The sequence below is a fragment of the Nannobrachium achirus genome, assembly GCF_963921795.1.
Source record: "Nannobrachium achirus genome assembly, chromosome: 9".
Classification (NCBI taxonomy): Eukaryota; Metazoa; Chordata; class Actinopteri; order Myctophiformes; family Myctophidae; genus Nannobrachium; species Nannobrachium achirus.
Window position 1 is genome coordinate 28766082 of NC_137818.1, and position 144179 is coordinate 28910260.

Below are 144179 nucleotides of genomic sequence, written 5' to 3' on the forward strand. Positions count from 1 at the left end.
ACAGATCAGAGATGAAAACAGCACATAGACTTTACTGATAGTGAGTAATGCAAAATAAAATACAAATATATAAAAGGGAGACAAATACGAGTGAAAATGGTCTCATCTATTAGTCATGAGGTTTGGGGTGTATCTGCAGAGCGATATGCAGTGCCATGAATAATCATAGTGCATTAACACCAGCATGCATCCATCTTCAGTGCCAGCCTGCCTCTGCGTTATGTCTGGTGAATGAATCCCTGCTGTGTTTGGTTAATATTGTTGAGTCATAAGGTGGGAGGGAGAGACTCCCCTCACTTCTGCAGATGCCATGTTTATAAACGCTTTGAGCTCCTGCTTGCTTTGAAGATGAAAGGAGGGAGCTCGATGTTCATCATTTTCATCTCTCAGGTTTGTGGGGTGGAGTTATTTCAGCCCCCCGTTTCCAAAGCACCCTAAACAGCCACATAGTCTCTGTGATCAAAATAATAAGATTTAAATAATGTTTCAAATTTGCCCAACCAACAAATAAAACTGAACCAATCACACAACGCATATTTGCACCACAGGGAATGATATATCATTGTGAGTTCTGCCCGGGTTAGCAAATTCATTGAAATTAATAGGAGGGGACGTCCATAAATACGGTATATGTAGTGTACCGCTAATCTTGGATAGCGCTCACGCCACAGTTGGCCAAGGAATAATTTCTTCAATATTTTCCCTTTTCAAAAAAAAGATAAAAGCCATATAATGTAGCATTAGCATGCATGCAACATCCAATCATAATCCAATTGGAATCGCATGTTGAGGGACCTCTATAGAGTGCACCTAGCTCTAAAAAACACTTCTGTCCATAGATTGCGCTACAAATGCAAACAAATGCACATTCAAACTCCATTTTTCGCCACACAGCTTCCGTGTCCCAATGGCTACATCCAACGACTGACACAACCCTGGGTAGGCAAGCAGGCCTGGCGCCCTGAGTAATGTGCTTTTCTAGTTTTAACTGGACAAGATGGGGTCTAAATGGCTTCCAGCAACAGAACACCTTTCAAAACACCTCTTTTTGAGATGCTCTTCCAAAGCTTCCCTCTAATTTTACAAAGAATTGCTTATGCTTTTCAGAGAGCTCTTAATCCGACGCCTCCCTTTCTTCAAGGTCTGCTTCGCTGCCTCTTTGGCCTCTGCAGAGTGTTCAGGGCTGCCAACCGTATCTCCTGATCTCCTCTTCCAGAAGCAGAACTTTTTCCAGACACTCTTCTTTTTGCATTTGTTGTTGAGGCGCGCTTCCAGAGCCTCCCTCTCTTTAGCCCAAATAATTTCTTTTTCGGCAAGTTTGGCGTTCTCCTCTCTCAGAGTGTTGTTCTCAGCCTCTAGTTGCCTCAGTCTCAATTGATAATCCATGTCTGTTTGGGATGATGGTTGCTGAGGTTGAGGCTCATGAGGATGTTCCTCCTCCTGGGGTGCAAAACAGTGCGACTTCAGTTTATCTCGAAGTTCAGTGAGGATCTGGATCTTCTGGTCTAGGATCTGTAACAGGGTAGCACATGAGTCCACTTCATAATCCATCTGCTCTATTTTCTCCAACACCTTCTCATGCCCCCACCAGCGGAATGACTCCTGTAAGACAGCTTGGTGGTCTTCTAGAACCTGTTTTTCAATCAGGTCTGCTGTTGCCAGACTTGCTCGGAAATCCACAGAATTCCTCCTCGCTTTCTTGGAGGGGGCTGGATCAGGTTGTGGGGGTCGGTTGTGTTCGATAACCTGTTCATCAATCTCCACCCTCTGAGACTCTGCCGCCTCATTGACGGTAAACAACCGCAGAGACTCTTCCTCATTCTGTTCACAGAGCTGTTTGAGGTTGTCTCTCCGTGAACTGCTTAGCCTGTCCTCATCGTGAATTTCTAGCTGATTGACTGGGTGAATTCTGGGTCGACCCATTTTTAGTACGTTGTTGGGGTCAACCGGCAGCTCCTTCACCCTGTTAGCATAGTGTAGCGTGTTGCATGTATTTTCACATGATGTCATACCAGGAGATATGGTTGCAATCATGCAAGTACGGGAGTTCTTCCCAACAAAGGAGTCTCTGAGGACCTGAGTGAGCTTGCTGCCCCTGAAGGGAGTGTGAGACTGTTTGCGTCCCAGAGCCCTGATGCACTCCTTTAGTGCCAGCAGACTCTTGTTAATCTCGGCTCTCTCCAGGACAGTCTTGCGGTTGGCACTGGATGTGTCAGCTCCTCTCTCATTCCCAGCCAGGTCGATAAGCGAGAACTTCCCGTGCAACTCCCCCTTCCTCCGTAGAATAATCTGGAACACGGCGTGGCTCCTAGAAGAGTGTGCGTTGGCTGAAGTCTTACCCGAAATTCTGCAGCTGTTTCCCACTTCTATGAGTTTGAGAACATCCTCCATACATCTGATGTCTTTCTCCTGTAGTCCAACCACCTGAACCTGCTGTTTACCATCCTCCAACACCTTCAACTTAGCTTTACCATTCAGCAGATCAAATACCTTCCCATTATAGATTTCAAAGAAGGTTGCAAACACTTGTAGTCCTAATGTTGCATAGTTGGGTTTCTTCAACATGAGGAATACATCCTGAGCAGTTAATGCATAGATTCCTTTGGAACAATCCTGCATCTCTCCAGAAGAATCTCCACTCATAGTATGTGTTTTTCCACTTCCTGTCTGTCCGTAGGCGAAGCAGGTAGCCATACCTCTCTCAAAGATAGTCTCCACCAGAGGCCCGGCTGTGAACCTGTACACCATCTCATTGGTTGTGGAGTCATCAAAGGCATAGTCAAAACGGAAGGTCTGGTTCTCCATGTAACGGGTAAGGTCCACCTTCTGTTTGGGTTTGTGGACCATCACCATGTCTTTACTGGGAATAGTTATTACATCCAGGTGCTTCATGGTTAGTTCCTTATTGCTCAGTGGACGCTTCCTTATGCAAACACATATTTTGTGTTTTACAATAAGGTCTGCTGTGGTCAGAGGTCTGTAGTCTAGACTAGGTGGACAAGCCCTGATCATGTACCTGATTCCATAGTTAGGAGTGATGGTGTCATCCTGTGGTCTCTTCTCCCTCAGTGCCTGCTGCTGTAGATCTTTCTTCTGGAGTTTCTTCGCCTTCTCCACACAGTTGAAATGTCTCCTCGCGTTCAGGAGTTGTCGTGTCTGAGCCTGTGTTGGCTGTCCACGCTGTTTAGCTTGGGGAGGGTGGGCTGGTTCAGGCTGTATGGGTCGATTGTCATCAAAAAACGATTCCTCTGTTTCCACCACCTGAGACAAGGCCGCCTCATGGAGGGTAAACAGCTGGGGAGACACTTCCTCATTCTGCTCACAGAGAAGTTTGACATTGTCTCTCTGTGATGAGCTGCTTAGCCAGTCCTCGTCCTTAAACGCTAGCTGATTGACTGTGTGAATGCTGGGTCGACCCCATTTCATTACCTGGTTGGGGTCAACCGGCAGCTCCTTCACCCTGTTAGCGTAGTGTAGCGTGTTGCATGTATTTTCACAAGATGTCATACCAGGAGATATGGTTGCAATCATGCATGTACGGGAGTTCTCCCCAACGAAGGAGTCTCTGAGGACCTGAGTGAGCTTGCTGCCCCTGAAGGGAGTGTGAGACTTTTTGCGTCCCAGAGCCCTGATGCACTCCTTTAGTGCCAGCAGACTCTTGTTAATCTCGGCTCTCTCCAGGAGAGTCTGACAGTCAAACTTGGACGTATCAGCTCCTCTCTCGTTCCCAGCCAGGTCGATGAGCGAGAACTTTCCGTGCAACTTCCCATTCCTCCGTAGAATAATCTGGAACACGGCGTGGCTCCTAGAAGAGTGTGCGTTGGCTGAAGTCTTACCCGAAATTCTGCAGCTGTTTCCCACGTCTATGAGTTTGAGAACATCCTCCATACATCTGATGTCTTTCTCCTGTAGTCCAACCACCTGAACCTGCTGTTTACCATCCTCCAACACCTTCAACTTAGCTTTACCATTCAGCAGATCAAATACCTTCCCATTATAGATTTCAAAGAAGGTTGCATACACTTGTAGTCCTAATGTTGCATAGTTGGGTTTCTTCAACATGAGGAATACATCCTGAGCAGTTAATGCATAGATTCCTTTGGAACAATCCTGCATCTCTCCAGAAAAATCTCCACCCATAGTATGTGTTTTTCCACTTCCTGTCTGTCCGTAGGCGAAGCAGGTAGCCATACCTCTCTCAAAGATAGTCTCCACCAGAGGTCCGGCTGTGAACCTGTACACCATTTCATTAGTTGTGGAGTCGTCAAAGGTGTAGTCGAAGCGGAAGTTCTGTCTCTCCAGGTAGCGGGTCAGGTCAACCTTCTGTTTGGGTTTGTGGACCATCATCATGTCTTTACTGGGAATAGTTATCACATCCAGGTGCTTCATGGCTAGTTCCTTCTTGCTCAGTGGGCGTTTCCTCACGCAAACACATATTCTGCGTCTTTTAATCAGGTCTGCTGTGGACAGAGGTCTGAAGTCTAGACTGGCTCGGAAAGCACACTTCCTACTCACATTCTTGGGGGGAGCCGGTTCAGGCTGTGTGGGTCGGTTGTCTGGTGGAACCTGTTCCTCCTTTTCCAACATCTGAGACACTGTCACATTGAAGGTAAACAACTGAGGAGACACTTCCTCATTTTGTTCACAGAGCAGTTTGAGGTTGTCTCTCTGTGAACTGCTTGGCCTGTCCTTGTCTTGAAACTTTAGCTGCTGATTGACCTTGTGGATCTTGGGTCGACCCCATTTCATTACCAGGTTCGGGTCAACTGCCAGTTCCTTCACCCTGTTAGCGTAATGTAGTGTGTTGCGTGTATTTTCATACGATGTCATACTTGGAGATATAGTTGCAATCATGCACATACGGGAGTTCTCCCCAATGAATGAGTCTCTGAGGACCTGAGTGAGCTTGCTGTCCCTGAAGGGAGTGTGTTGCTGGTTGCGTCCCAGAGCCCTGATGCACTCCCTTAGTGCCAGCAGACTCTTGTTAATCTCAGCTCCCTCCAGGCAAGTCTGGCGGTCGGCCCTGAAGGTGTCAGCTCCTCTCTCGTTTCCAGCCAGGTCAATGAGTGAGAACTTCCCGTGTAGATTCCCCTTCCTCCGTAGAATAATCTGGAACACGGCATGGCTCCTAGAAGAGTATGCGTTGGCTGAAGTCTTACTTGACCTTCTGCAGCTGTTTCCCACTTGTATGAGTTTAAGTACATCCTCCGAACATCTGACATCTTTCTCCTTTAGTCCTACCACCTGAACCTGCTGTTTATCATTCTCCAACACCCTCAGCTTAGTTTTACCATTCAGCAGGTCAAACAACTGCCCATTGTATATTTCAAAGAAGGTTAAGTATACTTGTAGATCTAACTTTGCATAGTTGGGTTTCTCCAACATGAGAAATACATCCTGAGCAGTCAATGCGTAGATTCCTTTTGAGCAATCCTGGTTTTCTCCAGATAAATCTCCTCCCATTGTATGTGTTTTTCCACTTCCTGTCTGTCCGTAGGCAAAGCAGGTAGCCATACCCCTCTCAAAAATGGTCTCTACCAGAGGCTTGGCTGTGAATCTGTACACCATCTCATTGTTTGTGGAGTCATCGAAGGTGTAGTCGAAGCAGAAGGCTTGGTTTTCCTGGTAGTGGGTCAGGTCCACCTTCTGTTTGGGTTTGTGGACCATCACCACGTCTTTACTGGGAATCGTTATCACATCCAGGTGCTTCATGGTCAGTTCCTTCTTGTTCAGTGGACGCTTCCTGATGCAAACAGATATTCTGTTTCTTTTAATAGGGTCTGTTGTAGAGGTTGTTGTTACTTGAGAATTATCCTTCCTCATTTTGTTTTGCGGTTCAGGTTGTGAGGCCAGCCTGGCACGGCTCACCACCACTCTGTGAACTCTGGATGAAGAGTCAGTACTTTTAGAGGGCACTGTGCGATGGTTCTTCACAATTTTATGCATCGCAATTTTATTAGTTTTAACATTTCGCTGCCCATTACCGCACCGTATATCCACATTCCTACCAACTTCAATTGTCCCAAAAGGGCATGCCATTACTTTACTTAAATTATCAAGTATTCTAACCAAATTGATACATTTGTTTATATGGAAAATAAAATATAATGAGAGTTAGACAGTCAGTCAGACATTGGAATGTAACTAAATTTGGCATTGTTTTAATGTTTTAAATATCCCTAAACTCTCCCAAGTTGGTACGTCACAGCTGCAAGCTGATTGGACAGAGTTGAAAATGTCACTGTGAATATTACTAAAATAATCACACCCAGTGTGAAGTGAGCGGTGCTATATATGAGGCTTGCTTTAGCTAGCAGACTATAGTTGTCCCAAGCCACTTAATTTAACTTCAATTTTTATACTTGATTCCTATGAATTCTGTCTTAATATTACTGCATGAGTTCAATGGACCTTTTCCTGTAATCTTTTTTCATAAATCCAAAAGTCCATTGAGTTCAATGGAGGAGTGATGTGAGACAAACAGACAAAGCCAGATGTAGGAGCGGTTGGCACCATTCAAAAAGGAAGGAAAGACTTAACCAGCTGCAGGGGTGTCCCATCAGAATCAACAGCACCAATGTTTGCCTGTGTGATCCAGGGATGGCTTGGCCAATTAGACTATCTAGCAATGGTGCTCTTGCTGTCATGATGACATCATGAAATGTCAGCCATGCCCAAATATGGAATTCTAGGTCGGACATGCCCAAATATTATGGGTCCATGATGTCAGACTACACCGAACCAGCTGGAAGATGTTCATGAATCATGAATGACCTATGCTCCCCAAAGAGCAAAAGGGTTTAAAGGAGTAGTTCAACCCCAAAATGTTTTCAATAAAAGAAAAAAAAAGAAAAGAAAAAAAAAACATTTTGGGGGTGAGTCAGTCAAGTAAGTCAGATGTCAGACTGGCATTTAAGTATTCTGATTAGCAACATCAATAACCACCAAACAAGTATTACACAGACATATTGTGAATAAACACTATTACACAGACATTGGAATTGCAACAACTGAGGTGGGTGGGGGCAGCTCCAGTTTCATTGTAGATTAAGAGTAAGACTGACTCAGAGGAATTCATGACTACTGTTGGAAATGGCTCCCAAATGTGCCTTTTTACCCTAAAATATGAAGAATTATATTCATAATATTGATTCTAATCAATGGACTAACTTAGAATAATATGCATAGCTAATCTACATAATTGAATGTACTAATGCACTAATCGTGAACATTACTGTTATCCTACCTCATTTGAATACATTAATGTACTAATCCAGAATACTACCTCATTTGAATGTGTATTGTTTGGGGCGCTATACATGCCCTTGTGTGTGGGGAGTGTGGATTGTTGTGTTCCAGGGTCGACGGAGAAGGGGAGAAAACACATTCCTAATGGCTATAATCCAGTGCGCTGAACAGGCCTCCTCTGTGTGTCTTCACGTCTATGCATTTTGTAGTTGTGGGTCTGAATTATGGCTGACTAAGAGTGACTAATTTATGAGAAGCATGGGCCTGGGGTCACATTGGGGACAGCATGTCAAGCACGTATATATTTAGCCTAAATACCACCGGACCGGGGAGGAAGTTGACTGGAACAACGAGAAAATGAAGAAGTGTGCATCAAGTCGGCTGATATTGACTCATGGGAAATATTCTTTGCATTGTGTAACAAGTAATATAAAAGGGCGGAGGGAGAGATAGTTCCTTGCGTTCAGGACATTATTGAACCGAACAGCAAGCTACGTGTTTGTCTGATAGGGTCAGGATTTCTGAGATACGCCCAGAGCTCTGTAAACATTTCTATTATTCATTTGCATTATTGTAATACTTACTAATTGTTATTAAATTCATTCTAACGGCATATTCCTTCTCCTTCTCCTTAATTGAACATTCAAACGAGAACGTAGTTATGTGTTTGTCCTTAGGGCTTAATTGGTAACTCATTGCACATATTCTTTGGTTGAATAGACATCGAAAAGCTACAACTTGGTGACCCTGACGTGATAAAAGGTTGAACACGGAAAGGAGCCGAATGTAAAAACAGACAACCAGCAGCAAGTGGCTTTTTGGAAGCACAAGTCCCGGGACTCTTAAAAAACAAGGTAAGAACAGAACACCTCTTTTACGAAAGTTCTGTATTGACTACTCTAAATTCATTGTTCTTTCATAAGTGCATTTGCTGATGTTATGACCCAAATTTAGGACCCTCAGACATTTGAATAATAGAAATAAATTGAGGAGGCAGCGGTTCTGTCTCGCGGTTTGAAAAACCGTCCGTCAGCGCACGGTAAAAAGTCTTGATGATGATGATGATGATGAATTGAGGAGGCGGCGTTTCTGTCTCGCGGTTTGAAAAACCGTCCGTCAGCGCACGGTAAAAAGTCTGGGTCCGGAAAGCCCTTCGTCAGCGAACGGAAAAAGTCCAAAGTGAGGAGGCGGCGGTTCTGTCTCGCGGTTTGAAAAGCCGTCCGTCAGCGCGCGGTAAAAAGTCTGGGTCCGGAAAGCCCTTCGTCAGCGAACGGAAAAAGTCCAAATTGAGAAGGCAGCGTTTCTGTCTCGCGGTTCGAAAAACCGTCCGTCCTGATGCGCGGTAAAAAGTCAAAAGAAGCCTGTATATTGTGAAAAGGCCAAAATTGTGTGTATTGACTTGAAATAATTGTGATCTGTTGTGTTGTATGACTGTGTGAGGACGCTCACCTAATTGGACAGCGAGCCCTGCTTGGGAGAGCTGTTGTTTTAACAGGGCCGGTTCCAGGGTTCAAACTAACATTAACGGCCGCTTGGGCCACTCTTATTAAAAGAGGTTGTGTGGGCCACAGTAACTGAAGGGGCCATTCATAAAAATCTTGCAGAAGCCTAGAACCGGCACTGTGTTTGAATGATGCTATTGTATCCATCAAGTGTGTTACAATTGATAGAATTGGCAGTGAATGACTTTCTTTAATTCGGGCAATTAGATAACGTGGGGTAGTGATATAAATTAATGAAGCCTGGGTAAATGTGAGTATTGTAGAATTGGGAGGGTAATACGATTTGGCAGTTTTGACAAGTAAATAGGACCGCTTTGTGTGAATAAAATAAAAAGGTTATTTTCATGTGAAATTATAGCTCTACATTGAATAGATTAATTCGTATATGGAGGCTCCGTCATACAGAGTCGCCCCTGCCTGATAACTACTCAATAAAATAATGAGTTTCAAGAAATTATTAGGACTGGTGCAGAATAGGCAAAGCGCAGTAGTGTCCGTAGCAGTAGTGCCTGGGGCTAAGTGAGAATTGACAGCATTGTTTTAACAATTTTTTACGAAATTATAGATTGTTGTTTTTTTGATTGAATAATTAGGAAGGTGGTTTTTACCCTACCCCTAATAGGGAAGGACTCAAGTGCTTGGTGTGAATAAAATAACTCAAGTGATATTTTTCTGATTTTGCTCTGCCTCAGCTCGGGAGTGGCTACCCTAACTTGTGGCATTTATCTAAAATATATTGTTGCACTCTTCCTGTGACAGACGAGGGACGCCCTTAATTATAACTGTTAAGATAGGGCTAGGCGTCAGCCTTGTCAGTATACACTCACTTACAGTGAGCAGGTAAGCTGTGAAAAGTGCAACAATACAATGTACTGTGGAGAGTGTACCTTTGGGGCCGTTTGGGCCCGATTAACTGAGATTGTCAGCCGCACGAGTGGCAGTCCAGAGCTGAGACAGGCAAAGCAGGCTCAAATGATGAGATTTAAGGTGAAATTGCAAGGAATGAGGATTTTGCCTTTGGATGGGTCCCCTTTGGTACCGGACCTAATTGCTAGCACATTTAGGACCACTCTAGAGGAGGGATTTATCTCTGTTTTGCAAGGGTACCGTACAATTCTAGCGGCAGAGGACCGCTATAGGGCAAAGCGGCCCAGGACAGATGAACAGAGCTGTGTGTGGGAAGAATTAGGTCTTCTAGCGGAAATATTTGCAGCACAAGCTGAGATGGAGGATGGAGATGATGTCGGGGATGTGGTTGGCCCCCCAGATGTTCTCTCAAAGCCGAGGGCTTCTTCCCAATTGGAAGTAATTGAGAACCTTGAAAGCTTTCAGGAGGCAAAAGCCATACTGATGGGTATAAATCCAGATCACCTCCCTATTCTTGAATTAGGTGCGGAACCCCTAGACAGTTCCGATGGGAAGGACGCTGTGTTACGGTGTTCTGAGGAAGAAATATAAACACTTAAATAGTGTGTCTCATTCATAATAGGCCAGATGCCCAGGGTATTCTGTAGCAATAGTAATACATTCACATTAAATGACATATTGAGAAGAACATAGGGGACATGCTATTATCGAGATGTAATCATTCAGGAATTTATAGAATCGTTTCTTTAGTGGACACTCTTACACAGACACAGAATAGAGGAGAACAATGATGCATTGTGTAAACCCGCGGCTCGTGTGTATGCGTGTGTGAGGGGCTGGTGTGTATGTGTGTGTGTATGTGAGAAGTGTGAGGGTGTGTGACTCGTGTGTGTGTGCTTATGGCTCGAATGTGTGTGTGGCTGTGTGCGGGTGCGTGCGCGTGCAGTGTGAATTGCGTGTGATTGAGTGCTTTCGCTGCACCACAAGAATCTGTAGTCTGCATATTTTTTCTCAAACAGTGCTGACAGACAAGGGGGCCTTGCACCTAGATTTCGGTCCTCCCTTGCTCAACATTATAACTTAAATTAGTCTACCGCACCAATAAACTTCAAGGAATTACAAAGTAAAAGTTGGGCCTACTTGTTTTGAAGTCTCCATTATACTCCGTTCAAAACGTTATTTGATTAACCAGAGTTTTGTTTTAACAACGAGTTGTATCCTTAGCAATAAATTAGGCCATAGAGAATTATTTTTGTCATAAAGTTGTGAATTAAGATGATTAAAAGAGTAGATAATTGACACACTCCCACACAAAATTGTGTTTCCACTACTTTAAAATAGCATATATACACATGTCTCATTAGTGGAATGTTGTCAGCTGGTAGAGTCTATTTCCAAATAACCAGTTTAGTGTACTGTATACTACAGTGATTCAATTAAATAGTTATCGATTCTTATTCTATACTGCAGGTTATGTATCATATGTTTTTAAGTTCCATCATAATTCTATTTTTCCTCGCACAAACTCACATAAAAACATAGTATAGTTCACTGTATGATCTGGGATCTTTGTCTGCAGTTTTCTGAACGTGTTTAATTGTTCAAATATATTGTGACAAATTAATTGCTTGAATTGGGTGTAATGCATTGCGTATCTTTAAGTCTTATGATCAACAGGAAAGGAACCAGCACCCGATGTGACCACGCCGCGCAAACAAAAAGAAAACACCACATCACACGAGAGGTCCGATAAATAAGATAAGTTATAATACTTCTGGTTGTCTATAAAATTTATATTTTTGATAAAATAGAGCTTAGTCACTCCTAGCGGCTTGAAACACCCCAAACATGTGTTGAAAGCAAGGCCAATGTTCAATAGTATGGAGAGACACATTTCAATACTTAATCGTTGAGTGACAGGGAGTCAGTGAACATAAGTGGCACCTCAATTAGACTGTAGAGTATCATGTATCGAACACTTAGTTATATTTTTATCTAAATTAACACCGACACTACAATTGTAATTCAAATAGCACTGTCTCGCCCAGAGATTAGAGATGCATCTGATTTCACATCCGAAAGATTTACGAATTGTGTGGTTTGATCTTGGATCTTCCACCATGCAGCAGCACTGTGATATGCCATGGAACTGTGACTCAAGTGCAACATACGAACTGAAAGCCACTGAAAGCCACTGCAAGAACTGCCACATATGTCTATGGAGTGTTTGCATTTTTGATGGAGCAACAACTTGTGCTGAGAGACATTTTATTGCGAGCCTTGGGGAAGCTCGTTTTGACACTTGTCCGTCTCTTACAGAGCCACTGGAACTGTTTGTTTTGTGCCAAGTCCAAAGCCATCATCTCTCTGTCCTGAACAGCGGAGCCAGATAAGATTGAGTTCTTACCTAATCAGTTTGTGACGGTTTCTTATGTGAAAGGCATATGCATGTCTATGGCGCTGGAGAAGAGGCAATTTTAATCTCACACACATGTTGTAGAAACCAATGATTACATAGTGCATATGTTACAGGGTAAATGGGTAACTCAGGGAGACCTCGGTAAGAGCGCTCGTTTTGTAGTTCACCACACACTAATCACCACCAGATGGCGACGTCAGCCACTGGATAAGAGAGTTACGTCACGCTTTGAACTCGCCGCAGACCGGAAGTGTTTACTCTTTATTTACTAGCCTAGCCTAGCCTAGCCTAGCCTAGCCTAGCCATTAGCTCCATTGTAGTCACTTGGACAGGGCGTTTAACGTGCGCTTGCCCAGGCCTTACGGCCTGGGCATAAATATAACGATTGCATTCACCACGGCTTCGTAACTCGCGCGGCGCTCCGCCGGCCGCGCGGCCCTGGCCCGCTCTTCGCGGCCACTCGCGCCTGCGGCGCTCGGGGGCGAAGAGCAGGACCAAGGTCCGCTGGCCTTCGCGCCGCTTGGGGCTTCGTGGACCCAGGGGGGCCTCGTAACTCGTTTGGGCTTCGTGGATACAGGGGGGCTTCGGTAGCCGCTCGCAGTGTCGTGGACAATAGAGCGGCGCACCGCCTGGAGTACGTTGTATTGGCGACCGCTTGCTCCGCCCCGTGCCGCACCACGAGTGCTCCGCGTCTCGAATGCCCTGGTTCTCTTTAAAACCGTGACACATACATCAACATAATAATAATATTTAAACTTTCTGCACATTTTGGGTGTTTCAAACACATTAAAGTGTTATAACATTAGAGTAACCTCGCTGTATCATAATAGGCAATCGAGACAACCAGATAATAAAAAGCATAATAAATAACGAAAAACTCTTCTATATGCTTTTAGAATAATTTAATCGTAAAAAATAGTCATAACTTAATTGAACGAAGCATAAACAGTGGGTACTTTTCTAAAAATAAGAGAATGTTAGTGATGATAAAATAATGGTAAATTAGATAGTATTTCTGTTAGTGAGACCTTTTGAGAAAAGTTCTCAAAAGAGGGAGGTGCAGAAGGGTACAGGAAAGTTGGTGTGAAAGATGTATGAAGGTTGGTGTGAAAGATACATGAAAGCTGATGTGGAAGATATGTGAAGGTGACGTGAAAGTGGTGTAAAGGCAGGCAAAGGTCAGAAAGTTGGAAGTTGTGGTTGAAAGCATGAGTTAGGATTTTTTGTGCTCGAATAGTAGTTGTGGTTGAAAGCATGAGTTAGGATTTTTTTTGTGCTCAAATAGTAGGGCAGTGAGATTAATTTTGTAAAATGAGACACACATTTTTAGACCAGATGTGTATCTTCCAGTGTGACGATCTAGGAAAAGTGGAAATTTTGCTATTTTGAGAACCTTTATTAGTTCGAAAAGAATTTAACCATGACCGAGCAAATGATGAGCTGTTGTTCCTTTTCTCATCCATATTTTGTAGTGAGTTTATAATTTGCTTTGACACAGACGAATTTCTACCTCAGTGACGACTTTCTACCTCAGAGGAATTCCTACCTCATTCGAGGAACGACTGACCGAAAAAACTCATCCATGGAGGGGGGGGGCCCCCAAAAAAGACACTTATATGTTTGTACTGATAACCATGCTACTAACTGTGTTTTTCTTGACAGGTGACAGAAGATACATGGAGAAATTGGTGGGACGGAAAAAATCAGGACACACAGTCTCAAAGGACAACAACAATCCCATTGTAAAGCAACCAGTGAGCCAGGGTTACATGCCTAAGGGAAAAATCCCGAAACCACTAAGAGGGCATTCTGGGTGGACTAGAACTAGTTACACTCTGAGTGAATTGGAGATTGCTGAAGTGTTTCCCTTTCTGCCCCATGAATGTTTGGTAGCGGTGATTAGAACCAATAAACCTGGGGAAGAAACGGAAACCTTTATTTCTTCCACTCACATGCAAGCTGGAGGATTAAAACCGCTGTATACAGTACTCCTCCATTCTAGAAATTCCACGGAACGAGATTTTCCCCCAACTGTATGCTGGACGACGGATCAATACCAACATTTTCTCGTGAATTGTCGGTACATGTCTGATAGGCACCAATCAGGGTCTGTGTCCTTGCTGCCCGACAGAGATCCTTTCTCCCTCGAACCCGAGCCTGAAGGGTTCTCAGAAAGCGTAATAATTACAGTAACCTACGATCCGAAAAACCCAACTGTAATCTTGTGCAACCCGGAAGTTCAGAGATTCTGTGAATTGTCCGGCAATTCTAAAGGCAGCAGTATACTAGTGAGATTAGGATATAGACGCCTTCACACTTGGGCCTCCCAACTAACCAAACTTAAAGCAGCGGAAATTTTGGGTGATCTACAGACAGGCGGTACTATCCCTAATTGGAAAGACCACAAGTGCCCAGGTTGGAGCTGTGCCACACCTCTAACTTCACTTCCAGAGCCTCCCATTACTAATCGTCCCGCAGCCCCCTTACCTTTGCCCCCAGACGCAGAACTTAGTTCTCCTACTCAATCAGACCCCATCATAATCGATCACCCCCTGTCCTCTTGTCGCACCCTGAAGCCTGCCCCGTTTCTATTGTCACTCCCTGAGGCCCCGATTGACATCCCGTACCCGTCACGTAATTCGGACACACCAGCAGTCCCGCCTAGAGCACCAGCCCTGCCTCAAGTTCCAGATAATCCGGGGGTGCCTGCAGTAACGTCAGCTCCTCCTGTTACCGAGGACCTTGATCCCCCCGCTGAGAATCCTAGGCCTATACTTGAAGGTCTGACCTTATCTGCATGTTTGTTGTTGTAAACTGGGCAGTTATATTGTGGGAGAATTAATGTCAATGGGGACCGCTGTGGCTGTCTTTTTTACGAGGACTGGCAAACTTGCAGGTTTCAGTGCGACTCCAAGTTCTGAATGGAGCTTTGACATCGCCATTGAAGATTGCAACCATTTGTTCACTGAAATCTTAGAAAATCAGAGCCAACTAGCAACAAGGATATTAGAAGCTGAAACCCTCAGGTGCTGTCTATGCTTCATAAAAAGAGGGGATTGGTTGACAACAGGGCCGTTTTTAGGCTCAATGAGTTTTACCCACTATAGAACTGACCCATTTCGAATAATTGAAGAGTTTATCTGTACTCACCACTCCTTTGAACTGAGACACATGTTTTCGACTGGAGAACCGTTGAGATTTTGCAATTTGGGAATTTTCAATGCATAATGCTTTAGATTCTTGCAAATGTTATCTAATCCCGTAATTTGCTGTGTTCCTTTTTCTATAGAAGGTGAACTGGGCGGTGAAAGTGTGCATCCTGTACATAACCTCTCCAGCATCATAAGTGGTTTCATAAGACTTTCATTATCAATTCAAAATTTATAAATGTTAGAAGTTATTATTCTCTATCGTCCAGAAAGTAATCAACCACATAATATTACACTAGTTAATGGACCTCATCCTAGATATACAATCACACACAGAAGAATTTTAGATTCAGAAGTAAACGATACACACGTATATTTTAGAAGTTATGATGCATGGTGGGAGAGAGTAACAGAAATATCCTATCTGTTCACACGGCCTTCGAGAATGGGAATTTTTGCTGCTGAACTATAATCATTCAATTACTACCATAATGGGAGTGCTAAAAGTTAGACTGAGAGGGTTTGTGTCAAGGGTTGCACCTTACTTCCACCCAGCTGAGAATAAGAGTTCATGTGTTTAGGTGTTACGTCGTGTTATACGACGTAAAAAGAGGGAGTTGTTGGAAATGGCTCCCAAATGTGCCTTTTTACCCTAAAATATGAAGAATTATATTCATAATATTGATTCTAATCAATGGACTAACTTAGAATAATATGCATAGCTAATCTACATAATTGAATGTACTAATGCACTAATCGTGAACATTACTGTTATCCTACCTCATTTGAATACATTAATGTACTAATCCAGAATACTACCTCATTTGAATGTGTATTGTTTGGGGCGCTATACATGCCCTTGTGTGTGGGGAGTGTGGATTGTTGTGTTCCAGGGTCGACGGAGAAGGGGAGAAAACACATTCCTAATGGCTATAATCCAGTGCGCTGAACAGGCCTCCTCTGTGTGTCTTCACGTCTATGCATTTTGTAGTTGTGGGTCTGAATTATGGCTGACTAAGAGTGACTAATTTATGAGAAGCATGGGCCTGGGGTCACATTGGGGACAGCATGTCAAGCACGTATATATTTAGCCTAAATACCACCGGACCGGGGAGGAAGTTGACTGGAACAACGAGAAAATGAAGAAGTGTGCATCAAGTCGGCTGATATTGACTCATGGGAAATATTCTTTGCATTGTGTAACAAGTAATATAAAAGGGCGGAGGGAGAGATAGTTCCTTGCGTTCAGGACATTATTGAACCGAACAGCAAGCTACGTGTTTGTCTGATAGGGTCAGGATTTCTGGATTTCTGAGATACGCCCAGAGCTCTGTAAACATTTCTATTATTCATTTGCATTATTGTAATACTTACTAATTGTTATTAAATTCATTCTAACGGCATATTCCTTCTCCTTCTCCTTAATTGAACATTCAAACGAGAACGTAGTTATGTGTTTGTCCTTAGGGCTTAATTGGTAACTCATTGCACATATTCTTTGGTTGAATAGACATCGAAAAGCTACACTACTATAGGTTGTAGCTAGGTAGCCTACCTGTCCTGCGGCCTCGGGAGCCTCAATTGATCGTGTCTCATTCTCTGCTGATTCTTCTGGCGGTCAGCTATGGAGTTAGATAGGATAGGCCTACTGCATTAGTGCAATGGTCAACATGGCTGCAGCTGACATATTGGTCCAATGAAATGTGGTCTTTCTTGTTACTTGCACCAGCAGATGGCGCAAGTACTGCATTTGGTGTTTCTGTATGTGGCGGTATCTGTCTGTCCAAACTGTATATTTCGTAACTAGCCAATCAAGAGGAACTCACGAATATGGAGCTACAAATGTGAAGAGCTAGTACACGACCCTAGACCATCCCCACCTTGTTTTAACATGGGTGGATTGTCAAGCTGAGCTAGGCTAACAGGATATAGCATCATATCATGCTCTGAGTATCTGACATCACTGTGATGTCACCTGTGACATCACATTCTGTCTGTCTATCTATCTATCTATCTATCTATCTATCTATAAATTAGCCAAATCTATGTCTGTGTGTCTGTAACACGTCATCATCCAATGGGAAAACCTGTGAAATAACATTTTGGCATATTCCGGGAACACACAAGTGAGAGGTAGCAGGCAAAACGTCAGTGTGTGACATAAATTAATGATAAGTCACAACCATAGAGTAGGCCTATACAGGCTGTAGGGCATACATGGGCAACTGGTGGCCCGGGGGCCACATGCGGCCCCCACCTTCACTTAATGCGGCCCACAGGTTAATATCGTAATACTGAATACGAACAGATTGCAAGATATCTCGATGAGAATAATCTGATTTACGAGTTCCAATCTGGATTCAGAAAATCCCATTCCACTGACACATGCCTTCTCTATTTGACTGACCAAATCAAACGCGAAGCGGATCAGGGCAAGTATAGTGGCATGGTCATGATGGACCTCCAGAAGGCATTTGACACCGTGGATCATGCTATTCTGATTGAGAAACTAAAAGCCATCGGTCTTGACAGCGCAGCAGTGAGCTGGATGCAATCTTACCTGGTGGGGAGGGAACAGGTGGTGGAGATTAACGGTACCCTGTCCCCCCCCCTCCCAGTAAGCTGTGGAGTTCCCCAAGGTAGCATACTGGGACCTCTGTTGTTCCTAATATACGTGAACGACATGGCATCTGCTTGCGACTGCAACCTGTTCCTGTTCGCGGATGACTCGGCTCTCCTAGTCTCGGGCAAGGACCACTTGCAGGTTGAAAAGACACTTAACTCTGAACTGAGTAAGTCTGCACATGGCTTAACGACAACAAATTATCAATTCACCTGGGCAAAACCGAGTCCATCCTCTTTGGATCAAATCATAACCTCAAAAAGGTAGAGAACTTCACAATCAAAGTGGGTGACAAGGTCATAACACGAAAAAACGAAATCTCCTACTTAGGATGTATCCTTGAAGCTAATCTTTCCAGCGAAAAGATGACTTCAAAAGTAATACAAAAAATCAACCAACGAACTCGTTTCCTACAGAGGATCGCCCCAATGGTCAACTTCAACACACTGAAGACCATAGCTGGTGCAATAATCCAGCCCCTCTTTGACTATGGAGTCCACGTATGGTATCGTGACGCCCCACAAGCCCTAAAAACTAAACTCCAAACAGCCCAAAATGTTGAATGCCTTACCGAAGGCCATAAAGGAGTGTGGATCACTAGCAGTAGCATCCTTTAAAATTGCCCTAAAAAACCACTTACAGGCAGCAGCCGTTCACAACTGGTAAAAACCTAGCCCAACCCTACCCTCCCTGCCCCTTCCTTGTATATACTGTACATACTGATTGTTTAGACCTACTGTTACCTGCCCCTTCCTTGTATATATTGTATATACTGTACTTACTGATTGTATAGACCTACTGTTTTCTTTTTTTCTTTACATATCTACTGCATAGTACTGTGTTCTATTTGTCTGTCATTCAATGTTATATGAGATACTTTAATGGTTTCCTGTTGAAATAAGCTTAGTCTTTTCATGGATCTCCTTTTAGTAGACCTTGTACCAGTGAACTGTACCGTCATGAATCTGTACATTTTCCTATGCAAACTTCTAATAAAGCCTTCAATCAATCAATCAAAAATATATCATTGATTTCAGTTGTTACAATTCAAAACATGACCTGCTTTAATTCCGTCAGTCTATAGTATACTAGTATTAAAATGTATTTTATTATGTCCGATGTATTCATAAAGTTAACATGACTATTATAACTAATAAATGCGTTTGAAATTAAATCAAAATGTTACATTTCAGGATTCCAATTAAGAAATAACAAAAAATAATTCAGGATTCCAATTCAAAAGAAGCAAAAATAGCCAATCTACAAGCTCAAAACGCATCACAGCGCGATGCGTTTTGAGCTTGTAGATCTGCTATTTTTGCTTCTATTGTATGAGATACTACCAGTAAGACTCCCTAATCGGGAGATAAGCGACCAACACAAATATCACAACCTCCACCTCTCACGTCATACGGGTAGCCATAGTTACACCTGGAATGTTGAATCTCCATATATGGAGATAACCTACGCATCACACAAAGTCTGACCTCACCAGCCCATACTTGGGCATGGACGACTTATATCTCCATATACGGAGATGGCCATATATGGAGATACGATGACATCACAGAGTCCACAGCTGATGATGTGGCGTGATGTCATACAATACACAAACAAGCCCTATATAAAGGGGCAATTCTCACCAGGGAAGAGAGCATTGCCTGGAATGTTGAATCTCCATATATGGAGATAACCTACGCATCACACAAAGTCTGACCTCACCAGCCCATACTTGGGCATGGATGACTTATATCTCCATATACGGAGATGGCCATATATGGAGATACGATGACATCACAGAGTCCACAGCTGATGATGTGGCGTGATGTCATACAATAAACAAACAAGCCCTATATACTGATGCGATACGATGACATCACAGAGTCCACAGCTGATGATGTGGCGTGATGTCATACAATAAACAAACAAGCCCTATATACTGATGCGGAGATATGAGCAGGGCAAAGGTGTGACGTGTGACGTGTGACCGACCGACCGACCGACCGACCGACCGACGGACGGACGGCCGGTGGAGGTTTTCATAGTAAACTGCTCCCTGACGGTCGCAAAAATGACAAAGTAGGACGTAGAAATATGCAATGTGGCCCTCTGGAGTGAAGGTGGAAATATAGTGGCCCTCGCCATCATCAAAGTTGCCCACCCCTGCTGTAGGGCCTATGATGCTGATTTCAAGCAGGCTAACTTTAGCTAACTTTTCTTAATAGCTAACAGTGCATGAATAAAGGGATTATTATTTAACACAGTAGAGGACAAAGTAAATGTCCACCAGAACAATAATGACACATTAAATTGTCTACCTGATATAAAAACGCTGATGTCCTCAGTCTCTTCTTTGCAGCCAGATTCTTCTATAAAAACAAAGCTCCATTTGAGTCTCTTTCTTGGCAGTGAACTTATAGGCCTACAACATGAACACAGATTTTTCTCACTTTAAATATCATCTAAAATGCTAAAATCACTTTAAATAGCATCTTTCATTGATCACGTTTTTTGTTTATGTTTTGCGTTCATTTCATTGCTAATCTGTTCTGTAACGTTGCATGGTGCATGAAGCTTGCGTGTCAGTACTTGCCTTAGTGACGTCATTTAATGCAACGTCATTATGACGTTGCAGAGGGAGCCTATATAAAAGGCGCAGCCGCAGGCAAGGCAATAAGTGACAAAGAAGATCAAACGTGCAGAGTTCCAGACTAGATCAACAACATTGCAGCCATGACAACAATGGTTCTCTCTGACGACCTACACAAATATCATGTTGACATGTCACTCAAAGAATTCAATGAGACATACAACTATCTAAAGGATGGAGACCAGCTAACGGATGTTGTTCTCAACGTTTCAGGTCGCATTCATGCCAAGAGGGCAGCCGGCGCAAAGTTGATATTCTATGACTTGCGAGGAGATGATGTCAAGCTGCAAGTTATGGCAAACTCAAGGAGCTACAAGTCTGTGGAGGAATTTGAAGAGATCAACAAGAAGCTACAACGTGGTGACACTGTCTGTGTCCGTGGTAACCCAGGTAAAACAATAATGGGAAAGCTGATCATCATTCCCATAGAGATTACTCTTGTAAGGAGGCGGTATAAGAGTAGAGGAAAAAAGGAAGAAGGGGAAGAAGAGGAAAAAATGTAAGGAAATTAGAAGAAAGCCCATATACAGAATGGGCATGCCTGTTTATGGGACTGGCCGACTTCCTAATAAACAGTCAGCCCCATATAAGGGCACAATTAAAAGGGGGCATGCCCATGGGAACATACATCTTATCTCTATACATGGGAAATAAAAGGGACACGGGTGAGATCTGGTTGTCGCTATGCCCATTGCCCATATGTCATGTGCATATATGGGGCTGACTGACTTCAAACTCAGTGCACGCATCAGGGATCTCCATATATGGGCATGAAGGGACAAGGACTGATAGATACCGATATCTCCATATATGGGCATAATAGGGACACAGATTGGTACTGGTAGGCTACTCTGTCAATAAAGCCCCCAACACTGATTCAGACATATTGGTCGGATTGGCAGTGCGACGAAGGTATGTAGGCTATAATTTAGCCATCCATGCCTAATGGCTAAATGGTACGCGCCTGGACCAGTAGGCCAGCGGGCGCCCCCCTTTTGCCCCTCTCTGACTGGCTACGGTTATACACGGCCGTAAACACAGACGGGCAGACAGACAGACACGGTTTCTGGAATTTAGGCTATAAATAGAAGATTATTTGAATTAAAATTTGTTTTTATTTATTTTTTACTCCCCAAGATAAAATATATTATATTGTATGTTTGGCAAAACAGCACCAAAAACAAATACAGAGCCCCAACTTGGAATTTAGGTTGATTTAATTAAAATGGTGTCATTGCTATAAAAAACTATAGCCCCAATTGTTTACAGCAAAAAGTAGGATGGTGATTAGATTAGTGCAGTGGACAATATAGACAGAAGTCACTAAATTAAGAATAGGCTACAGATTTTTCCCCAAAATCACGCAAATCTGTAGACCGTATCTCAACAGTCATGTGATCAACATGGATCTGTCCGATTTTCCAAAATGCCTCAACTCATCGTCCAATTTTGGTGAAATTGCGCACGCACATTCCCACTAGGCCGAGGAACAAATGCCACTTAAATTTTTTCGCTATAGGCCTAACAGGCCAATAAGTGTTTTTACCCACAACTCTAGCGATCAGTGTAAAACTTTGTATGCACACTCCCTAGAGGCCAAGGAAAAACCTTTGCCCTGTATTTTTCACATCTGCCTTTTACAGCACCAACAGGAGGCTGACTTATGTAAAACATCATTTTTTTATATTACTCCAGATTTTATCCAAAAATCACACAAATCAGTACACACATAGTATCTTTATAGTCATGTGATCAAGACGGATCTCTCTGATAGGCTATTTCATATTCCTTCCTAATTGGTTAACATTGGCTTCCAAAGTTTTCAGGATTGAGTTTTGAACAAAATGCCTGAAATCATGAAAGCAGCTTGTGATTTCAATGAAATTTTGCACGCACATTCCCACTAGGTCAAGGAACAAATGCCACCCTTTTCACATTGGCCTGATATTGTGCCACCAGCAGGTCGACCTTTGCAAAACACATTTTTGGAACAAAATGCCTCAAATCATGCATGCAGCGAAGAAAACATGGCACCCTTTTCACATTGGCCTAATATAGCGCCACCAGGAGGCAACAACCTACCTGACCTGCCAGAGACCTGTGCTCGGAAGAGCACTGCTTGAAGGTTTTCTAATGAGAATGTACTGTGTAAGAATGACAAGTAATACGCCACGCTGTATGGTCGGGGAGCGACCACCAGGTCTTGTGTCTGTGTGCACATCGTCCGTTACCTATCGTGTGGCGCGTTGCTGATTGCCCAAAGCTGGGGCGCTGTGTGTGTGTGTGTGTCCCTCGTTACCACTGATTACCCACAGCGAGGGCGCTACTAGCATGACACACTGATGGACGGACGGACAATCAGACAGAGTGCCCACAGCTGGGGCGGCAGGGCGCTACTAGTGTGACACTCACTGACGGACATGAGCTGCCAAGTTTCATAGTAACTGTGACCTGATGGTTGCAACTATTCAGATGCTAGGTTTCTCACCATACCTAGACAGAATGATGTAGGCCTACTACATCGAATATAAGAACTTCACTTATGGGTGCCCCTGTAACAAAATCTGTTCAAATGAGTTCCGTAGTTTGATATACGTCAATTTGGATACTTTCTACTGGCTTAGTTGTATAGCTTGCTGTTGCTTTAGCTACCTGTCCTTTTATTTTTATTAGTCATGTCATTTTCATTTATTAGATGTAGAATAATTATGACATTAAAAAAGACTTATACATAGACTACAACAAAGCCATTAATCCTGCCGTTTTAAAATTCTTTAATGTTTCAGTTGGTATAGGATTTGGAAGCATTGAGTCGAGACATGGTCAGCAGCCATACAAAACCAACTAATCGATGTCAACAGAGAAGAAAACTGAGATACAGACAATGCAAAAGAACTCAAAAGACAACTAAAGGTAAGGTCATGTCACAGTACACATTTCTAGCCGAACTGAACAGCATGCTTAAAATTACCCCACCCACCCACGATGCAAGCACTCACACACCTGCACTGCTGACACAAACACACATTCCATCTTTCTCCTCCTGCCTCTCCCTTCCTCATCCAAACCTTGATTAACCTCCTCTCCCAGTCAGTCACTCACACACAAGCACACACACACGCAAGCGCACACACACACACAGCTGTAGGACAGCCCTGGTAGGTATACAGTATAAGACACCTTTAAGTTGATCAAATAAAATAAAATGCATAGACAAATTAAGAAATGTTAAAAAACAAGTAAACATGAAAAGACAAATTTCTTTGTCATAGGCAGATGCTGACCAACCTAATGGCCATGATAATGTAGTACATTGCCATGATCGCTGAGGACATTCAGGTTATTGCCCAATAACATGGTATAACGGATGTTTACCCATATCAAATGATTTTTCCTCCTTTCCTAAAATGATTTAAAAGAGCAAGTAGCTTCCACAAATATCAGAATGTACAAGCGATGGTCATTGTGGTGAGGCTTTTAAGATCTTACATAAGATCCACTTAAATCAACATTGTAAACCACAAGGCAGACATGCTTGGCTTCAAAACATTAAGTTACAATTACTTAAGTTATACAAGTTAACAAAATGTACTTAAAACACATTAAATATTGAGCATGTCACTAGAAAAAACAAGTTGGGTTTTTAACAAACAAAAATATTAAATGGAGTATTCCAGTCGAGTCAATTTAACACAGAACAGATACATTTAGTTTTGAGCACACAGATTACTGAAGGAAAAACGGTTGCCAGAACACTGCCTTTTCCCTTACGAGGTTGTTGCACAGAACCAAACATAACATCCTTGTGCTAAATGTTAAGTTGTATTTTTTGTTTTTGCAAAAAAAATCCATTGAAAACACACGATTTACAATAAAGTTTGAGTTAGCACATACCGGTAGTTCTTAGGTTTGGCCCAATGTTTTGAGCTCTGTTGAGCTAATTAGCGTTAGTAAAGGCTTACTTTAGTGTGAAATCAAGAGCAACCTTTTTTTCTATAATGCTGAATGGTTTTCTCATACTGTATGTAGGCTTTAAAATTATAATTTCTTCCTAGTTCATGGTATGTTTCAGGGATTGGGAATCAATTCAATAAGTAATAAATTAGATCTACAGTTTTCACTCATTAAAACACCTTTCATAACCATGTTAAATTTATCTTACAGATAAAAAAAAAAGAATACAATTGGCACAATCAAATCATTATTCTATTGTCCCTGGTGTCTGTACAATAAAAATAAAAAAAGGCTATACATCTCACAATAACCCAAAAACCTTATTTGCTTGGGGAGAGAATGTGAACACCTGTGCTTAATGTTTCTGTATGTATGCTAGTGTATTTAATTCTTATGCTTTTCCCTCTGGAGGAAAGCAGAGTTGCACTTTCAACAGTTGAAATAAAAATAAAATAAAATAAAATACAAATCAAGCAGCATAGAGCAAATGAATGTGACAGAATTTGAAAGCCATTAATTTGAAAGCCATTAAACACAACAGTGGACAAAAATAAAAATAAAATCAGCTCTGCGAAGTAAGCACAATAGAGGGGGGAAGAAAACGAACAAAAAGAGAGAAAAAAAAAACTCTTCCCACAAGCTTGTCAATCAAAACACTCACCACAATCCATGACCACAAAAAATATGTTTCTCTTTACTTGACCAAAACAGTTGCTTGTGGGTCAAATTTACCAAGTGACCAAAACAGAGAATATAACACTGTCTAAATGACTCCCCCCACCCCTTTGTAACATAAAAATAAAACTAAGCAAAACAAAAAGTAACCCAAAACATTGTACAAATTCATCCACACAATTTGCGAGTATTTTCATACTGCCTTGTTACCCAAGGCTCCAACCCATGGTAGACCACTTGAGTGCATCCCAGGAAATGCTGTGCCAGCATTTATGAGGAGGAGCAGGGAAGGAAGAGGTTTGGGGGAGAGCAAGGTGACCCCTCTGCTGTCTCTTCCCTCTCCCTCTTCCATCCGGTTCAGGTGCCCCTCCTCTCCTGAGCTCAACAGTGTTGTACTTGTGGAGTTTGGGTTGTCGCGGCCCACCGGTGGGGTTTGGAGGGGTGGTGGCGGCGGTGGGGCACATGGTCACTGCCGCCGGTCCTCTGTTTCCGACCGTGAGAATGCCATCACCACATCTTCTGCACCTGAAAGCCCAAAGCAGAACATCAGAGGAGACCCTTTGCAAAAGCCACATGAACCCTAGCATTCCTTTTCTGGGCATTTTACAGTAGACAAGTATTCAACGAAAATAGCAGATCTTTGGCGTAGAGGGAAAAACTTTGTGTGTGTGTGTGTGTGTGTGTGTGTGTGTGTGTGTGAGAGAGAGTGTGAGTGTGCCTGACCTGAACAACAGCGCCCCTCCCTTAACATGTGTGGTCAGAAAAGTACTGCAGGCTACATACAGACAGACACGGACGGACGCATACCCACACACACGGCCACGTATAGGAGACGGTGTGACCACCGCTCAAAAAGGAGGGGGGCCAACTAAAGAGACCCGGGGGACCCAGGTCAACTAAGTATATAGGGTTTAGGTTTTTAATGAGTACAATCGCTGTTCTAACACCCAATACGTTCTTCTAGATCTGCAGATGAATTATCGGAGACATCAAAGAAGGCTGTGAAACACAGTAGAAACTTGTTTGTCGAAAGTGTTAAGGTTGTCAGGGAATGGAAGTTGTCTGGGAGGCAGATATCAATTATTACCAAAGCTTATTCTTAATATGAACCACATCTGCTATCTCAAAAGCCTGAAATGCTGTCTTTTTCGTTTCACTTTGTGTGAAACGTTTGTGTTTACATAGAGTAAATGACATCACAGACAGAACAGCCCATACAAAGAGATATGCATGTGTCGTGCACCTCTCACTTCGCACTGGTGTGATTTTTAAAGACAAACTCATTATTGTAGAAAGTAACAAAGAAAGAAAAAAGAAAACTCACACCCAGTGTGAAGTGAGCGGTGCCTTTGAGAATACTAATGTATGATGTAATTGTCGTGGTGTCATAGTCTGCAAAGCAGATGTGTGTGCTTTGATAATAATACTAGTAGTGCATGTTATTTTGATTTGTTTTTCTTCAAAGTCATTTAGATAACATGTTTTTTAGATAGATGATTGGTTTGATATTCACCTGGTATCCTAGTTTCTTTGAAGCACTACAGTGTACTCTTTGGACTCTACTTACAGTATGTGACTATTTAGTAGCACCCTGTTGTTTGTTAAAAAAGGCTTCATGCCATTTACTCAGATTTTGCATTTGTCACTCCGGATAAGAGAGTCAATTGTAAATTGATAGCGATGCTACGTAAGGTCATCTATAATCCACTGAATTATCAAATTACACTAGTAGGCATGCGGCAATGGGAAAAGCACCACTGTAAACCTTGCCTGCAATTATGGTTCTGTGAATCATATCTTAATAACCTTTACACCAAAGATATAGGCAATCACGAACCATCAAAGAGTCAAGCTTTAGCTGCCACAAAAAAACAACACTATACTACAATACGTCTCTTATGTCCACAGGTAATTTCATCTATTGCTGTTCACCTGTGGCGCAAACCCATCACCTATCTTCACGAAGCCCAAAAGGCAGATAAATCACACTGAGCCCTGTTGTCAACAGCATCCTGTTCAGTCCAGATAACACTTAAATCTGAGGACTCGTAACGATTCAATTTCCACTGTGTTTTCCAACAACAGCCTGTGGGAGGCCCAAGGTACCCACAGCGAGCCATTAATGAAAACCTAAATAAGCTAAACATCATCCGGCGGTTGGACAATCCTTTTGGCAGCAGTTAATGATAAACATTCTGTATGTTTACATCAATTAAATTGGGCTCATACAGAACTGCCATGACTATTTGTGACAGTATAGTACAGTAACCAGTAGAAAAAGTTAAATCATCTTCACCATGGAGAAGTCTGGTGGCTCAACCAAGTAATGCTCAGTGTAACCACAACATCCTGGTTTGCCAGTCTCAATTTATCAGAACTGCCTTGATAATTATAGAAAAACGTTACGTACGGTACAGCAGCTACAATTTAAACGTTTTAAACTGTATAAGATCTAGTCTTCCAATGGATTCTTTAACATTTTACAAAAAGCCTGTCAACCAATAAATAGTCTTCCACAGTAAGCCTAATTAATCAACAGAATTGTATTTTTATTTTTATAGATGGCCCAGAGAACAGTTAATCAGGATGGATGCCGCTAGAATGTGTTTAACCCATTACTGCATGGGATCCGGATGAATCTACGAGCACATTTCTTTATCTGGCAGCTGTCTGGCCCCTCTTCCTTCCAGCCAACCTGGTTGAGCCAATCATAATTGTTCATCTAATATGGGGCAGGCTCAACGATCAAAAATGAATCATGGTTCTGCCATTTCATTGCCCATTTCCCACTTAAAATGTTTTCAGAAACATTAGCGCACCGTTTGTTTATGACCAGAGACAAAACCAAGCACCACCTAGAATGCATTCATTAAAGCAAATTGCAGTAAGCACTGTGAATTGGTCTTGAATTATTCCAGAAAATTGCCTGTAAATTGTTGGCCTTCTCCTCCAACCCTTTACCATCTTAAGAATCGCGATAAGTAAAACGACAGCAGTGTTCCAACAGCCTACTCTCAATCTCGCCACTATAATGTGCTATCATGACGCAAATATCATCACTGACACCTTTTGAGAAGGATAAAAAGCACATAATGGCACATCTCGCTATAAAAAGCCTCTCCATTCCACTGCTCCAAACAGCTTGTTAGATTTAATTATTGTGGAGAAATGAAAGTAGGCCAGCCTGGAACCATGTGCTTCCACATGTATTTGGCACAAAGGGCGGACCCTCCTCATAAGACCGCAGAGACCTTCAGATCAGGCATTCCCTTTCCACTTGGTCATTTCTATAGGGGAGATTAATTAGGATGTTTCTGAGGTGCATTCAGGTCGGCGTACGCCTGATAAGAGCAGGGGATATAAAAGAGGAGGGGGGTAGCTTTTAATATGGACTTGTAGTTCCTTTCAAGTTCTCTGTCCCCGACTCCCCAGAGATCTCATTGCGCTACCAAATTTGGAAGAGACAAATAAGATACATATAGGCAATGGCAATTAACAGAAAACTAAACACAGGGATAGGCTTGACTAACAAAATAATAATAATAAAAAAAATCACTTTTGTACTAGAGTCATGCCTATACCTCGCCTTGCTAAACACATAAGACTTAAAGGCCGTTCACACCGAGGACTGTTGGAAAAGTTTGGTTAATATTATTGTACCAATTTTGTCTTAAGGTCAAACTACTGCACATGACAGATCATTTATTAATTATGCTGTTTGTCCCTCTATGTTCCAACACAAAACCCTATTATTCTAACATTGTTATGCACGTGATGAGATATGCTCCACTGCAGGTCTGTACAAAGGATGTTGACCAGAGAAATGATATCTCAATAATGTCATAATGCCCAGGACACTGGATAACACATTGGCATTGTCCTTCTGGCTACTGGGCCAAGAAACAAAAACATCTGATATCCACTGTTATGTTATAATTGTCCAATCAGAATGTGACTAATGTATTCTGTAACTCCATATATCTGTAAAATTATGTTTTGTATAGGCAGAAGGCACTATGGGTGAATTGCTGTACTGTACGTTGGAACTATTCTTTCAATACAACTAAGAGAAAAACGGACGTACACTGGTGTGGTCTCCTTTCTTGTGTGGGAGTAATCTTTAATCATTTTTGGGGATAAAAATATTTCACTATAACGTTTTAAAAATAAATCTAAGTCAAGTGGATGGCAGAGTTCAACTATTACAAAAATACAATAGTGAACGATATAGTTCTAGTTATCATGGTCGGTGTGAACGGACCATTACACAACAGAACCACCAAGTAATCTCTCTGAGCTGTTGCTTAGCGACCAATACAAATCTGATCGCATCACTGACCAGCTGGTCATCTCAACCTATGAGCAAACTACAGCTGAATCCATCTCATTCTCCTTTAATATTTTTCTCCTCTTTTCTCCCAATTGAGTCGATATGCCACTTCTCAATTTTCCCCACATCTACTCCCCCGTCACTGCCCTACAGTTGGTCTGTGGGAGTGTGTAGTACAGTGGTTTCACACTTTTTGTGCCCAAAGCACACCTAAAGTCAAGTCAAAATCTCAAGACACACCTACGCCGTCTTGTAGCTATTTAAAATAAATATTTACAATTAAATTAAAATGCTAAATGTTCCAACTGCCCAACACAGGGATGTCGGGTTGAAAGTAGATAAAATGTAAAACATTTTAAGGGTATAGAAATGTGCCGCTGTATTGAGAAATGAGTGTGCACAAAGGCACATCACCTGGGAACCTCTGAGGTAGACAACCACCTGTCTCCACAATACAGGTGAAGTCGCCAGTGAGGAGTTTCACTGGGAGGGCGTTAACGCATGCAGAGTCACAAACTATGCTCCCCATTTCCACTACCGGTTACCAGCTTCCCTACTGCAAACATGGCTCGAGGCATCTTTACTTGAGGAACCCCCGTCTCCACGGTGGTGAGCAGGAACTTTACCCCAAAGCCACCCGAATCTTTATTGTGGGCTCGCCTAAAGGCGAGCACACTTTAGATATTGTCATTATTTATTTATTTATTTATTTATATACTATATCAAGTTTTCCTCAATACTTTGGCACCTTTCTACTCCTACATACTTAATGAGAAAATGAAAATAAAAACATCAATGTGTTCAGCTTACAGTGGCGACGTGTGCTATTACTTTATACAGCAATCGGCCAAATGGTGGCGCTGTAGGAAGCCTTCGAAAGTGCGATCTTTGAACAGGTATAGCTCATGCTGTGTTATACATACAGCCATGAAACCTGTATACACTTATGCGTCTCCTCATGCCGAACAACTTTTACCCTCTAACTTTTGACCTCTGACCTTTAGGTCTCCCACAATTCGGAATTATATGAAAAACAGTAAAAATCTATCTCCTCCTGGGTTTTTTTTGTTACGCGCACAAAACTTTTTTCACATGAACTTTGGACCAATACGGTCAGATTTATCTCGGTGGATTTCTTTTAAAGTGAAATATAATTTTTTAATAATTCAATATATATTGCGGTTTTATGCAAATTATTCTTCGGCCTCTAAATCATACATGCAAAGTTACACGTTCATGGCATTTGGCAAAGATGTGGAGGGTTAGTCAAAGTATCACTGAAACCAATTTTATTCCAATCGGCCAAAGGGGGGCGCTATACGAAGCGTCTGAAAATTCAAACTTCAAACGGGCATAAGTCATGACTCGTTTCGTTTGAAGACATGCAACTTGTTACACGCGTGCTTTGACTCAAGCGGAAGACATCTGTGTCGTTGTTAAGTAAGCTCCGCCCTTCGATTTTCCGCCACTTTGAGCAGTTTGTAAAACGCGTAAACCCGCTTTTATTCTGGAATTTTCGCGTCACATGCACAAAACTTTTTTTACGTGAACTTTGGACCGATATCTAAAGATCTGTCAGATCGGATTTCTTTAACATTGAAACATGCTTTTTTAAATAATTCAAACAATATTGCATTTTTATGCAAATTATTCTTCTGCCTCTAAAACATACAAGCAAAGTCACATTTTCATGACAAAATAGTGTAGAGGGTTAGTTCAAATATCACTGAAACCAATCTTACCCCAATTGGCCAAAGGGGGGCGCTATATAATTTTGAGCAGTTTGTAAAACGCTTAAACCCGTTTTTATTCTAGGATTTTTTTTTTGCAATTTGCATGAAACATTCTACACGCAATCTAAGGACCTTTATCTAACATGCCTATGAAGTGCACACAAAAAAATTATAAAATAATAATAATAAATATAGCTGCAAGCAGCGATAAAGTGTCCAAAGCCAAAAACACCTCAAATCATGAACACAGCCTGGGATGTGCGTGAAATCTTGCAAGCACATTCCCAATAGGTCAAGGAACAGATACCAACCTTCTCACATTGGCCTGTTATAGCGCCACCAGCGGGTCAACTTTTGCACAACACATTTTTGGAACAAAATGGACCAATCTTTGACGTCAGTAACGTCAAAGAGAGCACTGCCTGCGATCTTGACATTTTGTGCTTTTATAGCCATTGTTTTCCGGCTTGAAGCGAGCCCACAATTGTTTCGAAGGAACAATATTTTTCTAGTTTATTATGCTCCACACAATGGAACAATCTTCACAGGACTCTTTGGAACGGGTTCGATTGGTCTCTCTTGAATATCGATAGAGGCATTTAGGGTGCTTCTTGAGCCCACTCTACATAGTGACTGCACCTGTTTAATGTCACCCTATATTTGTTTGTATCTGTGACGTTGTAAAGTGGTTCAAATGTTTGTTATTGTTTTTCAAATTATGTATTGTGTTTTATATGCTGTGATCAGGGCGTCCTTAAGAGCTTGCTCTCAATGGACGTCCCTGAATAAACAAAGGTAAAAGAAATAACTACTCATTAGGCAGCTGGTATTTCATCCGATATGAAAAATAAATCGGTACTTTAGTCTAAATTGTGTTATCATTCAATACTCCAAATATCTGTCCACAATGGAAAGTCACCAGGACTTATCCTTTTAGCTTTAATGTCTTAATGTAACAAGTGCTGTTTACATTTCTGACATATAAAGTATTCAATCAATCTAGGAAATGAAAGGGAAATGAATACATTTAAATGAGAAAAATAATAATAGCAAATACCCTCCTGTCGTGAATGACACATACAGAGGTAGAAGGAGAGATAAGGCATGGCATTGGTTACGCACCAGATCTGAACCCAGGACATACTCTCTCAGTGCATGTCCTCAGCTCACCAAGCACAAGAACATGATCACTGATGAAATGTTTACAAACTCACAGACCAACCAAGTATGTCTACAGAGTCTCTTGGGTCTAAAAACACTTAATATATTACTGGTGTAAGCAGGAAACAAAACAAAGCTACTTAGACAGTAGGTCAAAAGTCTGTAAACAAGACAATAAAACCTCTTGAGATAAGGAAACATGAGTTGTTTATCGAATTAACAGAAAGGGATTTCATTTCAAGCTGCATGGCTAAAGCATAGTTATATTTAATAATATCGGTATTGCCCCAGAAGGAGCAGCCAAATGTCATGTAATGACTCCTGTGTTAAGTGCAGTGCAGTTATTAGTTAAAGCAGCAACAGCATTTGAGGTCACAATCTGTGCAGGGTCAGCTGAGAGGATAAAGGAGTGGACTCCCCCTCATAGAAAACAATAGCGGGCGGGTTAGGAAACACTATTCGTGCACGGGGTGTGCATGTGGCCTGGCTTCCAAGTCGACTTTAAAACACGGTGGCTTTACTTATACGCAGTGTCTCTCTAAGCTCAAGCTCAGTATGTCCCAGGCAGCCATAGTGGCTCACATTTAATTTCATATGAAATATATTGATTTGTACTTGACTTCATGCTTTGTTTCCCTCATGGGCCTCACTGAAAAGGAGGTAGATTAGGCTAGTCAGGGGTGCAATTTTATGAGGAAAATGCAAAAAATTGCCTAAGTGGGGTATTCACTGATCCAAATCTGACACAAAAATAAGTTACCTCCCTAAAATAGCAAATATGGGAAGTGGATCCTAGAATCCACAACCATGTCATCTTGTTGTTTCTGGTTTCTGCTGATGAGGGATCCTGATCCATCTTTTTTGTACAGACCCAACTTCATAGGACTATAGAAAGCCTAATTAATTAAAAAATATGCTCCTGCAAGTTCCAATAATACGGTAATATAACTATTATTAACTAGTAAGACGCCTCAGGGCGACATGCGACCTCGCCCTAAAGGGCAAGATCGCGCCAATTCTTGACCATCTGGCCAGTGATATACGTATACCGGTTACCCCTATATGGAGATCCCTGCATGATAGTCAACAATGTGATGTCAGAACATGCCCATATCTGGGTATTACCAAATATGGGCATTCCCAGATACCTTGATATTGATGACATCGGGACAGGGATCTCCATATATGGGCATAAAACGGACAAGGATGTAATTCATTTGCATGTGTGATCTGGGAATGCCCATATATGGGCACGTTCTGAGTTCTGACATCACATGGTTGACTATATATGGGCATAAAATATATGGGCATAAAAGGGACATCAAGCCAGATCATGATGTCAGAGCGACAAACCCATAGAACCATACACAAACCCATAGACTGTAAAAATGTGTACTAACTGACTGACGGACGGACGGACGGACGGACGGACGGACAAACAAGCTGTGACATTTCTCATGGTATACTGCGCCCTTCAGTCACAAAAAATGTTTAAAGCTGAATTAATTCAAATGAGGCCATGAATCTCCATCAAACCAAGGGTAAACAGTAAACACAGTGTTGGAGTACAGGACTTCCACGTGCCTGTTAAAGCCTTGGGTTTAAAGGATAACAAACGAGTATACCCAAAGATCTCTACTGTGAACTTGTAGGATTTATTTTCATAATGAAAACAATCCTATGGCACCAGAGGGGTGAGTGTTATGTGACACCCCCGTCCCTACTCCCTTTCCATTTGTGTACAGTATGTCCCATATTTTGGAACCAAGAACATTTTAAAGAAGGAAATTGCAATTCAGCACATGGGGTCAGGCAGCCAAAAATGAAAAATGACGCAGGCACTGCAGAACTCAGATTTAGGCAAGGATAACAAAATGAATAATGTCCGATCAATAAGACTTTACCCCAGCCGAGAAGCTGAACAAAGACCAGGCCCCCTCCTTTGTGTCACACAGCTCTCACTATAAAAGCCATGGTTTAAGGATTGTGTGATACAGGGGTTGTAAGACAGACAAAAGGAAACAAGATAGCGTATTGATTGTGTGTGTGTGCAATGTGAATCGAGAGAGAAGCAATATATGTTTGGTGGAATGAGACAGAGGAGAGATTGGAATATCACACCCTGGCTATGTAATTACCTCTGCAGCCTGCCTCCAGGCCCCCTAATGAGGCCTGTTCCTGTGTACCAGTGCCACGCCGCCACGCCACCAAAGCCCACAAGGGAGCTTTCCTTTCCTGGGATGACTCGAGTTGCTATGGAAACCCCATCCACGGCTCTCTGTTGTTATGCCCCTCAGAAGTCCTTCTGAGAGGAGTGAAGTTTTTCCTCGTCAAGCTCAGAACGGACACAAGTGATGATGAGAGGGCTTACTTCACATGATGCTTCACATGAAGGCATTTTTGAACTACATTTTTGGTCAAAATGTTTAGTCACATCAACCCTCTGCACTCTGAGACAGAATTCAGTTTCATCAAGGTATTGGCAGCTAAACATTTTGGGGGGAAAAAAACACTTGGCTTCTCAATTCCTCTTAGGCCTTATTAAAATTGCGAAAAGAAAAAAGAAAAACTGTATTTGCATTTATGGTAATAAGCCAATTAAAACCATTTGAAATGCTAATTCATTGACCCAAAGACTTAAAAGAAATGTATGATGACTAGCAGTCTCAAAAGTTGGTTCCATCTTGTCTGTTGAAAAACAAACGCATTCAATTTACTGTATGTATGCGCAACATTTTCTAATGAGATGTGACCAGGCATTCTGTGAGGCAGTGTGTTTCCTTATACTATTCCTAACTAGCAAGAGAATATTATAGCTTTTCAATGTACAAGCACCACTTGCAGTGGGAGGAATACGGAAAATCATTACAGACTAAACATATCTATTTTGCATGAAGGTCATAGCAATTTCTCAATGCATATTGTTAACTTTGTACTCAGTGTCAATATCAGAGTAGATTTCCATCGTATTTCCATCATGTGCTTCCTTAGTACCCTGGTCTATAGCATTGGATCAATAGGGCCACGTCTGAAATGTGATACCGTCTCTGCTGTCTAAAGCACATTCCCAAGCACCATTTGTAGGTCGCGGATACATTTTTATGGGTCCCTTAATTTTTGTTTACTACATTTTGTTTTTAATTATCATTATTTCAAAACATTTTCAAAGAACATTCCCCAAAAAGTTACGATTTTCATGAATATAAAAAATAAATAAATAATTTTTCGAATTAATTTCATTAATAAATAAAAGAAAATCTAATAAGTATTGAAAATAGACGATCTACAAGCACACAATGTGGCACAAAGCGACACGTTGTGAGCTTGTAGATCTGCTGTTTTTTAGTTTGGGTCCCGTCTAAATTCTCTTTTGGGTCTCGAGCTAAAAAGTTTTTGAACCACTGGTCTAAGGTATCTCGAGAACTGTCCGATCAACCGACTTCATATTCAGCGTGCGCATCAACGACGACCCAAGGGGGTGCCTTGCCCGGCGTCGAGTCAGTCGGATAGGCAGATTTATTGTCAAACTGGAAATCCCCATATATCGAGTACGCTAATGTCATCAATAGGACTCCATATTAAGGTAACTGTACGAAGTTACTCTCTGATGGATTTATAAGGTAAATTTAGAGATACAACATGACTGATTGATTTTTGTCACTGTTCAATTCTTCAGAAAACTATTTGTAAAGGATCTCAGTCTGTTACTGGGACCAGGAGACTGATATAAGGCCTGAGGCAGCGTGTGGCGCAGAAGGGATTAGGTAGGTATAGTAATGAAACAGTGTACACAGAGACAGACAAGCCCTGTCTGGATACTGCTGGCTAATCACATACGGCCTCGGTCTGGCCATTGTACTTGTGTGATGATCTATTTGAAAGGACAGCAGTCAGAACCTGCAGCACACAACAGAATGAGGATTCCTTCTGCTGAACAGCAAAGGTCATGTTATCATGAAAAAGGAAATAAAAGGATGTGATGTGTGAGCCGCAGTCGAGTGGAACCTCAAATCCCAGAGTGGTTTTGAGAACGGGAAGTCAGCTGAAGGGAGAAATTCTTGAGAATCCTGAAATGTGCTTATAATGTTGTGAGCAACTAATCATGTATACACAATTACAAGATGTCAAGCCAGCAAGAATTTCCAAAAATATAATTCGATTAAATTACTCTCTGTGTGGTTTAATGGGTACCAGAGGGGGCAAATGTTTGTCTAATGAACCAACCAGTAGGGGTCAGCATGACGATGGACTACAGTAAACAACAACAATACATGTTTCTTTGACTCTTTCTCCTACCCTCAAATCTGAATAGGATCTCACTGTAGACGTATCTCTTCATTTAACAGAGTTGTCTGCACTGCCTTTAGCATCCCTGATGTGCTGCTATGCACTGACTGCTGACTTTCAGCCCAGGGCTGCATTTCTAAAAAGTGATTAAATCACCACTTCTCCTAATGAGTGTTTTGGACAAAATAGTAACCAGTAATAATTTATCAAAGTGTTGTGGAGTTGGCAAGACACCAAATGGCACTAAACGTGTCTGTTTTCGTAATGTATAATGCATAATCTATGCACCTTTGAGGAGTCATCCCCGTTCATAATTAATGAGGTGCTTTCCATAATGGGAGTGGTATTGACACAGCTCAGTCACATCACTGAACACACATAGTCACTTACTGAGACCAATTCAGTGAAAATAGCAGATCTACAAGCTCACAACAAGACGCGCTGCAACAAGCTGTGAGCCTCTCTCTCTCTCCGTAAAACCGTATTTCACAAAAATAGTCGATGTGACACGTTTTGAGCTTGTAGATCGGTTATTTTTGCCATTTTATTAAAAAGGGAAAAATAATTATTATGTGATTAACCACTTAACCTCTATTTTGTGTTTCACAAAAATAGCCAATGTGACGCGTTGTGAGCTTGTAGATCGGTTATTATTGCAATTAAAAAAATAAGTAAGGAATTAAATGGATTATGTATGTCTGATAATCGATTAATTCCATCTGTTCGATTTATTGTTGCACCCCTAATCTAAAGAGTACAAAACAGGTCCATCATCAAATAATTAGATAATGTATCAGTAAAACATAGCCCACACGTCACAGACACCGTCACTTTCTTCATCCTCTTTTAAAATACCATGGTAAAGTCCTGTCCTAGTTGATGCAATAATGGCTTGTGCAACAGTTTGATGAAAAGCTCGGTGCAGATGTATATTGTGGTATTGCAATCATCACTGTGCATGATGCAATGGACCTCTGCGTGATACGATTGAATGTTCCTTTTTTATGCACCTCTCATACTGAAGAATGGGGCTAAAGCTAAATAGTTTAATGCTATATGGATTGAATTGAAAGGAAGAAGAAATGGGCAGGAGGACAAGATCAGCAATCTCAGCATGCATTCCGTTTGCCTACCTTAAACCTGCCATCATCACCATGAACCTAATCCTGCTAGCTAGTTCATTCACTTCATTGGACACGGTCATATCATGTACCGCCTAATCTCATAGGCATGGCCAAAAATGTCTCGTCTTTCCTTTTTAGAAAACCTAAGCAGATAAGAATTCCTTTCAGGTACGGTGTCACAGGCAATTTTCTCACAGTGCTACTTCCCCCCAAGGCTCTAATAAAGGATGGGACTGGCCTGGGCCTAAGACCCAGCAGGGTCACTACCAAAGGGCCAGCAGGGAGTTGCAAGACTCTCATCTGAGGGCTGGGTTTGGACTGAGCCTGGAAGGGAGCTGATAAGTCACGTTTCATTTTGGAAAGAAAAAGGCAATCACAGACAGTCCTTGAACAGCTTGGCTGCTGATTGCAGAGGTACCTGCAGTGGCAGTGAGCCAGCATACTTCAATTTGTGTAATATGTCGCCATCTTGTGGTGGAAACCTTTACAAGTTGGAAGATAAAAAAACTGGTGGAATAGCAAAAGCTCTGTAGCGCACTCTGGTGTCTAGCTTGTTTGCATGTACAGCCAATTAAATAGATTGGTTAAACATAAACCTTGCTATCTTTGCAGTAAAGGTGTGTCCGAATCCAAGACATGTAAGCTATGATCTTGTAGAGCTGCAATTCTTTGTTGGAATATCGCGAAATGCCAGGTAAAAAATATGAAAATGTTACTTTACTTTTTATAATCCATTCCATTTCAGCAACAGCTACTGTCCTAGATGTGATCATGACAGATTCGAGTCATTCACTTGCAGTCAGACACACTGCTCTGTGACTAATCAAAGTGCTCTCTACTGGCCTCAACAGAGTGAGGATTTCGATTAAGCCTCTTGGTGTATGGGCTCTGAGGTTGGTTAAAGAGTGCGTGCGTGCGTGTGCGCGTGTGTGTGTAGAGGGGCTTTCCCCAGTCTGAGCTCTGGATGCAGTAGTCTTTAGGATAGATGAGATAGCGTTTGTAGTCTGGGTTTGAACGAGCTTTACTTGTCTGAGTGTGTGTTTCCCAATAGGAGCCGTACTTACCCTGGTCTATGTTGTGCTGTGGTAGTTGGCTCATCTGACTGTGGACCACGCCCGCATAATTCCGGAGAAAAGCCTCTTCACTCGGCGTGAGCTGAAAGCAAAGGAGAAAGTGATATTAGAGACCATAAAACAATAACACAAAGCAAAAACACACCCTAATAGGAAAAGCCCTGCTCCTTTGAACGAACACAGACAGTTACATACAGTATATGAATAAGAACAACTCTCTCCCAATGGACTCATAGGAGATTTCGTTTTTTAAATCCAATGGAATTTCAAGATATGAGCTGCTCCCGTCATCACTGGATATCAAGAAAACATTGATTCTGTCGAGCCCATAGTTCACGATACATAATAAACCAAATTGACCGCCTTAAGATCAATAGCATAATATTGGAATTTATTTTATTAGAGAAAGACAAGTGTAATAAATCCTCTATAGCCATAACCTCTATACAGTTTATCATTTTAAAATATACTACATGCATATACACTTAGAGGTATAAAAATGTATAAAATACATGTGGGATGTAACACAGTCCTCAGGGAAACCTTCAGTCCAACACACTTCTACAAATGTACATACATCTATACCCATATTCCTCAATGTACTTACACCATCTATCAATTTACCTACTATCAATTTACCTACATGTCTCGGCGTACAGCTACTTCTATCTGGAATTACTTCACCTAAGGGGAAATCCAGACCAAAACATACCCGCCCCCTAAAAGTGCAGGTTTTCATAAATGTTCCTACCTGGTTTGGTGGATTTCTGTTATTACTGCACCTCATCCAAGTTTTGGCGACCACTCCTCACAGCTAAAATGGGGCTGCTGTGACTCTCCCAAAAGTGCTTATTTTGGCCGCCTCAAAGCTACTTTTTTCTTTATGAATCGTATATTTATAGTTCCCTGAGACCACCCGAACTGTCCATTGACCCAGAAGAGAAACGGGCTGAAAACAATGACGTGAGATTTCCACTTACTACGCTTCTTGCGTAACTTCTGTAGCGCAAAGGCGGCTTTGTCCTGGAGTTATTACAGCCAGTATATACACAACAAGGCATCGTGGTATAAAAAAAAAAAAAAAAAATAGCAGCAAGAGAATATAATCTAGTTAGTCTGTTGATCGCTAGAATACAGTTGTATGAATGAGAAGATAACGTACGCTTCTCTACGCTATTCTAGAAGCTTACTGTGCTAAAAGTAACGTACGCTTTTAGCGTAGTAAGAAAAAAGTAACTTTGAGGTGGCCAAAATAAGAGCTTTTGGGAGAGTCGCACCAGCCCCATTTTAGCTGTGAGGAGTGGTCGTCAAAACTCGGATGAGCAGCAATAATAACAGAAATCCACCAAACCAGGTAGGAACATTTATGAAAACATGCACTTTTAGGGGGGGATATGTTTGGTCTGGATTTCCCCTTTAATAAAGGAGTGTTTTTGATTGTTGTGGCAGTGCTTTGCAATGTTCATCCCAGTAGGTTTGCTGCCCCTGTTCTTTGAACCGACAGTGGCAGAGAACCTCTTTTGACCAGGACTCAGTCATGACCCCAGGCGTCTGACTACAATACTTACGCCAATGAGGGTACAGCGGTTAGGACAGCGGCAGCCGAGGCAGACTAATGTCAAATTTGGCATGTGACATTCGCAGAAGGTCAGATTTGTCATTTAACTTGAGACGTCAGACCTTCAAGATATGAGCCCACAATGAGAGCTGTACCACCACAGCCCAGGGATGGGCACCACTTAGGCCTTTTCTTGTAAGTGTGTTCATGTGGAATGTGATATGGTTAACAGCATCTAAATAAAGTTAAACTGTATTTTTTTCTTTCTGGAAATGTTTTCCACTGCCATGTGGTTTACTAGATGTCTCTTTATCAGCTATGGTTTCAGAGCAAGGCTTTTGTTTATTTTAAAAGATTCATGAAAAATAGAAATGTAAGGGTTTATAAGTATCCTGGTCATGCTCTTTCTCTTAAACTCACTAACTGCAGACCAACACCTCTCAACTGCATGTGTAGCTGTTGTGTTATGTGCTGAAACAAGTGGCTCTCCATAAAGACATTGTGCTGTCTGCCTGTTGTGGAAACAGGTGCATCCCCCCATTCCGACATGCTGCCATTCCAACATCCCCCCCATTCCGACACTAACCCTATACCTAACCTCTATGGAAGTGCCGCCACTCAGACAATTAGAAGTCAATGTCGGAACTCGGAATGGCAGCATGTCGGAATGGAGAGCGGCCCCCTGTGGAAACATGCTTGAGTACACCACATTGTTCATATTCCAGCCACACAAGTACTTTAATCCACTTGACTCAACAACATTGAACATTAGAATTGGTCTTGAATCTTATCATTAATAGAGCCATGACCAACAGTAGATGTTCAGGTCCGATGCCGATCCAGAGTTTTGGCATATATCTGCTGATACTGATGACAAAACATATTGGTGAATCCTTACTTTATTGATGATGTAACTAATGAGGGTAGCAAGAGAAAGAATTCACAACTAAAAATCCACCAAAAAAACTCCTGTCTGCCAATGTACACAGAAATGCATCGAAACTAATTGGGAGGAACGTCATAATGCAGTAAGACAATGACCCAAACACACTGCAATCACAACAAAGGACTTCATTAGGGAGGAAAACGGAAGCGGATTGGCCAAGTCAATCACCAGAACTTAACCTAGTTAAGGATGCATTTCAGGTGGGGGGGAAACAGCAGCATGGAAAAGCAAAACTAGACTGCCAACTTGCACCTTGTGCAACCGTGGCCATGTATGGTCTACTTGTGCGCCAGCAGAGCGCACCTTGTTACCGGTACACAGTATGTCTAGAATCATGTCATCAACATGGATCTGTCCCATTTAGCGCCACCATCAGGCCTATTTTTTCAAACACATTTTTGGACACTGCTGACCTGACAGTCGCTTATCTCCCGATAGGGAGTCTTACTGGTTTATATCAGGTAGCACTTAATGATGGTCCCGTCACCAAGAATGCTGGTCCTTCATTAGCTGTTGATGGTGACGTCACCAGGAATGCTGGTCCCCGATTGGCTACAGGCGTAACACAAACAGATACTGCGACAATACGCAACCGAATGCAGTTCTTGCGCAAGTATTAAGAACGCAACAGTTTGGTGATGTCAGTCCATTGCAAAAACGAAGGAATTGGCTTTGCTGTCCCAATACATTTGGAGGTAACTGGTAAAATATAATGTTCTATGTTCAACGTTTTTATGGTGATACAATTTATACAAATAATTGATTAGGATATCTTCTTAACACTTTGACATCACACTGCCCAGCCCTAATGTGATGGGACTGATATTTCCAATGTCTGAAATGTGACATTGCAGAAACAGAATCCGCCGACCTGGGTGGTAGGAGTCATCCAATGCTAAGCACAGCCAATGATCAACAAGGAATTAACAGAGCAAGACTAAAAGCTACTGTTATTCTATAAATTCTAGATGAAAGCCAGAGTTCGATTCAGAACATTAGATGATGGGGTAGGCTTTAATCAGGAGGCGTCATTCAAGCATTTACATGCGTCACAATTAACCAGATTACTGGGGCTAATCAGGTTATGGCAATCGTTTGATTACAGTGTTTACATGACTTGTGTTAAGTGTGATTATTCTAATAAGCTTTATCCTCTCATTCTGTATACATGAGGGACCGGACGTCATAATTATCAGCCCTCAGTGGGCCCTTTCCTCTCAATTTAAACAAACATGTCAGGCCACTTGTCTTTAGCTTCGTTGAACCACTTTAACAAAACACCTTGGAAAGAAATGTTTTATGTAAATGGTGACTGTAAATGATTGCACATGCTCTCACTTAAAAACCAAAAGAAACCTAATGGGTATATATAGGTACATTTATTTATTAATTTAGTTAGTCTGTGTAACTCGGGCGCCACACAGAATGTGTGACTACATCAGGTAAAAGAGTATAGACCCCTTATCAGAGACAACATCACACTGAGAGGTGGTTGAATGAACAGAAACCAGCGCTCCCCAGTACAACAGGTTAGGCCCCAACAGATGCTCTAACTGTTAGGGCATCTGTAGGGAATTGATTACATGAAACTGGCATCTATTGCAACGGGCAGGCATGTATAGAGTAGAAAAGTCCTTACGTCACACATTCATTTCCTGGTTCCTGGAAGTCATTTCTCTATGGAGAATAACATTGGGTGACAAATCACGGTCCAAAAATAAACAAACTGTCCCGATATTGTCAGGGAGGTGGGTCTGTATCATTTATGATAGTCAGTCATTCATATTTAATACAGTCTGTTTCTGTACGAATTCGGCACCAGTAGCATTAGCGTTTTCTCGCCGTCAGTTGATTCTTCATATCCATGTGATGTCAAACCGCTGACATAATTTGTTTATTTTTGGAACACAGTTCTTATTCGACGCAATGTGAAAAAGTCTATGACAATTCAGTGTGGGGAAAGAAAACGTGACCCGGGTAGGATGTGTAAATGACGTCAGACCTCAGGGCTCTATACCCGACTTGTCACTGCCTGACATCAGCCAGGCTCATGTGTGAAATTGTTATAAATTAAACTTGGAGAACATGAGATCGAGAATATCCAAGGCTGAACACCTTTCTTGCAGTACTAGGAAACTGCTTGGGCTCAAGTCCTACCCAGTAAATCCTCAGTGTTTAATTTAACTCTTGAGTGTACAAATGTAACCACACATGGTGATTACATTTCTGTGACCACGGTTTCTTCACATCAAAGCACAATGTACTTACATTTGATCCCATTTTCTTGAGCATGAGCAGGACCCGCACTTTCTGTTGGATGTACATCTCTTCAGGAGACTTCCCCGCAGCCTCCTCGCGGTTCATCCCCCCTGCTCCGGTAGCTCTATAGACACAAAGACGTCCATGTCAGACCAAACATACATTACACCACACCACACCACCATCACCAGCAGGAGACAATCACTGACAGGTTTCTCATTTATGGTTTTCAAACATCAGGCGGCACAATTATTAGTGCTTGCTCTGATATGGACCCGATACATATTGTGTAAGTGTTAGCAAATAATTTCTCTTCCAATCCTAGATGTCTTCCTCTGGGACTTGATTGATTGTGATCGATCCGATCCGATTGATCAGGTTTGATGTGCTCACATTAGGGAGTATGACACTGAACAATAACCAAGCTCATTTGATAAACTTTTAAGCACCTTCGGTTAACTACACTTTAAACACTTTCAACCTTATTGTCCTTAGAACATTTCATTTTCTAAAAATGTTTTCCTCCAAAAATTTAAGAAAATGCAAAGAATAGCGAAAATAGCCGACATACAAGCTTACCACACCTCATGATGTGATGCGTTGTGAGCTTGTAGAGCCGCTATTTTTGCTATTCGTTGCACAGCAAAGTATATTAGAGCTTAGTGGATAAGCCCAATACAAACATAAATGAGCTAGGAAGTTAGAGGGCAGGTTTTCACAGCCTTCACAGCATAAATGGCTCTCATTAATATTGCATGGCATTTTTCTCATAGATCTCGCCCCTGCCTGCTCCTTCCATCTCTTATTCTCCCCATTACTAATGACCTATTTTCACTGTCAGTCTGTGCTGTGGAGATTCAAATTACAGGCAAAGAGGGGAAGAAAGTGCAGGGAAAGGGACGGCGATGAAAGGAGCTGCCATTGCTAATGCAAATGACAGAAAGGGGATCGGCCCTGCTGTGCAATGGTATATTGATCAAGGGGTGGCTGCTGTCACATCAGATCCCTCTACAAAAAGACACGGTTTAAAGTATGGTCTGATTATTCACTAATGCCAAAGCTAGTATTTGACAAAGGGAAATATCTTAATGGAATTGCTTTAAAATATGCACGACCATAGGAAATAATTCAGGAAAGGTAATGAAAATAGTGATTATGGGGAGTGAATAATATGAGTATGCAAGTCTCTCCTTCTTTTTCTCTGATAATACCCTATAAAAAGCCCATGGGGGGAGGCCCAGAGACCATGATAGTTCTGGTGATTTCTTTTGGCCTCTTATCTATACAAAGGACCACTAATGCACGTTGACAGCCTGTTTGATGTGGGGTTATATTTAATTGAGAAGCTGGCTCACCATCCTCCTCCCCTCTGGGCTTTAGGGAGGAGGATGCATGGGGCACCGTTGGCTGGAGTGTGGGTGCTACCGGGCTCAGATCAGCAGGGGATCATACTCCTGGCAACATACAGCCAATGTGAAGTAGGCATGGCACCCTTTTAGCTGTGTGCAGCGTTGTTTGGTTGACTTTCTCCTCTCAGAGCTGTGTTCAATCCCCACATGGTAAAAACAAAGCTTAAGCTGGGTTACACAACATAGAAATATTGTGAGGTATTGTGCTTGCAATGCACCACTGACATTGAAGCCTGCAGAGAGGAACCATCCATGGCAAATTGAGCGCCGGGCAGAGTTTAGCTGAAAAGCAACCCAGAGGACCCAAAGCAAGACATGAAAGATGGAGAGCGCTCGCCTCTGTCAGTTCAGTCGCTCGGTGCACCTTTGGGGATTGGCAGTGGTGGTGATGGGGAGGAGGGGGGAGGACAGGGATGGGTGGCTGGCGGGGCAGCAGTCTCTCAGAGCAATGATAGTCAGTGACACGTTTGATCATGTCTCCCCCACTCTCTACTTCTGAGAAATGGGAGGGCCAAGACTCCAGGCAGGCAGACAGAGACCTGCTGGCTACACTACACATGAAGCAAGAATAAAAATGCACCCATGCATTACAATATATTCTGTTAGCTTCCGATACACAGTGGGTGTTAATTTTCAAGCATGTTTTCTGGTTTCTTCTTCACAATGTCAACATTTTGCTTTTTGATAAGGATAACGATAGAGGGTTTGTTAGTACCTATCCAAGATCATCCTCTGTACATTGGGGCTAGGCTAACACTTCCAGGTAAAGGGCTTTGCACAGTTTGCTGCATGATTGGATTTGGCGTGCAATGCTGCTCAGAATCCGCACTGCGGATCCGAAAAGGAGTCATAAAAGCAATCAATTCGTTTTTAACGCATGCGAAAAGATGCACGAATCAAACTGGGTTAGATCGGGAAAAAGCGCACTGCCACAGCCACTTGCTGCACGCCAAATTCGGAGCAGGTGTGCACTGTGCATGAGGTCATAGAGAATCATTGGTTACTAAATAGTCAGTTTTTTCTGTGCGAAATATCACGCCTGTCTGCAAAGCCCTAAAGGATTGTGTGAGGTTAGCTTTTTTTAAATTTGCAAGCAGAGCATCTCTCATACAACAAATCAATGCTCAGTTACTGAAAGCTCTATTTCTCCCTCATTACTGCCATCCAGATTTCTTTTCATCTATCCACATATCTACAAGAATGCCTTGTGTAAGAGCTAAATAAATAAATAAATAACATCGCTCCTCAGAATTCCATAGGGACAGGCTATAGAAAGAAGAAACGATGCAGGATGAGAAAAGGGAGGATGCTCTCAAAGATCATTGTTGTATGAATGCATCGTAAAGTTTGAGGGGAACAGAGTGAGATTCCATCCCGATGTGAAATTCAGCCGCTTTGCTTCAGTTAAGGAGGGGCGGAAAGGTAGACACATGATTATTCCCAAAATAGACGCAAGTAATTAACTAACAGCAGACTGCCGAATCAACTGCATAGTTGGAGACTGTTACACAGTGAACCGGCTATCCAAACTTTCCTGCACTGATTAAATCAACCTAGTTAGTGAGACTATAGCGAGACTTTATTTCTTATTGGTGCTAAACGCTCCTACATCTGGCAATGTGTGCATGTATGTCCGTCCAGCAAAACTGGACATTGGCCAAGCTTCACGGGACGTTTACTAAAATGAACTCATAAAAAGGTCCTGCTCAATTCACACTGGGTGTGATTCTTATTTCATCTAGAGCAGTGGTCCCCAGATTATTTTGTGGGGTCCCCAGATGATTAGCTTAATGTAAAAAAGAAAAAAAAGATCTCACTCAACAGTAAACAAACCTACATAAGTGTATACAGGGTAGGGTATCTGCACATTCATAAAGTAACACTATTTTCACAATATTTATCTATGGAACCGAGTCACATTAATGTCAATCCTGATTGTGGATAGTCCAATACCCTAGACATGGATTAAATCCATTTGAAAAACTTTGATTTGCTATTCCTAAGTAGCCGATCTACAAGCTCACAACACATTACAATTCAACTTGTAATGAGCGTGTAGATCTGCCATTTTGAAAGAATTCTATAATCAATATAGAAATCTATAATTGCAGATACAGATGTCAAAAAGTGAAATAATGGACGATATCTCTTTCAATCAATAAAAGAACCACAGGGCAAATCGTAATTCCTCTCTAAGTGTAAGTTGACTCCTAGCTTTTCCCTATGCCGTTATGTGAACAGATTCTCCAGGGGAATTACAAAACAAAAGCCACAAACTCACACTCTCTCCTATTTATAGACACCGACTCTTGAGTCACATATGTGCTACTTCAGCAAAACAAGGTTCATTCTAGATCATTCCTTGTTGGGAACTATATTCTGCATTATGCAGAAGACTATAATTCAATTATGAAAACTGTGATAATTCTCAATAGCAGGATATTAATAACTCTGAGGCAAACCTGCTATAACAACATTATAGCTATAGCAACTATCAATTATCTTCTAAGCAATTATTCTTTCTTACTTCTAATTATTTTAATATACCCAACAAATTGATGTGAAAAAAATCCTAATTGATTTTCGTATAAACCGTAAAAAACCAATTCAAAATCGTGCTGTGCATTGATGGTGGGCTCTTGCTCAACACTAATCCCCCTGAGGGAATCTCAGGCAGGCTTCAGACGTACAGCAGCTAATATTCCAGTGATAATCAAAGGATCTCTTTAGTGCTGATCTGGGTCTAATCCCCCCTCTCTGTGTGCCAGTGTTGGACTCTCGTCAAGAGTTATTGTGATGCTGGGTTCAGTGGGCTGTGTTCCGGGGAACTAGGGGGCTAGGATTGTCACCTTTACAACATTTAAGTTGACTATTAATTGTCAAAAAAATAATTGCGAATTTGCGATTTAATTGTGTTTTTGTCATTGAACATTGGAACATATGAATCAAAAATGTATTTCCTTTTGCCTTTTAGGCTTTGTAATAAACTGCACACGTCAGATATGAAAAATAACTTAAATATACAAAGAAATTACGGAAATAATTAATAATTCTATACTTACTTTTTATCGTGGAAATAGCTTATCTACAAACGCTGTCAATTCTGCTATTTTGGACTCTTACCTCATAATTTGACAATAAGACAATTATGTAATAATTGTGACAGGCTTAAGTAGGGCTAGGCAATATGATTTCAATCACAATTAAGAATGATTTTTTATATATATCTAGTGAAATTAGCAGATCTACAAGCTCAAAACACACTCTAAGTTGTGTTGATTGAGTGATATTTAGAGCATAAGAAACTAATCTAATGGTTATTGGTTCTAAATATCGGTTTCATAACTTTCATTATAAATTAAATATCTGTATAATACCAATAGTGAAGCTGTGGGAGCCAACGAAAACACACGCAGGCCATCTCTAATATGTACACAGCAAAATAGGATGCTTATGACAGCTTCTTATATAGAACTGGTTTATTGAGTGGTTTGGGTGAGTGTGTCGTGTTTTTTTTTATATATACCGGTATATATATTTTGCTGTTGTTCACTAGTGAAATGTGCGTTTTTTAGGTGAAGGAGATAAAATATAAACATTGCCTACAAACATTTCTCAATAAGGTGTGTAAAATTCTAAGAGCCATGTGATGTTACTTATGACCTCAGTAGTGTGCAACTGTGTGCATATACATTTTTCTACAATTCCAGCAAATGAAGTCTAAGACTATTTCCAATGGGAGCGATTTGCTTAATAACAGCAGACACTGCTATGCCGAAGGTGTGTGCAACAATACTGAAACTGAAAGATTCCCAACATGTGGTCCGTGAGGATATTTGCAAGTGGGCCCCCAAATAATTGGTATAACACTAAAACATGTACAGTATGATAACGTTAATATTTAAAATAATTATGTAAAATAAAATAAAATGTCTTGGCATTTTCTCTATAAAACCTTGAAAATTGTGTTAACGACAAATGGGAACTTAAAAGCATAATACGTCGGGGGGGGGGGGGGGGGGGGGTGCCCCGACGCTGGCCTACTGGTCCGGGCACATACCACGGGAGCGTGTCGCTGTTACTACATGTCATCTTTTCGACACCCAACTAACCCTCACCCTAACCTCCGTGGAGTGAGTCGCTAACCCTCCGGTCGAAATGATGGTCGTTCGAAAGAGCGCGATTTTACCGCATACCACATGGGCTTTGTGTTGCCTGGTGGTGTCGCCGGTTTGATTCCCGGTCCGGACGACCTTTGCCGCATGTCACTCCCCATCTCTCTCCCTATTTCCTGTCAGTCTACTATCCTATGAAATAAAGCCATAAAAAGCCCCAAAACAAAACAAAAAATAAATAAAGCATATGTCAGTTCCATTGGTCAAAGCCGGAACATAAGCGATTGATTGATCATTATTCATTAAGATAAATATGCTCTGAAAATGCATTATTAAGTGGACAAATGGGAGAGCCGCTAACACTTCAGAGATTTTCAAGTGGACCTGCCTCATCCAGAAAGGATTGGGAACCGCTGGGCTAGACATGGCTTCGCCCAAGCCTTAAAATGAGGGCCAGAACTCACTTGAGAGCATTTCAACACTGTGTGTGTGTGTGTGTGTGTGTGTGTGTGTGTGTGTGTGTGTGTGTGTGTGTGTGTGTGTGTGTGTGTGTGTGTGTGTGTGTACGTACTCCTCTTACACTCGGCCCTAGGCCATGGAGTGCAATAAAGGTCTGCCGCACAAGATTACAGTTTGCAATGTGATAGGCTTTCGCATGGGACCCAGAAGGATCAGGAGGGCCACTACAGTGTACTTGACTGATGGCGCACACACAGTCCAGTTCACCTGTTGACCCCATTATTAACTCTGAACACCAGGGAGTAACTGATGACTTCCAGTTGCCTTGCTGACAAGTGTCCCTCCAGCACACATTGAACAGGAGACTACAGATACTGTGTGACACTGTAGCTAAAAGTTGCTATAAGCAGTTTTCTGCTGACATAAGCAGGAAACAGGCAATTGCTTATTTTTATTTTTTATTTTATTATATTCAGGCGGCTAATAATGCTCCCTAAAAAAATCTAGTCTCTGTGGCGCTTCTAGGAGCCGCAGTCTGCCTCCAAAACTATTATTTTATCTGTAAGAAGCTCTGTCACTAGCAGCTCATTGGTGCATGAACCAGCCGACCGGGGCTAAAAGGATCGACAGACAGGTCAACCAATCCAAACAAGAACAAGAGGCGGTCCTGATTGGTCTGCTTATTTGGCAGGCTATCTGTCTATCGACCAATGACAGAACTTCTCGTTCTAACAGATAAAAATAATAGGTTTGGAGGCAGATTGTGGCCCCAGGAAGTGTCACATAGTCAAGATTTCTTTAGGAAGCATGGTTAGCCGTCTGAATATAATAAAATAAAAAATAAAAATAAGTAATTGCCTGTTTCCTGCTTATGTCAGCAGAAAACTGCATATAGCAACTTTAACACAAATGCCACGAAAGGCCTGATCCTGCTGATACGATACCCTTAGTAAAGTAGAAGTAGGTTGCCCTGAGAAAAGGTTGAGACGAGGTACAAATGACTCGCATTCAGTCGTGAAGTGGTCCGATGCACTGACCCAGGCCAATGTGCGAGAAACTTAAGGCGGCTGCATACTGTGTTTGACTTACAAACAGACACGATTGGAGCTTAGCCTTCCACGAATGGCACGAAAGGCCTGATCTTCACGGTAAGGAAGAAGTAGGTTGCATTGAGAAGTTGAGAGGTACAAATTACTTTATGCATTCTGTAGTGAAGTGGTCCGATGACCCAGGCCAATGTGTGAGAAACTGAAGTAGGCTGCCTACTGCGTTTGCCAGCTCACTTGCCAACAACTAGGCATGTTTCTACGGAGCAGCTGTGTCAGAGCAGGTTCACACGAGCACAGCAGCACACACACACACACGCCATATACACAAGTGCTGTGCCCAAGTCACAAACACATATACAGTATGCTCAGTAGGGGGCACTCTTCAACTGAAAACATTGGCTAATCCACTCCAGTCATGAAGCCTAGGTAACATGTTTGTTAAAGTAGAGTAGTACACACATACTAATATTCATCAACAAAAATGTATGCTTTCAAGAAAGCAGTCTACAGATCCAGTACGACTCACATGCTGAATCAGCGAGAGGCAGACATGCAGACGCTGCAGGCCAAAAAGGCCCTGGCTTGGTCCTACTGGATGTCTGCCTGCTGTCTTTGTGCTACGCTTTTTCCTCACATTTACAGTGGCCACAACAATGGCCACAGTATTTGGGGACAATGGTGATGAACTGGATTGTGAAAATATGATTGATAAGTAGGTCATGTCTTGTTGTCACCACGTGAGGCATGAATTCAAAGTATCCTGCTTGATCATATAAGCTCAGTTCATTGTTTAATTCCTGGGGTGGATTTACATCTTCTTCGGGTCTGACAATTTCAGCTGAACCTGGGTACTTACAAGTGTATTTTAGAGGAAAGTTATTATATACGCTCATCGACAGTGGGTTCTGGGTTAAGGGAAGAGATCATTTGAAACATGTACTGTAGAACCCACCAAGCCCAAATTCAGACTTAATACCTCAACTAGACAATGATTAGATCCATGGTATTCCTTGCAAGAGTATATAGCACAACTGACAGCATAGTTCACATTTTGATACCTTGTGCCAATGCATAGGAACAATTTTAATTGCTGTGCCATTTTACTAATGCTACCAACCAAGTATATTCACACACTGAATAGAAACATTACAAATACTAAGCCATCAAACCACCACTAGAGCTAGGCTAAATTATTTACCACCACTGCTGCAGGCATACCATCTTCAGTGATAGCTTACAGCACATTTGTCCAGCTTTACCGACTTGACTTGACTTCCACATAAAACTGGAATATTTCGACAGCTTCACAATCAGATGTTACAGTTAGACAATAGATTTGACCAATTTGACCACTTAACCCAATAATGTATTTGACACGGTTCCCAAAGGCTCTATACAACAAATATAGATTTTGGCTCTATACTAAATATCTTTGCCAAAAATAGCTGAACTTGTGCATATGCTATTTTCGTGAATGTTTCCCCCAGAATAGGAATGGTAGGATTCATGTGGTTAAAGAAGCTGGATTATGCTAGTTTTTGTATTACAATTGATTGCATATATACAGCCCATACACCAGCCAACACAACTGAACTGAACATATTAGAATATGGCCTATGATCTCTCAGTATGTCTCTGCTTGCATCACATGGGCTCTCTGAGGAACTAAAACAGAAGCTGCTGCTTTAAGCTGGTCCCATGGGGAGAAGACTGCAACATTTCAAAAGAACCACCGTCGAGGAGGTAGGGCATGCAATTCTGTGTTGTGTTGTGAAGCTAACTGCTATATCCAATTATAGTTGGTATACACTGTTGGAACAACACATTATTTGTATACTTCTCATTAGTGCAAAAGTGGGAATTTCTGGGCAAGCAACATGGCAAGAAACTGTATGTCAGCAGGTCCAATAATTCAGAGAACTAATTACAGTGAGTAAGTAACTCAGAAATGAAAGGATCCCATGTGAATTTGCTTTGTGGTATTCTGGGATATTCATTCTCTGAATTCTGCTACATTCTGCAAAAATTTCAGTTAAGCAGAATAAAATTCTCTACCTCAACAAATAGATAGGTCACTGCAGTAGATTAGAGTTTATCATGATTGATTATGTATGACGTTATAGAGTAGATCATGTATTCATTGATTATATTAATATCTAGGTCTGTACAGTATGATGATACTAATACTTGATAGTTAGGAGTCGAGAGGTCTTCAGAAGGCCTCAGTAACTATTGTTTTGATAAAGCCTATCTTGTTATGGTACAGCTTGTTCCAGAGGCCTTGAAGCCACAGTATAACTCTAGTGTTTGACCATTCTTCTGGGCAGAACTCCTTTACCACTGCCCAGAGTGTTAATTGTATTTCTGTCCATGATATCTTGTTATATATAAACTTGACCACACACCACCTAATATAATTGTCTTGTCTCCTCATTTCTCATGATTATTGATTGATCTGAATTCCACCACAGTCACCAATACTGATGTGACGTGTGAGCACCGCTGCCTGCAAGTGGGCGGAGAAAAGGAATATAACTTGTTTCATTATATATTATCGGCAGAATGTGCTTTGTTGACATTGTGCTAAAAGTGTGATTTTTAAACCTTTTCTCCATACAATGGCACTGAATGGATGCGCTTACTACTTTCGGTTGAGTCTTTCACAGAGTACAGCAGCAACAGCTAATAATGACAGAAAATATTTTGACATACTGTGTATATCATAATCAGATTGTAAGCCAAGGTTCTACAGAAGTTCAACATCACTTTACTGCAGAACAGTCTACTGTGCGGCAGCACAATGTTGGACTAGGGCTGACAAGTGTATGTGCCAAACAGGCTATGCGGTTGAGAGATGCACTAGCCCTCCCCTTTCCGAGGCTGCTGGCTGGCAGGCAGCTGATGAAGCTCCCTTGGGGCCTGAACAGCCACTGAAGAAGAGCACCTGCCACAAGCATGAGGAGACAAGGAAGAGAGGGAGGGATGGTCCTGTCCTAAATCTCATTCCAAAATCCACTCAGCTGGGGGAATGTGCAAAGTCCGCAAACCAAGGCAGCCTTGACGTACCGAGAGACATAACCAAGTTTGCTGGATGCCAGGAAAAACCCGGATCTTTTGCCCGCGGCCAACCCCTCGCACTCCGCTCCCTCTCACACCACACTCGTTCGTCAATGCCCTCTTGCAGCAGGCAGTGTGCCAGCTTCACAGCTGAACATGTTGTCAGCTCTCTGACAGTTGGAAAAGGCAGACGTACAGCACAATTATATTCATGGGTGAAGTGGGAGACAAAAATAGAAAATGCAGCGGGTACGTTGATGTTGGATGCGGTGGCCGTGTGACTGTGAACAGCAGGGGGGGGGGGGGGGGGGGGAGCAACCACTTTAAAATCACAGAAGATTTTGTAACTGCAGAGTGGGCAGGTGGCAGGGTTCAAGTAAAAGTTTCTCCCCCCCCAGCCAGAGTGTGGCTGTTTCTTCCATCAAATCATGGGGAAACTTAATGGGGTCCACCCCATGTTCCCCAGGTTCTATGTTCAGGTTAATATGCATTCACCAGCGTTAGTTTTTACTGAGATTAGGTTTAGGGTTAAGGTTAGGTTTAGGTGGTAATTGGGGAACATAGAACCTGGGGAACATAGGTACGGTCCCAACTTAACATGTCCCTTTAGCTGACTGGTAAATATTTATCTAGTGGAATATCTGGTACCAAACGCAATGGCACATGCTGACGCTCGATTTAAAAAAAGACACATTGTGGCAATCTATCCTTCTTGTTTAACCAAGTCTAAAAGCTGTTTGTTGAAACTGAAGTGTGAACAGAACACTTGGTTGTTGCCTTTGCTCGTCGTTTGTAAATTCTCTAGACTAGAGCATTGGTTCTCAAACTGGGGTCCGGGGTCCCCCGGGTGTCCTTGAGAGAGTTCCAGGGGGTCCCAAGCTAAATGATAGTTAGGAAGTACCAAATGGACCCTTATGGGTCAGTAACTCAGAGTGTACACCTAACGGGTCCATTTGTACACTCTCAGAGTTAAATTAACATTGATTTCACAGTATGTTTTGGGGTCTCAGAGATAGAAATGCCATTAAATGGGGGTCCGTAGCCTAATGCATGTCAAACTGGGGGGTCCTTGAAATTAAAATGGTTGATAATCACTTTTAGAGCCGTAAACATCTTCTCTTCTGGGGGTCTCTGGCCATATCTTTTCAAATGGGGGTCAGCTGGCTAAAAAGTGTCAATTTGGGGGTCCATGAGATGAAAAAGTTTGAGAACCACTGTTCTAGAGGGGTTTCCAACATTATGGAATCATCTGACCATGCTACACAGCAAAGCACAAACTGTTACATTGTAGCACACCGACGCCTTTTAAATGCCCCGACCGTACTAAATAGCTGTTTTGTAAATAACTCAGAGATTGCACCTACAACACTAATGTACACAAACGTTGCACGGGGATAAATCTCAAACGAAACCGCGATATCCTCTGTGTGTGTGTGTGTAAGCAAGCAATGCTACCAGCTAAAGCTAGCTCGCTACAGTCGCTAGCAGGCTGGAGACAAAAGCCTGAATGAAGTTCCTATGTGCAATCCAATCCAGTGCAGGTACCGCTTGGTCGAGCAGAAGTGTAACCGTAGGAATACAAGCACATGTTACCGTTTAAACCGTGGCATCATGCAGTGTCCTGTGGAGAAAACGCCACATATGAGCTTACCCCTCCTGGTCCAGTTTTTCTTTCTTCTGTGTGTGTATTTGAATGGAGTGTTGTGTTCAGGAGGGCGTCCTGTTCCGGGGTCACATCCCTCCTCCAGTCGGCAGCGCTCTGGCGAGTGGCGAATGCGATGTGATTCAACCGAGCCGAGGCTCCCGCACTCCCTCCCCGCTGTCTGACCATTCCTCACCTCTAGGGGCGCCCTCTGCACAAATAACAACACTATGGGGGGGTCCAAAACCTTATCTCAAAGGCTCTGCTAGGGACTGGACTAATCAGTGGTGGAAAAGGTTCTCACATAATCAATACTGCAATGTAGAAATACTCTGCTACAAGTAAAAGTCCTGTATTCTAAATGTACTGTACAGAAGTATTGGTATCAAAATGTACTTAGAGTATACCAAAAGTAGAAAGTAGCCTACTCATTTTGCAGAATGTCCCATTTCACAAGTTTAAACATCTTTTAAATTGGCAGATCTACAAGCTCACAATGTGTCACATCGGGACACATTGTGAGCTTGTAGATCAGCTGAAGTGGTTAATGAAGGCCTATTTTTGAGCGGCATCTGTGTCTCCTATGCGTGACTGCGTGTGTATGTATGTGTATGTAAATTTGACTGTAGTATGAGCTGCAATACCGCTGGCTGAGTGACCAAGTGGTACTGTTGAGAAGCCCAGGCGCACACATTCACACTCAAACTCACCCGCACCCTTACACTCTCTCTCTCACACACACATGCACGCACGCACGCACGCACACACACACGCACAGGGTATAACTTACTGAAACGAACTGCTCAAATTCACCGCTCACTTCAAACAGGGTTTGATTTTTTGAATAATAAACCAAACCTACAAAACTGCTGAATTGTGTAAGGTAGCTCAAGTCAGTAGAGCTCTCGCCTTTTGACAACAAGGTTATGTGTGCGATCCTGCCCCGCGGGCACCGCCAACTCAGCTTATGAGTAGTGCCGCTGATGGTAGGTGTGGCGCTCCACCTCAGCAATCCATCTCCCAGGGGTCTAGCGCACATTGTAAAGGAGACAGACTCCTGCGTGTTACTGGCTGATACCGACAATAAGCCACTCCTGAGTCCTGACCTACTTAATTAACTAGTAACTAAAGTTGTCAAATAAATGTAGTGCTGCAAAAGTAGAATATTTTTCTCTGAGATGTAGTTAAGTAAAAGTAATGGAAATTGGAAATCAACTTCAAGTAAAGTACAAATACCTGTGTGTGTGTGTGTGTGTGTGTGTGTGTGTGTGTGTGTGTGTGTGTGTGTGTGTGTGTGTGTGTGTGTGTGTGTGTGTGTGTGTGTGTGTGCGTGCATATCAATTATTATGATCCATGATCTTCTTCTTAAATGTCATAGGTCTTGACAAGGGTTTGTATCTGTGAACGTAAATTGACAATGTACTTTCCACTCTCAGTTTGACTACTCAGTGCTCATACTGTACATGTATGTAGCCTACATGGGTCAGCCGGTTCAGTTTTAAGAATGAGGATAAAGCAAAGATCCACACCTGAACATTTTCCATGAAACAGATTATTGTTTTAGCTGCATACAAGAATGCAAGACCATTACCCATTTTTGGCCAATAACAAAACTCACAACTTTTGTCATAGTCCAAACAATAAAATAAAAAAGGCATTTACATTATATTTCACAAAGCCTGTAACTTGCAGTGTTTGGTACTGTGTTCAGCAATGTTTCTCAACCAGTGATTCTGAACCCAAAGTCAGATTGCAAGAATCTCCCGGACCCGACTGAGTAAGACAAAAGTACTGTGAGTGCATGTGTCATGGTGAATAGAATTCTAGTACCAGTATGAAACACTGCCGTATGCCTCTCAATCTTCATTTTAATGGTTATTGTACTGTACCAAATTAAATGACAGCTCTTTAGTTAGATATCCCACAAAATGCAACAATAGCCCTAAACATTCCTAAACTACTAATTCTATAAACTCCTGTCTGTGTTCATTAATCAATTAGTAACTCTGAGAGTGTACAAATGTAACCAAATGGACCCATAATTACCACAGTATACATATTTTACTGTGACAGTACCATAAAAAGAACAACCATAGGCTTAAATATGCCAAAGCATAGAGATGATTGCCACTCTTAAACCGTACATAAGATGGACAGTAGTTTGCATATAGAAAAATAAATCCTGCAAAATGATACAATATTACAGTGCATAACTTAAATATGAGAAACGAACACACGCACACACACACACACGCGCGGACGGACGGACGGACGGACGGGGACACACACACACACAATCTCATCATCTCAAAGAGTGCACCTGATCCAGATTTACATTTTTAGGCTCAGTTAAAATGGGCCAAAGTTCATAAAAACAATATACAAAAAACAAAAACAAGGAGCAACATCGAGGTCCCTATACTATGGCTTGCCATTTTATATCCCAATCTAGGCCTATTATATTAAACTATGGTATTACATGTCATGGTCCAGTTCCTGATTTCTATGTACGGCGCACCTGATACCTGAGGCAACTTCATTCTCCTGACACTCCCGCTCATAATTTTAGAATCACAGAAACTATTATGCTGACCCTTGTACTTCATACAATTAGCTGTTGTAATGCTGATGAACTAGGAATTCGTGATGATTCTACATTTGCAAATATAAGGGACTAGGTACTGTAAATGCAGAAAGATGTTTTGGTCTCACTATGAATCACGTCATAATTATAACAAAGAGTATGAACTCCTTGACTAGGGCATTATACAATTTTCTTTGAGATTTAGCTACTGATTAATCTAGTATAGGATTCATAAAAAATGTCATTCTTGTCTATTAATAAAGTCACATTGGTCCAACATGTTTCAGGCACCTCCAAAGGCAACATAATTCAAGGCAGTATCATATATTAAAATAAGTAAAGCATTTTCATTAAGTACCTTCAAAATGTTCAATGCATTGAATGGATTATGTTCAATGCTCTGTACAAACACTTTAAAATCACCAGTGAATACCTTAAATTAAAATGGAAAACTAAACAAGATATTGCGATGTTTAAAAGACGGCACTGCAAACATATATAGAACCACCAGTTGATGTATCGTAAACCATATGAAAGGCTGGAGGAGGACCCTTACTTACAGTGTATTAGACATCATATCCTTCCATCCATTCCCTCTTTCAGCCGTTTACATAAGCCGGTGGTTTTTCAGATAGGAGTTCCAACACATCAGTTTGCTACGTTTCTTTCCTATCCTTGCTGCAATGTCACCACTATAAAGGCATTTCGCTTTGTAAAGAATGATCAATGAGTGCTGCCGTTTCGTTTCATCATGGCCTTGAACATCTTTGTATGATCAAACTTGAGAATCCACAGACATATTATTATCTTTAGGTACCTGCAGTTGATAGTAAGTTTATCAGAACTGACCAGTCAGATCACTCAGATGTAAACATTTGTTAACCTTCTTTGAATAGCATTAACGATAAATATTTCAGTGCATCTTCTCGCCTATTTGGCTCCAGAGATTAAAAGCCATGATTTTGCATGCTCTCTTAAAGTGTCTTTCATTCAGTGTTCTTCATCTTTATGACACCATCGTTGACTATATCTCTTTGGCCAAGGAATGCATCATCCAGTTCACCTTCGTCTTCCAGCTCTCCCGCAGCGCTTCGTTGAATTTAACTTTGAAATTCTTCAGTGCCTCTTCCTCTGATTTTCCCAAAGCTAAAGAATCCTTTTGAAAAGAAAACATTGTTAAAATGTACTGTAATCATCATCATCATCATCATCATCATCATCATCATCATCATCATCATCACAACCACTACCATCATAATCCTCATCTTCATCAACTCCATCATTAGGTTTCATTTCATACCTTTAAATATTGGATATCCTTGAAGGAGGAGAGCTCAGGCAGTCCTGCTGCCTTCATCATAGCGAAGAGATTGACAAACAGGGTCCCATTGCGACACAGGATCTTATAAGCCTTCTCGCAGCATTCCCTGAACCTGACATCAAGCATAAAAAAATACAAAATCCTTTTCAGACACAGCATCCATTAAAGACAGCAACATGGCATTTCAAAAATGATGACAGTAATCTTGCTGTACCTCTCAAACTTCTCACTGTTGTTGGTCCTTCCTTGTTGGATGACATGGACAAAGTCATATGTCAAAATGAAAGGCACACGTTCCCTGTTAATCCCCATTTTCCTCTTGAAGTTCCCCAGGAAGTGCCCAAAGTCGATGTGGAATAACTGATGAAAAGAGACAAAAGAGAAGAGAAGTAGTAAATACCAGTAGTAATCAGCTTCTATTGCTCAATTAAAAAAATCATAGTCTTGAAACTGACATTTGGATTTCCAGTTTTTAGCTTTTGTAAGTCATTCTCTCTTGTAAGTATTTCTAGAGTAACATTCTCCTCTGTCATAAGCATTGTTTTAGAAGTTATTTATGTAAAGTCGCCCCCTTGTGGTACAAAATATATGTGTGAAAGCAGCCTGCTAGTTGTACAATAAACAGTATGTACACTCATTGACTTAACAGTGTCTTACAAATATATCAGTTAAAAATCTTACCTGTCCAGTTTCCCTGATCATAATATTGTCATTGTGACGATCTCCAATGCCCAAGACGTAAGTAGCTACACAGTAGCCAGCACAGGACAGTGTGAACTCCTCTATGGCGTCATCAAGTTTGTCCCTGCCAACAAATACATCGTAGACAATACGTGAAATATGTTAGTGCATTTGTATATTTTACCAAGACGTCTTTCCCAAATTCTCGTAAGCCGTCCTTTCAAAAGAAATGTGAATAGGAAATGGATGATTTATAATTAAGCTCACAATGCATTCACGATGTAGTGAGGTAGTTGATCAGCTATTTTGCTTAATATGAATATATGGGTATTCCCATATGAAGTCCTGTTAGATATGGGCTTAATATCGATGACATCAGGGATCTCCATATATGGACATAAAAGGGATTCTGTTAGCGTGGTTCCCATGACATCACAGTGATGTCAAAGCGTGATGTCAGAGCGGCAAACCCAAAGACCACGCCTGACACTGTGGTTCCCCTGACACATCACTGTGACATCACGTGACATTGATGTGTCAGGGGAACCACAGTGTCAGGCGGTACCCGTCCGTACGGACGGACGTATATGGACAAGCTGTGACGGTTCTGATAGTAAACTGCGACCTATCCCCAACAAGCTTATCGTTTCTTATCCAGTCTTATTTTGCTTGAATGTTGTTGACAAAATTCTGTATCTATTTTGAAGTATATCTACAAAGATCCAACAACACAAAGACAAAAGTTCCCCATAGCTACCAGAAAGATCAATACTAAGGGTATAGTTAAGGTCACGTCGCCGAAGCTTAAACGACATGGTGAGTTCTTACTCACTCGGGATTCTTGGATTTGAGCCAGTTGAGCAGAGCGTCCTTGTTGAAGGCAGCGGTGGCAGCGCTGGTGCTCTTGTTGCGTTGGATGTTGGCGATGGTGTCAGAGTTTTTCACCACCTCGATGAGGCCCGCCTTGTTTCCAGTGGACAGGCAGCCGTAGGGGATCATCCTGCAAGTGGAGAGAGAGAGACACATTGGAATGACCACATGACCAGGGGCATCACAAGGGGGGAAAACTGGGACTGAGTTACTAGGACCCAAGGTGGAGGGGCCTTAATAATTTTATACTTTAGCTATCGAAAAATAGCAGATATACAAGCTCACAGCGCGGCGCTGCGAGCTTGTAGATCTGCTACTTTTGAAAAGTCGTGAAAATTTGTGCAATTCTCTGAATATATGTATTTTTTAAGCGAACATTTGTGACTAAGATTTTGCATGTGGGGGGTCCCTGGAACTAAATATTTTGAGATGGGGCTCCGTGGCCAAATACATATCATTTTGGGGGTCCTTCACATGAAAAGGTTTGAGCACCACTCACATAAAAACATCCACCACCTCGCAGTCGCTGTGAGCTTGTATAATCTGCTATTTTTGTTAAAGCACAACATAATGCGTAATAATGCATTCCCAGTCTAAATGGGTTAACCCCCTCCCCTATGAAGAACATTCATGGGGGGCCCGCAATGAATCCTTGTACCCAGGGCCCCGAATTTGGTGCGACACCCCTGACCACATGACAGGAGACCTGTCACTTCATGAGGTCCCACAGGTAGAAAGTAACGCTGCTCCTGACAGTGGTTCTCAAATCGTTTTATTTCAAGGCCACCCAGTTTGAGTGTACAAATAGAACTAAATAGGGCCTTATGGCTAACAGCGGCATATGTTTACTGTACCTGAGATCCAGGCCCTCCTTCTTCCAGAGGTTCTCCATCAACCGGATCATCTGAAGGGTCAGCATGTCTTGTCGAAGATCTGGAGGGAGATGCAGTATAATAACTAATGAGTGTTAAGGTTTAGAAAAATAACATCATTCTACACATTAAAGGCCCAATCTGGTCTCATTTTCAATGGGTTATATTGACATACAGTACAGTAATATTCTGTGTTGATTTGTTGATGGAAACTATGCTATTCTGTATTTTCCCTACCATAAATCAAAATATACAGAAATAAGAATAGAAGAATAGAAATAAAGTGTTCCGATTTGTGTGACATTTGGACAAAATCTGTAGGAACTAGGAATAATATAAAGAAATGTGTTTAGCAAAAATCTGCCTCCTCCTGGTGGCACTATAAAAGGCTGTGGCCAAAGCCAAGGTTTTTCCTTGGCCTCTTGGGAGTGTTTGTGCAAAGTTTCACACTGATCGGACTATATCACCACTATAAGCCGATTTCTTATTTAGCCTAGTGGCAACTTGCGTGCTAAGTTTCACGGCAATCGCAAGCAGTGTTCATGATTTGAGGCATTTTGTTGAGGCTCTGCTCTGGCATCCAGGGAGTGTGTGTGCAGTTTCGCTGCGATCGGGCCAACAGTGCCGGAGATTAGCAATAATGAGATAAAAGGAGATAAAGTGGCTGTTATGCATAATTTAAAACAAGTGTCCGTCTCGTCCTGTCTCTCACCATCCCCATTCTTGAAGATTATTCCCACTGTCTCTCCCTGGGTCACCTTTTTCTTGTACATCAACCACAGTGGCTTCATCTTAGAATCCATGAACCTGCACCTGTCCACACTGCAACAGCAAACACTCATTACAAAAACGTCACCGTATTCATCTCATTAGAATTGTGTGTGTGTGTGTGTGTGTGTGTGTGTGTGTGTGCGTGCGTGCGTGCGTGCGTGCGTGCGCGTGTTGCTCCAGCACATACCAGATCTCAGAGAGGATGACACTGGGATTGAGAGGGGACAGCAGGTCGGATAGGGCCTCTAGGTAGGCCTCCTGTTTGATGATCAGCTTCAAGTCCTCTGTGGTCGTTTTGCAGGAGCCTGACTTGACAAAGTCACTCAGGGCCTTCATTTTGATCAAGGCTTCGCTCTGTGTTGAATCGAACAAGTTAGAATAAATCACATTGCACATTTCACACACCTGGTACAATTTATATCATCATTTCATTATCACATTTTCACTGTAAGTAAAGTAAGTAAGCCTTGCCGAGCCATGAGGCCCATATGACTCTATCTCCTGTTTCTGTAGCGTGAGGCAGCTTGATGTACAAGTACACCCCCTGGACATGACGCTAGTATGTCGCAGGGACTTACCCCCAATCCAACCCTTGATGCTGAGTGCCAAGCAGGGAGGCACTGGGTCCAATTTTTTAGAGTCTTTGGTATGACCCGACCGGGGTTTGAACCCTGATCTCCTAGTCTCAGGGTGGACACTCAAACCAGGCCACTGAGCTGGTACACACACATTTTCACTGTGGTTTAGTTTTTATCACCCAGTTTGCTTTTTGTCATGTGCAATTGATCTAAACTCACTTCAACTAATTAAAACATGATCTCCCTAGACAAGAATTGAACTATTGAACACATTTCTATACCAAACTAAATTTTAAACTAATTTCTAAACTAAACTAAACTAAACTAAACTAGACTGAACTGAACTGAACTGAACTGAACTGAATGGAATAATTCCACCACACCATAGAACGGTTCTGAGAATGGTTAACCATTTCAATTTCATTTCCATTTCTCAGAATGCTTTAAACCATGCCCAGTTGGCACACTTTCATAACCATGCTCAGCATAGCCAAACCAAACTAGTGGGAGAGCTTAATGACGCAGGTATTTAATTATTGGTTTTAGGCCCTGTGGTGGGAGAGCACTCTCTGCTTCAAATCCATGTCTGACTATTTACTACTGCCAGGCAATTTCACCGATACAATTTCAAATCCAAAACTATTCATAGAACACCAGTCGTAAATATGTAGATAATTTGAGAGAGACCTTGGAGAGAGTGGGGGGATAACATGCAGTAAAGCGCCTTGGGTCAGAATCGAACCAGGGGCAGCTGTGAGAAGGACTATAGCCTCATTCATTTTTATGGCAAAACAAGAAGCAGTACAAAGCTTGCCTGGCCTAGGCCTTGGGTTATTTAGCTGACAATCGATAAATGTGTTCAGGTTTTAGTACCCAGCATTGGCTGGGTAATAGCGTGGGTGAAATAGGCTCTCTCCCTCTCTCCTCCTCTAACACTCCCTCAGGTTCAGGTTCAGTTTTATTGTCACACATATCCATACAGGTACAGATACAATGAAATGCTTGTGCCAGGAGCACTCTCAGCCTTATTACACAAAGACATGGTCACAGTGACCAACAGAGTGTGGACCCACATACCATGCAGGCCACACAAGACAGGCCTCTCTGTGGAAACACAAATGATAACCACTCACACAAGTGACACAACACTGTCACAGAACAAAGCGGTGAGATTTGGCCTCAGAATGGTCATGAAAAAGAGATATTAAACTTGAACCCTATATTCCTAGTCTGCGGGGAGCAAAACATTAAGGTGTCTTGTCTAATCTCTAGGTATAGACCCTTGGGAGTTGCCTGGTTCAGACCCTGAATCGCTAGCCACACCCCTTTAAAAATTTGTTTTGGCGATTCAGGGGTCTGGTGTTGCTCTCATTGAAGAGGTTTTCCTCGTTTGGAAATCCATCCGGCAAATCAGCGTCGTGAGTCAGCGTCGTGTGAACAGCGTGGGTGGGGTTTTCCAAGAACTCATGTGCGTTTCCAAGTAAACCAGCACCGCCGCCGGACCGGGCCGCACATTCCCAAACACAAACATTGCATCGCCCGTCGCGGTAATATGCAATCGCATCGATCTCGCTATGAAACATCAGTAGCAGACATGTTATGTTGTGTTTGATTACTAGTTCGTAGCGCGTGTATCAAAAGATCATTCCGGTTCCAACAATGGAACAAGGGCGGAGCGCTTGTTTTCGGTGGAGATGACGGTGACGCGCCAGTGTTATATTATAAACACAATCTGATCTAGCTATAATAGCAATCATGACATAAGCTATTTATTATAATCACTAATTCACTTTGAAGTGTCTTTAATTATAATTAAAGTAAAAATAGTCAAATAACAAGGACAAATTGTTCTGCCCACAACCTTATCAAACCAAAATGCCTAAACTACTGCAAATGTAGGTCTATTATAACTATGATAATGGTTCTTGTAAGTCCCAATTATTAAGTACAATACTTTATAAATATAGAATGTTTATAATGTGTTATGATTATTTCTTGTGTTATATGTTATGAAACATCGCATGTAGGCCTATTATATTACCTATAACCTATATACACGAGTGAGCTCTCGGCACCTCTGCGCGGGCCAGGCGAACACAACGGAGCGCTCCCTACCAGCCAATCACAAGCTTCCACTGCTGGAAACATGATGTTGTTTTGATACACGCGTTCGTAGCGCTCCTATTCTGCCTGTTTCTTTGGTTAGCAAGAAGTAGCACTAGCAAGCAACAGCCACTAGCCAGCCACATAACAACACTACGTCATCTGCTTTGCTACTGTTGTGTTGGTCAGACGGTGAACCAATCGCAGAAGACTGCCTCTTTGGCAACGCCCATCCCAGAAACTGCTGCAGTTGGAAGCAATTTCAGACTGAATAATGGAGTGAAACGAAATGTCAATTCAGGCTGAGTGTCAGGCTACCTTGGGAGTGGTTGTGCTACTGAAATGAACTGAACTGCTTGTTGTACAGTACGTAAATGTTTTGGTGCTTACCTGCTTGGTTAAGCTCTTGATGTGGCAGATGTTTCCCCTCAAGTAGGCCTCCAGAATCAGGCCAAAACGCAAACTCACTGATGATACGTGCATCTCTGACCTACAACAAAGATCAATGCTTCAGTCACATTTTCCACTCACAACCGGAGATGTCACAACCTACTGTAATATCTTCTATTGGCCGACCCTTGACCTGAGTTCAAGTGTCAAAGAAATGACGTTTTCTCAAGCACAGTCAAAACAGAACATGCAAAGAAAAGTATACTGTCATTGTTTAAAGGGGAAGACCACCCATTTTCAATATTCATTAATATACCTTAGAGGAGTTGTGTGGAAATAGAAAAAAAGTTCCCCCCTTCTGTGTTGCCTAGAACTGGAGGATTGATTTTGGGGTTTGTATTGTAAAGTACAACATGATGACATCACACATTGTACTTTACCCCAAAATCAATCCTCCAGTTCTAGGCAACACAGAAGGGGGGGAACTTTTTTTCTACTTCCACACAACTCCTCTAAGGTATATTAATGACATATTTCAATATTGAAAATGTTTAAATGTTAGATCACACTGTATACAGTACACAAAAAACAACATCATAAGAATACAGAAAATCAGACCTGAGATGCCAAAAGAGGAAGTGTCCTATCATCTTATTGGACAAGGCTCTCTCTAGTAGGAAAGTGGTGAGGTCACAGTCTAAGTAAGACTCATATTTCAAAACCTGGACAAGCTGCAGTAAATACTGCAGAAGGTCATCATCACTGGAAACAAAGGAAAAAAAGATGTTGCTGTATATGTGTATGTGACAGAATTCTGTGTGACATCTGTTCCATGTGACAGAGTGTGTGGATGTGAGTTCCTGTGATTTTGTGTTTATGTGTGTGATTTTGTGCAGAGGGACTGCAGCTGGAGGTGTTTGTATTTTAGCTGTATAGTAGGTAAGTAGTAAGTAGTAGTAAGTACAGGTATAGTAGCCTAAGTATACTACTCAACTATGTTGACTGTAGCAGTGGTTCTCAAACATTTTCTTGTTGAGGAAGGGTCCCCATGTATTTGGCTGTGGACCCCCTACTGAAAGGTTTTTGTGCCAGGTAGGTACCACCAGAGAAGATGTTTTCAAATGATTCAATAATTCAAAGTATTATAATCTTTCAAAATCTTTTGAATATAGTCGATCTAGGGCAGCGATGGCCGAGTGGGTAAAGGGATATTTCACTTTCAAACATGTTTGGGGTCTTTTTAACGTCTACTCAGGCTTTAGTGAGTACCCTGGACAGTTTTTAATATCTAAGTCAGTATTTAGATATTTGATATTCATTTTACAAACCCATTGTAACTTCAAACTCCATTTTAACCATGATAGATTCATCGAAAACACCCGTCCTTGGTTCTGGTGACTCATACTGCCTTCCTTATATGTGAGGAATCTAAGTTACAATGGGTTTGTCAACCCATTGTAACTTAGATTGAATTTAGAATGGGTTTAGCAAATTAAAAACAAAAGCCTGAGTAGATGTTAATATGACCCCAAACATGTTTGATTTTGATTCCCGAACTTGTGTCACTCCCCGTCTCTCCTCCTGTTTCCTGTCATTTCCCACTGTACTACCAAATAAAGGCATAAAAGCACCAAAAATATCTTTAAAAAGAAAAAGAAAATAGTCGATATTCCAAGCTCCCAATAAGTAGCTATGCCCCTGTAGATTTTCTAAAAGCCAAATAAAATAGGTTTAAAGTTCAAGTAGATAACTGTTTCTCATTTTGCTGGGGAAGCCCTGGAAACCCCTCTTTGAGAACCACTGGATATTGGTATAATGGTGTATATTTCAAAAATAACAAAGGCTATAAAAGCTATTAGAAAGAGTGGCAGCATTGTATGTACCTGAGCTCCCTGAGGCATCTAATAGTGAAAGAACGGACTGCCGGGTCGGGAAAACTGTAGTCTAAGAGCTCTAATGCATGGAGGGCGGGGAGTTCAGGCCAGTTCCTCAGTAAACTCACCATCTGAAGAGAAAAACCATTATATCTCTCATATGTCATGATAGGAGACCACATTTAGTCATTTTCATAAATTGTCAGAAAATAGCGAAAAAAGCAGGTCAAGCTGTTGTGAGTTTGTGTGCTAGCAGCTATTTTCGCTTTTTAGGAAAAAATAAAAATCATTTATATTATCGTCACAATATCAATATTATCATCAAAATATGTATATTACGTATTTTCTGCAGAAACATATATTGTATGGAAGTAAATGCTCATGCACAGCACTAAAGAAGATAGACAGAACCTGATAAGCAACTAGAAAACAAGGTTTCCGTAATTTGATTGATTCAGATGTATTTCCCAGGACAAAATGTGATGCCTGTGGACTGAAAATGACCCTTAATCACACAAATGTCAGAACCTTATGTCAGTGGGTCTGCAACACCAGTAAATGTATAGAATTTTTTTCTTTTTTCAAACTTAACAATGTTCTACTACTGTAATTGTGCAAAATCAAGTCATTCTCCGGACAGAGAAATTATCAATTCCACTTTCTACCACTTTTTGTGGTCAAATGTTCAAATACTGGATTCTGATTGGCTTAAAACAGTGGTGAATCAGTCAACAACCTTGAGTTGGCTCATGGACCCCGCCCACTGAAACAATTCATGATTGTAACTAAAGATCCTTGCAAGTTACAACTGTGTTTTCTTTCATTTATATGGTAAAAGTGGGTTGTTTAAAACAGTGGTAAATCAGCCAACAACCCACTCCCTCTCATGGTAAATGGCTTACTTCTGCATATTTCCAGACTACTTATCCCTTATCCCTTATGTAATCAGTGTCATTAATCATTCTCATTAAGTGGTTTCACCTCTTACATACCTGCGCTACATCCTCTTGTTTATTCCACTTGGTGATGAGGAGCAGTTTGGACAGATTCTCCGGGTAGCGTTCTTGGATATCGCCACGGAGCTTCCACAGAAGGTCCTTCTCATCCTCAAAAATCTCTGTGTGGTTTTTGTTATCCATTATCTCTTTGAGCTTTGTTTGCTATGGAGAGTGATGAAACCAAAGAATGTGTCCAGAAATGAGCGCACTGTGGTGTAGAATACTTTGTGGACAGAAGAAATCAGATATTATGTATATCATTATTATAATATATATAATACATATTTCCCCTTACTTCTTCTTTAGTGGAGACAACGATATCACCATTCCTCTCCATATGACTTACCGGTATCTGAAAATAGATTTTTTTGTATTGTCCATTTGAGTTAAAAGACAGTCTCCAACATAAAAATACCTTTATTTTAGTTATATTACCAGAAACGAATGGCAGAAGTTTGATTGCGAACATTTACATAATAGGTGTTCTGTACCTTGTCAAGTGGAGGGTAATAGAGAGGGTGAGGCCGGATGCTGCTAAAGCGAATGAGGAGTCCAGCTGCACTGTCAACATTGGGGTTCTTCTCTACTGTTCCCATTGGGTTCAACAATTCACTTTTGTCATCTGGAATACAAAATGTGACACAGATCATTGCAATAAATGTTCTGCTAGAACAATAAAAACCTTTAAAATGTTGCCTTTTACAGGTTGTCATCTCATCTTAGCCACTTGAATCATAGTGTCTAGGGAAGTAATTCACTCAACTCGCAAATAGATTTCATGATACCAGGATCACGCAAAAAGTGTCTCATGATTTCTAGTTGTTGTTTTATTTAATACTGTATTTTATTGATATAATCAAATTAAAGAATGGTTCAGATTCACAACCTAACAGCTAAAGCCTAATTTACACTCTGTAGTACAACAGTGTTGCATGCATGCAAAAAAAAAAAAAGACTTAGAGTAAGTGAACAAGCAAACTCAAAACTAGATTCTGTACTTAAAAGGAGCAATTCATTTTTCAATTGACTGATTTGAATCGTCACATATTTGTATCGATAATTAGATTAATTATTACATCCCTATAGCGTCCCTATTTTATGAGGCAAAGCTGAGGTGAAAATAGCAGATCTACAAGTTCACAACACATCGCATTCGCAACGCAACACGTTGTGAGCTTGTAGATATTCAGAGTAGAGCGAACCAGGAGGGGGCCTCCAGTCAACTTAAGTATAGGGTTTTTTACTGTACAGTACATGCGTAGATGTGTGGATGTGTAAGGTTCGCAGTGACTCTGTGTCTGTGTCTCTCTACACAGTGTTGCCAGGTAGTGTGGGCGCATTGTGAACTGTGGTTTTGATCAAGTTGAGTACATTTGACTGAGTATGCTCTGAGTACCGGGGACAGATGGCCATGTGGACAGGAGGAACTCTCCAGTCTTCAGCTGGTCCTTGTAGTCAAACACCATGGTGTTCACCCAGGCAATGGGACAGTCCTGGTGGTAGTGGGGTGGGGGAGAAGAGAAAACGTGAGAAATGAGAATGAGACAGAAATCCTGGGTAGAGCGACTTATATTTCATATTTCTTTTGTAAATCTACATTTTGAAACATTTAATATAGTTGTACAATCTCTTATGATTGTGTTTTGGAGAAGCAAAAAAATCCTGCCAACTATGTACATGGGTACATTTTCCTTTAAGATAATATTCTCCTGGATACAGAGCAACAACAGGATAGGCTGTGATCATCAACAGGGCTGCATCAGTTATATTCTTAGCGGTTATTCGATTTGTTTCTTTTTAATACACATTATCAATAGATCAACACGATTTAATAATACATTGATTCTTTATAATCAACTGTTGTTGTATACAGAGTCATATAAATATAGCTGGAAATATAACCTGGAAAATAAATCATTCTACTCAACAAAAGGGAAATAAAACATGCAAGAAAAATCTACGTAAAAAACAAGTCATGAATTAACATCTACAGAAAATCAGTATGTGTTTTTAACCGCACTCTGGAACATTCCAGAGGGCTCTTAAGAATAAACCCACACGTTTTGAAATGAATAAGAGAATATAAAATGTCTTAGACACAACCAACCGAATGCACGCCACGGTGACTTCAAAAAACATTTCTGCTTTGGTTGAGAATAATTATATTATGTCTGTTCGAAAACCCATAAACATAATACACTTTTTTTTATTTTCATTTAGATTTAAACAGCACAATCAAGGACTAAAATTAAAGTCAGATGTTGATAATGCATCAATTGTAATTTGTATTTTAATTAATTTTAAAATAAAATAAAATGTCTTACAGGTTTACTTTGAATTGAATTATTCAAAAGGTGAAATGAAAGGACACAAATTTGGTGAACAGAAATGTCACAAAACCTGTGAGAAATACACCCTAATTTATACTCAGTTATGCGACGCATCGCATTGCTGACAAGAACACATTTTCAAGCTAACAATGTGTTGTTACTTGTTCAGTTATTTTTTGACAAGCTACACCGTCATGCGATGGAGTGTAAATTGAGCTTAAACTGAAACGACAACAGATGAAAACAGAGCTGTTAAAAGATGTGAAACAAACAAGCAGCAATTGCCAAAATAGATCAACTTTCATCAGCCTTCCTGGTGTCTGGCCGAGGGTACTTCTCCACCGGGCAACAGAAGAGAGAAGTATCGAAGAAAGCAGAAGTGTTCTCTAACAATGCCCGCCAAAAACACACCTGGACAATTGCCTCTCCCACAACAGCTGCTCTGCCTCAAAAACAAAACTGAATCTGCCTTCATGATAAAAGGGGAAGTTGCTGTTGTTGTTGACTGTGCCTCAGAGTGTATTGTGTGTCAGGCAGTGTAATGTCGAGCAAAGCTTTGGGCTTAGCTAACAGAAGCTTTATGTACACTATTGATGGGTTATTATTATGACACAAGCATACAGTACAGTATATGCTCCATATACACACACAGGCGTGCACGTGTGTGCGCGCGCACACACACACACACACACACACACACACACACACACACACACACACACACACACACACACACACACACACACACACACACACACACACACACACACACACCGCTATAGGACAGCTGTATGCAACAACAGGAAATTAAAACGTTCCCCAGTGGTTCTAAAGAAGCACAAAAAGAATGCCACTGTCTTTCGTTCAGTCTGACTGGAGCCTGAGTGAGGACTGCACCTTACAGGTCAGGGAGTTCATCATCACACCATCTGTTCAATGTGAGTGACGGAAGTGTTTCTCCTTTTTTTCGTTTTTCACATGGAAGCTTTTTTTATCTTAACTTCTAAACTTCACTCAGAACAGACTGAATTGCGAGTTGTGTGTAAAGCGGTGGAGTCACAGCATATATCTACATATGGAAACGAATGAATTTAGAATTCCATGAAACGCACTCGGATCCCTTCCTTCCTTCCTTCCTTGGAGCGTTGACAAGATAAAAGACTAGAAGCGGATGAGACGTTAACCGCAGTGTTACCACTGAACAGTACACACTTGCACAACCCACTGTCAACCCAGACACTGCAGCAAAACACCCACCTACACAACACACTACACATACTACAGACCAGAGAGGAAGCATGTCTGTTTGTGATTGCTAATAGATTCACGCCCACCAGTGAAAAACACCCTCGCTTGCTTGCTCACTCTCTTGCGCGCGCGCACACACACAGACACGCTCAAACACACTAACACACACACACGTGCACGCACACATGCACGCACACACACACGTGCCCGTGCACGCACACACAAACATGCACAGTTTGAAAACCACATGGTCTTAAGCAAATCGGTGTTGCCTGAAAAAAAGAATCTGTTATATTCAGCCAGCGCAACACCGTCATGTGACAAAGTGTGAAGTAATGCTTAAGTGCATGGGGACTTACAGCTTTCTTATTCTTCTTTTTAGTGCCTCTGGGCTTCTTGGCCTTCTCAATGACGGCGTAGAGGGCAAAGCACAGACGGCTCATGCGTGGCAGGTCAGCCACGTTGATGTCAAACTCCAGCTTCTGGTCCCACAGTGGCTCGGAGCATACTGCCACCTCCGAGCTTGTCACCACCTTACAAAGCAACTCGCTGCCATGGTACAGTCCAGCCTGGACCACAAGCTGCAACATACGCATACATACAGCATTGCTTACAGTACACATTACCATTTACAGTTTAGGCCTGCAGTGTGACAATACTGTACGATTCAATCAGACATCACCATGGGCCTAGAATGATCCATTAAGCGAGAACCGACAGTGTACGTAGTACGTACCACCGGTAGAAGAAGTAGGACACAAAAGCTCCGAACCGAAGATGGGTCGAAATATTTGATCTTAATAATGTAAAAATCGAGAAGAAACATCTATGGACCAGGCATGACACGTGACATTTGTGGAAGTTGTTTCTGTGGAAGATTCCCATAGACTTTCACTAAGTGATTCAGTTCCTGTATCTTTCAAAATATTAATAAAGGTCTGGTTGTTTATTATCAGGAAATCATGTAAGTATTTAGCTGAAGTGTATGTATGTCTGTCAAAAATAATAACCAATAACCACACCAAGAGATCCACATTGTTCAGACTCAAAATTAAATCTAGTGTGAGCAATAATGCTTGGCCCATAACCAATGGTTCAAAGTCAGACTGGAACGAATCCAGCTTTACTAAATATATGAGCGGATACTCTCCCCGGGGATATTTGTCAGACCTTGGCCTTGCCAACTGCAGCCATGGCTAATAAATTATGTGACGGGACAAATTTGCCTTGAGTCATGATGGGGCTCAGAGGCAGCAGCCGGAAGAGCACTTACACTTAATAAGCCACCTAAACAGTAACACAGCCAGTTATGAAACTGGATCAAAAAGACAAACGCAGACACACATTAACTCAGATTTGTGCTTTCAATATTATTCTTGTCTGACAAATTTGTGAAATATGTCCTAACAAAACGGAAGAACTTTGGAAAGGTCAGCGAAAAGAAGTGGAAAATACTGTATATTGTTGTATGTAAATATCATTGTGTAACCCAAAGTTTCTAACTGACATTTTCAGTGCACAGTTGCATCACAACTTGAACAAACACAAAGGAAGAGGGGATTTCGTCGAATTCAGAAGATAGGCCAGGCCCATAGTGCCTGTCTACAGTTAGTAACGACAACCATCACTCTCGTATAAAAACAGAAGTGCATTAAAGGCGAGACAGAGTGAGAATGCTGTCCTTTTCTAAGAATCTAGGCCCCACAATGAGACGTGAAAGTCAGATAGGCCCTCCCCACTTCCTGTTTTGAAGTTTCAACCAACCGCCTTGATGAATTATGGGAAACGTGTGGTCAGGGACATGTGACCCTGTCGTTTGCATGTCAAACCCCCTCTATGTTCCTACAACTGAAATTGAGAAATTTGGTAAACAAGCGAATGCTACTCTTCATTGAGCAGAAAGGGTAAGAAACCCACACAAAACCACACCAACAGGCGCGTGCACACATACAGTAGGCATGAAAGGGGGCTTGAGCCCCTGCCCTTTTTATACCCATCTGTAAAAAGTGCCCTGTCCAGACCATGAATTCAAGTTTTCGCTATGGTGAAAGAAATGCGAATGCCCCTCTTTTCGTGCCATACCTGAAACTCTACTGAACTTGAATGCAGCATCTTACGTTGAAAGAATTGCCCTCTCTGTGTAGAAATCCGTGCTGTACACCAAATTGCCTTTCCTTTCCGACATGTCTCCATTCCGACACTAACCCTATCTCTCTCTAACCCTAACCCTAAACCTTAGGCCCATGGGAGTGTCGCCACTCCGACAATAAGAAGTCAATTTCGGAGTGGCGACATGTCGGAATGGAGAGAGCCTCCCACCGGTAATTCAGTGTGGTTTCAAGTACTGAAAATAGCCGACCTCCAAGCTCACAACGCGTCGCAGCGCGGCGCGTTGTGAGCTTGGAGGTCTGCTATTTTCAATATTTTCACCAAAAGGCCCTTTTAGATATTTCAGCCTCTGCCGATTCTCTGCATGTCTCTCTGCACACCAACCTTCATTCCTTCATCCGCATTGACTCGGCTGCCCTGGACCAGATGAATGTAGAAGGGCTCATTAATGGACCACAAGGATGACGTGTTCTGCTGTTGAAAAGAGACAGAGCAGATGTCAGGTTTTCCAACAGTATAATCCTTTTATATTTTCCACTACATTTGTGTTTACAGTTTGGGCTCACAAAACAGTTTCTATCATTACATTTTTGGGCAAAAGGACAAAATAGAAAGGCAAAAAAACATATGATCTGATTTCAAAACAAACAAAAATTAACAGGGACTTATTCTGAAAGAGGATGATGTTGATTAAATCTGTTTCAATCAGGATCCAAACTATCTCGTCTCATACTTGATTTACAATTCACATATTTTAAATAACAGTGAGACGTTCACCGGGATCGTTGATCATATGTCTCGCAATGACTTACTTTTAACACTTTGGATAAAATACAATCATACTCTTGATTTTGACAGAACCCAGTAATCACCCAAGCAGTTGAGAGATTATTTTTTCTAGATTGATAGATACTAGATTGATATTCCTATGCTATTGCTATTCTATTGTTGTTGATGTACTGACATATTATCTTGCTTATTATATTGATGTATTCTGCTTATTGTAAGTCGCTTTGGATTAAAAGCGTCTGCTTAAATGCCTAAACTGTAGAGATAGGCTCATGTAAAAAAAGAAATCAAGTAAATGCCAAGTAAATTATCAACATGCTGCTACACAGCAGCAAGTTTGGAGAATGCCAAAGTCCACACAACAGACCTCCTGGTTGAGAAACAACAGCTTCTCAAAAGACAGAGAGAGTCTTGTTCTGTTAATGAAACACGACTGTAGTTCAAGAGGCCAACCTCTCACCTTCTTCAGGGGCAGCGGAGGAGGTCTGTTTGAGGAGTGACTCTTGGAAACCTGGCTGCACAGGCTGTCCTGCTCCTCCTGGTATTTGGTGATGGTGGAGCGGTGAACCATGGTCAGATGGGGGTTTTCACCACTTCTCAAACAGGAGAAAATGCACTAAGGAAAAACAGAGATCCAGGGAGACTGTAAACCCCTCCTCAAAATGTACATAATATATGGTGTTACATGTATTAAAAACACGGCACTGTATTCAAAATGCCCTCAAAAAACTAAGCCCTCAAAAAACTCAAAGCAAACATTTGGATTTACTGTAATAGGACACAGTAAATTTCCATATTTGTTTCATTTCTGCAATCTCTTCGGGGGGGAACTGGATTTAGTGGAGTGAAGAGAAAGAGAGAGAGATGGGGGTGGGTTGAGCCATCACTCAGTTCACCCTCAGATATTTCCCTGCAGGGGTGTCGCACCAAATTCTGAGCCCTGGGTAATTTAACTATTGAAAAATAGCAGATATACAAGCTCACGGTGCCGTGCTGTGAGCTTGTAGATCTGCTATTTTTGAAAAATTGTGAAAATTTGAAATTTTGTATTTCAGCTGTGCTCAAACATTTTCATGTGAAGGACCCCAAAATTATATGTATTTGGCCACGGACCCCCATCTCAAAATAATTAGTTCCAGGACCCCCCAGAAGCAAAATGTTAGTTACAATAATTGTTCGCTTAAAAAAATAAAAAAAACATATATTCAAAGATTTGCACACATTTTCACGAAGTTTAAAAAAAATAGCAGATCTACAAGCTCGCAGCGCAGCACTCGGGGCCGCGCTGTGGGCTTGTATATCTGCTATTTTTCAATAGCTAAAGTATAAAATAATTCCTGGTCCCTCCACTTTGGGCCCTAGTAATCCCCCCCCCCCCTTGTGACGCCCCTGTTTCCCTGGTCTCCAGATAACACATGGTTGACTCCTGGAGGCTGTTCATTTGCTGTATGGTTAATGCAGTCAAAATGTAATTACAGTGTGGTTGGATGCAGTTCCCTGCTGCAGGGCTGCTATACAGATATGAGTCATCCCTGCAGGTAGCTGGAGTTTCAAAATCAACAGCGGAGTCTACTGCCACCAACAACAGAGTCACCCCACTCTGATCTGGCAGAAAATGACTTTCATTTCAAGACACAATACCAAACAGAGTCAACACTGATGATACACAGACAAAAACAGGTCGCCAGACAAATAGCCTGTTATGTTGAGGTCACTCACTTTGAACTGGCACAGAGGGTGGCTCCCATAGATGAACTGCCAGGTTCCGTTGATCTGTAAGGTGTAGTCCTCAGGTTCCAGTCGGACTGAACGAAAGACAGTGGCTTTCTTTTTGAGGGCAGCCTTCTTTAGAACCAATGGGAACTCCTGAGGATCCTGCTGTAGCATAAAGCTTTCCTATAGCAAACAGAATTCCCACTTAAATTAACTCCACATATTGTGCTGGAAATGATGACTAAAGGTCTTTGCACACTGCTGTTTTTCGGGCTGAATATCGGAGTGAATTTTGGAGTGTGTGAATAAAAAAATCAACCTCACGTTATGTCAATCACGTTTGCACACTGCCGCCCGTTTCATATTTATTTTCGGACCAGGGTTGATTTTTCCCGCAGCTGTCGCACTGAGTCCCTTGCTCTCTCTCTCTCTTTCCTCTCTCTCTCCCTGGCCTACGGCTTTCGGATTTCGAAAGCGCAACGAAAACACGCAGTGCAGTGTGCAACCACCTTAAGCCCCTTTTCCACTACAAGGCGGAACCAGAATTTTTCAGAACCTGAACCTATTTTTTGGGGTTCTGGAAAAGGGGCTATACAGTATACACAGTAGGCCTGTGACGATTCACTTACCTCCCGATTCGATTCGATTTCGATTCATAGGGTGACGATTCGATTATATCACGATTATTGAGTTTTCCTGCGATTTGCGATTTGAATCACGATTATTGCGATTTTTCCCCAAAGATTACAGCTTTTTTATGTTGAAACATTTTAAAACAATTCTAAACAATATAAAACAAATATAAAAGTTGAATCATATACTTCAAATCAATGCAGCCAAATAAAGTCAGTCAATCTTTCTGACATTAATTTCAGCCAAAGTGCCAGTGGTACAACATTACAACAACATGTTCCTGGTCAAGATGCCAGAAAACACAGAACAAAAGTTGTCATAAAAGAATTATCGCTGTGCTGCAGGCCTACAGCACTGTGCTAGCTTTAGCCATAACATGACATCCTCATGACCTAAAACTGTTCCTTTAGGACCTGTACTTACTCGTCTGACTTACTTGTACAGTAACAAATAAATGTAACCCTGAGTGACAAGTAGCTGCACACAGCTCAGAGTGTGAGTGTCTGCTGACTTAAAGTGGTATATATATATACACACACACACACACACACACACACACACACACACACACACACACACACACACACACACACACACACACACACATACCGGTATATACTGTATACATATATACATATACTGTATATATGAAGGTTTGTAGAGCGGTGTTTGTGGTGTGGGAGGGGGATTTCCAGAGACTGACTTTTACCTAAAACCATATTCCAGAGTGTGTCTATGCAAGGTAGAACCACAGGTTTCCCTATCAAAGGTTTTCTGTTTATTGTGGTTGACGCCCCATCAGAAAACAGACATTTGGGTTGTTCGTGTTCTCTGACTTACAGTACTACTAATAAAGTACTCACGTCGCTGTGCTCAAACTTGACATTGATGAACATCTTTTTGGCGCTTTTTTTCCCTGGCAGTGGCTGGCAGCATGGCTCCAAGTCACAAGGGAAACTATACTCCATCCATTTGTCCCATGGCAACCTCTGTCTCTCCAGCGCTTTCTCTTCACAGAATCTTCTCATATTGGTCCGGAACTCATTCACTTCATGGTTCTTCTGGGCCTCAAAGTCATGCAGACCTAGATAGGGATGGGACGATAATCGTTATTATCATTTTATCGTGATAAAGAAGAAAATAAAAAATAAACGGAAAACACTCACAATAATCGTATCGTGGAGATTTAAATTTATCATGAAATTATTCTCCGTCATGTACTGGGATCAATTCACCTTTTTCAATTCAATGTACCTTTTAAGCCCTCTATAATTGGTTTAAACAGATCTGGAAATAACGTACTTGTCTTTTTTTTCACTCTCTACCAAATCTCTTTGCCATAAAATAGCCAATCTACAAGCTGTAGATCTGCTATCTTTTGGTAAATGTCCCAGGATAATGGATGTTGGGGATATTCTGATTATCGGGTTAATGTCGTAAATCGCAATTTCTTTGGTCACAATAATCGTGACATGAAATTTTCATATCGTCCCATCCCTAGACCTAAAACATAAAAATGACGCAAATAACTCCCGGAGATGAAGAAGCATGATAAAACTAGAAGGGCACAGTCCTGTAATTGTTTCAAAAGCTATAGCAGCAGTCAGCAAATAAGTTCAGCCTCAGGCCATTGGATGGTGGTCCAGAACATAATCGTTGGCTAATATAAAAACTGGAACTTGCAACAGACTGCTTTATATTACAATAATAACTATATTGCTATTAAAGTTAATAAATAAAGGTGTGTGTGATATAGCTGCATATTGACAGAACTGCATGTGTAATCAAATGATACAGGTGGAGATAGAAATCCTCATATAATAGTTTTGTGCAGACCTAATCCTTGAATGTTGTACTTAGAGGACATTTAGTAAATTAAAAGGTAAAAACAAAAGAACATTTTATCTTTTTGTCTGTATCTATTAGATATAGACAGAAACAGTTTATTGTTTAAGGCATTTGAAACACTTGCCTGTCATTCACTCTCACCATTGAATAAAAGTATATTAAGCATTCTTTGGGTGGGGGTAGATTTTCTATTTGGACATCATAGCCTATATGTGGGACTGTCAGATATTCGTAAGGTTTTGTAAATATTCAAATGTTTAAGGATTGTGAAGGATAGGCAAACAATATTGAATTAATCCCAGTACATGACGGAGGACAATATCACAATAAATTAAATCTCCACGATACGATTATCGTGAGTGTTTCTTATCACGATAAACGTTAATATCGCAAATCGTCCCATCCCTAACGTAGTCTCCGAAATGCACTGTCCCTGAAGGGTGACTCTGACCTTTTCCAATCAAGAGGCTGATCTGTGTGTTGGTGAGCTTCTCCACTCGGTCACCCTCCCTTGCCACCAGCCTCAGGACAGATATGAAGGGCCGGACGTCGCATATTCGCCTGGTTTCTTCCTCTAGCTCCTCCCTCTCAGCTGTCTGGTTGATACAGGTAAAGACGTATGCGTCGGGGTTACCCAGGGCTCTGAACAGGGGCTCGCTGCTGGCGTTTCTCCAAACCATCTGACAAGAGATGAAGTCCACAATAAATTGCAAGCACCAGAACCATACCCTGGCTGTATGTTGTTGATATACTGTACTAGTAGGCTATACAGTGAAACGTTTTGTCAAACACCTGTCACCTGTCAAGTTGCCAGTAAGTATTTCACTTATTCTTCGACTCAATATGAATTTACCTTGAAGGTCTCAGATGTATTTACTGAGCTAAAAGGATAACCACTTTTTGTTATGTAGCTCTACTTAAGTTCAAAAAGCAAGATCTCTTCTCTCACACTATCATATTCATATTGCACACATCTCCACAAAAATCCTTTCATTCACAGTTTGAAGATGGGCACTATAGCCAATCAGAATCTGCCAATCTGTAGTCAGCCAATCAGGTGATTGAGCTCTGTCTTTAAATATCACTGCCTCTGATCCATTCATTCTCTTATCAGCAAGCAATGAGCATCCCACCTCCATCCTCAGCTCTCCACCTCATTAAAAGTACAATTTCTGGAGTTGAGGTGGAAGGAGGTGCATCTGCGCTGCCAGCAGGGGCGTCACAAGGAGGAGAAAAGTGGTACTGAGTTACCAGGGCCCAAGGTGGAGGGCCCTTAATTATTTTATACTTTAGCTATCGAAAAATAGCAGGTATACAAGCTCCCAGAGCGCCATGAGTGCCACGCTGCGAGCTTGTAGATCTGCTATTTTTGAAAAGTTGTGAAAATATGTGCAAATCTTTGAATATATGTAATTTTTTTAATGCCTCTGGGGGATCCCTGGAACTAAATATTTAGAGACGGGAAACATAGGTTTTTCTAAAAACCTTAGAAGGATTTGAAATATTCAAAGACTTGCAGAATTTTTCAAGATTTTTTCAAAAATAGCAGATCTACAAGATCGCAGCGCGACACTCGGTGCCACGCTGTGAGCTTGTATAGCTCCCATTTGTCTGTAGTTAAAGCACAAAATAATGCGTAACTAATAATGCGTTCCCAGTCTATGTGGGTTAAACCCCCTCCCCCTATGAAGAACATTCATGAGGGGCCCGCAGTGAATCCTTGAACCCAGGGCCCAGAATGTGGTGCGACACCCCTGGCTGCTACCACCAGCGTCTTAAGACTCAATATTATTCAATAAAAGAAACCTCTCTCCTTTATGGAAATGAGCGAAGCCACGCAATTCTTTCAGAATCATTCCTTCCTTGTCAATAAAGCAATCTCCAGACTATTTAATCTCTTAACAGTTTCCAAGAGTATCATTACTTACCACAGCTAAATCAAACAGACTTAAATGGCAGAACGGTTGGCATACAAATTGGCATCAATGGCTATAGCAGCAGATATACCTCAGCAAAGACTCTGCCATTCATTTTATATTGTGGACAGAGGCGTTTCTTTATAACAGCTACATTACAACATGACATTTAAGTAAAATTTGACCTGTGTAGAATTAAAAGAAGAACACCAGTCAATGAATTAATGTTTCACCAAATAAAAACATCCAAAAGCATAATTGTAACAACAACATTTAGCTACTGAGAGAATAAAGTGTACACTGTGCTACAACATTTGATTTGAATTCGAACGATAATATGGTAAACAAAAAAACACTATGCTAATGTATAATTAGATATGAAATTCAGTAACGTATGCTGTGTATTAAGTGACAGGGATGTTATGGGACCTACCTTTTTGATGTTTTTGATGGTGTCATTTCGAGACACTGGGAATTTGAGGAAGATACCAGTTGGCAGGAGGAAGTCCATCATGATCTCTTGGTCCCCCTCCTGCTCCCACTCCTCCTGCATCCCATACTTCCCCGGGGGCATGGTGATGACGGCCTCTCATTTACCGGCAGCACCACCAGGCTATAGCCATTCATACAAAGGCAACACAACACAGCGGTTTGGTTAACAACACCCATTATGAAATGTCCGGGCTTAGTTCTATTCTATCTACAGATGTAGATTGAATTAGTGTGAGAGACGTTTAATCAAGAAATGTATATGAAAATATGAATTTATTCTATCTATATGCAAGTGTGAGGGATGTTTAATCAAGAAATGTATATGAAAATACGAATTTGATAGATTCTTTTTTTTTCATTGGACCATGTTCAGTATAGGCCTATTGTTTGTGCACCCAACACATTGCATTTGCATTCTGCAATAATTCATTTACAGAATAGGAAAAACTGAACTGCTTGGCTATAAAGACCATAGTTTATATGGGAAATGTTCTTGCTATTATACGCCTGACCTGATATACCGTATTTAAAGCAGTGGCCTACAGCTTTTTACATTCTAGAAAACATATACTGTAGGCTATTTAAGGGCACTGCAAAATGGCTTACACAATTATGTCACAAACTGTCAACACAGAGATACAACAAACAAGAATCAAACAGGAAGGGAGAATTTAAATTGGTCTGTTCATGGCAAAATGTGACTATTTGCATGGACAGAAAACAGGAATTGTCCAGTGCTATAAAAATAACTCATATGCCTAAGCTACTTCATATTACGAAAATTACTTTTCAATTAGGCCAACAAGCCTAATATTGTCGAAGGCTTAAACGTGTAAAGTGTAACTTGTGCTATAAAGCTAAATGATCCACATAAGCAGTGGTGTAAAGTAACTTGAATAGGCTACATTTACTTAAGTACTGTACTTTTTTTTAGTTATATGTAGGCCTATTTTACTTGTGTATTTCCAATTTCCAATACTTTTAGGCCTACTCCACTACATCTTGGATCCAAATATTAGGCATATAGCCTACTTTTACTCCACTACATTTATTTGAAAACTTTTGTTTAGTTACTTTGTAGATTGAATATTATTAAACATACATTAACCACTTCACTTCAGCCCTACAGTATAGGTCTACATTTTGGCCATTTGAAAATAGCCATCTGTCCTGTAGATCTGCTATTTTCAAATGTTTGATTGTGAAATGGGACATTATGCATAATGAGTTCTTTCTTCTTTTGTACTTTTACTCAAGTACATTTTGAATTCCGGACTTCTATTTGTGTTTCTGCATTGCAGTAAATTGACTTTTACTTGAGTAAAAATTGTGAGTAATTTTTCCACCACTGCACATAAGACATTTTATTGGGTAGCAACAACGCGGAAATAAGATAAGGCTTATATATCCAGTAGCATAATAATACGACGAATAGACCTAATTGAGTCTTGTACATTTGCAGTCTATTATTTTTGTATAACCAACTTGCCTGTAAACGCATGCTGTACGGCTGTTATCATCAGATACTTGCCTCCGCTCTACAAGGCTTGGTTATCTCTTCATATTCTTCAATGAAGAACTGCACCGCTGCCGTCTGGAGAATGTGGTTGTTGTCGTCTAACAATAATTCCTCCGAGGGACATAAACTACCTATAGAAGATATAATCCAAAAGTAGCCTATGTGTTTTGCCAGATCTAACTGCACCACCGCGAATTTTACCACGCAGATTAAATGATGTCTGGTGGTGCGTGTGGAGCAAGTGCGTTGTCATTCAAGCAAGGATGTTGCACTGCCTGCATGTGCCACTATAAGCTCTTGGTCTTTCATCCAGGTTAACGGTTAAGGGAACCTAAAGCCCTCCCCTCACAGGCTCACACCCCCTCTCTCTCACTTTGACAGTGGTGTAAAAAGTTAAAGACAAGTACTATGTTTTACTTATATAAAAGTATCAATACTGCAATCAGTGCAATGTAGAAATAGCCTACTCTGTTACAAGTAAAATATGGAATTCAAAATTGAGTAGAAGTACAAAAGTATTGGCATCACTTAAAGTACCAAAAGTAAAAGTACTCCTTTTGCAGAATATGTCCCATTTCACAAGTTCTCAAATGTATAAAAATCATTTGGAAATAGCAGATCTACAAGCTCACAATACCTCACATTGCGACACATTGTGAGCTTAATTGTATATCGGCTTTCCAATGGCCAAAATATAGGTCTATATAGGGCTGAGGTAGGCCTATAATAATAAAGTAACTAGTAACTAAAGTTTTCAAATAGGCTGTAGTGGAGTGAAAATACAATATTTGCCTCCGAGATGTAGTGCAGCAGAAGTAAAAGTAGACCTACATTTGGAAAATACTCCAGTAAAGTAAAAGTACCTCAAAAACTGTACTCAAGTAAATTGTAGCCTACTTAGTTACTTTACACCACTGCCCCTCGTCCCCCCCCCTCTCTCTCTCTTTGAAATGAAAGTAAAATGAGCTCAATAATGTGCTACGCCTGTTTTTTATATGGACAGACAAATAACTTGTCAATAGCCTACTATGGAAATCTCCAATTATTTAGGCCTACAACATGCTGTGAATTGTATTGGCAGTTGGTAGTTTATAGCTTGTTAAATAATTTGATCACCCAGCAATAAGTACTAAATTAAGCTGGTTATATTTAGTACTAGTAAACATAAATAGACACGATTCCCATGGAAAGTGGAACATAAACCACAATAGAAGTTTATTGCCTTAATACAAGAAAGGGGAAATGGAGGGACTCGGGTCATTGACGGGCATGCTGTGCTACAATTCATTGACTCTTAACTGCAAAAGAATAAATTACATGATGTTGGTTGAACTTGGAGTTATATGTTTTAAAAAATATATGCTAAGCCTTATTTGGCTACAAATACTGGCCAAAGAAATATAACTGGATCATTGCACAATGACTTTAAACATATAACATATAAAGTGTTGGTGGACAATCACCTGGGTACTCAAACTTCTTTGATGAAAATGGTCTAAAGGCCATACAGCCATAAATGCAGTGACAAAACTCAATCCAAGTTCTAAACATGCCAAAGTATTTGTGAATGTAACAACCAACTGATGAAAACAGGAAGTATTGTGGAGAAGATAAATTTAGAGCTGCAGTGAACCCCCGCTCTTTTTTTACTGTGGGTCAAAGCCACAGGCTATGCAATCTTGGCCCATATGACAACAAGTGTCCTTGAGCCAGAGGCAAACCAGTATGATTACATAATTTGTATTTGTTAAGGGGAAGGTTGCTAAATTTGTTCAACCCACTAAGTCAGTTATATTGTGATGTCGATTCACCAAAAATTGTGTGTACCGAAGAGAGGAATGGAGAAATCCAGAAAAGGTCAGGGTTTTTGGGGCATATCGGGCCCATTTAGGTCAATTGGATTTTCAAATGATGAAAATGTAATTCTAGGTTTCACCTCCCACTCTATAAGATGTTCAACTATTTAGAAAATCATTGCAATGGGGTCAAATGTGTAGCAATGTGTAAATGTAAATTATTGTGACTAATGTTCACCCTCACAAGAAGCTAAGAGATTCAAAATGTTGATACATTTGACAGGCTTTGTTAGCAGTTTAGCCTATATGACAGTATCCAAATATTCCCATAAAGTTAGGAGCCAATAGAATAGTTTTTTTTCCTCCAACCTGGTGATGTGAGCCAACTGGTTGAGTAACACAGATCTATGTTACAAACCCACAGCGCTTTGCTTTCCTGTCCTGTCCAAACGGACTGCCTGTGTATATGGCATTTCTTCTTAAGAGAATATTTGTAGCAGCTAGAAACCCTATCCATTTCTGTACCTGGATCAGCTGACACAATTTAAATACAGGATTTAACAAAACAAATAGATTCCTACAGCAGCACAGTAAAAACTTTACATAAAACATGTTTTATTAGAAAAAGACTGATTGAAGTAAAGAAATATGCATTTAACAAAATAAATTAACACTGTGAACATACCTCGGTCAAACAGTATTACATATAGCAGTGTTGGATGCAAAACAGTGAAACAATACCTCACACCATAAGTACAAACACAAGTTCAAGAGAGAATATGAGAGCATGCATGTGTCAAATCAAATAATCTGAAAAGTGGCACATTAGTATTGACCTGTGTAGATCAAAGAGTAAAGAGCCAATGGCAGTACCTGCCATGATATCCTGAAATTATAACCGTTTGTTAAGACAGGGAAACAAATACAGGAGTTCAGTCTCATCCAAGACACAAAAAGATCTTAGCTAAGCAGAAAGAGAATATTTACATTTCAACATAATGAACATTACCCATCTATGGTCATTCTAGACAAAAGAGCTTGCTTTCCAGGAAAATCATTTAGATATAAAAAGGGACATTCAGTTGGCATGTATATACAAGTTGAAGGTTATAGTAGCTGTCCAAAACTATTGGATTCATTCATTATTCAAAGACTATTAATTCTGTTACTTCAGTTATTTTCAGCTGCAGGTTGTAGTTTCACATTGCTCTCAAAATGTTTAACTTTTGATTCATAATAAAGAACCTTAAAGGTTTTAAATTGGCTTTACAATAAATAAAGCTTGAAATCGAATTCTGCACACAGAATTCCGATATAAACAAACTTGTTTCATATGCAAACATGCATAACAGCATTGTTTGTCACATACTCCAAAGATATTCAAAACAAAATGCTCCTCTCACAAACCGTGTTATCATTCAATAAATACTTTATAAACATATAAACAATCAGAAAGCCCCTTCAGACAATGCAGTGTGTGTAGGAAAAGTATGAATTATAATGTCTTATTTATGTACATTATAGGCCCGCCTAAGCATGCCAAAATATACTGTATATACATGTCTCGTTACAATCCATACATAGAGTATGTGCACGTTGCTCACACGCCACACACACACACACACACACACACACACACACACACACACACACACACACACACACACACACACACACACACAGTAGAAGCATTGAGGCAGGATTTTCCTCACCGATACATTAAATTAAACATCTGTTCATATGCAAATATGAATAACAGAACATTTTGGAAATAACAAGCAACATTTCCATACACTTAAGTTTTTTACGAAAAAACAAAAAAAGTGTATAATTGTCCGTAAGTGTACAACCCTTCAGTAATTTTATAATGAAAAGAAAAGAAAATGTATTGTATATTTGTATGTGAAAAGTAGAGGCTCATGTGTATTATTGTTCAGGTAGATATGTTAACGGATACAAATATACATCTTATATTATAAACACGATATCTTCATGTTTAAGACATGTCCAGTTTTAAGAGTATTACTTCTTATTAGTAAATATCTATGATTTTCATAAGCGCAAATCCATAATAGCACTACCTGAACAACACACATTTTCAGTACATGTTTTTTGAGAGTGTTTAATTGTAAATAAAAGTAAAAATGGATGTGTCGCAGATGGTTTATCCTGTAGTTTTGACAGCTACTGTAAGTGCCCACTATATTAAGCATTGCATTGTAACAGTGTAATAGAAACTACATTGCATTTGTAGTCACTCATACTGTAGATGCCACAAAGTAATAATATGCTGCTCAAAGTTGTAGATTTAAGCAGGAGGTAATGGTCATTTGTGTAAAAGCAGCATTCTTTGAATTATGTGTTTATTGCACATTTCACAGCATGGTTTAAAGAAAAACATCAAACCATCACTGCTAAGAACTGAGCTTTTAACTCATACACTGGAGTCAAGTAAAGGCGTACATTATTTGGAGTTTGCAGCAAGCAAAAAACCACTAAACATAACAAAACGAGGCCAGATCACATTTAAGGGGGAAATTACGTTTGAAGCCATGAACAATCACAAATTTAACAGGAAAAATTCTGCATCTCATGGCATTCCATAGCCATTTTTGCACGACTGCAGCCACAACAGAGATGCGCAAAGAAACTTCAGCCCCCATTCGAATCTTTGGCTAACCAAACTCAAACAGCTATTTTCAAGGAGGAGATAAAATATTCTCCTGTGCTGCTGAAGCACCCATGTCAATGGACAAAACACAAACCCAACTGAGAAGGACCTGTGGCTGACTCACACGATGCCCACAGCGAAATGAAATAACAGCAGATATACCTAAGGATCATCTCCAGTTGCGGTACATGTAGAGGGAGGCAAAGAACAAGTTGGCAGTCAGGCTTACTAATAAAAGCCCTGGCCATATGATCCGCATCACAAAACCTAGAAATAAAACACAATCAATGTCAAACAACAACAAAAAAAATCACTAGGTAAAAAGAACTACATTTTAGACGTCTGTGATTTTAGGTAATTTCTTACATTTTAAGACTTTAATGACAACACTCTGACATGAAAAGTAACTAGAAGCAGTGCTCTTCCGAGCACAGGTCTCCACCAGGCCGTGCGTCCTGGTGGTGCTACTGTATAATAGGCCAATGTAAAAAGGGTGGCATATGTTCTTCACCTTAGATCTTTCATGGCAATCGGACGCTGCATGCATGATTTCAAGCATTGTGTTCCAAAAATGTGTTTTGCTAAAGTCTACCTGCCGGTGGTGCTATAACAGGACAATGTTAAAAAGGTAGCATTTGTTCCTTGACCTAGTGGGAATATGTGTGGCAAATGTCACGGTAATCGCAAGCTGCGTTGATGATTTGAGGCATTTTGTTCAAAAACGGAGCAATCCTGCAAACTTTGGAAGCTAATATTAGCCAATCAGGATGGAATGTGAAATATCAGACGGATCGGACTTGATCACATGACTATAGAGATACTGTGTACCGATTTGCATGATTTTTGGATAAAATCTCAAGGAGTAATATCCAAAAATGTGTTTTACATAAGTCGGCCCAAAGGTGGCGCTATAAAAGGCTGATGTGAAAAATGCAGGGCAAAGGTTTATCCTTAGCCTCTAGTCTAGGGAGTGCGCTTACAAAGTTTGAAACTGATCGGTGGAGTTATAGGTAAAACCACAAATCGGGCTGTTATAGCGCCACCATGAGGCTGATAAAAAAAAAAATAAGTGGCATTTCTTCCTCGGCCTAGTGGGAACGTGTGTGCGCGATTTCATGATAATTGCACTTTGCGTTTGTGATTTGAGGCATTTTGTTCAAAACGGCTCAATCCCACAAACTTTGGAAGCCAATCTTAGCCAATCAGGATGGAATATGCAAAATCGGACAGATCCGTGTCGATCACATGACTGTCGAGATATTGCCTACCGATTTGTAGGATTTTTGGACAAAATCTGTAAGAGTAGTGCACAGAAATGTGTTTAGCAAACATCGGCCACTAGTTGGCGCTAGAAAAGGCCCATTTGAAAAATTTAGGGCAGAGGTTCTAGATTGGCATCCAGGGAATGTGTGTGCTCACTTTGGCAGCGACCGGGCCAACGGCGACTGAGATTTGGCGCTCACAAACTGCGAGGACGCACGGACGCACGGACGGACACACGGACGGAGGGGAAAACATACTCTCCCTCAGCCTTCGGCTGGTGGAGACAATAACAATCCCATGTTTAACTCATTACCTTTGGATGGAGGTGTGCTCTCCGGGCTGTGGGTGGTGGTGTCCACCATGCATGCTGAGGACTCTGTCGAACTGGCCCTCCTCTCCTCTTCCTGAATAACACTGCCCTCTCTCAGCAATGAGCTTAAATCTAAAACATATCAGGGGTGAGTCATTAAGGCAAATGACCTGATATCCTCAATCTAATGACATCTTCAAAAAGACTGTAGTGTCGGCAAGGTAAAGTAGAAACTTAAATGTGCATTGTAATAACGAATGAGCTTCTTTAAGACATGATAGTGTTCATACAGTGAAGTTAATAATCGCTTTATGGAGTCAATTGTGCATGGGATAAATGTTTACTTTATACAGTACACTGTATACTGTTTTTTCTCCTAGGGCACAAATAAATTTTTTGGCATGTCTTGCAGCCTTGACTGATAACCACAACAAACTATTACATTTTGTTCCTTGAAAGACTTACCATTCTGGCTTTGGAAGGGTGATATATCGGGGGAAAAGCGGCCACTGTAAATCGAAGGGGCAGGCTCCACAAAGAAGTGAGACGGGGAAACTGGTGGGGACATGGGTGGGAGCTCCACCTCAGGTGAGAAGAGTCGAAGTTTTCGGCCACTGATGTTGAGGCGGGCAGGGCTGATGAGTGGACGCCGCTGAAAGGCAGAGCTGGAACTCGACACCGAACCTGCCACTGAGGGCGTCGGAGAGGGTCCTGGAGATGACGGCCGACTCCCTGACTTCAGGGAGAAATAGTCTGAAGAAACAGTAACGGATATAAATCAAATGATCATTGTAAAATGGTGGTGACTTTTACATTTTAGATTTAGAATGGCCCCTTCATTATTTATTTAATAGACAGGAAAGTGAAAGGGGAGAGGAGGGGTGACATTTACTAGTCTGTGCCATAACCAGATAAACCAGCAAGGGGCGCCAAGAGTCAAGACCTTGAAAGACTTGGCGATTTCATACCTGAAGATGGGGAGTCTTTACATTGCGATGAAGGTCTGCTTCCACTGAACAGGTACCCCGATTCTGAAAATAAGACGCACACAGCCAGACCGTTAATCAAACATCACAAAGTGGTAACATCACAAAGTGGTGTAATGCCTTCTGTGATCAGAAAAGGCCTTCATGCATCTTGCACCTACACGTACCACATGCAATATCTACAGATAATAATCATGCATTGTATTTATTTATATTATAGTGCTACAGTAAAAAAAAATCTTAAAAACAATACATAAACAAGGGGGCAAAGAAAACCTAAGGGGTTAAACCAGGACAGCCAACCAAATGCTATAAAAAAGGAAAGATGGGTGACAAAAAAAGAAAAGAAAGAATTGTCAAATGTAGAGACACACTCGCACTTCAGCCAGCTACTTCATAAACCTGATACTCTCAGTTACGGACAAAGAGATCAATAAAAACACTGTGGGTAACTTCACTAAAAATAACACAAACTTTACTAATGCCTGATTAATGCTTGGTCTCAGTAGGATGACTCATCTGACCATATCACCTTTATCCACATCTCTGTAGACCATTGCCTATGTTTCTGTACCTGTACCACTTAACTATGAAATATGTTTTTGTAACGAGGGGGTTATGTAACGAGGGGTTTAAGCCCTGCAACTGAACTAACTAGAACAACCCTTTCTACAGTATGTAGTTGTTGACAAACTGTTCTCGCTGACAGTCATCACATCCTGACAGAGTAGCTCTTCTGTTTCTCCTTACTCATCGCAATAATGCATAAGAATTACAATCAAAGTCACAATTTGCGACCATGTACAATACTTAAAGGACAACTTTGTTTTTTTACAACAAGGATTCATATTTTAGATAGTCATTAGAGAAAAGATGAGTGTTAAAATGTTTTCATTTAATTTTCATTTAATCTTTCAGGGGCAGATATTATATTGTGTCCAAAAAGACATATTTAGCCACTTGTACGCATGCCCCCACCCACTGAAATCAAAATACTAAAATTGCTAAAACAATAGAAAGCAGTAAATGAAAACATTTTAACACTCATCTTTTCTTTTCTCTAATTACAATCTAAAATATGAACCCATGTTGTAAAAAAAAAACAAAGTTGTCCTTTAAGGAGGTCTCTAGATAGATTGAAATGCAAAAGTCAATAAAAACTAGCCGGTTGAACAATCTTTGCAACTGAAGCTCCAGCCATTCGTGCCCCAACAATGAACTCTTTCATAATGACTTGAATCTCTGTGTCTTAATATCTTGATCTAAAATCAAGGTCAGCGGTGCTTGCTCTGCATTTGCATACATGCCACAGAGCATGATAGGATGTTACCTGCTTAAGTGTATCATGCAGTAACTTTGTATGGAAGCATCTGCATTAGGGCTGTCACGATTATAACATTTTACATGACGATTAATTGTCACTTAAATAATTGTGATTAACAATTTAATTGTGTATTTGTCATTGACAATTGCATTTCTGTTTGGCTTGTAGGCTTTGAAGTTACACATGGCAAATGACACATAACCTAAATATACCAAGAAATTACTGACAAATCTATAATTAAAAAAGAACATTCATAGTGGAAATAGTCGATCTACAAGCTTGTAGATCTGCTATTTCCACTACTTTTTTTGAAAGTGTTTGAAACTATATTAACATTTTTCAACATGGAAACGATTATGACGATTATGTAAAATAATTGCGATTACCTCAAATAATTGCGATTAGACGATTATGTAATAATTGTGACAGCCCTAACTGCATTCCTTCCTTATGTTTCTCCACTCCTGATTTGTCACCCATCTGTATACTGGTATGTACATTTAAAAAGGTCATAAGCAATATCCCACACCTATTTATTACCATATTTCTAACTGGTCTTTGACATTGATAGTCTCAACTTTTCACACTGCCAACATCTGGTCTAGCTCTGTATTATTGATTATATACATGTGTTTCCCCTTTAATACTTATATTTACTTTGTATATATTGTCACTGTCAGGTGGAATCTGTGTATCTCCATAACCACACTTTTCAGGATTTCTTTTTAATGTATCCAATGTAGCCATTTAGTCACAAGCTCTTGTTAATAGTAATACTTTATTTTAATTGGTCATTTATAAAACCCACAGACTTGTCCTCCTTGTATGTGAACATATTGGCCAACAAATAGATTCAGATTCTTTCTGAATTCAAATTGTTTCCTAAATTGTATTTACAGACAATAGCTGCATTGTACAGAAAGTAAGCGCTCTCTGGGAAGCTATGGAGTGGGAAAACATTTACAGAGAGACCAGTGACCACTGAAGGTCTGTGAGCGAGATGAAGAACTACGTAATGTAAAATGTATTTGCCACCTGAAGAAGACGGCAAACAAACCAGGGTTCTCAGAAATCATCCACTGACTGACTCGCCAGAATATGCAACCTTGATGTTTTGTCATCTATACTTCGCCAAAACAGAAAATGCAACCGCTTTACCTGTCCTAGCAAGGGAGGGGATTGTGCCGAGGGAGAGGGCTCTGTTAAGACGTCCAGGCAGGGAGGATGGGGAGGCCTTGCGCTCCCTAGGACTCTGCTGGCGGTTGATGAGCTTGGAGAGGTTGGGGGGCGGGGTGGGGATGAAAGACGCTGCCTGGCTGGGGAAGGTAGCGTAGAGCAGGGGAGGATTGCAACTGAAGGGAGGGCCCATAGAGCTGCCTGTAAGGTATCTGCAAAACAAGAGCAACATAATTGTCTACAATCCGACATCACAGTCCTTCTGGGTCTGTACAATAAGGCTGTCATTACTATATTTGTAATCCCAAGTAAAAGTAAAGCAACAAATCATTACTCCTTTTGTAGTTGTGTATTCTTAAAAAACACAAGTCATCCTGTAACCGTGCATCCACAAAACCCTCAACACTATGTAATGTGCAAAAGGTCAAAGACAAAAGTTTACACTACACTTTCTAGCTTTGTGACTTAAGGAATTTACCCTACAATTTCTGCTACACACTACATTTAACTTGATAAAAACATCAAAATCAGTGGCCAATTAACTGATCTATGCAAGGAGTAGTAGGAGTTAAGACCCTAGCCAGTCAAATAACAGCACACATGCTCATCATGGGGCTATAATCGTCCATGCATTGGTCAAAGTTGTGGTCAAACCACCTGTCCAGCGTGTGCTGCATGAAGAAAGACACCAGACTGTGATACAAAAACACAGTGCCATTCATAGGCTGTTACAGCTGCCGGACAATCATGGGACTGCTACTGACAAAAGAGCTAACTGAGATACGCTGGTCAGCAACTGCTCAAATCCTTCACATTTCTACAACACATAAGGTCATTCAAATTGGTTTATTTTCAGTGGTGCTACAAGGATATTTTCAGTGGTACTACAAGGATACTTTGTCATTCTAAAGACAACTGACAGGCAGTTTAACCAGAACAAATTCTGGCTCCTACACACAGTTGATAATGGACATTGACATATCCTGTATGAATTAACGAAGTCATTATAGGGAAAATTGGAAGTCTACCAGTACAACTGGGAGGGGGAAAAACAACTTTTGATCAAGAACACCAAACGAAGGCATGTCCTTTCACATTTTTTTTATTACATTATACAGCAATCACTCCTACAAAAGCCCAGAAAAGGATAGTTATTAGTAGTTGAATTAATAAAAAAGGGTAGACAAGAATGAATTTCAGCATTCATATATGTTATTCCCAATCAGACAACAATGAATTTCAGCATTCATATATGTTATTCCCAATCTCAGAGTCCTAAAAGTCACGCACGCACGCACGCACGCACACTAGTTTCTCAACACTGCTTTCCCCAAAATAGAGCGTAGATCATAACAACGTACAGCTCCACAAACAAAGTAAACGCTTAAGAAATAAAAATAAATAAAAGAGTGACTGTCATGGACCAATAATATTTTCCAGGGACAACAGACACATCCCAGGTCAGAAATGCACTCCCACAAAACAACTAATCTGGACGTTTAACTACAAATAAAAATAAAAAAAACAAGAACACAGTTAAAGCCCAGAAAAACCTGCAAAAACTAATAGTCAGCATTCTCTTCTTGCATGTAAAAGATCAGACAAACAATCCAGGAATTCCATTTGTCCAGTTTCACCGTTTGTAGACCTGCACTTTGCTATGATGTCACAGATTGTTTCCCAAACATAGGATTGTGACACTTCTAAATCGGCCACAGACCTCTTTTATACTGTAAATTAATGTACCATTTTAAACTTTCCTACACAAAATTCAAATTTGTTCCAGGGGAAACACCATGAAAACCCCTTGATTAACCCACTCGTTTCTTTGGGTTTTAGTTATAGAGGAAAGTTAAAAAATAAAAATAAAATATAGTTCAGACTCGACTCTCGATACACTATAGGAATAACATAATTGAAATATTAAATTGAGCAAAACTTCTCCTTTTAAGATGCAGCACCCAAAGAATGCATTTCATTTGGTCTTCAGCCCCGGACGGAATAGAACAAGTGATCAAATTGCTTCAGAAAATACAAAAACAAGTAGTTAAATCTAAATACATTCTGATTAGCTATTAGCTTTATGGCACATTCTACACACAAGAGTTATAAAGTACCTACATTTGGTATGTTAGGTTAAAACAGAGAAACCTTGCACACGTTTGTGTTTCTGTAACTCATACATAACATTGGTAAAATGTTTGCCGGGTACAGAAATCGCAAACTACAATCACTTATGAGACAACAAACACAGATACAGAAGATAATCACATTTGTTAGCTACAAATATTCAGTATAATTGTGTGTTAAAAATCATATTCATACAATTAGCATAAATAGGTAGTCATATGGATAGCTTTTATCACTCTCTTGTTAATATCCCAGAAATGTTTCACAGAATTCTATATGCTCCAGCTACATTTGGCACCTTAGATCCTAATTTATAAAAGTCTTGCATTTCGTCAAATACTTCACTTTTGTCGATCAAGATGTTGCCCAACACATTCTTGCCTAAGCAAACACTAGGCTTTGAATGTAATAGATTTGTGCTCAAAATTCACAGCACTCTGGTGTTGTTTGAGAGATGAGTACTTGGTAAAAGGGGAGGTTGAGGACGAGGTCATACAGTTTATCAGGAAGACATCAGAATACTCTAAACACCCCAAACAGGATGAGCCACATAATTGGTCTTTGTTAAAAATAACACACCAGAACACCAAACCTGCATTTTGGGCATAGAAAGAAAAGCTAAACCTGGTAGTCAAGAGCATACAGGACCTTACTTTGGCGAGGACGAACATTTTATGCTTTAGCTCAACTAGATCACAAACACACAAAAGATACAAGAAATGGTAGTGCAGATAAACTATCTTTGTCAAGATTTGAAGATGCCGTTTGTATAATTCAAAATGACTCAAAACAGATCTAGAAATAGAGCCCCTCTGTGGGGAAGCATACCTAGACTGGGATCGCCATGATACAGCAAATAAAACAACTGTACAGCAGAGGTCTGGGCAATATAATGATATTTTCTGGGATGTTGGATATCGTAAGATGTGATGATGGCATAAGTGTTGTATTTTCTTGGTTTTAATCATTTAAAGTTGTACCATGTAACTTTTTTTATAAAACAAATCTTAAAATTGTCCTAACTCTTAAATCGCTAAAGTTTTAGAACACCCACTCCGTTATTTTCAGCTTCTGAAGCCTTCTCTTTATATGTTTTCTATGATCCTGACCGGGGTCCGGTTTTCGCGCAAAAATTACGTCATCATACACTACCGGCCAATCACAGCGAGGGTTATACACTGCCGGCCAATCACAGCGCATCTTGAAGTGGGGTCGCTAGCTATCACAATAGGGCGGCCATATTTGTAGGCGCCCGTGTGTCTATCTATACTCGGGTGAAACACTCCGTTTCTCCGGAATGCCTGAACGCACAGGAACCAGGGACCCCTCTAAAGATAGATCTCGGCGAGGTGGAGGCAGACGCGGGGGTGACGCGGGGGTGTGAGGCCCGGTCCGCGGCAGATTTTCCAAAATGGATAAAAAAGCAGATATACAAGGAAGCTCACAATGCATACCGGTGGACATGTTGTGATCTTGTAGATCTGCCATTTTCACTACAATATAATATTATCATCACAATATCGATTTTGAGGTATTTGGTCAAAAATATCATATTTGATTTTGTCCATCTTGCCCAGCCCAAGTACAGCATTACACACAGCTTGAACAACTGTTGAACATCCGATCATATGTAGTCCAAAAAGGTTATTTTAGTGTATAATTAATGATGTTATTACAGTGATGGTTCATTTAACAAGCCATTAAAAGTGTATATAGATCTGACAGTGTTGGCATGTTGTTAGTTGTTAAGACTTGTTACCATGACATTCCTGTAGAATGCCAAAATGTGGTAATCATCTTGGTAAAAAAAAGAAAAAGAAATTGGCTTGATAGATGAAACATCACAATAAATTTATTACAGCTCGTCAGTAGACAGACAAAGTAATGTCAGACAATAATATTGTTGTATCATGGCATATTATGCCCACGCAAAACACCCTCTAGGAACGAACTGCATCTTTAACGTTCAATATTGGCCAGCAGTTTTGTTGCCGAAACAATCAGGAACTTAAGGTTGAATGGATTCCTTGTGGCTATTACAGCAACAAAGATGCTGGTCTGAGAACATCTACAGTACAACATGCAAATTACACTTCACAGTAAAAATAACACAGACAGTCCTTACAGCTACTACTTCAATACAGAAGTTTACAATACTATGATATACCACTACCTTCCCATTTCAGTATAGTCCATGAAAATAAAATAAAAAAGCGCCATTCAACAAACTGTTATGGCAAATACAAAGTGCACTGGTAAAAGGTTAATGCATGCATTGAGGGTGGGCTATACATTCTACAATCCAATGCCTACATAGTCAAATTTTACTATCACTATGGTCAATAGTGGACAAGAAGTATCAAGGGACGGAGGAAGGGGGAGAAGAAATATCAAAACGTCTAGTGCAGTTATAGTGCAATAAAAAAATAGACTAAATTCCACTTTCATTAGAATGGAATTTGAAAATGTGTTAAAACAAAACGAACAAAATAACACATCCAATATGAAACACCTCGTCTCTATTGGATGGGTTAACACTCGAAACGTGTTGCCATTGTACAGAGGCTTCCCTTTTCTTTCTTCGTCTTTTGGATTATTGCCTGTTTGAGAATCCCATCTCCCATAACTATTCTCCTATAGAATTTTTTTCTTACGCCATGTTTAATTTGACAATTAAAAAATACTGTGTAACTGGAAATGAGCAGCTTTTTCCATGTACTTTTCTAGTAGCCTACAGGTATGCTGTTATGGCAAAACGTTTAATCTTGAGCATGCATTGAATCTCTTTTCCTTCAAAAGGCTGTTTGAGAAAGTACGAACCGCGATTTTTAATATATCAATTTCTTTTTTAAATACAACTTTTTAAATGGGGGAATACCACCATACCGTCAGTAAACAGTGATTTATTACCACAGTAAGTAATAATCCATACCACCCCAGCCCTACTCACATCTGCTAATGGTAATTCAGAACGCCACGATTTCCTCCCAACATTATAACACTTAAATGTACAGCCTGTTGTGTGAATGTGTTGCGTGCAAGAAATTAGCAGATCTACAAGATTGAGTTTGTAGATTCTATTCTATTTTCTGTGTGAGACACCATCATACGAAAAGAAAAGGTAAAGATAAACAAGTAATATATGATCACATTTTAACTAAATCTAAGGCCATCTCAGTAAATGGATATGGAAAACCTTAGTTGAATGAGGTATTCGCATAAAATGTATCCCATATAAACGGGAGTCCAAGTACATTACTAAAGCCCAGAGTAGACTGGATTAGAAATGGAGAAAGAAAAAATGTCATTCCATGATTATAACACAGGACACAAAACCTACAGTTTGTCATGTACCATGATCAATTTTAGTACCATCCAGATACAGTAGATGGTACATAAAATTACAAAGAAATAAGAATAAAAACAGCTCACAATACTGTGAGGCATCTCTACGAGTTGCATGCTTTAAAAGTTTTCCCTGTATTGTTTTTTAACCTTTTTTAATCGCCTTTAATTAATTTTGGACAAGGTTAAAAAATAATTGATAAATTATTTAAGTAGAATTACCAATGCTACCCTTACCCTGTAATACCAATCCTGTGAGCGCAAAAGGAACACTTACTCATGTTTGCATGTTAAATGTTTGGCCTCAAATACCAATGCAGACACTGTTATTCTTAAAAAAACATCAAAGTAAGTCAAGTGTATGCCAGTAAGACAACTTGTAGCATAAATGTTTGAAGGATTAGCTAAAACTGCAAACAAAACGCCAAATACTCAAAAGCTGTACTTGAGAGCTTCCACACTTTGCGTATACTGGTGGCCCCAAGTGGCAATGAGAGGCAACAGTTTTTTATCACACCAGTTCATTGTGGCAAATGTACAGTATTTTAATCCTGTGTGATGGGCTGATTTTATTTTTTTAATCCATTATATGACTTCTTTTGTATATTAATGGCATTTTATATTTATAGCACCAACACTGTTGGCATAAAACTAATAGATGATGACTTCTTTAAACATTTAGTTCAAACAAGTCGTTATTTATATCAGTGATTAATATGTTGCCAAGCATCAAGAAATGAGTACAATCCATCATCTTTTGATTTTATATTGATGCCAGGATAAGTTAATGCCTTCGAGGCAAGTATGTGACAATAGGGAGACTCCGTGTCAGGTAGGCAAAAGGCTATAAATGGATGCATTTGTGCTATGAGAGTTATGATTGGTCGATAGCATAAAGACCTACAGCAGGGGTGGGGTATAAGCGAAGGTATAGAGACGGTATGAGTTTGTCCTACATTATACATTTTGACTATATTGTGCTGACCGGTAGAGCTTGTTTTTTGTTTCACTTTTCAGTCAGTTTCTTGCAGGCAGACTTAATTTCACAAAGTGTTTTTAATTTATCAGACAGTTAGTTATTTCTTTCTAGTACTGCAGTACTCAAAAAACTTCCTAGTAATTAATTTAAGAGTACCATAATAGCTGCTAACCATAATAGCTGCTATGCAGTTGCCATACCAGTGCTTCAACCCTTCAGAAGCTTTTATATTGAAATGTTAAGAAAAGGGAATCTCAATCTACCATGATATACAGTATGGGCCTACCTACACCATTAACGTCAGTGCTTCAAATTATATTGTGATATCGTTTTAGCCATAGCCATAAGCTACAATCTGTTATAGTGTAACTTACAGAAGACACAATATAACTAAGAATTATAATTATGGGTTCCAAAGTTCTTAATTGGAAAAAGCCCAATCCTTAAAAATAAAAACATCAATGCTGTACATATGGGAGATATGATTATTTAAGAGGCATTTAGTTAGGCTCAGGATGACAAATTAATGTCACTCAATAGCTCAAGTGTTTTGTTCTCCCCCTCCTACAAAGCCAAACGTTAGAAATGCTATACAATCTTCCTACATACAGTAAGTTGCCTTGTTAACAGTAGTGTTCAATGGCTTCATATTATGTTCTAACTAATAACATTTGGAGACCAGTCCTTCCCCCCATGGAACAGCTCAATTATATTAGTTTGTTAATAAAGCAGTAGCAATGTTAGGAGTGAGGCTGAAATATGAAATGAAAAGACAGCGTCATTCCAAAAAGAAATATGACCCATTGTCATATTATAGTTCCCACTGTGTAGCCGTGATGTTCCTAAGATGCACTGGGTGGTCTTAAAACACATTAAAATGTTACTGTTCATATTCTGACCTTCGGCCTCTGGCTCTTCTCAGTCCCATGGATTTGCGTGTTGCCACGGCAGCGGCAAAGCCAACCAGGCAACAGAGGGCGGTGGTGCTCAGCTTGGCAGTGTCCAGCCAATCCGAGATGCCCGTCAGGTAGATCTCAGCCAAGTACACACACATGACCAGGAACCACAGCACAGAGGCCATAGCATCGATTCTCCTCAATCTGGAAAGACAACGATTTTTGAACAATTTGCTCCAGACTGATTTCATCTGTATTTGTGGAATATAGACTACAGACCAGGCTTCCCCAATAGGCGGCCCGCGGGCCATTTGCGGCCCACAGGGGGCTACTGTCTGGCCCCCACCAACCCCATGATATAAGAGAAGCAACAACACGATATACTAGTGTTGTTGATGACAACATTGTCGGGTGGAAAACCTGTATCTCAAAATGTGTACGTTCTTTCGCAAAGTAAAGCTCTGCTTAATCAAACAAGGCCATCGCACAAAATTAGTGAAAACAGCCGATCTACAAGCACACAACGCCTCGCGGTCACTAGTTTAAATCATTTTTAAAATGATAAATGCAAAACGAACGGTTTTGGACATACAAGATTTTCACCCGACAACGATGATATCTGAACTGTCACTGGAGTAGCGGGAACGCCACCGTCGCCCCCTGCAATGTTGTGGCCCTCGGCTTGGTACCCTAGACATGATTTGGCCTTTGGGGAAAACTAATTGGGGAACCCTGCAATAGACCATCAAATAAGCTTCAAGTCCTCCACACATTTTGGTAAATGTGTCATTAGGAGAGTATGTTTTCACTCCTGTTTTATTTTATTTTAGCCAAAGTTATAATCCAAGTTCCAATCAAAACATTAATGCACTTTCACACCCCTATAATATACCATTTCATTTAGTTGAATAATTCTGTAATACAATACTATCAATATTTGCTGAGCTCAAAACATGTCTGCTGTTCATTGAGACAATTTAGAGACAAAGTGTTGCCTTCCTTACCTGACAGATCCAGCCAAGAAGATACCGGTGAGGCAAGTCAACAGGCCAACAGAAGCCACAGCGATCTGGTTGTTTCTTCCATACTGCCAAGCCAACTTGGCTTTATCTACAGCTGCATCTGGCAGCAGCTCCAGAAGCCCTTGCCAGTGCTGCCACACATGTGCATATCTGGTGCCATCACTGTTGCTGTTGTTGTTGGAGGTGGAATCGTTGAAAGGGCTGGGTTTGGGAGGGACGACCCCTCCGCTTAGTGTTGGGGGGGCACTGGGGGACACAGTCTGGTCTGTTGACCCGAAGACAGTTGTCGCCACCAGGAATGAGCAGGCGAGGAAGGCCAGGATACGCAACAGTATCACACCCATGGGAGTAGTGATGGAAGAGCTCTGTGGAAAGAGAGAATGTTTAAAATGACAACTGATATTTCTACCAGACCTGTAGTGAGGCGTTTGTAAGCACACACTGACGACAACTTGTATAGAAAGACATTCACAGAGTTTGTGTTTGGTGGAAGCAATTTCTAACCCATAAATTGGGACTTTAATCTGTATTGACCTTTACGAAACCCTTGTCAGCTTCTCGGCTGCGTCGGAGTTGATGGTTTAAGAGCACCGTGCGGAGCTGCCGGTTCTGGTGTTTGATGTAGTATTCTATTGCTGTCTGGCATGGGCGGCACAACTTGTAGGTCTGCTCCAGATGGTGTTTATATGCTTCAATCTCCTCGTCGTAGTTCTCCTAGGACAGAGAAAAACATTATGACTGACAAGCTTATACTGTATATAACAGAAGGCCATTATCCCCCAACCAGCTCAGTGGCCTTGTGGTTAGAGTGTCCGCCCTGAGACTAGGAGGTCGAGGTTCGAACCCCGGTCACTCAGCATTAAGGGTTGTATTGGGGGTAAGTCCCTGTAACATACCAGCGTCATGTCTAGTACATCAAGCTGCCTCATGCTACAGAATCAGGAGATAGGCCGCTGCCCTATGGGCCTTAAGGCTTACTTACAGTATGATCACATACCTTTAACACCTTGGTGATTTTATAAAGTTTCCATTCTTGGTGTCATTTTGTCTTAAATGTCTGTTATATTTTTGCCAAAGTAAGCGTTAAACAGTTCTATAATTTGATTGCTACAGAAAATACATTTTTAGTTTGGGATACCAATTTTATCCAATCAGGAGAAAGAACTCAGCTAGACACTTTATAAACAAGCATACAAAATTGTAACTGTAAATTATACAATTGAAGTTGCTAAATTATCTTTGTGGGGTTCTCTCTTCTTTATGGATCAAATTGGTACCCTGACATCTCTGACCGTTTACTCAAGAGCTGGAGAGAACCCTGTTAAACAGCTTATAGCACTGATCATTACTATCTGAATATACTGTACTAGGAATATACTTTAAACTTTTTAACAGAGCTTTAACTTTAACATAATGACCTTTTTTTCTTTTTTTAACAAAAGCTTGACACTTTAATGCATTTATTCAGTACATCTATGGCATCTTGCTGTGAATCATCAAATTTCCAAACTGTTGATATAAGTGAATTCCATCAGTCACGTTATGTGTAGGGATGGGACGATATGAACATTTCATATCACGATTATTGTGACAAAGGAAATCACGATTTACGATATTATCGCGATAATAAAAATCCATTATCCTGGGCGGAACATTTGCCAAAAAATAGCAGATCTACAAGCTCAACGCGTCGCAACGTGACGCATTGTGAGCTTGTAGATTGTCTATTTTTGGGCAAAGACACTTGATAGAGAGTGAAAAAAAAAGACTGTATCGAGTACGTATATTATAAGTACCTTTTACCAATTATAGAGTTTAAGTGGCAAATAAAAGGTGAATTGATCCCAGTGCATGACGGAGGACGATATCACGATAAATGAAATCTCCACAATACGATTATCCTGAGTGTTTTTTATCACGATAAACGATAATATCGTGTATCGCCCCATCCCTAGTCACGTTATGTGTCAATTAATAAAACATGGCCAACATGATGAAAAATATGTAAACCGCTGTAGTGAAAAGAAAAGAGTTGGATACATACATCGTCCCTTGGGATGAACGAAGCCAACTGCTTGATCTTGACAGACTGGTTGTTGTTGCACTTTCTGCAGAGGAGCATCTGGCAGTTGACCCACTGGAGTGTCTTAGGAGTCTGAGTCTCAGGTGACTGAAGGCTAGCAGAAACCCCATGGTTTAGATTCTCCATATACTGAGCTGGGATAGGTTTATTGTAGTCGCCATTCTGATGTTGCAGCAAGACAAGACAAAAATAAAATAAAAAATAAAATACAATTAGGGCTGCAACTATCAATTATCTTTTTAGCGATTCATTCATCTATCAATTCATTGAATGTTTTGTATGCATCAACAAATCAAGGTGATTTTCAGAATCAACTGAATCGATTAAGTCTGATATACAACACATTTTATCATTTGTTTTACAATGGCATCACACAAAAATAGTACAAAATCTACAAGTTGCATTGAGAGTAATCATCACACAAGAAACCATATTGACAAATAACTACTAATATCTTGTTCAGCTTACCTCCTGGAAACCATTGTATTGATCACAAACGGGGCAGTCCCAGCAGTTCCTATTCCCATAGGGCACCACCGTATTTTGATTGCAGAACCAACAGTTGACCTTGGCATGGACAGGCTTCTTTCTATAATAAGACAATAAGATAAGGAGAGGCTTCTTAACTCGTGCAACCTTGACATTCTTCATCTACTGTGCATCCAAAACTACTTTGCGACATACATTTTCCATCGAGGTCATGGGAAAGTTCAGGACCAGGTGAGTTTTTTTTAAATATATATAATTTGGAGCAAGGGTTAGAAAAACGAAATTAGTTTATGTTAAATGCAAGTTAATAACAAATGTCTGTCTCCATTACTTTCTACCAACCATGTTCTACTATGGAATGACAACACATGACATCCTGGTTGTCTGTAATGTTGTTTGTTCCCCATTTAAAGAAAGAATGTTCTTTTAGGCCTTTAGGCTGTAACGTTTCCCTGTATGAGCTGTACAACTTGTCAAGCAGTAGGTGTCCTACCCGACACCAGGGGTCTACATTTCTCAGGACCAGAGTGAGTGACCACCTCCTCCAAAACGACAGCTCCATGTGTAGTTTGTGATATACTTATTGCATTAAAATGTAAAAGTAGGCCAGGTTAGTGGCTACACTACTAGCATTCAGATTGGTTAAATATCATTGTATTCATTGGTTCAATTCAGTTCAGTTCTAGGCTGGGCTGGCTGCATCTTTAACAGTTTACCAGTGGTGAAAAGTAAATAAGTACATTTACACGAGTACTGTACAATTTTGAGGTATTTGTACTTTACTTTTACTTCCACTCCACTACATCTGGGATCCAAATATTGGACTTTTACTCCACTACAACAATGATTTGACAAATTTAATTACTTTGTACATGTTGATAAGTATTACAAAACATAGATTAACCACTTATACAGTTTGGCCATTTGAAAATAGCCGATTGGGTCTCATTGTGAGCTTGTAGATATGCTATTGTATAAGATTTTAATACATTTGAAGACTTGAAATGGGACATTCTGCATGAGTACTTTCTACTTTTGGTACTTTTAAGTACATTTGGATGCCAGTACTTTTACTACTACTACTTTTGCCAGTACATTTTGAATTTCAGACTTGAGTAGTTCTACATTGTAGTATTTTTTCCACCACTGCTGGGCTGGTTGCATCTCTAACACTTTACTGTGTTGCTTGGAGCAAAAAGCTAGGCTAGTATTAGCCATTAAACAGTTGCCAAGTAATCCCTCTCTTGACTGAGAAGTGGAGGAGGATACGTTTGCAAACGCAACACGTATGGTTAGTACGGGCCATTAAACATAATAAATTGATAGTAATGTGTTATTTGCACGTCGGCATCGCGTATTAAAACTTATCATCTAAATCATAAATGGGCTAAAGTCCACCAGCAGGCCACACACAGGCACGGAGGGTAGCATTCGTGTATACCTCGTCGCGATTTTGTAAATCAGCGCTCCTCCAGCGGCGACTGCTGTCGCTCCACATCCACCATATAATAGGTGAGGGTGTTCCGTGAAGAACTGGTTCAAAACCTCCATCTCCCACCAGGAATCTAAGCAGCACGTTCAGTAGTAGTAATAGTAGTAAACATCTGAGTTGTTCTGTAGTGTTTCACCCGCGAGACGAAAATAATACAGGGCGCGCACGCGGGCAGGCGGAACCACTCCTCCTCTTCCAACACTACAGGAAACGGATCTACGTCGCAGACGTGGATACGTTCCAATATGTTCGATTTCACCCTTCCTTCTTCACTGTGCATTATTCATGCTTCTTTAATGGTTGAAACAAACGATCGATCGTCAGGAAACAAATCTAGAATCCATAAGAAATACCAAGTATCTGACTCTCGTGTCACACAAAAGGCAAAACTAATGTGTGGATGACGTACAACAAGAAGACAACTGAAGGAATGGAGAGGAGAGGCGAGTATGCCAGAATGGTGATGGAACAGAGCCCGGAAAACTTGATCCAGTTTTTCCTTTGTTGGCTTAATTAATACTTCTCATTTGATTGCAAAAAAAAGGGTAAGTCCACTTATAATTTCTGATTCGATGTGATTTCTGATGACGATAGCCTAATCAATCAATCAATGATAGGCCTAATTGATCTATACAATCATTACATTCATCTATAGGTCTAATTGTTGATTCAACTAGTCAACATGTCAAAGCAGTCTCTGGACAAATCTCTGTCCTATATGCACTTTGCCCATGGCATGGTATCAAAAGTGCTTACTCTTCCTTTTTCTGCGTCAATGGTGTTGGTGTAGTTAGTAGCCTGCCTAAACATAATTCAAAATCAAGAAAGAAGCTACTCCTTATGCAGAATGTCCCATTTCACAAGTTTTCAAATGGATAAATTGTATAAAAAAATCTTTTGAAAATAGCTGATCTACAAGCTCACATAATGTGTACTCCCTGTATGTTTTGTAATAATAATCAAAACCTACAAAGTAGTCTTCAAATAATTTTAGTAGTGGGGTAAAAGTAGGCCTATAATATTTGGAGTAGCCTACAAGTATAAGTAGGCCTACTATAGTAAAGTATAAGTAATTCAAATGTGTATTCAAGACTTCAAGTAGGCCTACCATACTTGAGTAAATGTACTTTAAAGTTACTTTCCACCACTGCAGTTAATTGGTTGGTTAAGAGGCCTCCCAGACGAATTGCGATGTTGGATCCAATCAGATGTCGTGCCCGGGGGTTTATCGGTGTTCATTTCAAACGACAGCGATCCTCTGTCTTGCGACCGGGCCCGGTATATCCCGCTGTGCCAAGTGAAATATCTCAGACCATTACAAATGAGACCGACGTCTCGCGATTCTAGCCACCCACGATCTCGGGGGGGTGGTGCCATGAGAGACGCGACTAGATGAAAATTCCGCCCCCTCAAGAGGGATAAAATCAAGAGTGTTTTTTTCTCTCTCTCTTTCTTCACTCACTTTTATTTTTTCTGGCAGTTGATTGAATAAAGAAACAAGGCTACAGCCTCCACGGATTGAGAAAGTGGCAGCGGTTCTCAAACTGTGTGTCCCGACCCAACGTGGGGTCGCGGATGGTGCCATGGGCTCGCACATTGCCGACCAATAGAATAAAAAATAAAGAATGAATAGGTCTATAACCAAGAAACGCTAAAAGTGAAGTCGTTGCGACCAGCGTGAAGCCAACGGACACGTTACCAGCCTACATATAGACCTACTGTGTAGGCTATAACGTGTATTTGCCCCTTTGCTTTTTTTTCCTTTTCTTTGTTTGCGCAGCCTCTTAAAGAGTTTTTTTTTAATATTTAATGGGCCCAACAACCCTATTCTACCACCCTATTCTATCACCTCTCAAAAAAGCCTTTCCCCACACGTGGGGATATATAATATCGTTATTATATTTATATAAGATAGGCTAATAATATATTTGGCTTGGTCGGAGTCACAACGGTGAGGTTTGGTCTGACATTTAATTACCTTGAGTGCTGCATCTGTGATGCGATGTAGTCCACATTTTGAAGAATTAATCCGGTTTTAGGTGATATGCAATACCCTGACAGTGTAATGGAACTAAATGAATCCTACATGTCCATTTTCCTTTTTGGACAGTTGGTTGAAGGCTTGGATGAGGCGGTGGGACAGTCAGACCGACAGAGTTCAAGTTCTCTTTTTTTTTTACTTGGCCTTTGAGCGCGGAGAAAGGCTCACCTGAAAGCATTCTCACTGATTAGGCCTACTTTTACCATCACTGCTCAAATTAACTGTTAATCAGCGTGAATACTTTCAGGTGTGTATCTGATCAATAGGAAATTGCCCATTACATCTGCATGACATCAAAGCGACATGTTGCGTGAGAGAGTTTGAACTTGAAGTTGAACATGGGCTTTGCCGACCAAAATAAATAAATAATGAATATAGGCCTATAACCAACAGCGTGAAGCGAACGACGCGTCAGCAAATGTATGATCAGCCTGTGCATTCTCCATGTTTCCACCTCAAAATGCTGGACACGACAGGACCTCTCTCTCTCTGGGACATTGTTTAATGTTTTGACAATGAGGGCGTTCCAGGTGATCCCCAGCTTAATGATGGAGACCAAATGGTAACCAAATGGACTATCCTGACATTCCCTTATATATAAGGGACATATCCCTTGCACCTCAAAATAATGGATTACTTCTTCACAATGCGGACTGGATAAAAAGAGGCAGCAACAACAGGTAATGAGTTATTCTGATCCAGCAGTGGCAGAGAGCAGCAGACTCTCTCTTGTTTCCTCTCTCTTTTTTTGGAGTCCTTTGGCAATCTGTTCCCCGACGCACATAGTAGCGTAGCACTGGGCTGACTGGGCTGGGCTGGGCAGCATATACATTTTTAGAAGTGTCTGTCCACAGGGCTGTGAGCTTGTAGATTTGCTGTTTTCAGCGCTCTACCGTCATGCAACATATGACCCTAGCGAGGTGCGTTGCACTTGCAACGTGCTGTCACAGCACTGCTGTGAGCTTGTAGATTTGCTGTTTTCAGCGCACCACTGCCATGCAACATAAATGACCAGTTGAATAAATAGCAAATAATACCAAACAACCAAACAAATAATAGCCCGGGATCTTATATAAAACATAATGAGGATAATATTAATTGCAAATAAGAAATAACGGCCCAGGCGCTTATACGAACCGTGCGCTTATTTGAAACAGGCGTTTCAAATGGTGATTTATGGTAGTCTATTATCTTTTATAAATATAAAACATATATTATATATAGGTCTATATATGGGGAAAGGCTTTCGTGAGTTGATAGAATACACTGCCTTGTCGCCAAATGACTGCGCAGAAGAAGAAGAAAAAAAAAGAACAGGCTATAACGTTTTTGAACAAGTGATTACAACATTTTAGAGAGAAAGTAGGCTAAAGTAAAAAGTAAGTAGGCTAATAATAATAATAAAAGTGTAGGCTGTTCTATTGTGAGGTGACAGAATATAGCCTACACTCTAAAAAAAGGGAGGAGCTGGCTTCATATAATCTGAAGCAATCCCGTGAGCTCATTCAGACGACAATAATTGTAAAGGATTCCTACCCGATGACCCGAAAATATCAAGCTTTTTTGATATTATCGTGAGTGCTCCCGACGAGTCCCGAGGTCATAAAAAAGCTAATTAACATAATCCGATCGTGTCGGGGTACTGTTCAAGCCCAAGACCGATTCCGGGGCCGACCAAACGATTTTCCCGGGGGGTCCTCCCGAAATCTGATCGGGGATCCTCGGCCCCGGGATCGGCTCAATGTGAAGTGGCCTTAACTCAAGTAGGCCTCCAGGCCTATATGCAGCGTTTTGCCCTAAATGACAGATCTTACATCTTAAACCACTATCCTAGGAGAAAATGGTCCTACATAAAATGTACAGGCACAAAATAAACAAATGCACGTTAGATTAGGCCAACTCAAATGGGCCTAATTAGTTTGGGGGTTTTTTTTAAGTAAAAAACATAGCCCAATCCAATCGATAAGCATAGCTTGATTAACCATAATTTAAGGAGCAAAATTAGGCAATGAGATTTCACATTTTAAATGGAACAAGCATGAAAAGACAGTGCTGTAAAAATAGTTTTATTGTAACAAACATCATCAAGTAACCGTTCATTATCAAACTGTAGCCTACCTCCTTCACAGAGGATAATTGGTGCAGTAGCTAGGCTACTGGGCCACAGACAGAACATAAATTGTTTAGAACAAAACAACAGAAATAAATAACGCAAGTCCCAAGTGTAGCTGTACAACAAACTCTGTAACAAAAATATGCCAACCTGTAAAAAACAAAAAATCTTGAATAACTAAAGATAGGCCTTTATTAGGCAATAACTGACAGGAGGGAAAACCGCCAAAACATGACCATAAACACAACAAAATGTAATTGGCGCCATTTCTGGATTTAACCGATTTGCATGTTAAACAGCATAACTGTATTTCTGGATTTAATTGATTTGCATGTTAAACACCATAAATGTAGAGTAATAAGTAGCCTAGAACGCCCAATCTAAAGACTAGGGCTAGGCCTATTAGGCACATTTGAGGGGGAAAAAAACTTCTTGGATTACATTTCTGGATTTAATTGCTTTGCAAGTCAAACAACAAACTAGGCGTAATTTAAATTGAACACAAATTGGCAGTTGGAACATTATAGTTTTACCTCACTAAAATGACGAAGTGGAATTGAAATGTTGAACAGGTGTCAAGCTTTGTCAGTCAGTGTGCAACTGGGCATGTCCGTGGAACCAGCCTATTCAAACAGAGTGCGCAAAGGACATCTCCGGCTGTCTGGAGTAGAACTGGTGGTGGTGGGACTGGGAGAAGCTCGCGATGGAGACGGTGCCTCCGTTGGTGGGGCTCATCGGCCGGGTCATCCCGCCGTAGGGATAGCCGTTGTGCGGGACCAACACGGACGGGTGGTACTGGTAGCCGGTGGCACCGTAGGTGGGGTGGTGGAAGTGGGGGCTCGGGTAATACGAGCCCACCGGGCTGCTGGTGGTGAATCCGTTCGGAGAGACACCGGGACTGGGATGACCGCTGCTCTGCGCCGGTGATGGGAGGGCGGAGAGGCTGTAACCGGTGGACTGATGCGGTGATGGGAGGGCAGGGAGGCTGTAGCCGGTCGACTGATGCGGTGATGGGAGGGCAGGGAGGCTGTAGCCGGTCGACTGATGCGGTGGGAGGCTGTAGCCGGTGGAGTAGTGGGGGGAGTGGGACTGGGGCTGACACAGGCTCCACGGGGATCCACTGCTGCCGTACGCCGCCGCTGACTGCAGGTACGCGTGCTTCTCCGGTGGGTAAAGGGGCTCTGGATACTGTGGATAGTCGACCGGGCTCCCGGAGGATAAGTAAGGCACGCTCGGGGTGGGTCGATATGGTCTCCTCACCCTCCTCCGTCGCCGGTAGTTCCCCTTCTCGAACATGTCCTCGAACGCGGGGTCCAGTATCCAGTAGTTGCCTTTCCTGTCCCCGCCGCTCTCTCTGGGCACTTTGATGAAGCACTCGTTGAGGCTGAGGTTGTGTCGGATGCTGTTCTGCCAACCTTTCTTGTTCTTCTCGTAGTAGGGGAATTTCGAGACGATGTACTCGTATATTCCGCTCAGGGTTTGCCTCTTATCGTAGCTGTCCTTAATCGCCATGGCAATGAGAGCCACGTAGGAATACGGGGGCTTCACCTGCTGGTCATCATCTCTCTCCGGGTAGGAATATGGGGGCTTCGCCAGCTGGTCGTCATCTCTCTCCGGGCGAGTCTCCTCTGGTCCCTCGCTGTAGCGCCTCGACTTGGCTGTGTTGGCGCTGAGGTCCAAAAGTTGTACTTGTGGGTCGCCGGGGGATCTGTCGTTAGCATCCATCTCTCAGGTATTCCAGACTGGTTCTGTGCAGTGGTTACAGCGCGCTGCTAATCAAGGCAGGTTTTAAGCGTGCAGGTGCACACATGTTTGTAAACTTTTAAACCCTCCCACGGAGAGGACAGTAGCCGATCGCCGGCTCTTTTTTGATCTTGCCGCGGTTCCCAGGCATTTTAAATAGACTGTATGGGGTTAGAAATGTATATTTAGGTTGAAACAGAGGTCACAGAGGCTTTGCACTTGAAGTGCAGTTGTTATTGACAAACAAGTGGACATAGTTGCGTAGTTTAGTTTACATTTTAAAGGGCAGAGTGACAGGGCAGAGTGTCTTTGCCCCTGAAAAAAGTAAATACATAATGCTTAGGAGCCAACGCTGATGAAATGTATGAGGGCACTAGAAAATTACATGCCATGTTTAAAACAATTAAAACCATTTTCACCTATACAGTATGTTTCCCCTTTCAAAGTGCAATATAACTCCAGATATGTAAAACAAAAACAAAAAACAACATTCATTCAGATACCATTGCATAATAGATGGGGGGGGGGGGGGGAATCTTGCCATGCTAGTGCTTTTTTCACAATTATAGGCCTACTGTACAGAACTCGTGTTCCCACACCAATCACCAATCATCAGCAGTGTGTGTTCAATCTCCTATGCTGCAGCACTCATGTGTTCCCTCACCAATCAGCACTCATGTATTCCCACCATAGAGTTGGTTCCCACACCAATCTCCTATTCAGCAGGTGTGTTCCCTCACCAATCAGCACTCATGTATTCCCACCATAGAGTTGGTTCCCACACCAATCTCCTATTCAGCAGGTGTGTTCCCTCACCAATCAGCACTCATGTGTTCCCAGTTGGTTCCCACACCAATCTCCTATTCAGCAGGTGTGTTCCCTCACCAATCAGCACTCTATGTGTTCCCACCATAGAGTTGGTTCCCACACCAATCTCCTATTCAGCAGGTGTGTTCCCTCACCAATCAGCACTCTATGTGTTCCCACACCAATATGCTGCAGCACTCATGTGTTCCCACACCAATTAAGGGCCTCCTGGCAAAGCTCAAATGAGATCAATTTGCATTTGATGCTATCTGGGTTATATCAGTTCTCGTGAACAGCTAGGAGCAATGTTAAAGTATTGCTATATTGCCTGAACGAGTTAGACGTTTAGGGCAATGGGAAACATGTCATTGAAACTATCACTGATCAAAAAACAATTATACTGTGCACATTTTTTTTGCTATATTTATTGAAAGTTATGATAGCTGCAGCACGGTGTGTGCTAGAGAAAGGTAGAGCCTAACTGTGCACATACTGTATCACAGCACAGCATACCACCCACATACAGTGAGGCATGAACAGCAGGCCTGTCTGTCTGTCTGCTTGGGATGGTAGATAATGATCACTTGCTCTCAGTAGACAGTCTGTCTCCTCCAAACTGATAGAGAAACACAGATCTAAAAACGAGAACAGTCACTGGAAAATTAGCGACATATTTTTACATGATAGGGCATAAACCATTGTTATCACTAAGGCATTAAATGGGAATAATAAAGTATATGTGAATAGGATCTATATTTTGATTGTTTTATAGACTAAATGGAGTATGTCTGCAGTCTCTTTAAACTAAGTCCATAATAATGATAAGGCGTGTGAATTCCAAAACGATGACCAAACTACCTGGAAAATACAGTGAATCAGCACACAGCCAGGAAGAGAGGGGGAAGTCCAAACACAAGTTCATGATGCAAACGTTGAATTTAATGTACATCTACTTATCAAATAAATGTGCAAAAGAAAGCAAACAAGGATGTTTTAGTTATGCTGTTATCAGTTTGTTCCAGCTTAAGATACTGTACAAAAAAGGGCTTCCGGTCGGAAGTAGGGGGCGTGGCCAGGCATGTTGTCTATAGGTTACTTGGCAAATATTCACTGATAAGCAAAGCCATGCGAGACACGTTAGTGTTGATGTCTAATCTGCCATACCCATACATTTTTATTAATCAAGTGGATACCAAAACGAGTCTACAAGCTTCATTTGAATGTTCAAACACTCTTTGAGTTCAAAAAGTAAATCTTTCATTCACTGTCAGTGGAGTGGAGCACCAGGCTGCACTTGATGACATCACAGATTAGAAGTTCTCTTGTTTCTAATTATGGGGGGAATTTGGTCTTGGTTCTACTGATAGGACTCTTTAAAATAATTAAAGAATATTTCTTTCTCAGCTACAAAGAAATTAGTTAAAATTAGCATTTTACAAGAACAGTTCGTTTATTCTCTGTTAATGAACTGCAGCTTTTAAATGCCTCAAACTAATGCCGTGAACTCATGATCAAGGAAGTAAAAAAAAAGCCACTATTTATCAGAACTATCTTAGGATGACATTCTCAAAAATATTGTTATTCAGTCCATCGTAGAAAGCTAGATTTCCCTCCTCATGTCACAAAGTGAGGCGCCAGACTAAACACAATCTGCACAGTTTAAGCTATCTGAGACCAAAGAAGAATGCACTAAAACTGCCAGAAACAGAGACTATAGTGGGGTTTAAACAATAGGAGTGATGCAACAAGACTTACACTGTAACACTGATAGAAAAAAAAGGGTTGTTGAAAATGTCTTTGTGATAACCACATCTTTCTGGTTTCCCATGTAATTCCCTTTAAAGTACTTAGGTGAACGAGTTGTTTCAAATTATTAATTAATTATTTCAGGATTTCTATCTCCTATGCTATACAGAATTTACAGTAGGCTATGTGTTAATCTCCTATGCCATGCAGAATGTATCTGAGACTGTTCCCGTACCAATCTATGCTATACAGTGTGTTCCCACACCAATCTCCTGTACAGCACTTGAGTGTTCCCACACCAATCTCCTATTCAGCAGGTGTGTTCCCAGACCAATCAACTATGCTGCAGCACTCATGTGTTCCCACACCAATTAAGGGCCTCCTGGCAAGGATCAGAGGAGATCAATTTGCATTTGATGCTCTGGGTTATCAGTTCTCGTGGACAGCTAGGAGCAATGTTAAAGTATTGCTATATTGCCTGAACGTGTTAGACGTTTAGGGAAATGGGAAACATGTCATTGAAACTATCATTGATCAAAAAACAATTATACTGTGCACATTATTTTGCTATATTTATTCAAAGTTATGATAGCTGCAGCACGGTGTGTGCGAGAGAAAAGAGCCTAACTGTGCACATACTGTGAAAACATGCATATATTGCCTGACGTGTTAGATTTTTAGGGCAATGTTGAAACTATACTAACTACCATTGAAAAAAATTACAAGCCAACTAAAGAGTTGATCTCTCTTTTGTTTTATTGCAGTGTTTGGGCTTACTCCAATATCAAATGAAAGAAAGTAGAACATGTCATTTTAAAATTCTAAAATATGAATATGTATTTCAACTACATCAACCTATTTCTGAACTATACAACTGCATTGTTAAAAAAAGCAATTTCAGTAAAACATCTGTGCCATGCAATGGAAAGGTTTTACAAGTAACCTAATATTCCATTATGAATGACATGAACACCCAAATCACTCTGTTCTGTTCTTGACATGTCACTGTTAATCAAGATCAACGCTTGAATGCAAAAACACTGCCTTTTCACTTACTACAATAAGGACATTTCTGGTTGGCATTCCGAGAATACCTTTTATGCACAGATGGCGACTACACAGCTGCACTATTCTCAAACACTAACACTCCTCTCAGCAGATCATGTGGCTCAACACCTAGCTTTTCTTTTTCCTGCATAGTGGCGGGTGGGTGGAAAGGTTGGAGGATGTGTGCGGGCACTAAATGGCTGCAAAAGAGTCCAATCTTCTCAAGATTCTTGCCGGAGCAACAGGATACCCTGGTGTTTGGAAGTGAGATGAGTGATGCCCAGCTGCAGTCATTGTTTGAGGCCAATGGTTTTTTACTCCTCTGGCCTCTTGAGAATGTCACTACACATTTCACCGGATGGATTACAGTACTGCTAGACACTTCAACCCGAGAAACCACAAACACACTTTTGTTCCTCTTTCTAGATCTATGAAATCCAGTTTGTTCAGTGGCCACTTTTTGAAAATGTGCCAGACTTTAACTACTGAAACTAAACTCCAGGGGAGAAAAATACTCAGTGCTTGACTTCACTGAAGCCTGTGGATGTGCAGGTTGACTACACTGGGGCACCTGCCAAGCTGGGATCAGTGATAAAAGGAAATGACAGTATGTGTTGTGGCTTCAATGTAAACACAAGCGCATGTGGCAAACCATGGTCCTCCCCTCGCCGTACAGTAGTTATTTAGGTACCACTCCCAGACCTCCATAATCCATGGATTAGGAGAAACCTGACTTCCCTCTTGTTAGGCTGCCCCTCAATGACAGAGAAAAACAACACACTTCATCTAATTGGAGTTCTGACTCTAAAAACTAAAGTAAATAAATCATTGTCATAGTAGTCAAACACATTGCACATTGGACCAAAAACTTTTCACAAATAAATAATCCATTTTAGCATTGGCCTCTCTCTCTCTCTCTCTCTCTCTCTCTCTCTCTCTCTCTCTCTCTCTCTCTCTCTCTCTCCCTCTCTCCCTCTCTCTCTCTCTCTCTCTCTTTCTTTTCCAATTTGATTAATATGATAATATGATACATTTGATAATTTATTTCAATGTTCTTCCAACTACTCTCTCCTGACACTGTGTACCTTGGCTGAATTCCCACATAAGGTGCGGCCCTGTCTCAGGTGATGAGAGACTAGAGTTCCCCGTTCAGTTCACAATGCCACTGACCCGTGCCGTCTTCCCCACAATGCACCACTGTGTGGTTTCAACATGACAGCCTGTGCGTCGGTCCTCTGCCAGTCTGGCCCGCAGCCCACAATGCAGCCACTCCCAGAGCTAACCTCCACTTCTCTGCTGTTTGCATAATATACTGTGGTCATTACAGTAGCAGGAAATATGGTATTCTTCCCATCACACTGAGATGTTAAGTCAAGGTGCATGCTGCCAAGACATTGCTGTTTTTTTTTTTGTTTTTTTTTGGTGTTGACTACGGTAACTTAAATCTATGAATATGCATTTAAAGTTTAAGTGCTCAAAATATAAGGGATGTTGTTAATGATGACTGATTATTTTATATTTAACTTCACACAATTTGTGCACTTGCCAGCTGTCAATAACCAAAAAATCTAACCCAGCTTGAATGAGTGGTGCAGGCTGCTCAACTGCGCCTCTGGGTGGAGAGGCGTCAATTGGGTTTGGCAAGGTATGGCAGCTTTGGCTACAGGGGGGGAAACATGTACTTCTTAAAATAAATTCATCATGCTTGTTGCTAAGGTATGGCAACATGACTGGTGTCTTGCACGCACGTGAATGAAGCACCAGTCATGTTGCCATACCTTAGCTTTTGCTGAACTGACGCCACTGTCTGGGTGGCTGCAGCTGGTGTTGCCATACTTATAGGGACAGACATGCATACACACACGATCAAATGCTGGAGTGGCAGGCACCGCTCAAATATGGGCTTGACTAGATAAAGATAGCAGGATTTCTTTCCTGTGACACAGAGCATACTGACAGCTGATTGTCTGGGAATGATCATCAATGGTAAAAATCTCCACTTCATCACCTGGTAAGGCTGGCATCAAGATACAGTAGTTGTGCAGACCATGATTACAAGCTACCGAATGCTTTGTTTTCAAATTGGTGGTTTTCAAACTTTTTATGCCCAGGCAAATCATTTTGGAACCACAGGGTTGCAAAAGAGAAAGCGAAGAAGAAGAGATCGGGGGCAAGGGGGAGAGAGGGAGAGAGATAAAAACAAACAAATTATCTACATATTTACATATAGGCCTATCGTCCGTATATCCATCTGGTGATTATCACAATGTAAGGAATTAATTAATTCAGGTAGACTTTTGGGATATTGGAATTTATATTTTAATTAGCTGTATGCCGTAATCATCAACATAAAAACAAAAAAGGCTTGAAATATTTCACTTAACCCATTTAGGCCTGACCTAGGTTTTCTGAAAAACGTCAAATATTGTTCAAACATTTATGTTGCTACATACGGTACATGTACTGTAATACACTAAATTGTGTTCCTGGCCTGAATGTGTCATGAATCTGGAATATAAGATTTTCACTTTTTGAAAGAAAATCTTCCAGTTGAAAATGATTCTCATTAAAACACAATTTTGCCCTTCCCTGCTTTTTTCATGCCTCCGCTGGCGACAGCCATGACTGGAAGCATTATGTCTGTATATCTTAACATCTGTAGTCCGTCTGGCCAAGGATGAACTGATTAGAATTTGGTGGACAAACCAAACATCAAGTTCACTGTGAGTGAACAAAACACGTTTTGCGCCATAACCAAAGAAAGATTAAGACTTCACACAAATGTCTAGGATACAATGATAGTGATGACATTTCATATCCAAAATGTTAAAGATCAACTTCACGGTGACTGCAAAGATAATCTAATGTCATAATATAAGGGTAGATTGTGACCATATTTCACAGATACTTAAGTAATTGGTTTAATAACTAATGTTACCCAGTGCCCACCTTGATACTGTGGCGATTGTACACTATTGATAGATCCTCTGTGCGGGTATGTTAAAGATGTGTGTGAAGCATCCATGTTTTAGAATGTGCTGCTTCCTTACAGAAACATCCATCCACGGAGGCAGCGTGATTAGCACATTAGCAAGAGATGGGTTTAATCCCGGGCAGAGAGTCTTTCTGTGTGGAGTTTGCATTTTCTGTAGGTATTCAGTTTTTCTGCCACACCAAAAGACATCTATGACTATTGTCACTGTTGACCAAGGTTCTAGCATTGCAATTTGAGTTGGTCCTCAGGGTCTACAATGTATTGTCCCAGGGGCCTCCTTGGGTCTTTGACTCTGTGTGGGGAGAATATGTTTTGCCCCTGTCTGTCTGTCTGTCCGTCCGTCCGTGCGTGCGTCTGTGCGTGCGTGCGTCTGTCCGTCTGTTACCAGCTAATCTCCTGCGTCGCTGGCCCAGACGCTGCCAAACTGTGCACACACACTCCCTGGATGCCAATTCAGAACCTCTGCCCAACATTTTAAAGGCCTGTTCTAGGGCCACCATGAGGCAGATTTTTGTTAAACGCTTTTTGGACACATTTTGTCCAAAAATCATGCAAATCGGAAGACAGTATCTCTACAGTCATGTGATCGACATGAATCTGTCTGTTTTACCATATTCCATCCTGATTGGCTAAGAATGGCTTCCAAAGTTTGCACTTTTAGTCCGTTTTGAACAAAATGCCTCAAATCATGAACGCAGCCTGCAATTTGCATGACATTTTGCATGCACATTCCCACTAAAAAACACATTCTTTGATATGGGTCCTACTAATTGCCCCAAAGTACCCAAAAGTACCCAAAAGTACAAAAAACTACCCAAAAGTACCCAAAAGTACCCAAATGTATACCCAAAAGTACACAAAACTAGTGCAGGGAGCCAGGGCTAGCACCCAGGGGATCCCTGGCGGCCGACCACCACCTGTGTAGTTTCGGAGGCGAGGGACCCCCCCTGAGAAGCGGGGGTCCGCAGACCCCTCCCAGGCCGAGCCACGGCCCGTGGAGTGGAGCAGTAGCTTGTAGATCTGCTAGATTCGCTTATTTTTCCATTCGCTTTTTCAGGCGCCGCCGGGGTCCACAGGGGTCCGCGGGGGTCCACGGCGGGCCCAGGTGGTGGTCAGCTTCCAGGGACCCCCTGGGTGCTGGCCCTGGCTCCCTGCACTGCTCGGAGGCATGTAGTTTTGGGTAGTTTTGTGTACTTTTGTGTACTTTAGGGTATAATTTTGGTTAATTTTGTGTACTTTTGGGTAGTTTGGGGTAGTTTTGTGTACTTTTGTGTACAGTTTTCGGTACTTTTGGGTATGCCACCCTTTTCACATTGGCCTGTTATAGCGCCAACGTTTGCAAAACACATTTTTGGCCACAATAACCTACCTGACCTGGCGGAGACCTGTACGCGTTCATCTCCAAAACGGACATAAAGAAGAACAACATCAACAAAGCTTAACAAAGTCAAAGCAAGTCCAGTTTTCTGGACTCCAATGTACAATGTACTATATGAGTCCATGCACCCTCTTCACTTACTCCGACAGTACAGGGGACCTCCTGGTCCTCTGGTAGTCCACCACAAGCTGGTTTTTCAGATAGCTTCTGCTGATTGTCATTGCACCATGTCCATCCATGTGATAAATAAAGCTCAGTTCTCTGTAGAAAAAGTGCATGTTTTGCCTAAAATACACTTATACCTTTTATTGCGACCATAGGTCCCTATTTAGTATGAAAAGCTGCAGTTCATGTCCGTCTGTCTGTCACACCTCATGCTCCATATATGGCCAAGACATTTGCAAACTGACATCTGACATCATAGATGTGATGTCTGACGTCATAGACCACATGAGACTGACACAATATGTCCATATAAGGGCATCTGACATCATAGATGTCTGACGTCATATAGACCACATGAGACTGACACAATATGTTCATATATGGGCATTCCCAGATTCCCTGTTAGGGCAACCACACTAACACAATCCCTTTTATGCCCATATTTGGAAATCCCTGATGTCATCAACATTAAGCCTTGTGTGGTCAGAGGTCTATGACATCAGACATCTATGATGTCAGATGCCCATATATGGACATATCGTGTCAGTCTCGTCAACCAATCATCAAGGACGATGATACACGAAAGAAGAAGAAGTGGTCTATGATGTCAGTTAGTCATCTCCATATTTTGGAAAATATGGTGTTGTAATTGTGGACATCCTTGAAATGTAGGAAGTATTTTGTCACTCAGGTACATGGGTATCTTAGTGGTGTAGTGTATCTTGTACACCAGGCCCATTGCAAGATGCTGTACTCTGTCAGCTACCGTGAGCCACCCCACGCTTGATAAGCGGTAAGGTGAGCCCGAGAAGGAAGGCCAAGCAGGACCCTAATCAGTTTATTTTGGGCTGTATGGGGCCTTGATTTTAAGGCATTTGGGGCATTGCGATACCATACTTGGACTCCATAGTCAAGGAGGGGCAGAATGAGTGCACCTCCTTGAATTGCTATTGACCATGTGCTTCTAGTCCTTAAGGCCCATTCCCACTGGGCCAGATAACAGATATGGGCCTTTAGGGTGTCTTACTAGTTATATATTCATTCAAACTCTACATGTATTACCGTATATCAGTCTGGAACATAATTAACCACAATGCAGTAGGCTACTTAGTTCAAATGTAGACTATCACTGAAGTAAAATCAGCGATACCAAACCATCCACATGATTGGTTCACATTTCCTCATGAAATAATACTTTGTATGGCGTTCTCACAAAAGGAATGGTGCAAGCAAGACACAAAGCACATAATAGACTTATGGCACAACTACAGGATTTAAATACAGGATTCACAGTTCAGTACCTTAATACAACAGGAAATACATTTATAATGATTTGGGCATATGAATAGTTTAAATTGCAGGCCTTTTGTGAACTTTGTAAGTATACAGTTAGGCTATATACATTATATTTGTCTGTTTGGGAACTAGGTTTTAGAACGAGCTCATTTCAAGTACCAAGTTTGATTTCCAACAAAGTCTGTTTGTTACCCTCTTACACCACCTTGTGGATAAGGCGGGAATATACTGGTAGGTTGCTGGGTATCTGGACATAATGGTTATGGGATGAGAACATTAGACAAACTTATGAATGCAATAGTTCTTGAAACGGAAAATGCCACCATATGTCACTGTAGAAATGGAATGTTATGAATGTGACTCCCATTTGTGGCAGGACCCCAATGAGAAGATTTATTTTTAAATATATTTCTATTCATTTCGAAAATAGAAGATCTGCAAGCTCACAATCCAACAGAACTTAAGTGTTAAACTGTTCTTCATTTTCCTGGCCGGAAGCCTTATAAGGACCCCTTGGGTTCCCTAGAACTTGGAACTACTTTGACAACCATTGCTACAGAATGTCACTCCACACATTCTGTTTTTACTCAGTCATGACCAGACTCATAGCGGCAGTGAGATCAGATGGATGCACTCTTAGCCTCCTTCAAAATCGGTATGAGTCACCTTCAGGCGGCTGCTACCCGTGACTTGTAAATAGACTAAGCCCCCATGCTCCCCCCACCTTTTTTCTGCCTTTGTATTTGATGTTATGCTTTTTCTGCTTTTGAAATTGATATTATCCTAGATAAAGTACTATGTTCTATCCATCTGTCTTTCAATGTTATATGAGATACTTAAAGTGTGGTTCCTGTGGAAATAAGCCTCGGCTTTCTAGGATCTTCTTTTAGTTGACCTTGTACCAGTGATTTGTACTGTAGTGAAACTGTACTTTTTTCTATTGCAAACTTCTAATACATTCTTCAATCAATCAAACAAGAAAGCAGTTTGTTCCTCTTGTACTTCTGGACCTTGACAGTAGAGGGTAGCAAAGTAGCACTCTTCAGTGTTCCCACCTTCCCTATATTTCTGTTCAGCACTTTCCCATTAAAAATATAAATTGCTGTTCTAGATATCTGAAACTTCAATTTAAAAGTGTGGTAGTGTAATACAATAAAACATTTTATTTTAAGTGATCGCCAACATCTTTTTGCTAGAATGTGTTATTACACACCATACACTTTTGAATTGCAAGAAGAACCTTTTAAAAACAAATAAAATACATTAATATTGTATTACTTCATAGCAAATTCTGTACGTTTGGTGTGGGGTTTTCTTGTGATGTCACAAACATGTTGTAGCATTCTGAATATGTCAGAAATGTATTTGCCACATTAACACTCTGATGTTTTTCACCATATTATGGAAAACAGAAAATACTGCCATTGTTGACAACATGCCAGAAACATTAATGTCCAAAAACATGAACTTCACAATAGCATAAGAGTAGGTTGGGGGAAAAAAGAGACCATGGCAAAGCTTTGAGTAACCCAATATGATCCTATATGTTGATATGTGTTGTTGTTGACTGGGTATAAACCACAAATCAAGGAATCATCGAAAACACAGGGGCCTCCTTTTAACACAGCGCAGAATAGGAAGAATGTTTGGCCTTTCACGTGATGCCCCCACAGGGAGAAAAAAACATAATACTTGAAAAAAAGAAGTATGCCTCATGGTGATTCACATAGTCCCATGGTTGGTTGATTGGTTGGAACAGGGTTGGTAAACAGCACCCAAGTTGGACCTGGTGACCCCCGCGATTCCTTCATTCCAACACGTCCCGTTCCAGATAACTTTGAAGTCAAAGACAAAAAAGAGGAAAATGTATCCCCGGGGTCTTTGGAATTCATGTGTGGGACCACAAAAACAACACTTCATCAGGGGCACCCATTCACAATGGTGATCAGCAATATATGGGGAATTCAAATGAGAGGCATTGTGCAGGGGGAAAAGCCGGAGAGATTTGTCTGGTCCCTGGCCCCTTGGGTCCTTTTTACATCCTCTCATGGGTGACTTTGATGTGGACAAGATGATTGAAAAACAAAGCGCCACGGCTCGGTTTAATTCCAGAGGAGAAAAGGTTAGTGGAACGAGAGGGTGGGAGGGACAGAGGGATTGGGAGGTGGGGGTTCACAGTTTCATAAGAGTTAATTCACACAACGAGAAACAAAAATCACATTTCAGCTAGTGTATCAATCTGCCATGCAGGCGAGGGGTAGCAGGGTGGACGGTGGATGGGTAGATGACAGCAGCAGCAAGGAGGGAGGGAGGGAGGCAGTAGGGATGAGATACAGGGCAGAGTTATAAGTGAGCAGGCTGTGAGAAAAGCAGCTCCAGTTGGTCGCTCTTTTGAAAAGACCCCCCACTCTCCTGCTGGGTCTTGCTCAGCTCTTGTCCCCCTGGTATACAATGCTGGTGGAGCGCTAACCCCCCCCCCCCCCATATCCCCCTCGAAGCCTCCCCCATGCATGCCCCCCAACTGCCCTCCATGTGCTGGGGCTATGCTGAGCATATGGAGGCCAGACCAAGAGGGCCTGCTCTCCTGCCTGGTCCTCAGCTGGAGATCTGCTGCAGTGGACAGCAGTGCAGCAGACACCCACATGAAGCCCTCGTCCTGCTTCTTGTCTCTGTCACACACACACACACACACAGTCACACACACGCACGCACGCACGCACGCACGCACGCACGCAGTCACACACACACACACACACACACACACAGTCACACACACAGTCACACACACACACACACACACACACACACACACACACACACACACACACACACACACACACACACACACACACACACAGTCACACACACAGTCACACACACGCACGCACGCACGCGCGCGCGCGCACACACACACACACACACACAAACAACAAATATGTATTAGAAAGATTTCATGACAACACATTTGCATAACGTCACTGTCAGGCAGAAATCTTGTATCTGCAAGTTTCAAATGTGTATGTTTTTTTTTTTTATTAAAGCTACTTCATCATACAAGAGTCTTGCACAAAAGTATAGAGAAAACAGCATATCTACAAGCTCACAACATCTCTCAATGCGAGGCGTTGTGTGCTTGTAGATTGTCTATTTTCACTAGGCCTATTTTAAATTGTTTTAATAATAATAAAAAAGGAATAGATTTGGACATATAACTTAAGGTTTTCCACAACGACGATAAAATATTCAACACAGAATTGCTCTTGTGCATGATCCCTAAAATGTTGCATCTTCCTGAAGATGGCCAATTGCCAGGTTGTGAAGCACTACATCAAAGAGGGACCATTTAACCACCAGGATTTTAACCGGGCTGTGTGGGAACCCTTGCATCTCTACCCCTCATAAGGAGAATCCCCCTGGCCAAGAGAGAGGCTTCTGAGCTACAGGGCTACTCTGATACTCTTTGATAAGCTTTGGTACCTTTACATCAATCACCCGTTCTCAATCTGGGGTCCGGGGACCCCTAGGGGTACTTGAGGGGGTCCAGGAGGTCCCCCGCTAAATGATGGATAATTAGGAACCAAATGGACGAATGTGTAACTCTCAGAGTTAAATTAACTTTGAGGATTGTAAAAGTGAAGATTGGGGCCCCGGAGATTACAAAAATCATACCTAGTGTGAAGTGAGCGGTGCTAATTATGTCACCCTACTAGTTCCAAATTCTTTGTGCTACAAATTTAGTTCAAACATCAACTTCAGCTTTACGCAGTTATGTGTGCTTTTATTTTTCTCCTTTTTCTCCTTTTTGAGATTTTAGAAAAAACAGTTTCACATTGAATTCCTATGGGAAATGAATTATGTCTTACTGTTTATATTACTGCTTGTATAAATAGTAGGAATACCACAAAGTTTAGCATGAGTTCAATTGACCTTTTCCTGTAACCTTTTCTGTAATCCCAAAACTCCAAAATGTCCTTTGAGTTAAATGGAGGAGCTTGAGAATTGGTAAAGCTTGCCACCCATAAGAACAGTTATATCAGCATGCCCATGCCCATATATGGGCATTTACAGCTGCGCATACTCTCTCTTACTCTTTTGACGAGGGATGTGTACTTTTTCTACAGTACAGTGCATGTTTTTATAGTGAGCCCGCAGTTTCTGCAGGAACTACATATCTAGTTTCATTAAGCGCCCTGCTGGCGAATCATTCCTACGAAGCTTGGCCAATGGGACCCTCGACATACAACAAACTTTGAGCCATGTGTGCCAAGATGTAGGCCATATCTTGGCCAGATGTAGGCCACGCTTCTGATCCTGGACATTTTTGGGGAACCGGAGATTTCTTTGGGGACCGGACAATGCCAAATATTGGAGCTTAGCTCCTCCAGGAGCACCGCTCAAAAATCATATGGGGTTCTGTGGCCTAATCCTAATGCATATCAAACTAGATGTCCTTGAAATTGAAAAGTTTGAGAATCATTGTTTTACATCAACTTAACTGTTAAACAAGCTTCAGGGATAAATTATCTGCAACTTTTCAATCACTGATTGAATACTTTATTAGACAGAAATGTTACAGCACGACGTACAATCAGTCGTTTGAGCTAAAAGGATAACACAAAAGAATTCTGGGGACTTCTTTCCACTGTGGTCCTATTAAAATATATCCTGTTGTAGTACACCTGTTTACAGTTTCCATTTTGCAAAGGTGTCTAGACCACACAGCTAGAACCACAACCTAAGATCACTCATCAAGCGCAAAGAGGGCTCTATTTTTTGGCCTGTCCTCAAACCCTTCAATTCTGACAAGAACTAATGTTGGTTCACGGCAGGAATATGTCGCCATTCTGATGCTAATGCAGCTTAAGCCACCTCCTTAACCATTGGCCGCGCCGTAGCTGCACTGAGCTGTATGTGTATGTGTGTGTGTGTGTGTGTGTGTGTGTGTGTGTGTGTGTGTGTGTGTGTGTGTGTGTGTGAGAGTGTGTGTGTGGATGTGTATGTGCGCGCGTGCATGCGCACGTGTGTGTGTGTGTGTGTGTGTGTGTGTGTGTGTGTGTGTGTGTGTGTGTGTGTGTGTGTGTGTGTGTGTGTGTGTGTGTGTGTGTGCACAAGCACATGGTGGTGCATGCACACATACATGTGTGCGCGCGTTTATGCATGCGTGTGTGCATGTGAGAGAGACTGTGCATGAGAGAGTGGTGAGGCGAGAGAGAGAGAAAAGAAGAGAAGAGAGTATGAGGTTGAGAGAGCAGGAGAGAAAGGAGAGGGGAATAAAAGGGAAGAGGGAGAAGAAAGATAATGTCAAAGAGCACTTGTTAACTTTTGATGGCAGTGGTCTTCTTGTTCCAGTCAGAACTCACAATATTTAGAAGAGTCTTCCCAACAGGGCATTGCAGTATTTCACCCAAAGATAAGTGCGAAACACCACTTCTTTCTTCTACTCATCTCATCCAAAATTGTCTATAGTGTCTGTCATTAAAACATTTCTATTCTTAAAAGATGTTGTTTTGGACTTTAGAATGGCTCCCAAAGTGATTAATGACGATTGTACCCCGACGTCCTATCTGGGTGGCTTTGGCTGTCAGGTCTGTGATGGCTGAGACAAGGGTCAGCAGTTAGAGCTATGACCTCTTAAGACCGGAGGGATGCTTGCTGCTTGGCCTGGCCTGAGACAATATAGTGGTGGAGAAAGGACAGGTGGTCATTAAAAGTGCTGTAATCCCCTCTATGAATAGCTCATAGGCAGGGAGAGCGACGGGGAGAGGGAGAGCGAGGGGAAACAATAGGGAGAATGGGTGAGAGAGAGAGAGAGAAGGAGATAGTGAAAGAGAGAAAGAGAATGAGGGGGAGAAGGAAAGCAAGAGGGAAGGAGAGAGAAAGAGAGATGGAAAGAGAGAAGGAATTAGGTACATGGGAGGGGTGTGTGGGTGTTTGATGCCCGGACTGCAGGGCTCTTTAGCACAGTCTGCGGGCCGCGCTTCAGAGCGGATGTGTTAACAGTTTCAGGCTCAATGGAGGGAGAAATCCCCACAAAGGGAGGTGTACAAATATTGTGGGAAATCCGTCCGCTCTTTAATATTTCATGAAGGCCCACAATCTATTCATGGGACTCCATTCCTTTGGAGGGGCCCGCATTCAGGCTCACTCTGCAGGCTCAATGGGCAGCCCCTAATTGAGTGCCCGCTCATTCTTCGTCTCCCTGGCAGATTGTTCCCCCATGAAAGACTCTGCCTCTTCATCCTCCTTCTCTTTCCCCTGAGAGTGGCCAAAGAAAAGAGGGCATGCCTTGCTGGTGGTGCGTGTAGGGAGGGTGAAATAAGGGTGGTGGTGGTGGGGCTGGCTGGGGTGGAGGGTCTAGTTGTGGATCAAATATGATAATAGGGCAGGAGAGGATAGTAAGGCACCAAGGAGATGGGGGCAGGGGCTAATCCTGTGTTCCCTATATGGCAAAACTTTGCATGTTTGTGGTTCTGTCTATGAGTATTCTCTCTCTCTCTCTCTCTCTCTCTCTCTCTCTCTCTCTCTCTCTCTCTCTCTCTCTCTCTCTCTTTCTCTCTCTCTCTCTCTCTCCCCATCTGTGGAAAGAAGAAGTATCTGAAACACGACGGCCCCCTTACGCATTAAAAGGACTGTGCATAACTGTAGCGATGGGTTTCCAGGAGGTGGCATAGATACCTGTTTCTTGTTCCGGGTTTCTAGATTTATTTGATTGGCTCAGCAGAAGATTTGAACAAAAGACACATGTGAAGGTACGGTTACGGTATATGGGAAACTGACCCAGAAGCGAAAACTTGTATGCCACTCTTTGGAAACCCAGGACTACAGTTATGCACAGAGCAGCCTATATTGTGATGTGTTCAATGGCCTTTTATGTAGTACTAGAAATTCGCGGCGGCCGCGCCGCCGCTCCATTCCTAGGACTTTGCGCCCTCCGGGCGCTCAGGCAGGACTGCTGCTCTATAACATTTGGCAACTTGAAATGTGCTAAAAGTAAACAGCATTGGCTGTAATGAGGTAGAGCATTAATTAAGGTTGTACTTACTACTTACCAGAATGAAATGACTCAAATGAAGCAAAGATGGAAACATACGGAGCTTTGCAAAAGACAGTCACACAGCACTGCTTGGCAGATATTGACTCAATTGAATTGTAAAACTGTGCATATAAATGCCTCCTCGTTGACCTGCTATCACTAAACAGCATTGGCTGTAATGAGGTAGAGCATTAATTAAGGTTGTACTTACCAGAATGAAAAGACTCAAATGAAACAAAGATGGAAACATACGGAGCTTTGCAAAAAACGCTGTGATATCGTGCGGGGTGATGAGAGGAATGAGTGCGCGAGGACACGACAGGAGGCGGCGCGGCACTGCATGAGGTGTTGCAGCAAATGTGTTACTCCATAGCAGGATCCAGGCAGAGGTGGAACATAATTCGATTGGTAACCAAATGTTGTGTAACTGGCTTCACGTGCGGTGGAAAACACGACACACCTCCCTCTGTTGTAATTCGATACACTGCCAGTGCTCCGCTCAGCTCCGCTCTCTCTACCTCTCTACTCTCCACCCCCCCCCATCCCCCCCCCCCCCATCTCTGTAAGTTGATACTTTGATGGCATTGCTTGCAGCTTGCTTGGAGTGCGTTGTGTTTACGCCCATTTGTGACGTAAATCGCGTCGCCGGTCAACTTTGGATCACTCCGTCAGGAGTGGGCTGCTCTGCATGAGCAAAGTTTGTTAAATTGAAATAAATGCGGTTCAAAGAGTGGCATGTTTAAAATGTGGACAGTGGGAAATTTTCACGTTTGTTTAGGATTGCCTCCAAATGCTCCAATGTAGGTGTTGAGATAGGAGGGGGGCGTGATCAAATACACATGAAATAGCAAACTATTGCATCAACAGGGGTTAAGAGGTTAAGTCGTTAAACTTTTTATTTGGCATTAGTAAATAAAGTAAATGTTTCCAGAGTGATGTACTGTAGCACAAATTGATTAAAAAATACGGCTCTACAGGACCTGTACTGCTCCAGGACCGAGCAGGAGGGATTATCACTGATCCTTCTCATTCTGATCACCACCTCACTTCCATCAGACAAGCACACTGTACGGCAAGCCTTTATATCCGTCAGGCCGAAAGGCATGGCCGAGACTCTGTTTTGCACCCTGTCTGTCTGTCTGTCCGTCCGTCCGTGTGTCCGTCTGTCTGTGAACAGCTCATCTCTGGCACACGAAACCAAGCCAAATCAGGAACACAGTGTGCGATTTCCATGAAATTTTGCACTCACATTCCCACTACACTAAGCAGAGGAAGACATGCCAATTTGATTCGTTTTGACTTATAACTCCACGATCAGTGTAAAACATGTTTTTTTCCCTATAGGCCAAGGAAAAACCATTGCCCTGCATTTTTTACATCCTTTTAGAGGCACCAATATAGCCTTTTATAGCGCCACCAGGAGGCGGACTCGGAATGTATCCTTATTTAACGAAAATCGGTACACATGAGCTCTATAGTCATGTGATCAGACAGATATCTTTGCTTTTCCCATCCTGATTGGCTAAGATTTACATAAAGTTTGCAGGAGTGGCCCATTTTCAACAAAATGCCGCAAATGAATGCAGCGTCCGATTGCGATGAAACTGTGCACGCACATTTCCACTAGGTTGAGGAACAAATAACACATTCATATTGGCCTGTTATAGCGCCACCAGCAGGTCGACTTTTGCTAAACAATTTTTTTTGAACAAAATGCCCTAATCATGAATGCAGCGTCCGATTGTCCAAAGAAGACTCTTTTCACATTGGCCCAGGGACATGCTGGGCCCCTGATTCAGCCCGGGAAAAAGAGTTGGTACCTCATCGCGCGCTATAGAGAGAGATCTCTCTCTATAGCGCTGCTGCTACTCAAAGATTTGCCATTTTAGATCATGACAATTGACAAGCCAGTGGGCCAATTACTGTACATGAGTTATATTTCGTCACTGTCGGGTGGAAACCTTGTATGTCCAAAACCGTTTGTTTTGTATTTATCATTTTAAATGATTTAAACTAGTGAAAACAGCCGATCTACAAGCCTCGCACCGCAAGGCGTTGTGTGCTTGTAGATCTGCTGTTTTTACTACTTTTGTGCAACGGCCTTGTATGATGAAGCAAGGCTTTGCTTTGAGAACTTTTGAAACTTGGAGATATGAGGTTTCTGCCCGACAGTGACGATTTACTTTGTTGGCCGCCCAGCCCCCAAAATGGAACAAAGGCCGACATTTTATTTTCCTAATGGCCGGCCTGGACAGGCTGGGAATGAACCGGCCGTTCGGGAGTTGTCCCGCTTTTCCCAATGGCCAGCACGTCCCTGCATTGGCCTATTGGCCCATTGGCACCACAATAACCTACCTGGCCTGGCATAGACCTGTGCTCGGAAGAGCACAGCTTCTAGTTAAATGTGAATAAGAAGGGCACAGTCCTGCATGCCTAACTGTGTGTCTATCCTAGTTATGATTTGATCTGGTTGTTTATTTCGAATATGTCATAAAAATAATAAATGTAAATGCAATGCAGGCCGTTGCATTACATAAGAAAACAAGTCAATATGGCATAACAGCGTACACCGTAATTTGTCATTTGGGAGGTTACCTGCAAGGATGTGATGGCCCCTTCAAGTCCGCACACAACACATGATAAACTTCTAAATCCTACTCACCACCTTCCAGGTCCGCAACAACCTCACTCCCCCTATCTCTCCTAGATCCTCCAATGCCCCCCCACCCCCCCACCCATTGCTTCAGGTCCGATGACATCAACCTCCTGCAACCCTGCAAATCCCCAGGAGTCAGGACCAAGCATCAAACCTGGGGTGACAGGGCCTTTTCAGCTTTCTTCTCACTCTTTTTGCTTCCAATCCACATTAAAGATTTCCCAACCTTTTCACCATTACAAAGGGTCAAAACTCACCTCTTCAGAAGAGGATTCTCTAGACCCCCAGCCCCCCACCATGTTTTTTATCATCTTTTGACACCACGGTAACACTTCGAATAATTATCATTTATAAATTGTTAATAGAACATTTACCCATTGTTAGTTAATGAGTTAATAGTGGCTTGCTAAATGTTTGTTAATAGTAAGTTAATTATTTAAAACAACGCCTCATAAATAGTTAATAGATCCTGTATACCTGGTATTATAGTAGCCTACTTACTAATGGTTTGTTATGTATCTGTTAGCTGATTAACAAATGTAACCCTCTCTGCTGCCAACTCCTCCTACTATCAGTAACACCAGAGCCCTCTTCTCTAGTCAGCCACCTATACTGGTACCTACAGCTGGACCTCCATCATCTGGCCATCAGGGGACCTACCGTATATACACAAATAAAAAAATGTTTTAACATTCCATTATTTAAAGGTTAGAAAATATGTTTATTAACACCGTGGCAATGGTTTATAGATCTTTATTGGGCCGTTATTCTAAAGTTGCAACTATTCCTCATCCTCCTATATAAAAATGTGTGGGAGGATGTGGGAGGATGTTGGTATGCCCATTGCCATATATGGAGACTGACTTGCATGGTCTTTTTTTTCTTTTTTACAAAGTACATCCTTGCCAAGTCAAATTCCTTGTATGTGCGAATATACTGATTGTGTTTATATGGTCCACAATCTTTTTATTATAAATTCGTCCAGAAGTCTCTTGAATGAAGGACGAACCATATACTCTCCCATCACACAGGTCACCACAGAGAATCCAAACTATGTGGCGCAAGACCAAAGGCAGCAAATTGGCTGAATGGTTGCTTGTGAGGATAAAGATATCACAGATCGGCACTGCGACCCAGTCATAAATGTACACCTCATGCCTGCACTGAGTGGTTCATCCGGTCTAGCAGCTCATGCCACGTGGTGGGCCAGTGATGGAAGGCCAGCTGGGAGCATGACCCAGGGGCTCGGGTGTAAGCGGGGCTCCTGGGGAAGTCCAGCTGCAGGCTGGCTCCTCCTGATCCTTGATTAAAGGTCATCCTGCTCCCACTAAGGGCCTGTAAGACCATGGAAGCCTGGCTCACTCCCAGCAAGTCACCCGTCACCAGCCCCTATGTGTGTCCAACAGGCTTAGGCCTGGCTCATGAGGGATGGAGAGGACCTGCAGAGAGGAGCCCCAGTGAGAGGAAAATCCTGGACACGCACCTCCAGTCAGTGCACAACACATACACCCACCCACGCACGCACGCACGCACGCACGCACGCACGCACGCACGCACGCAGCACCTCCAGCCACTATACACCACATACTGTAGATCCTCACCCCCACCACGCACTCACTCACGCACGCACGCACGCACGCACGCGCGCACACAGGACGCATAATAATGGTGGTACCCGGGGCCCGGTCATTGCAAACCCCCATGGAGGAGTGTGGCAGAACCATGCTAAATGGATTCCATGGAGGAAGAGATTTAAAGCTTTCATACGGCTCAGTGTGTTACAGGCTACTGCATCTGGGAGCTTTGATGGATTGTTCTCCAGTTCATTTCTGAAGATTTGGTTTTGTTGCTGGTGATCTGCTCGCAGCTCAGCGTTGCCTTTCTGTAGTGGGACTTTGTATAATGGGATGGGTTCCTATTCAGTTTTTTGAATGTGTATTTATTTTTCTATTTGTGATGTGCAGTTCGTCGTCATTTGGTTCCTATGTTTCATACTCTGATCTTTACAAAAAAGAACAAAGCATGCTTGCGTTAAGTATAACTAGCCTATACTTCAAATCATAAAACAAATGCTTTTCCAGGTCTTGATAGAGCCAGCATTGAGTACATCTGGCTTGAGTTTCATCCCAGGGCCATCATCAAAACTCATATAATCTCATGGCAGCATACTCAGACGCACAATATACGCACCCAGTAAAATCATCAGAGTTAATCTCCCCATTTGATAAATGGAGAAATGGATAATATTAGCATTTATACACTCCTAGAGTTAACTCAACACTGAGGATTTTATAGTGTAGACATGGGACTCAGTGTCAGCTGTGGAACTGTGGCGTGCTAAGAATATGGATAGCAGGAGATGTTGGTACAGATCTTGTAATATGATTGCACCTTGCTTGTTAACCTAACAAGTGTAGATGATTAAATTCAGTCACTTAATCCCTTGGGCCCATGGGCTCAAGGGGAAGTAGTTCCGGCATAGTCTAATCCAGGCCTTTCCGGGCATGGAACACTCCCCAGGCCACTCTACTGGGCTTTTGTGTCAGCAGGTATTAGGGCCACAAGTGCCGCCTGAGACTGCAGTGGGCACAGGATTGGGAGGGCCCTGGGCTGACCAGATTCAAAGCAGAGGGGAGGGGTGAGTTGAGGGTTTTCATCAGGGCAAAACTTTCTCCATCTCCTGAAGGCTACAACTGATAGAATAAGCTCTTCTGTACCAGTAGAACTGCTGTTTAAGAAAGATCTTTATTGATCTCGCGATGGAAATTCAGTCACCAAAGACAGGACAGCGAATACAGATTTACACGGTAAGAAAAGGCAGAAAAGTACTGTACATACAGCATGATAGAAAGACATCAGAGTTAATGCAATACCACCAGTAAGTTGGCAAAAACATTCATAGACAAATTAAAAAATATGCAACGTACAATACACAACACTATACACCCTCGGCAGTGCTTGCATAGAACAAGACAAAGGAAAATACTAGAAAAAGTGCTCTTCCAAGCATAGTTCTCCGCCAGGTCATGAATGTTAATGAAAAAGAGACATATTGAAATGTAAGTTTCACTGCAATTCATTTTCATCAATTTTGAGCAACGGACTGACCTCATGCTTCCTTCTATGTATGAGGAGTCCAAGCCGCTTCTTTTCACCTGAAAGGGGGAGTTTCCCCGGCTGTACGTAGCATGTGGAAGGAACATGTTATTCCAACCAGTCCTTTCAAAATATTTTTTTGTTCAAAACTGAGCCCTCCTGCAAACTTTGGAAGTCAATCTTAGCCAATCAGGATGGAATATGAAAAATAGGAGTACTGTCAAATTTTCTTTTTGCAAAAATCAGCCTCCTGGTGGCGCTATAACAGGCCCACGTGAAATCATTGGGGCAGAGTTTCTGCTCTGGTACCCAGGGAGTGTGCGTGCACTGTTTCGCTGCTATCGTGCCAACGGTGTCAGAGATGAGCTGTTCACAGACGGACGGACACACGGATAGACATTGTGTAAAACATAGTCTTGGCCATGCCTTTCGGCCTGGCGGAGACAACAGGCAAGAGAACGCACAGTAAGCCTTATAGAATCCATACCATACTGAACTGCTTATTATACATCTTCATAGCTAGCATCACAAAGGACTATCTCTATTGGTTGTCCCTCCGGGGAAGATGAATCTATGATTACCCCTGCTGCTAAACCTTCCAATGATCTCCAAGTGAATGGGGTTTGAGTGGTTGTCCATAATAGCGTCCAGCTTCCTCGCTATACACACCTTCATCGGCTCTTCCACCCTGTCCAGGGAGCTAGCTTTACTGACCAGCCTATTCAGGATGCTTGTGTCCCCGGCATTAATGTAACCTCCCATAGCATGTAATATTTTTCAAACTAAAGAGTAAGTAGCTAAGGAATTAGCGTGCTAGAATATACTTCAAAGTAACTTGGAGAAAAACATATTTAGCTTATCTAAATAGTCAATAAAATGTATGTGTAGAATAGATGTTAAGATAGATATTTAGAGCAATTGTTCTGGTGAATTGTTCTGACCAGGGGTCCTTGAAGGGGTTCCACAGGGTCCCTAGCTATAAGATTATATGGGTCGGAACTCGGAACCAAATGGACCCTTGCAATTTTCTCTCAAGAGTTAAATTGACACTGAGCATGTGCCTACTGCATATCAAACTGGAGGTCTGAAATTAAAATCACTGATATAGATTAATCTATATCAGTGATTTTAATTTCAGACCTATTAGAAGATGAAAAATAAAATGAAACCTTTGAGCATGCTTAAACTTTCACTTAATCGCTGCCACGTGCATTCAAGCACCAACACGTTGTGTTAAATAGTTTGACCTGCTACAGCCCTGGCCTATAAATTAATTCTGTTAAGTGGCAGCATACAAGCCCCCAAATTATTTATACCTTTACTATTGGTTGGGGAGTCACTTAGATAAACACAGCGGAGGTTCATCTCATCTGGCCCACAAAGAACCAGAGTGTGCCACCACCAATGGCTGCACTGAACTTTAACCCCGGTGGGTCACAGAGAGCATTTGTCCCTCGGTAATTGGACAGAAGGGCCCTTTCGCTCTTCATTTAACCTTTTGGGTCCGATTCTTTCTTCCACCACTGCTATAAAGCCCCTGGTCCTGACCCAGTGTTTTCAGGCCTATCTTTCCACCCCCATCACGGGCCTTTGAAAGCTGGAGAAAAGCTGGAGTGTGCTTGCCCTGTCAGAGACAATGGCAGAGTTAGTGACCCCTGACCCGGCAGGCTGAGGCCTTTCTTCCAGGATCAGGCTCTGCCTTTCGCTACGCTAGGTTATTGCACCACAGCTTGGCAACAGAATGAGAGTAAACACTTGTTAAGATTCTTCTTCTCCGGGTCTCACCCCCAACGTCTCTCGCTGTCATTCAGCTTAACGTTTTTTTCTCTTCTTTTTTTCTCCTCTGGCTTTCAGGGGTTTGGGGGTGTTGTTAAGGATGGACAGGAGTTAAAGGCAGGAGCCTTGTTTGAGATGCAGGCAGTGGCTTCACATTCCGTCATTCTGACTGCTCTTTGTCATGATTCCAGAAGGGACAGAAGCCCAGGTTGTCTCTGAGCATGGAGAAGCATGCATTTGTTCATGTCATTCAGGGGTGTCCAAATGCTGTCCGTGGACCAAATGCTGCCCAAGGACGCATTTTATATGGCCCGCGACTTCATTCCTAAATTGTATTATATTTTCCCAGAGTATAATTTGTCAGAATTCCTTGTTCCCTTTTGTCTCATTCTGAAGGGGTCAAAGAAAGACTATTTTATTGTATTTTTTACCTTGCACTTCTGGTAACATTTGGTAATGTGAAATAAGGCTGAAAGAAATGTGTGTTTTGTTCAGAGCACACACCTGACAAAAGACCATTGATATTAAATATTGATAATCATAATTAAATAAAAATGTTTAAAGCGATGCATATGTACGGTATAGTATGTGACTTTGTTATGGTCCGAAGAAACATTATGTCAGGAGACATATAGTCGGCCCTTGAGTGTTTTAATATTTTCTAATGTGGCCCCCTTTGAAAAACGTTTGGACACCCCTGATGTAATGTCAACCAGTAAGACTCCCTAATCGGGAAATAAGCGACCGTCAGGTCGCATGTACGGTATACACAAATTGGCCTGTAAGTGGCATTGGTTCCTGTGTGTAGGGGGATATGACTCTAGACATATACCGCTTTGTGTGATTTTGGGACAAAATCAGTAGGAGCAGTGTCCAAAAATGTATTTTAGACTGACGGACTGACAGCCGGTGGAGGTTTTGATAGTAACTGCGACCTAACGGTTGCAATGATTGTTGTACGTATATTATACCTGATTTACTTATATTATGTAGGGACAGATAAAAAGATATCGACAAGCATCAGATATATTATACCATTGCACTAATTTCCATTACTTTTTCCCAGATGTGCTTTTATTTATTTAATCAACAAAGTATCTTCAAGTACCTAAGGCACGACCGTAACTGAAAGGGTAGAATCTGAAGATCCCCGGTTTACACAGTTTCTCTATAGTTATGTGATCAAGACGGATCTGCCCGATATTTCATATTCCATCCTAATTGATTTGTCCGTTTTGAACAAAATGCCTCCAATCATGAACACATGTGTGCGATTTCCATGAAATGTTGCACGCATATTCCCACTAGGCAAAGGAAGAAATTGAACCCTTTTCACATTGACCTGCTATAGCGCCACAAGCAGGCAATTCTTTGCAAAACACATTTTTTGGAACAAAATGTCTCAAATCATGAATGCAGTGTCTAATTGCCATGGAAGACCCAAGAAGAAATGGCACACTTTTCACATTGGCCTATTACAGTGCCACCATGCAGGAGGCCACAATAACCTACTGTCGACCTGGCGGAGACCTGTGCTCCGAGGAGCATTTTTTCTTGTTATTTATATTATTATGGTATTGTTATTATTATCATCATCATTATTATTACAGTATGGACAAGTGCAAACATGCTAATCAAATTATGTATTGCATTTATCTTTTTTTTGTTCCTTGCTCTGTTCATCCTGCAGTTTATAATTAGAAATAACTCAAAGTAATATAATAATTATTACTAAGACTGTAGATTGCAGTTTACTATCAGAACCATCACAGCTTGTCCGTATAGATGTCATCAATATTAAGCCCATATCCAACAGGACATCATATGGGAATGCCCATATATGGCCAAGAAAGCCCATATCTGTGTGGCTGGTTCTACAGACAGGGATCTCCATGTATGGGCGTCACATGATGTCAGATGTCATAGACATCATAGGACTTTCACATAATGAATAACTGTTATCATGTTTGGGCTCTCACAGCATATCTCCATATACAGTACATGGATCTCCATACATGGGTACCAGGCGTCTCCATATATGGGTAACTGGTCCGATCACTGGCCAGATGACCAAGACATGACGCGACCTCGCCCTTTGGGGCGAGGTCACTTGTCGCCCTGAGGCGTCTTACTAGTTATTATTAGTAGTAGTAGTGTTAGAAGTAGTAGTAGTTATTGTAGCCTAGTAGTAGTAGTATTATTATCATCATTATAAAACAATTTCATAAACATTCCCACAAACTTCATTTGGGATATCTGCTGTGAGTCTTCCAAACCTAATCCAGCTACATAGGGATTTCAAGCCTTCGACAAGTACTTCCGTTCTCTAATCTCTTGCGAGCTGCCCTGAATCCTTGCGTATAACTGTAGTGCTGCCATGGAAACCCAGCCCAATCGCCCGCAGTGGTCACCGAGGTGAGGCTGGACATCATGTGTCCAGATGCCGAGCATGCGGACGCAGATAGAAGAGCATCCTGTGAGGAGTCCGGAACCATATGGGCTGAAAAGGACGCCTCTGCTGGCCTCCTTCTTGGGGACAGAAGCCCATTGTCCTCGCCCTGCCCTCCATGCCACTTAATGGTGCAGAACAGCATTGTACAGTATTGTAAATTGCACCCTGTTCCTTTCGCCCTGGCGGGTCCTCAAAGGCAGGACCCTCTCCCTCCTTTCTCCCCTCTCACTCCCTCTTGCTCAGTAGGTGTTTTAGTGCCTTCTCCTTTCATCCCTTTCTTAGGACGCCTCCTCCCTTTGCTACTTTTGCTGGATTGCTTAATGTTCTCTTGAGTGATGGGCTCTAATTGTGGAGGAACAATTAAGCCATCTGATTTCTCCCCTCTTCTCTTGTCGTGTCTGCTTTGTTTTAGAATGGTGTCGCTGGAGTACAGGAAAAGGATGGAGGTCACTTCAATATCTGTCTGGCCCTCAATGCAGAGACCCCCAACATGTGGTATTAAATCACACAAAGCTTCATGGATAGAGGCCCTTTAACCACTTAAGCCCTATATACTTTGTCGTGCGGTGAGTAGAACAAATAGGATATCTACAAGCTCTCAACACGTTGCATTGTGATGCGTTGTGAGCTTGTAGTTTGACAATTAATTTTATTAAAATGTTAAAGATTTTGAAAAGTTGCAAATATTTAGAACATGTTCGCCTATAATGTTCGCCAGATTTATACTTAGTTGTGTCCCGTTGTCTCACTTGTAGAGCTTGTAGATCTTCTATAGTCGGTGCAAGACAGAATGTGCAACTAAGTATAAATCAGGCTCAAGCTTACAACTGGTACTCCAAGATGTTCTCTCTCATCATCAGCTATAAGCTTGTTCAGACCGAGACCCCCAAAACAAGAGGTAAAAGTGATTTACTGCCCCCTTGTCTAATAATCGAACCACTTAAAGGCCCCCTCCTTGTAAGGCCAATAAAACTATCCCGCCTTCTGTTGGCATTAAGAAATATGCTCCCCTTTAATAGACAGGTGACCGAAACAGCTGGGGGACAGCTTTCGGCAAGATGGGTTGTCTGCACACGTTTAACCCGCCGCTCCTATTGTTCGTGTGATGTCACATCTGTGACCCTGTCTGCTCCCTTCTCCCATGTTGCCTTTCATCCCCTTCTCTGCTCATACCTTCCGCCCCATTTCATACTGTCTGGGTACCACCCTTAACTCTATGGCACCACCCTACACGTGGAACAGAGAGCCTACTTCCTGGTCCTGCAATAAAGGGCCCCCGCATCCTCATGTCTAATCCTGTTTTAATTTGACACTCCGTCCTACACACACACACACACACACACACACACACACACACACACACACACACACACACACACACACACACACACACACACGCGCTTCCCATGCAGGAAAGTACAGCGAGTGATGTGTAATGCAAAGTGATGTGTATGAATAGATCAGACAGCTATTCTTGGGTGCTTGGTTTTGAGGTATGCATGGTATAGTATTCAGACACTGTACACAGCAGTATTCAGGAATGTTCATTTACAGTAACTCACCCTATATCTGACTGTGAATGTTTAATAGCAAGAGGAATGTATTACAGGATTTTCTTACTGCATCTAGTTCTAGTCTTGTTGCCAATCAGAGAGTTTGGGGAAACAGGACACGGTCAGGTCACAGTCAGGAAACTGACACTGTCATCAACCATTGTCCTGTAGAAAAGCCATAATAGGTTTGAACACCACAACCTCGACACATGTGTTTTATCGGTGTCCCATCACATGTGTCCCTCAGAAAGATGCTAAAACCCAACCTGCTCTCAAGCATTACTTTGTGTACTATAGGAGAAGAAGAAAAACTAACAAATCAGTTTTAGGATGGATTTTCAAAGGCCTCTAGATGCGTCAGAAAACATTCAGATCCTGAATTGCATTGTGTATGACAAATGACAAATGACAAATGACAAAACATTTTGTTTAGGCAGGCTTCATATACAGTATGTGTACAGTCGCATGCACTGTAAGAACAGTGTTACTGTACATATACTGTAGTACAGTAAGAGAAAATAGGATGCAAAATATATTCCATTCAAATTGTATGTATATTCCTATGCATATTGCATTATGTATGTTGTTTTCTGATCACAAAAACAAAACTAATCATGCAAATAAAAAGTCCCTCATAGTTATAGGAATAGCCTTGTCCCTATCAGCAGTGGCAGCATATCGTCACTGTCGGGCAGAAACCTCGTATCTCCAAGTTTCAAATGTGTTCTTTGGTAAATTAAAGCCCCACTTCAATCATACAAGAGTGTCGCACAAAAATAGTGAAAATAGCAGATCCACAAGCACACAACGCCTCGCAGTGTGAGGCTTTTGTGCTTGTAGATCGGCTATTTTCCCTACTTTAACTCGTTAAAATAGCGGTTTACATACAAGGTTTCCACCCGACAACGATGATATTTTGCATCACAGCTAGTGGTTAATGATGTGCCTGTGCGGGCTAGCTGTGTGACAGCATCGCAGGGCACTATGGTGCTAATGAGAGGAGAGGACGGCCAGTCCTCCCCACCCACACATACACCCCTTTGTCTCTCCCTCGGCCCCCCCATCATTAGCTTAATGTGGCCCTCTCCCTCAAGTAAAAAGGCCACTGCACCGTTTGGCAATGGGTTCACAGATGCAAATCTCTGCCCGGTGCTAATGGAGGTAAATGAAAATTAATTGATTCTCATTCAACGGCCCTGTCAGTAGCCTGTGCTCCCTCTGTGTTTTCTTAATATGCAGACCTTGCTTCTTCGACAATGCTCGCTCACCCCTCCACCTCGCCAATTCAAACACATGGTAATGTACTTGCCATCGCTACGCAGGCTGAATGGCACAAAAGGGAGCAAGAGAATGCATCGTCTTGACACCTAGGTATGTATGAGATGTGTACATTTGCTCTCTGAACCTATACTCCACCCATGGGGTTGTGGCGTACGTGCTGCTCAGCTGGGAACCATCCATCTGCCTGGGACCCAGAGGTTTGGCCGGTTTTCATCAGATGTATCCAGAAATACATATATTAGGTGAGTTATTGTTGGAGAGTAAAGGAACAGCTGTGATTCTCAGAACCCCAGCATCCCTGCTACCATTTACAAATTGCCACTAGACAATGTGGGCCCTATTTTCGTCCATGCCTTAACCCTTATCCCTAAACTAAATCTAAATCATTTACTATTTTGACAGACAGACAGAGGTTTTGTGAAATTAAGCCGCAGTGCAGACTCGATTTGTAGGCCGCTTTGTGGCCAGACAATCCAGTAGCGCTGATAAGAGTCACATGAAAGCTTGGCCAAACAAATCAAACCAACTTGTTGCATCAAGTCCCATTCGTGACAGAATTGTGACCCAATCCGGCTAATCAAATCTTTGGATGCCATGTTTGTGGGCGTCACAAACATGACATCCCAACATCCGTTTGTGACGCCCATATTATAATTTTAATACAGGAGGATAGCTGGATTATACAGTGGTATAATAGATTATAAAGATTCGTAAAGATTTTATGGCAATTCATAATCACACTCTGCATCAATTATAGTTATAGAAACCATAATGTTCAAATTAAGACTGTATAATCTAGAGCAACTGTAATACCTGATCTTAAAGTATTTTAGTCAAACATATGATTCCTTATGACTGTTGATATAATACATCATTATGGGGGCTTATAACAGCTCTTATTGCACATTAAGCCTGCTTTATAATTAATTATGACGGTGTAATTCATTATAGATATGGGCTTCGTGGAAAGTGTTACTGAAATAACAGCCATAGTCACAACTTATCCTTTTGACACTTAGTGGGGGACAGAATCCCAGTAATTATAGGCCTGGACACTGCAGTGCATAGCCCCAGAATTGCCTCTAGGTGCACTTATGCTAATGAGGTATGATGGATGGAAATGTCACATGTAGCAGATAGGGTCTAAAACCCCCACAGTCCCTTCTGCTCCAGCACACTGTGCACCCCCTGTTTGTTTACCTATCAATCGATCACCCTCCATTTTCTCTATTGTGATTAACCAGGGCAGAGCTCCTTCCTCCTTTCTCCTCCCGACGGGGTGAGGAGCCAAAACAGGAGTGGTGAAACATTAACCAGAGTGCGGAGAAGTGACAGTGATGAAATGGGGCTGGAGGGATGATGGCACTGTTATCTACCAATGGGACGATTGTTCCTGGGCCTATAAACTGGATCCCCGGGTCAGCTGGGAGGTCAGAGTGGGCGTTCAGCTAGGTTTTATCTGTTCGATGAGACGGGGGCCGGGGGCTCCTTACGTTGATATATGAGAATGTATGATATAGTGCCTTGTAAGTAAAGGGGCAAAAATATATATGTGTATAATTTTGTGTGTTTTTGTTATAGAATATACATAATAGTACCAGCTGCAGCTATCAAATTGACGGTATCTGGTTGAATTTATGGAATGCTGAGAAAAATGAACACATTTGGTGTTTATCTCACCCAGTGGAAAACATCACGACCTCCCAGGAAGTGCTATTCATATAAAACTGAATCACATTCAGTGGCTGTAACCAATGACAGATAGCTTTACATCATTCCACAGACCGTACCGTGAGAGCACAGCGCCCATCAATTTAACAAGCAAAAATGTACAAAAAAGTGCGCCCCCTCCTCCGGGCTCACACACAAAATCACACAAAAACCAACACATTTCAGAATCTCAACCCAATCAAACCCAATAAAACCAACAAAGCTTTCGCCAGTTTTTTCTCCCTTTTTTTTGTTGAGTAGGGGTATGAAAGAGAACGAGAGATAGCCCTACAATGAAACCCAATGAAAGGAGGGCCATTTGCTAAGCTATCATTCATGAGGCATGGGTCCCATGCCTGTACAAGCTTGCTCCCAGCTCCACACACTTGTTGCCATTGTGACACACTGGCAGAGAGAAGTCTCTGTAGTCCCAGGGATCAATTCAACCCCTGACAACACCACACTAAACCAGGCTGCCATTTGTTCTGAGCAAACCCCCCAATACCCCCTCTCCCCATCTGTCAGGGGGCCCCCGAAGGACCCCTGTGTGTTAGTGTGCGTGCGTGCCTGCGTGTGTGCGTGCGTGCGTGCGTGTGTGCGTGTGTGTGAATATGAGTGGGTGGGAATGGGTGAGTGGGAGAGGAGGTTAATCAAGATTTTGGATGAGGAAGGGAGAGGCAGGAGGAGAAAGAAAGAAAGTGTGTTTGTGTCAGCAGTGCATGTGTGTGTGCTTGCTTGCATGTTGTTTGTCTGTATGTGTGTGTGTGTGTGTGTGTGTGTGTGTGTGTGTGTGTGTGTGCGTGTGTGTGCGTGCGTGCGTGCGTGCGTGCGTGCGTGTGTGTGCGCGCCACACGTGCGTGCATGCGCGTGTGCGTGCGTGGGAGCAGGCTGTGGTAATTATGCTGATTTCCCTTTTTCTTTCAACACTGCCAGAAAAATACTTTCTTGTTTTTTTCTGTGTGCGCGTTTTTCCTGCCCTTCACCCGGCCCAGTATCCTGTCACCTATAGCTGTTCACATTGTATGACGCGGCAAGGTGGTCAACGGGACAGAAACCTGGGAATCATGTCAATTATGGCCCTGGCTTGCTGCTGATATGGGAGAAAAGAAATGTGAGGGAATAAAAGCGAGGAGAGGGAGAAAAGGGAGAGGGAGCCAGACTGCTCTTAAGAGTACACCGCTGTGTGTCACACCGGCAAGCATGGCCTGACCCGACCACCGGTTTTGTCAGATCTCTTGTGACGTTCCTAACTAGATCCAGGGACGTGCTGGCCATTGGGAAAAGCGGGACAACTCCCGAACGGACGGTTCATTTCCGGCCGGCCCAGGCCGGCCATTAGGAAAAAAATAAAAATAAAATGTCGGCCTTCGTTCCATTTTGGGGGCTGGGCGGCCAACAAAGTAAATCGTCACTGTCGGGCAGAAACCTTGTATCTCCAGGTTTCAAATTTGTACATTTTTTTCGCAAAGCCCTGCTTCATCATACAAGGCTGTCGCACAAAAGGGGCACGTACCTTTTAGGCGAAGCCCGAACTGGCGAAGTGGGGAAATGTCCGATACCGTAGCGATCTGGCGAACGTCTTCTGGACAGGGCGTTTATCGTGCGCTTGCCCAGGCCTTACGGCCTGGGCATAAATATAACGATTGCATTCACCACAGCTTCGTAACTCGCGCGGCGCTCCGCCGGCCGCGCGGCCCTGGCCCGCTCTTCGCGGCCACTCGCGCCTGCGGCGCTCGGGGGCGAAGAGCAGGACCAAGGTCTGCTGGCCTTCGCGCCGCTTGCAGTGTCGTGGACAATCGATTCGCCAGATCGCTACGGTAGGAGACAAATCCCCACTTCGCCAGTTCGGGCTTCGCCAGAACAGGACTTTCCCGCACAAAAGTATTGAAAACAGCAGATCTACAAGCACACAACGCCTCGCAACGTGCTTGTAGATCGGCTGTTTTCACTAGTTTAAATCATTTTTAAAATGGTTTTGGACATACAAGGTTTCCACCCGACAATGACGAAATATAACTCATGTAATTGGCCCACTGGCTTGTCACTTGCCATGATCTGAAATGGCAAATCTTTGAGTAGCAGCAGCGCTAGAGAGAGAGATCTCTCTCTATAGCGCGCAATGAGGGCCTCTACAACTCTTTTTCCCGGGCTGAATCAGGAGCCCAGCACGTTCCTAACTAGATCCGTTCTCACACACAGAGCTCCCCCCTTGAGTGCCACATAAGCTCTTTTTTTTCTTTTTTACGTTTTGTTGTTGTTTTTTTAGCACATCAGTACTGGCTATAAGTAGCCTCATGCGCATCCATGCACACCTGCTAGCTTTGTTTTCACTGTGATGTGTGAGTGTGACCGCGGTATTGATGATACGTGAAAGAAGCTGACAAAGCTGCACAACTATTTG

At 41.7% G+C, this 144179-nt stretch overlaps 4 protein-coding genes across 4 annotated transcripts; all 4 read right to left on the minus strand.

Moving 5' to 3' along the window:
• Positions 1 to 1080: 1080 nt before the first annotated feature.
• Positions 1081 to 5946, minus strand: LOC308290751 (uncharacterized protein; the record flags this gene model as incomplete). The annotated part of the gene is made up of 2 exons (XM_080732660.1): positions 1081 to 1632; positions 1747 to 5946. 2 exons carry the CDS (start codon positions 5944 to 5946, stop codon positions 1081 to 1083), a joined length of 4752 nt encoding a protein of 1583 aa, XP_080588786.1.
• A 17331-nt stretch (positions 5947 to 23277) lies between these two features.
• Positions 23278 to 55400, minus strand: ctnnbip1 (catenin, beta interacting protein 1). Its single transcript, XM_080733109.1, has 4 exons — positions 55299 to 55400; positions 43568 to 43682; positions 38787 to 38877; positions 23278 to 25612 (listed from the first exon to the last, which is right to left on the minus strand). The coding sequence occupies exons 2-4, from the start codon at positions 43661 to 43663 to the stop codon at positions 25554 to 25556; spliced, it is 246 nt and encodes an 81-aa protein (XP_080589235.1). The 5' UTR covers positions 43664 to 43682; positions 55299 to 55400; the 3' UTR covers positions 23278 to 25553.
• A 1724-nt stretch (positions 55401 to 57124) lies between these two features.
• On the minus strand, positions 57125 to 81491 carry pik3cd (phosphatidylinositol-4,5-bisphosphate 3-kinase, catalytic subunit delta; the record flags this gene model as incomplete). The annotated part of the gene is made up of 22 exons (XM_080733137.1): positions 57125 to 59029; positions 59174 to 59306; positions 59409 to 59554; positions 59876 to 59999; positions 60708 to 60875; positions 61600 to 61678; positions 62330 to 62439; positions 62576 to 62742; positions 65460 to 65559; positions 66078 to 66221; positions 67343 to 67464; positions 68326 to 68493; positions 68627 to 68662; positions 68805 to 68953; positions 69728 to 69824; positions 72269 to 72490; positions 74403 to 74492; positions 75268 to 75423; positions 76527 to 76703; positions 78017 to 78237; positions 79453 to 79681; positions 81351 to 81491. 22 exons carry the CDS (start codon positions 81489 to 81491, stop codon positions 58898 to 58900), a joined length of 3111 nt encoding a protein of 1036 aa, XP_080589263.1. The 3' UTR covers positions 57125 to 58897.
• A 3926-nt stretch (positions 81492 to 85417) lies between these two features.
• Positions 85418 to 105035, minus strand: tmem201 (transmembrane protein 201). Its single transcript, XM_080733846.1, has 11 exons — positions 104840 to 105035; positions 103378 to 103498; positions 102871 to 103071; positions 101361 to 101540; positions 100809 to 101191; positions 99808 to 100008; positions 92437 to 92666; positions 89937 to 89999; positions 89434 to 89721; positions 88972 to 89100; positions 85418 to 87662 (listed from the first exon to the last, which is right to left on the minus strand). The coding sequence occupies exons 1-11, from the start codon at positions 104947 to 104949 to the stop codon at positions 87565 to 87567; spliced, it is 2004 nt and encodes a 667-aa protein (XP_080589972.1). The 5' UTR covers positions 104950 to 105035; the 3' UTR covers positions 85418 to 87564.
• Between the last annotated feature and the right edge of the window lie 39144 nt (positions 105036 to 144179).

Bases quoted from the DNA above. Each gene is read 5' to 3' on its own strand.
- ctnnbip1 (XM_080733109.1), bottom strand. From the start codon at position 43,663: ATGAACCGCGAGGAGGCTGCGGGGAAGTCTCCTGAAGAGATGTACATC. The intron at 38,878-43,567 runs GTAAGTACATTG...CTTTGCTTTCAG, and splicing joins TCAAGAAAATGGGATCAAAT to CTCACGCCGAGTGAAGAGGC. The intron at 25,613-38,786 runs GTAAGTACGGCT...TTGGGCTTTCAG, and splicing joins ACAGCACAACATAGACCAGG to GTGCAGAAGATGTGGTGATG.
- tmem201 (XM_080733846.1), bottom strand. From the start codon at position 104,949: ATGGAGGTTTTGAACCAGTTCTTCACGGAACACCCTCACCTATTATAT. The intron at 101,541-102,870 runs GTATGTATCCAA...TCTCTGTCCTAG, and splicing joins CGTTCATCCCAAGGGACGAT to GAGAACTACGACGAGGAGAT. The intron at 90,000-92,436 runs GTAAAGCGGTTG...TCTTATTTTCAG, and splicing joins CCCCTCCCTTGCTAGGACAG to AATCGGGGTACCTGTTCAGT.